This window comes from Nicotiana tabacum, chromosome 8 (genome assembly GCF_000715075.1).
Source record: "Nicotiana tabacum cultivar K326 chromosome 8, ASM71507v2, whole genome shotgun sequence".
NCBI classification, from domain to species: Eukaryota; Viridiplantae; Streptophyta; class Magnoliopsida; order Solanales; family Solanaceae; genus Nicotiana; species Nicotiana tabacum.
Window position 1 is genome coordinate 210,739,224 of NC_134087.1, and position 130,521 is coordinate 210,869,744.

Sequence of the window (130,521 nt, forward strand, 5' to 3'; positions counted from 1 at the left end):
TAAGTTTGTGGTTGCTGGATTTTGATAGTTGTGGCGAGTTGTTCGTGTGGTTGCCCCTCCATTTCATTCTTAGCAGCCAATGATCACCCAATGTTTCCCAATTTCAAACTATTCTTTAGCATATTAAGTTCACTGAGGCAGTGAAGATTTGTATTCTTTACTCATCATTTGGTAGAGTTTTGCTATATCTTAGCTTGGCAACTTACAGCGACCTTGTGAGATATCGGAGCTATCTAGGTTTCTGTATCTCGTGAATGCTTGTTAAGTCTGCAGCCGTGGCGGGGTTTAGCTTATGTATGAGAAAAGGCAAATTTGAGCCTCACATAGCTGTTTGTGTTTTAAAAAATGAGGTTTCTTAAGGAACTCGGAGAATGGTTGAGATTTTCTAAGGGTGGTTACTCCCTTTCTCTGAAGTTCAATGTTGCCAATGAATTTTCCTGTACTTCTCTTACCAAGCAAAAGACTAACAGCCTTTTCATCAGAAAAATGCCAGATATGTTCTATAGGATGGGAAAATATATATTTTGCCCCCCTAAACTAGTATCAAAAACCCGAATCCTAAACCCTAAACTTTGTGAATGAGGCTATGATGATATTCTCCAGGAAGCTTGCAGGTCAGACTTTTGAGCTGATTCGTATCTTGGCTAGGTAAAGGCAAGGGAATTTGTGAGGTGGGTTCTTATGTGCTCTCACACAAAGGTCTCTGCTCTTTGCAGCCATGGTGGATTAGCCTTTTTCTGATAGATCAAATCTGAGCCTCTTTTCTTTGTTAAGTTTAGTGCTACTTTGGGTCTGTTTCTCTTGTTCTTTAATTATTTTTATGTTAATGTTGTATAATATTGGTCTGAGATGATCTTTTTCCTGCTTTTGCATAATATCAGGAAGAATCACAGTTCAAAAGAAAACTGTTATATGTGTTTATCTACATATTTTCCATAAGTTAAATTATTAGGTAGTGATATGAAACAAGTCCAAAGGGAATGGAAGTGAATATTGAGGATTCATATATTGTTTTTAACCAGTTTGATATTGAAGCTAGTTGCTGAATTTATGTCTGCACAATTTTCCAAGCTTTCATGCCTTATTTCAATCTTAAAAATCCCAAGTTTCAGAGGCTGTGAAGATTATGTATAATGAAAATGAAAAGTGAAAAATGTTTAATTCACGGCCTGGCTTGGCGACCAGTCGGAAGGTCTTTCTTATAAGGCAACTGATGGTTGCAGCCACAGCTATGTTAACTCTGCTATTTCCTTTGATTAAATAGGCGAAAATCTGAGCCTTATCCTCAACTTTGTTTGTTTACATTTTCTTTTTTGACAAGTCTTTCTGGAATTATTCTAGACTAGAAGTATTTTCGTGGTTCTTTTTGTTCTATTATTTTCAATTCAGGTTCTCCTCTGTTCTGACTGATTACTGGTTTGTTACAGATTGGAGAGAGTTATGGTATCTCCAACATCCCAGGATCATCTGTCTTCATACATAGCCAAATTCTAACTTGTTCCGTGCTTTGAACAAGTTTTAAGCCAATTCTCATTAATTCTCTTGCTCTCTTAGATGAGTACACGCAGCATTTGAAGAGAGGCCTGATCGCGCCAACACCCTCGGGGAACGAAGAAAACCAGTCAGTTTAAGAACTAAACTTATCCATAGCTGGCTTGACCTGTCCAGAGTTGAATTCTGACTCCACAGAGAGAAACGTCAAGCAGTACTGTGAATATAGGAACTAAGATTTTGTTGGTTTCTCTTGTGCATAGCAGAACTGACCTTTCAAAGGTTAAGTGGAGCCAAAGTGGATTAGCCTTTTTTCTGATAGATCAAATCTGAGCCTCTTTTCTTTGTTAGGTTTAGTGCTACCATGAGTCTTTCTTTTGTTCTTTAATTATTTTTATGTTCTTGTAGTATAATATTGGTTTATGATGAGTCTAAACATAGTGACATGATCTAAATGGAGCAACATGATCAGTGGGAATTCATATTGTTGATCCTAGCTTGCTTGAGACTGAGGCGTCGTTGTCGTGTTCTTTTATGTTCATGTTATTCTTCTGCTTTTGTATAATATCCAGTTTCAAAGGAAAACTGCATGTGTTTATATACACATTTTCCTAGAGTGTAATTATTATGTACTGATAGAAGCAAAGTTCAAAAGGGAATGGAAGTGAATATTGAGGATTTATATATTAACAGTTTGATATGAAGCTAGTTGCTGAATTTATGTCTGCACAATTTTCCAAGCTTTCATGCCTTATTTCAATCTTAAAAATCCCAAGTTTCAGAGGCTGTGAAGATTATGTATAATGAAAATGAAAAGTGAAAAATGTTTAATTCACGGCCTGGCTTGGCGACCAGTCGGAAGGTCTTTCTTATAAGGCAACTGATGGTTGCAGCCACAGCTATGTTAACTCTGCTATTTCCTTTGATTAAATAGGCGAAAATCTGAGCCTTATCCTCAACTTTGTTTGTTTACATTTTCTTTTTTGACAAGTCTTTCTGGAATTATTCTAGACTAGAAGTATTTTCGTGGTTCTTTTTGTTCTATTATTTTCAATTCAGGTTCTCCTCTGTTCTGACTGATTACTGGTTTGTTACAGATTGGAGAGAGTTATGGTATCTCCAACATCCCAGGATCATCTGTCTTCATACATAGCCAAATTCTAACTTGTTCCGTGCTTTGAACAAGTTTTAAGCCAATTCTCATTAATTCTCTTGCTCTCTTAGATGAGTACACGCAGCATTTGAAGAGAGGCCTGATCGCGCCAACACCCTCGGGGAACGAAGAAAACCAGTCAGTTTAAGAACTAAACTTATCCATAGCTGGCTTGACCTGTCCAGAGTTGAATTCTGACTCCACAGAGAGAAACGTCAAGCAGTACTGTGAATATAGGAACTAAGATTTTGTTGGTTTCTCTTGTGCATAGCAGAACTGACCTTTCAAAGGTTAAGTGGAGCCAAAGTGGATTAGCCTTTTTTCTGATAGATCAAATCTGAGCCTCTTTTCTTTGTTAGGTTTAGTGCTACCATGAGTCTTTCTTTTGTTCTTTAATTATTTTTATGTTCTTGTAGTATAATATTGGTTTATGATGAGTCTAAACATAGTGACATGATCTAAATGGAGCAACATGATCAGTGGGAATTCATATTGTTGATCCTAGCTTGCTTGAGACTGAGGCGTCGTTGTCGTGTTCTTTTATGTTCATGTTATTCTTCTGCTTTTGTATAATATCCAGTTTCAAAGGAAAACTGCATGTGTTTATATACACATTTTCCTAGAGTGTAATTATTATGTACTGATAGAAGCAAAGTTCAAAAGGGAATGGAAGTGAATATTGAGGATTTATATATTAACAGTTTGATATGAAGCTAGTTGCTGAATTTATGTCTGCACAATTTTCCAAGCTTTCATGCCTTATTTCAATCTTAAAAATCCCAAGTTTCAGAGGCTGTGAAGATTATGTATAATGAAAATGAAAAGTGAAAAATGTTTAATTCACGGCCTGGCTTGGCGACCAGTCGGAAGGTCTTTCTTATAAGGCAACTGATGGTTGCAGCCACAGCTATGTTAACTCTGCTATTTCCTTTGATTAAATAGGCGAAAATCTGAGCCTTATCCTCAACTTTGTTTGTTTACATTTTCTTTTTTGACAAGTCTTTCTGGAAATAATTCTAGACTAGAAATATTGTTGTGGTTCTTTTTGGTCTATTATTTTATCTTCAGGTTCTCTTTTATCCTGATTCCTGACTGGTTACTGGTTTGTTACAGATTGGAGGGAGTTATGGTATCTCCGATTTACCAGGATAATTTGACTTTGTGAGAGCTAAATTCCAACTTGTTCAGTGCTTTGAACAAGTTCTAAGCTAATTCACGTTAGTTCTCTTGCTCTCTTCGATGAGTACATGCTGCAGTTCAAGAGAGGCCTGATCGCCAACACCTGCGGGGAATGAAGAAAACCGGTCAGTTTAAGAACTAAACTTATCTAGCAGCTGGTTGACTTGTCTAAAATTGAATCCTGATTCCATAGAGTGAAACTTCAAGCAGTTCTCTGATATATAGGAACTAAGATTTTGTTGGTGATCTCTTGTGCATAATTGAAACTGAGGTGTAGATTCAGCATAGAACTGACCTTTCTAAGATTCTTGAAATCATTTCCGATACATTTGAGCAGAAGATTGATGTTCATTAGAATTCTTAAAACATCAAGCATTGTGTGCCTTTAGATCCTGTCTTTTCTTTCTTTTTTTCTTATTCTTTTTATATTATGAATCAAAGACAATGCACTTGTTCAAGTGTGCTTCATTGTTACTGTGAATTTTGTGAAAGTGCATTGTCATTCTCCTTCTGTGATAATGCACAGGCGCAGAGTCCTTTTTTTTTTTTTTTTTTTGAAAACTTTTATAGTGAAACCAGAAAAAATGTCGAGTTGATAAGATATAGTTCAATGAAGAAGTGGCACCCTTCAATTTTTTTGGGGTCTGTAGACCAAAACCAGTTTCATTAGCCCTTCTATGTATATACGTGCATAATATGTGGTTTTTGTTTGACTTTAGAAGAATTTAAATGACTTAGGCTTGGAAATATTTGGTCGAAATTATCGAAATATACAACTACATACCTAGTGTATTCCCACGTGAGATATTCCCACGAGAGTCTAAATTAACAAAATATGGTTCGACTTTTAGTTCTAAATTCTAAATAATACTCCTACTCTTATATGATTTTTAAGGTGAATTAAACATATATTGAGTTAATAGAGGTGAAATCCCAGTGTTGATTGGACAAGTTAAATTGCCACTAGACACTCTCATCGCCAAATAATTTCCAGCAGCCAACTAGCACTCAATTTAATAGCATGATGTAAAGTCTTTCGCTGTATTTCACACAAAGATGTTGAGGTTTGATATTTGTTGTTTTTTGTTTTTTTATTCGGTGTTTGATATTCACATTAGAGTTCGATTAAATTTGGATTCACAGGGTAAATCCTACATAGAGTAAAATGTTTTCTGGTAGGCGGGCGGGCTAATCCCGCTACTTAAGATTCAATTCATATGTAAAAATAGCACGGACTAGTCAATTTTCGGACTGGTCATTCAAAAATAGCTATTTGCAAAATCATTGAAAAATAATCACTATTTTGCTGCAACATGGAAAGTTTCAGCACAATATACTGGAGATCGATGCACGTGTGTATGAACTTCCAGCATATTATGCTGGAACTCCAACACGTGGAAAGTTTCAGCATAATATACTTGAGATTGGAGCACCTGTGTATGAACTTTCAGCATATTATGCTGGAGTATTTTCCGAATTATGAACAGTGTTTTTGTTCAGATTTATCTTTACATGAAAAGGGGCTAAATTTCTATTACTTTTGAAACTGTGACTATTTTTGAATGACCACTTGTAAATCTGACTATTTTTGAATTTCTCCCAATTCATATGGTTAATTTTATGTTGTCGTGAGGTTTTGGTTACGACGACTACTATAGGCTAGCTACTTCTAGCTTTTATAATGGCCCTTTCACTTTGGTTTAGTTTTAGTTTGTATTAGTATTGAATGAACATATCAAACAAAGACGAGCAGTATAAGCCATTCTCCAGCTCAAGAAAAGCAACAACTCTAGAAACTAGGGCTTTGTTCACCTTTGGACACGTGATTTTATCTATACTATTTTAAAAGTACGAAGACCTTTAACGAAATATTGTGTCTTTTTTCCCCTTAAAACATAATTTGACATCGGATAATATTGTTATTTTGGTGATTCCCCAAATATTTAGAATATCAAAATCAAATAAAATTTAGTTTATTAATTTTTTTCTTATTTACATTAGGTTTAGAAAAATTATCTTTTCTTCGCTAATTAACTTTTGTGAACTTCTTGGATGAGCTAGAGATCCTTCTTACAGGGGCAGCAGCTAGCAATAGAGATCCTTCTTGGATATTTTTTAAAAATAAAAATCAAAAGAGAAAAAAAAAGGAAAGAAGAAGATAATAGAATAGAAAAGAAATAAGATGGAAGTCAAAATTTATTTCCCCTTTTCGTTTCTTTCAATTATTATTTTTTTCTTTTCTTTTCAATAATTAGTATATGGGAAATTTGGTCGTTAACATCTTAATTTAATCATCATTCTCTTGTCATCGATCTAATATATATATGTTCATCACTTAATAATGACAATCTTAAAATAATACAAGAAAAATAAATTATTTTATAGCCTGCCTGATCTTACTCTATTAATATTATTATAAGTAAGGCATTAAATTATTTTCATTCGTTATGCTTCTAAGATGAAAGTACATTTCACAAGACAATCACACTATTTAGTATCAAAAAATAACTAAGATATAAATAGGAGATAGAAATAAAAAGGAATAAAATCAAGTAAAGGAAAGAAGAAGAGAAAGACCTTAAAGAACAAGATATATTTAATGATTTTTTTTCTTCTTTTTTCCACTTCTTTTTTTATTTTATTTTATTTTTAGCTCTCTTCCCTTTTTAATGCAGGAAAAAGGAGGAAGGAAAAAATGCAGGCGACTTACGTTTACATCCTTAAATTTTTACATTATTTTTTCTTTTCTCTTTCTCATTAGCTTTATTTTTTATTTTTCTTATCCCTTCTTTATGTCAGTTTTATTTTTCTTATTTAAGTTAACATATTCTGATAAAAATAGGTTGTTTCACGCTTAGTTGGAACGTTGTGTTTTCTGGTAAAAATATATGTGAAAAGAAGAACTAATATTAATTAATAGATGTTAGAAGAAGTTTGATAAGTGAAATTAATATTTTATACAAATATTATGATATTAATAACTAAGTATGTTTTGATTTATTTTACACAAATAACTAAATATGTTTTAGTTTATTTTACGCCCGCGCGAGCACGAGCATATATACTAGTTAACTATAAAATTCTAACAATTTATGAAGATTAAAGTGGCTGATCTCTTATTTAATTTAAATAAAGTTAAACTGGTTCTCTAACATCAGTAAATCAACACCTTCCTATTGCAAATAACAATAGTAAAACATGTACAAATTTAGGACTAAAAAATCTCAACCGTCAAATCATATGCCGGTATCCCCCGCTAGCACTCATGATCATCAGAATTCTCAACAACTCAATCTCTTTCCTTTGCACGAAAAAAATTTAATCGACGACAAAGACAGTGGGGTGGGGAGCAAGAGATTGAAAATGAAAGAGCAAGAGATTGAAAATGAAAGAGAAAGTGGGATGGGGAGAAAGTCTGAAAGAGAATTTGGGAATCGAAAAATTTCCTCTGCATAAAGAAAAAGAGTGGGGGCGGCGATGGCTAATCAGTGAAAAAAAATTTCAACAATATAGAACTGGGCCATACCGGGTAAGAAGGAAAAATATGGGCGGTATTTTGTTAGGATAGTGGGCCAAGTGACATAGAGTGTAATTTCTTCATTTATTTCCAACCAAAAGACTGTTCGATCCCAATGTCGCAATTATTATTCCAAAACTAGGTTCAATTGATCTTTAACAAAGTAAAAACTCGAAAAATATTATGTTATGTTTATCATGACATTTTTGTTTAATAAATGTGAATATTCATTCAAGATTATCAATATAACAAATAAAAAATAAAAGAAACATCTTAATATTACTTTTTATGTGGCTTTATAAATTTTGTACTCATGACCAAAGGTACTTTCGTATTTATATATCACAAAAATATGACATCAAAATCAGTTTGTATGTCATTGATGGGTAATTTTTTAAAATTTTCATTTATCTTTTTGTAATCCTAGAGGGAGTGAAGTTATAGTACTTATGTTCTGCTTTTTAACTTAACATTATTTTAATTTTAAGAGTAATTTTTTTTTTCCATTTGGAAAGGTGAAACTAGAATCTCAATGTCATAAGTTTACTCCTTTGGGAATTGCAGATAGAATTGATAAAAAATTTAAAAATATTAAATTTTTAAAAATTGTTACTTCATGTTGCTTTGTAAAAGTCTAGATGAGGCTTGTTCAGACAATGTATTTCTATTTTGATTTACTAATTAATAATTTATTTATATTTGGTTTAGACCAAATCTAAAGTCAGTGGGCAAATTAAAATTTAAGATTAAATTGTCATTACAATTAGTTTCTTTGTAATTTTTGATTTGTTTATACATATATGTTTATTTCTGATCTGTTTTTTTTTTTTTGTAGTGATTTGTTTAGGTTTTGCTTATTTGTTTTATAATTTTTCTAGGTTTGGTTTAGAATGAATACCAAAGCCATTGTGGAGTCCAAACCTTGTGGTCATTATGAAATTTATTAACTTTAATTTGTTAAAATTGAAATAATCATGTGTTATACGAAAGATGAAATAGCAATGTTAAATAAAAATAATTCATATGATAAAAGAGAATATATAAAAAGAAATACAATAATATGATTTGGTCACTTGACTTATATAGGAGCAACTCACTCGGAAAAATAGTACACAAACTTTTCCAAAAGGAATAGCCAAATAAGAAATAGATTTTTAACAAAATAATAATTGTGGCAAAATAATTAGGAGTGATTTGTTACTTTTATATAGGAGAAAAGTAACAAAATAATTGTGGCAAATTTTTTGCCCATAATTCAAAGGAAATTAAAACTCAAACATGATAAATTAGGTCAGATACAACATCATAACAAATTATTATTTTATGAAATAAAATATATATAATTATAATTACTACTAAATAACTAACTCATCTAAATTTTTCTCTTTGAAAATTTAAAAAATATTCAATTACTTTGAATTAATCTCTTGTGTTAATGTAAAAGTATTTATTTTTTATTCAAAAAATTATTACATATATCTCGACGTCAATTGTTATTTCATATAATTTATTCTTATTTTATGTTTTGCACGTCTTTTTTATAATAGACGCAAAATACACATGTATCACACGTACATAGAGACTAGTATTTATAAAAGGTAAAAATAAAAGGCAAACAATAAAGAAGAAATTCCACTCTCACCTTACAAAGACAGGATATAATTGTAATTTTGAATTAAAATCAAATGTGAATTAAAAAGAAAAAAATAAGTACTTTCATTTTTTTAGTGAATGTGTCACAAGCTTACTCATATATATATATATATATTTTGTAAAAATGAAGAATTTAATTCGATTTTCTCTCTTATTTACTACGCCTTCTTTTTATTAGTGCCACAAGTTACTTACCTTCTAATCACAAGAAGGTAAAGAAATCTTGTTATTTATTTATTTATTTATTTATTTAAGCTTTGTGCACCCATTATGTATGAAGTTTTACATTGTTAGATTAAATTAGTGTATCGCAACAGATAACTTAGAAATTATAGTGATGGTGTACAATTTTTACAAATTGCATATACAACTAAAATCTAATAAAAATACTGTATTGGTTGTTTTTAAATTTGGGAAAATACGAGCTATGTCCATTTATAAGTAGCTTATTACAAAAATCGATCAATTTATAAAATATTATCAATACTAGCTAATTAGGTATTTGTAGAAACAAAAAAGGTCAAATTTTTTCTTTCTTTTGAGTGGATGTGATTAGAATAGATTGAGTACATTTTAAGGAGTTTAAATCTCATTTTTTTGGGACGTTTGGGTGGAGTTTTGAAGTGGCTTGAATTGAAAATTCGAAGTAGAAGATGAATATAAAAAAAATAATATATGATCACACTGTGTATCAAATATGTATCATATTTGTATCAAATGTGTATCGCATGTATATCCATATATACCTGTGTGTGAGATACATGTGTTGCATGAGAATTTTTTGCACTTGATTTTAACTACGAATTTTGATACAAAATCAGTCGAAATCACCTGCAATCTTCCTCAAATTTTGTATATTGACTCATTTATATATTTTCAATGAATCTCAGCCATACCCATTGAAAAAAGTCATTTTTTGCTTAGATTTTTGGAAACTTATATATATATTTTTTGTATTTTATTACCTTATTTGCTATCTCATTCACGAAATTTTCTTTTCGTCTTGCATACAATGTCGTTAATCACGCTTAAAAATATGGAAGAAGATCTTTGTGTGTGATTCTTGGAGAACCTTATTTATTTACATTTTTTATTTGTATATGTGTTTGGTTAAGCCTATGATTAACGGCTAAAAGTTGATAAGTTAAGACTTTTTTGGAATATTTGTGTAAGATTTCCTTTAAATTTTATGTAGCAATAATACTTTTTACTTTAATTCAATATACAGTCAAACTATAATCTCTATAATTAACACTTTGTTATAGGATGTTAATAGAGAGATTATTTTCGTTCAAAAGGAATCTTATTGCTTCACCCAATATGCCCTTGGTCGGCCATGACAAGAGCAAAAGAACTTTGGGAATTGGACATTGTGCTATTTATGTAAATAGCCAAAATTCTCGGTAGTTTTAGCTCAGAAAGGAAGAATGAGAAGGCATCAGAGAGAGATGGGATTTTCTGTAAAGGGTGGTTGCCCTCTCTCTGCTTTATGTCCATGATTTCTTCATTGTTAAAAAACCAACAACCCTTTGGAAAAAAGAACAAGAAAAGGAAAATATTATTTGCACAAATAGCCATTCTCGTCAACAGAAAAGTTTTCTCCGTCAATTTGGTTACCCTTGAAGCTCTAGAAAAAGGGGCTATTATGCTCTTCCTTTTTCTGTTTCTGCTGTTACAACAGCTGATTTTGCACAAGTAGCCACTTTTATGTCCCTTTGTATTTATGAAGGTGACAACTGATTTGCTCAAATAGGATACTGAAATGGGCTGTGATGATGATTTGCTTCTTCCTTTCTGGGCTATATCTATTTTACATGCGTTGAGAAAAAACCGACCCGTATCTTGGCGGGGCGACCCGTGTATGGCAGTAATTTGCAAACCGGTGTCTTGCAGCCATGGCGTGTGTCTGCTTTCTCTTTGCATGTTCTTAGAATATACAGCAAAATCTGAGCCCTAGATACCCATTTTGGGTTCTTTAGTTTTGTGGTGAAAAACCCAATTTTCAGATGCAGTTTCCCATCAATTTTTTAGCTCAAAGGTTGAGGCATTTGGAGAAAAAAGGGGATTTTTATCTCAAAAATGAGGCAATTGGAGAAAAATGAGATTTTCAAAGCTAAAAAATGAAGTAATTGGAGAAAAAATTGGGATTTTTAGCTCAAAGAATGAGGCAATTGGGGAAAAATGAGTTTTTTAGCTAAAAAATGAAGTAATTGGAGGGAGGAAAAAAGAAAATTTTTAAGCTTAGAAATGAGATAATTGGGAAAAAATGGAGGGTTTTAGCTTAAAAAAAATGAGGGAATTGGGAAAAAATTGAGAAAAACCGACCCGTATCTTGGCGGGGCGACCCGTGTATGGCAGTAATTTGCAAACCGGTGTCTTGCAGCCATGGCGTGTGTCTGCTTTCTCTTTGCATGTTCTTAGAATATACAGCAAAATCTGAGCCCTAGATACCCATTTTGGGTTCTTTAGTTTTGTCGTGAAAAACCCAATTTTCAGATGCAGTTTCCCATCAATTTTTTAGCTCAAAGGTTGAGGCATTTGGAGAAAAAAAGGGGATTTTTAGCTCAAAAATGAGGCAATTGGAGAAAAATGAGATTTTTAAAGCTAAAAAATGAAGTAATTGGAGAAAAAATCGGGATTTTTAGCTCAGAATGAGGCAATTGGAGAAAATTGAGTTTTTTAGCTAAAAAATGAAGTAATTGGAGGGAGGAAAAAAAGATTTTTTTTAAGCTTAGAAATGGGATAATTGGGAAAAAATGGAGGGTTTTTAGCTTTAAAAAATGAGGGAATTGGGAAAAAATTGCGATCTTTTAGCTAAAAGATGAGGCAATTGGAGAAAAAATTGGGATTTTTTGAGGGTGGTTGACCATCTCCAGCATGCCTATGATTGCTTGTTTGTATCAGCTTTGACCAACAGCCCTTTTTGTATAGGAAAAAAGTCCAAATTTACCCCTCAACTAGCAAAATGTTTTTGAGAAAATCCGACCCATATCTTGGCGGGGCAAACCGTGTAACCGGTGTCTGCAGCCATGGCGTGTGTCTGCTTTCTCCTTGCATGTTCATAATATACAGAAAAATCTGAGCCATAAATCTTTTAACTCAAAGAATGAGGCAATCGAAGAACTTGACAATTTCCCCCATGCCTATGATTTCTAATTTGCTCTAATCAACAGCAATTTTTGCATATGTATGAGAGAGTGTGTGTGTGTGTATCTCTTTTTGTCTCTCTATCTGTGACTACTTTGCTCCTGCGTTTTCAGGCAAAGCATAGATAAGAGAGGGGCTTTCCAGGATTCGAACTCAGGACCTCTTGTTTGGTGAAACCCATGTCATTTTCTTCTTAGTATCAGCTCAAAGAATGAGGTATCAGAGAGAATTGTGGTATATGCATGTAAAAATTGGATCTTTTTCTATAGCCATGTTTTTGTTGTTTCTCCTGGAATTTCTTTTGTTTCTCCTGTTATTGCTACTGTTGGGTTGTTTTATGAACCAAACAACAACAGATCAATGTAACAACAAGGAGAATTTAAGGCTGTGATGATAACGCTAAGGAGGCGGTCTTCCATTGTCCTAAGCACTGTTTTCTGATACACTCACGAAAATGCCTCGATTGAAACTTACATGGCGGGGTAACCTGGAGAGGTTGCAGCCATTGCGGGGTAACCTGGAGAGATTGTAGCGTACATGGTGCGCATCTATACATATATTTTTTTGATGGAAAATTTCGAACCCGGGTTTGTACTGTGACCGGGTACTATTCTTCCACTAGACCACTTGTCCTTCTTAACACGATGCACATGTATATTGTTTGGATACTAGGGGTGTCAGTGGTTTGGTTCGGCCATTTACTTTACAATGACGTCCATATTTTTGGGAGGTTCAAAAGGATTAGAGAACTATAACATGAAGCAGAAGGTCAAATGAAACTGGCAAAAATCTCATTAGTTCAAGTCTGAGGACTCTGTCATTCTCAGCAGCCAATTATCACTCAATATTTCCCAATTTCAGACCACTCTTTAGCAAAATAAGTTCGACGAGGCAGTGGAGATTTTCACTCTTTAGTCATCAGATGGTTGAGCTTTGCTATATCTTGGCGTGGCAGCTTTTGGTTGGTCTTATGAGATATTGTGAGCTATTTGGTTTCCGTGTCTCACAAAGGCTTCTCATTCAGCTTGCAGCCATGGCGAAGTTTAGCTTATGCCTGAGAAGAGGCTAATATGAGCCTCCCAAGTATCTGTATGCTTTCAAAGATGAGTCTTTTTTATGGAAGTCGAGAAAGGTTGACATTATCTTGTTGCGGAAGCCAAATGTATATAGTGTGAATAAGTCACAACTACTATACCAAAAATTATGACAGCCACCAAATAATAAATAAGACAATAAAGCAACAATAAAGGGAACACCAGAATTTACGAGGTTCGGCTAATTTTGCCTACTCCTCGGACACAACCAATATTTTATTTCACTCCAAAAATACAAGTGAAATAATACTAAAGAGAGAAGATACAAATGCCTTAAACAGATGAGAAGGCAAATGAGAGGTGTGTTTAAATCCTAAACATTAAGCCTTCTTTTATAGGGGGAAATTCCCCCAAAACTTAAGAGCCCACCGATGTGGGACAAAAATTTGCCAAATTCAACAAATCTCCACCTTGGCAAAATTCCACATCTTCAATTTTCTCTCAATAACAAATTTTGATTGTGTCTTCATCTTCAATCTTCAGTTTTCAACAATGTTGATCAAATCCAAACAATGTTGAAACTTGACCGCAGTCACCACCTTTGTCAGCATATCAGCATGATTCTCCGTAGTATGAATTTTTTTCACTGTGACTCCACTTTCTTCTATGATTTCTCGTACGAAATGATACCGAACATCAATGTGCTTCGTCCTTGCATGATACACTTGGTTCTTCGCTAATTGAATAGCACTTTGACTATCACAAAAAATTGTGATACCCTTTTGTTCAACACCAAGCTCTTTTAGCAATCCTTGAAGCCAAATTGCCTCTTTCACAGCCTCTGTAATAGCCATGTACTCTGCCTCTGTTGTAGACAAAGCAACTGTTGACTGCAAAGTAGACTTCCAACTAACTGGTGCCTTTGCAAAAGTAAACACATAACCAGTAGTTGATCTTCGTTTGTCCAGATCATCCGCAAAATCTGAGTCACAATATCCAACTACAGACTGATTGTCTTCCTGCTCAAAAACTAACCCGACATCTACAGTATTATGAATATACCGTAGAATCCACTTCACAGCTTGCCAATGCTCCTTCCCTGGATTGTGCATATATCTGGTAATAACTCCAACAGCTTGTGAAATGTCAGGCCTTGTGCAAACCATTGCATACATCAAGCTACCAACAGCATTTGCGTATGGTACCTTTGACATATACTTTCGTTCAGCTTCATCCATTGGCGACATAGTAGTACTTAGCTTAAAATGGGAAGCAAGTGGAGTACTAACTGGCTTAGTCTTGTCATCTATGCCAAAACGTTGAAGTACTCTCTTCAAATATTCCTTTTGAGATAAACAGAGTTTCTTTGAACGTCCATCTCTAATTATCTCCATGCCAAGAATTTTCTTTGCGTCACCCAAATCCTTCATCTCGAACTCCTTCTTCAGTTGAATCTTCAACTTATCAATTTCTTCCGAATTCTTGGAAGCTATCAACATATCATCAACATATAGGAGAAGATATACAAAGGAACCATCTTTAAGCTTGTGCAAATACACACAATGATCGTATTTGCTTCTCTTGTACCCTTGCCGCAACATAAACTCGTCAAATCGCTTGTACCATTGTCTAGAAGATTGTTTCAATCCGTACAACGATTTTTCAAGTTTGCACACCATATTTTCTTTTCCAGCAACTTTGAATCCTTCTGGCTGAGTCATGTAGATTTCCTCCTCCAAGTTTCCATGTAAAAACGCAGTTTTTACATCCATCTGAACTAGTTCCAAATCCAATTGTGCTACCAAAGCCAACATAATTCTAATGGAGGAATGTTTTACAACTGGAGAAAACACTTCATTGTAATCAATTCCCTCCTTTTGAGCATATCCTTTGGCCACCAATCTTGCTTTGTAGCGAACATTTACTTGGTTAGGAAATCCTTCTTTCTTTGCAAATACCCATTTGCACTCAATTGCTTTCTTTCCCTTCGGGAGATTGGCCAATCTCCATGTATGATTCTGATGAAGGGACTGTATTTCATCATTCATGGCAATCCTCCACTTATCTTCTTCTGAACTTTGGACAACATCTTTATAAGTGGTAGGAACATCATCAGCTACAATTGAGGTTGCACAAGCAACTGTCTCTATGAGACGAACAAGTTTCGTTATTGTTCTTTTTGGCCTGCTGGTTGCTATTGATTCAAGTTGTTGTTGAGGTTCCTGAGTTGGAATCTCCTCTACTGGCTCTCCTTCCAGAGGGTAATCTTCATTTGTTTCCTCCTCTGCTTCTTGTGTAGGAAAAATAAATTTTCCCTCAAACTCCACCTGCTTAGAAACACCTTTATTTTGTTTGGTATCTTCTGTTACCTTATTTACCATAGCAGATTCATCAAAGGTAACATCCCTGCTGAATATTACTTTCTTTGTCATAGGACACCATAAGCGATATCCTTTGACTCCAGAAGTAATTCCCATAAAAATAGCCTTCTTTGCCCTTGGATCCAATTTTGACTCCGTCACATGATAATATGCAGTTGAGCCAAACACGTGCAAAGAGTTATAATCTACAGCAGGTTTTCCATACCATTTTTCAAATGGTGTCTTGCCATCAATAGCAGCAGATGGTAGACGATTAATGAGGTGGCATGCATATGTAATTGCCTCAACCCAAAATTCTTTGCCCAAGCCAGCATTGGACAACATACACCGCACCTTCTCCAGCAAGGTCCGGTTCATACGTTCTGCCACTCCATTTTGTTGTGGTGTATGTCTAACAGTGAAGTGTCGGACGATGCCATCATTTTCACAGACCTTATTGAAATGATCATTTTTGTATTCACCTCCATTGTCTGTGCGAATACACTTGATCCTCTTGCCTGTTTGATTCTCCACCATCGTCTTCCATTTGAGAAAAATTCCCAACACTTCATCTTTGCTCTTCATTGTATACACCCATACTCTTCGGGAAAAATCATCAACAAAGGTTACAAAATAGTGCTTCCCACCCAATGAAGGTGTTTTGGAAGGACCCCAAACATCTGAGTGTACATAATCCAAAATGCCTTTAGTATTATGGATCGCTGTACCAAATTTAACCCTTGTCTGTTTCCCTTTAACACAATGCTCACAAAACTCCAAGTTGCAAGCCTTTACTCCTTTTAACAATCCTTGATCTGATAGAGTTTTCAAGGATTTTCCTCCAGCATGTCCCAAGCGCATGTGCCATAGCTTGGTTGCTTCTGCTTCTTTGTCATCACTGGATGTCACTGTCGCTGTCCCAATAACTGTACTGCCACGATAGCGGTACATATTATTATTCTTCCGATTAGCCTTCATTACCACTAGTGCACCGGAGCATACTCTCATCACTCCATTTTCTACAATGATTTTGAACCCTTTTGATTCTAGGGCTCCCACAGAGATGAGATTCTTCTTCAAATCCGGTACATATCGAATATCTATCAATGTTCTGATCATTCCATCATGGTTCCTTAATCGTATTGAACCAATGCCATATGAGGTAAGAGGGCTGTTATCCGCTGTGTGGACGACTCCATATTCTCCTTCTTGAAATTCCACGAACCAGTCCCTGTTGGGACACATATGATAGCTACAAGCCGAGTCCATCAACCATATGTCTGATGATGTTGATGACTCTGTTGTAACTAATGAGAAGTCTGAATCATCACAATCAACTACATTTGAATCCATAATAGCCTTTCCATTGTTATGTTTGGCCTTATTCTTCAACTTCGGACAACCTTTCTTCCGGTGCCCTTTTTCTCGACAGAAGGCACATTCATCTTTGCTGGGTCTGGATCTTGACTTGGATCTTCCCTTCTTTGTCCTCGTTTGATTTTGAGGACGACCCCTCACAAACAGTGCTTCTCCTTCTCCGCCCTTCTGTTTTTCTCGCTTTCTTTGTTCATAGCTGTACAAAGCCGAACAAACTTCTCTGAGAGAAATTTCGTCATTTCCATGGAGTAGAGTAGTTTCAAGGTGCTCGTACTCATCAGGAAGTGACGCCAACAACATTAAGGCCAAGTCACCATCATCATAAGTTGTATCCATATTTTGCAAATCTGTGACCAACTTATTGAAACTGGTGATATGTTCATTCATCGTGGTACCAGGAACATAGGCATGGTTATGGCAATAAGGGAAAATACATATTCTGCTTCCTAAACTTGTCCAGGAAAACCTGAATCCTTAATCCTGAACTTTGTGAATGAGGCTATGATGATGTTCTCCCGGAAGCTTGAAAATCAAATTTTTGAGCTGATTCGTTTCTTGGCTAGGCAAAGGCAGGGAATTTGTGAGGTAGTTTCTTATGTGCTTTGCACAAAGGCATCTGCTTTTTGCAGCCATGTCGGATTAGCCTTTCTTTCTGATAGCAGTACTAAGTACGCCCTCCGTTCCAATTTATGTGAACCGAATATGTCCAAATTGCTATCGAAAAGTTTCCATCTTTCCAAAGAGGCAGTGATGATATTGCTAATCCTAGCTGAAATTTGAGGCATGGAGAAAACCGACTTGTATAGGCAGGGTAAACCCGGATCACGCAACTGATTCATTTTGCAGCCATGGCGTTGTGTCTTCTCTTTGCCCCATTTTACACAGATCTGAGCCTCAACCAGCAGTAGCTTTAGCCCAGAAAGGAAGAACGAGGCATCAAAGAGAGAAATGGGACTTTCAGTAAAGGGTGGTTGCCCCTTCTCTGCCATGTCCCTGATTTCTCCATTCAATAAAGCAACAACCCTTTGAGAAAAAAAGAAAAGAAAAGGAAAATGTTTCTGCTTCTTCTGCTACAACAGCTGATTGCACAAATAGCCAATTTTATGACCCCTTATATTTCAAAGGTGACAACTGATTTGCACAAATAGGATACTGAAATGGGCTATGATGATCTTTTGCTTCTTCCTAGGTTATCTACTTTTACATGTGTGGAGAAAGATCCGACCCGTATCTTGGCGGGGCAACCCGTGTATGGCAATCATATGCAAACTGGTGTCTGCAGCCACAACGTGGTCCCTTTCTCTTTGCATGTTCATAGAATTACAGCAAAATCTGAGCCCTAAAAATCCAATTGGGTTCTTCAGTTTTTTCTTGAACACCCCATTTCAGATGCAGTTCAAAAAATGAGGCAATTGGAGAAAAAAAGGGATTTTTTTAAGGGTGATTGACCATCTCCATCAAGCCTATGATTTTTTTTCTTTTTCTTTTAGCCTGTGTATGTTTCTTTTTCTTGATTTTGAGTAATTTTACAAAAGAGGCAGTGATGATAATAATGTCTCACTTTCTGGGCTAACACAATCGGACATTGAGACAATCGACCCGTATCTTGGCCTGGCAAATCCCCTCTTGTGCATGCAACTGGTGATTTTGCAGCCATGGTGTGGTTGCCTTCTCTTTGCCTGATATAAATGCAGATCTGAGCCTCAAATTCTGGGATTTGAAATCAGGTACTCTTGTTCTTTGGAATCTATTAGCGTTTGGCCCAAATTTTAGCCCAAAAAGAAGAATGAGACATCAGAGAGTTGAAATTTTGGGATTTTCAGTAATGGGTGGTTGCCCCTCTCTGCTACGTCCATGATTTCTCCATTCATGAAACCAACAGCCCTTAGAGAAAAAAAAGCGACAAACAAAACATCCAAACATCTGTTGAGTGTCTACTTCTGTGAAAGGGGCTATGCTCTTCCTTTCTCTGCTTTTGCTTCTGCTACTGGAACAACTGATTTAAACAAATAGCTGCTTTTATTGCCCTGCATTTGGAAGGCCTTAACTGATGTTGATCTTCACAGGTCACCTGAAATGGGCTATGATGATGATTGCTTCTTTCTGGGCTATCCACCCAAGGCAGTGAGGAAATCCGACCCGTATCTTGGCAGGGTGACCTGGTATGGCATCATATGCAAAGTGGTGTATGTAGCCATGGTGTTGTTGCTTTCTCTTTGCATGTTCATATATACAGCAAAATCTGAGCCCTAAAAGTTTTATCTTGAACACGCAATTTTCAGATATAGTTCTCCATCAAATCTTTAGCTCCAAAAATGAGGCAATTTGGAGAAAAGATTGGTTTGTTTAGGGTGGTTGACCATCTCCATCATGCCAATGATCTCTTTTTCCTTTTAGCTCTAACCAACAGCCGTTTTTGTATAGGAAAAAGGTCCAAATTTACCCCTAAACTATGCTAAAAAGCCTTGTTTTGCACTTAGTACCTTTTGTTATCAGGTAACATGACTTCAAACCAAAAGCACTTTGCTTTCTCAGTGAATGCAGTTGAGAAAATCCTACCCGGTTCTTGGTGGGGCGACCCGGTATGGCATCATTGCAAACCGGTGTCTACAGCCATGCCATTTGTCACTTTCTCTTTGCATGGTTCATATACACAGCAAAATCTGAGCCCTGAAGTCTACAACCATTTGATGGTCTTCTTAAGCTTACCCCATGTCGGGGTTTAGCTTATGTCTTAGAAAAGGTGAATCTTAGCCTCCCAAGTATCTCTTTGTTTTCAAAGAACGAGGGTTTTTGTGGAACTCGAGAAAGGTTGAGATTTTCTTAAGGTGGTTACTCTCTTTCTCTGCAGTTCAATTTAGCTAATCAATTTTCCTGTACCTTTGTTGGAACGAGAAAGCTTAACAGCCCTTTCATCAGCAAAATGCCAATTACTGGGATGTCTAGGCTAATCTATTGCAATAAAGCAGTACATAAGTATTCAACCAGAGGGCAAAAGTAGAAAATGCTGTTTTAAGGGACAAGACTTCGAAACAATCTGCAGTCACAAAGCCCAGAGAGAAGAGAGGAGGCTTGCAGAGAGGAGGAATTCTTCAAGGGTTGTTGCCCCTCTCTGCTACTCCAGTGACTTCTCATATGAAAAAATAAATAAATCAAACAGCCCTTTAAAATCAAAGCATTAACCTAAATAGCTACCCAACCAATGGTACTCTGGTTCTTGTTTTAAGTTTTTTTGACTCAGAAATGTTCCTTATGTTTCAGTGCTGTACTAGTGCTGTACTAAATTCATCTCTGCAACTCCTCACCCAAAAGAAGAAGAAGAAACTGACGCTGTGATGATACTTTCTTCTCTTCTTTCTCTGAGCAAATGAACGAGCAAGAGAAATAAAGGGACTCGTATCTTGGCGGGGCAACCCGGATGGCAAGTGAGTTTTGTGCATGCAACCAGTGTTTGTAGCCATGGCAATGTCTTCATTCTGTTGTCTTATCGACAGTTCTGAGCCTCTATTTACTCTTTAATAGCTTGTTTAGAAAGTTGTTACCCAGTGTATTATGTTGTTATTTAGGGTGTCTTTGGTATGAAGGAAAATATTGTCATGATGCAATCAGTTTTTGGTTACCAATGTATCCCTATGGAATTTGGAAGGGATTGAACATTCGACCTTGTGGTTAACAGCCACACTCTCTAACCAACTGAGCTACACCATGCAATTTTCTGTTGCCATTGATGTGATGCTGATAGCATTGGTACACACTCTGTTCCAAATTATGCGTCTTGAAACTGTCCAAATTTCTAGGGAAAAGTTTCCATTTTCCGTGAGGCAGTGATGATATTGCTTAATCTGGGCTGTTATTTTGGGCATGGAGAAAGTCCAACATGTATCTTGGCGTGGCAAACCCGGATCATTCAATTGGTTCATTTTGCAGCCATGGTGTTGTCGTCTTCTCTTTGCCCCATTTTATACAGATCTTGATAACAACACGATAGGGGATTCAATAATTACTAAAGAAAAACAAGAAAATCAAGAAACGTGCGGAAGCTAAAAGAAAATAAAGAAACAAAAAAAAAAGACAGAAAATTAAAGATAGATTGAATTCAAGAAAGAGTTTTTTGAATTCAAGAAGTCTATTCTTGAAGTTGAATTCTAACAACAACAATTAGCTAACAAAGAGCTAATCGCCTTTGGTAGAGAATTAAAAACAAGAGATAGATTGTGAAACCAGACCCTTTAGAATAACAAGAACAACAATAAGCCTAAACTTATCACCTTTCTTGAATACCTAGAAGTGATCTGAGATTTCGAAAGAGTTTAATCTTACCACCTTAAGTTGAGTCTTGAAGGTTGAAGAATAAATCCAAGAGTAGCCACACACAAGAGTGCAAGAAAAATCTCACAATTTTTATTGATAATAGTCTGAATAATCTAAGTCTAAAAACAAAGAATACACCCCTTTATATAGAGGGGTCACGAAATTCTACCTAAAAAAAAGTAAATAAAGTCCTAAATTACTTTGGACAACAAGTCCAACTACCTTAGGAAAAGGAAAATACTAGGAAGCAAAAACCAAGAATGAAATAAGTCCCAAACCAATATTGGATAGAATCTTGAAAATCTTGGAAATCTTGAAGGAAATTTGCAAGCAACTTGGCACCAACTTGCACTCAACATCTAGCACGACTATTGTACCATTCTTGGACATCAAGTAAGTCCTTTTTATGCTATAAAAACGTGACTTTATGTAGGACTTCATGGGCTGCAAGTTTGGACACATTTTAGATGCTAAATTGGTCCAGCCGTGGGCTGATTTGGACCTTCTTTAGAGGATGTTTCTTGGGATCTAATCCACCTCTTGTTGGACATGAATTTGGGCCATAAAATAATTATAACACCTAGATAACTCATATCCTTAAGCTCTTCCTTCCAACTAACAAGTTCTTTGATCGTTCCTGAAGTTCAATGACCTTTGTTAGAATAGTTATGTAACCCTAATCCCATATGTATTAGGAGTAGGATATGTTATGTATATATATATATATATGTATTAGGAGTAGGATATGTTATGTATATATATATAGGGCTCATTGTATCATGTTTAACATATGTGAATAATATCAATCATATTTTCTCCCGTGTATTCTCACATGGTATCAGAGCTTTAGTGAGAAACCTATCGTTGTGCATCATTCCAGCGACTTCCGGGAAGAAAGACCTCGTCGCCGTGCAATTTTCCGGCGACTTAGAAGGCTGCCCGTAATCACATCAATTTCTGTTGGTGTATGCAAAAAACCAACATCACCACAAGACTCCTCAGGCTCCGGCGACCAAACCACAGTAAACCCCACCAAACCCCACCGGAAAACTCCCTTACACGCGCCCTCACGCGCCAGAACGTCTCGGCGAGATCCGACATACGCGCCCCACGCGCCGGCGCCTGAACACTGTTTCGACCATTTTTTGAAAATCCTCCAGTTGGACAGTCGGATCGCCTAGTAATTCCAAGTCTATCCATACCTTTTTCGTTTGATTCCGACCACTTTGAGTTTTTCCGGTGACTACACTGACTTTTTCCGGCAGCTACAGTAATTTTCCGGCAAAAACAGTGTTTCCTTCATCTGTTTCAGCGAGTTGTCAGTTAATTCTTTCTGTTATTTGGTGATAATCCAACGATGTCTTTGGGAGTCGATGCTTTCGGGTCTAAAAACCCGGGTTCTGGCAGTTCCGGTGTTATGATTACCTCAGAACCTTTAATGGGAGGTTCAGACTACTTAGCTTGGGCTTCGTCTATCGAGTTGTGGTGTAAAGGTCAAGGAGTTCAAGATCATTTAACAAAAAAGGCTAGCGAAGGTGATGAAAAGGCCAAAACAATTTGGGAGAAGGTCGATGCTCAGTTATGTAGTATCCTGTGGCGATCTATTGATTCCAAATTGATGCCCTTGTTCCGTCTATTCCAGACATGTTATTTAGTTTGGAAAAAGGCTCGTAATTTATACACTAATGATATATCTCGTTTCTATGATGTAATATCGCGAATGACAAGCTTGAAGAAACAGGAATTGGATGTCTACTTGGGACAAGTACAGGCAGTCATGGAAGAATTTGAGACGTTGATGCCAGTCTCTGCTAGTATTGAAAAGCAACAAGAGCAACGACAGAAGATGTTTCTAGTTCTTACATTCGCTGGACTCCCTAATGACCTTGATTCAGTACGTGACCAGATTTTGGCTAGTCCGACTGTCCCCACAATTGATGAATTATTCTCTCGATTACTTCGCCTTGCTGCAGCACCAAGTCACCCAGTGAGCTCATCACAGACACTTGACTCATCTGTCCTCGTATCCCAGTCAATGGACAATCGGGCATCTCAAACTATGGAGAATAGACGAGGAGGAGGTCGTTTTGGAAGATCTAGACCCAAGTGCTCTTATTGTCATAAACTTGGATACACTCGTGACGTGTGCTATTCTTTACATGGTCGCCCACCCAAAAATGCTTATGTTGCTCAGATCGAGACTACAGGTAAACATGGATTTTCTTTATCTGAAGGGGAGTATAATGAGTTCTTTCAATATCGAGCAAGTAAGCAGACATCTCCACAAGTAGCCTCCGTTGCTCAGACTGATACTTCTGTTGCTGGTAATTCTTTTGCTTGTGTTTCCCAATCTAGTACTCTTGAACAATGGGTTGTGGACTCAGCCGCTTCTGATCATATCTCTGGTAATAAGTCACTTTTGTCAAATATTGCATATTCACAGTCTCTTCCCATTGTTACTTTAGCCAATGGGTCTCAAACTAAAGCAAAAGATGTTGGACAAGCGAATCCCCTACCCTCCGTCAGTCTAGATTCCGTTCTTTATGTCCCTGACTGTCCTTTTAATCTTGCATCTGTTAGTCGTTTGACTCGTGCCCTCCATTGTGGTATATATTTTATTGATGATTCTTTTATTATGTAGGACCGCAGTACGGGACAGGCGATTGGAACAGGACTTGAATCAGAAGGCCTTTACTACCTTAATTCACTTAATTCCTCCAAAGCATGTCTAGTTACAGATCCTCCGGACCTAATTCACAGACGTTTAGGACATCCAAGTTTATCCAAGCTTCAGAAGATGGTGCCTAGTTTGTCTAGTTTATCTACATTAGAATGTGAGTCATGTCAGCTCGGGAAACATACCCGAGCCTCCTTTCCTCGTAGTATTGAGAGTCATGCAGAGTCTATTTTTTCTTTAGTTCATTCTGATATATGGGGTCCTAGTAGAGTCAATTCAACCTTGGGATATCGTTATTTTGTTAGTTTCATTGATGATCATTCAAGATGTACTTGGATTTTCTTAATGAAAGATCGTTCGGAGTTGTTTTCTATATTTCAGAATTTTTGTGCTGATATTAAAAATCAATTTGGTGTTTCCATTCGCACTTTTCGCAGTGATAATGCCTTAGAATATTTATCCTCTCAATTTTAGCAGTTTATGACTTCTCAAGGAATTATTCATCAGACTTCCTGTCCTTATATCCCTCAGCAAAATGGGGTTGCAGAGAGAAAAAATAGGCACATCATTGAGACTGCTCGTGCACTTCTCGTTGAATCTCTTGTTCCGTTGCGTTTTTGGGGCGATGCTGTTCTCACAGCTTGTTATTTGGTTAATCGGATGCCTTCATCTCCCCTCCAGAATCAGATTCCGTATGCAGTATTGTTTCCCAGTCACCCTTATACTCTGTTCCCCTCTTGCTTTTGGGAGCACTTGTTTCGTTCATAACTTAGCCCATAGGAAAGATAAGTTAGCTCCCCGTGCTCTCAAGTGTGTCTTCCTTGGTTGTTCTCGTGTTTAGAAGGGATATCGTTGTTATTTCCTTTTCTGCGTAGGTACTTTATGTCCTCTGACGTCACATTTTTTGAGTCTAAACCTTTCTTTACCTCTTCTGACCATTCTGACCACCTCGATATATCTGAGGTCTTACCTATACCGACTTTAATGAGTTTACTATAGCTCCTCCTTCACCTTCCGCCATAGAAGTCTTACCCGAGTCTACTATAGCTCCTCCTTCACCTTCCGCTACAGAAGTCTTACCCATTCCTACCGTTGGAGAGTCTAGTGTGGCTCCTCCTAGACTCCCAGCCACAGGAACACCACTCTTGACATATCATCGCCGTCCGCACCCAGCATCAGGCCCAGCTGATTCACGCCCTGCACCTGACCCTGCTCCTACTGCGGACTTGTCTCTTCCTAGTACAGCGATTGCACTTCGGAAAGGTATACGGACCACCCTTAATCCTAATCTCCATTATGTTGGTTTAAGTTATCATCGTTTGTCATCACCCTATTATGCTTTTCTATCTTCTTTGTCCTCTGTTTCCATCCCTAAGTTTAATCATAGCATGTCTCATCCAGGATGGCGACATGCTATGATTAACGAGATGTCTGCTTTACATACGAGTGGTACTTGGGAGCTCGTCCCTCTTCCTTCAGGTAAATCGTTGGTTGTCGTTGGGTGTATGCAGTCAAGGTTGGTCCGGATGGTAAGGTTGATCGTCTTAAGGCTCATCTTGTTGCCAAGGGATATACTCAGATATTTGGGCTCGATTACAGTGATACCTTCTCTCCCGTGTCGAAGATAGCATCAGTCCGCCTTTTTCAATCCATGGCTGTTGTTCGCCATTGGCCCCTCTATCAGCTGGACATTAAGAATGCTTTTTTACACGATGACCTTGAGGATGAAGTTTATATGGAGCAACACCTGGGTTTGTTGCTCAGAGGGAGTCTTGTGGCCTTGTATGTCGCTTGCGCCGGTCACTTTGGAGCCTGGTTTGGTAAGTTCAGCACAATTATCTAGGAATTTGGCATGGTTTGAAGTGAAACTGATCACTCTGTATTCTATCGGCATTCTATTTTGAGTCTCTGGTGGTCTATGTTGACGACATTGTTATTACCGACAATGACCAGGATGGTATTACTAAATTGAAGCAACATCTCTTTCAACACTTTTAGACTAGACTAAGGATCTGGGCAAACTAAAGTATTTTCTGGGTATTGAGGTTGCTCAATCTAGCTCAGGTATTGTGATCTCACAACGAAAGTATGCCTTAGATATTCTTGAGGAGACAGGAATGACAGGTTGTAGACCTGTTGACACTCCGATGGATCCGAATTCTAAACTTCTGCCAGGACAGGAGGAGCCTCTTAGCGATTCTGCAAGATATAGGCGGTTGGTTGGTAAATTAAACCTTACAGTGACAAAACCTGACATTTCCTTTCCTGTGAGTGTTGTGAGTCAGTTTATAGATTCTCCGTGTGATAGTCATTGGGATGCAGTTGTTCGCATTCTTCGGTATATAAAATCAGCTCCAGGCAAAGGTTTATTGTTTGAGGATCGAGACAATGAGCAGATCGTTGGATACTCAGATGTTGATTGGGCAGAATCACCTTCTGATAGACGTTCTACTTCTGGATATTGTATCTTAGTAGGAGGAAATTTGGTATCTTGGAAGAGCAAGAAACAAAATGTGGTTGCCTGATCTAGTGCAGAAGCAGAATATCGAGCAATGGCTATGGCGACATGTGAGCTAATTTGGATCAAACAGTTACTCAAGGAGTTGAAATTTGGTGAGATTAGTCAGATGAGACTTGTGTGTGATATTCAAGCTGCTCTTCATATTGCGTCAAATCCAGTGTTCCATGAGAGAATTAAACACATTGAGATTGACTATCACTTTGTCAGAGAAAAGATACTCTCGGGAGATATTGCTACAAAGTTTGTGAAGTCGAATGATCAGCTTGCAGATATTTTCACCAAGTCTCTCACTGGTCCTCGTATTAACTACATATGTCTGTACATATGATTTATATGCACCAGCTTGAGGGGAGTGTTAGAATAGTTATGTAACCCTAATCCCATATGTATTAGGAGTAGGATATGTTTTATATATATATATATATATATATATATATATATATATATATATATATATATATATATATATATATATATATATATATAGAGAGAGAGAGAGAGAGAGAGAGAGAGAGAGAGAATATCAATCATATTTTCTCCCGTGTATTCTCACAACCTTGTTTTGCAACTTTTTAGCTTGAGATCTTGTTAAATGCCCTGTTTGAGATTCCAAAGCTTCATCTTTGTCCTTGAATAGATTTGAGCTTCCTAGGATGCTATCATTCTGAACCTCAACTTCCAATGAATCACTGTGGACTTTCTAGGATTTGAACCCAGAACAGTAGCCTGGTGGTCCCGGGAAGGGTCGGACCCCAAGGGGTGTAGTGTGGGCAGCCTACCTACCCCTGAGTCGCTAATTTCACGGCTCGAACCGTGGCCTATAGGTCACCCGGAGACAACTTTACTGTTGCTCCACTGCTCCCCTTCGATTCAAACCCAAAACCTCAGATGAAAATCCAGTTCCTTTTAGCTCAACAGAATGAGGGAATTGGAGAAAGTTGGGGAATGTTTTAGGGTGATTGACCATCTCCGGCATGCCTATGATTTCTTCTTTGCTCAAACCAACAGCTCGTTTTGCATAGGTATATGTGTGTATATGTATTGTGTGTCTGCTTCGATCTCTCTCTCTCTCTGACTACTGTCCTTTGCTCCGAAGTCTCACCACTAATTTAATTATAAAGTACAGGTTGTTGCAGTCTACAGCAAAATGGAACTCCAGCCCAGTATGAAGAATGAGACCAACAGGGAGTTAAAGGAATTTCATGGAGGGTGGTTGCCCTCTCTGCGTGGCCTATAATTCTCCATCTACCAAAGCAACAACCCTCTTCAGAAGAAGAAATCAGGCAAATATTGTTGATAGCAGTGGTACTATCTCTTTTGAGCTTAAGACAATTTTTTGGTCCAAAACATCCCCCGATCTGAAGGTTCTGTTTGTTTGATGAGGACTTTTGAACTTGTGCTAAGGCCTACTAGAACTATGGAAAAGTTCCCATTTTTCGAAAGAGGCAGTGATGATATTGCTAGTCTATGCTGAAATTTGGGGCATGGAGAAAATCTGACCTGTATCTTGGCATGGCAAACCCGACTGGTTTGTGATTGTGGCTTCCTTCACATGCAACCGGTTCTTTGCAGCCATGGCGTGATCACCTTCTCTTTGCCCCATTTTATACATATCTGAGCCTCAAATTCCAAGCAGTCCATCAGGATGTTTCAGGACTCGAACCCAGGACCTCTTCGGGGTGGAAACCCATGTCATTTTCTTCTTAACATCATCTCAAAGTTGGAGGCATCGGAGAGAAATGGAGAAGAATTGGGGAAAAAGACCCCGCAAGTCTGCACTTCAAAAAATAACCCTCTATTTTCTTTTCTAGTTATTTTACCAAGAATATCCTGTTGGCATTCTTAAAACCATGTTATATATATCGAGAGAAATATGGTATATGTGTGTAAAAGATAGATCTTTTATAGATACCCAGATTGTCATTGTTGTTGTTGTTGCTACGGAATTTCTTCTGTTTCTCCTATTCGTGCTGCTATTTGGCTGTTTTATGAACCAAACAGCAAGAAATCATTGTAAGAACAGGGAGAATTTAATGATGTGATGATAATGTTACGTGGCGGCCCTTTGAGAAAAAGAATGAGACATCAGAGAGAGATGGGATTTTCTGTAAAGGGTGGTTGCCCCTCTCTGCTGTATCCATGAATTCTCCATTCATAAAATACCAACAACCTTTTCATGAGAAAAAAAGAAGGAAAAAGAAAAGAAAAGGGACTATAGGGGTGTTTGGATTGGCTTATAGCTCTTTTCTGCTGCTACAACAGCTGATTTGCACAAATAGCAATTTTTTGACCCCTTGTTTTTGGAACAAGGTAGAAATGACACACAAGGTAGCCACTTTTAATACTGGGCTATGATGATTTTCTTCTTTCTTTTTGGGCTATCACCTTCGCTAGCTTTGAGAAAATCTGACCCGTATCTTGGCGGGGCGACCCGGTATGGCATCATCTGCAAACCGGTGTCTGCAGCCATGGCGTGGTCCGTTTCTCTTTGCAGTTTCATAAAAAAGAAGAATCTGAGCCCTAAAAGTTTTATGACAACCATTTGATGGTCTTGAATGGATGGTCGTTCTCTGAACCGGAAAACATTGTTGGGTTCTTCAGTTTTTTCTTGAACACCCAATTATCAGATGCAGTTCTCCATCTAATTTTTAGCTAAAAAATGAGGCAATTGGAGAAATATGGTGATTTCAGGGTGATTGACCTTCTCCACATGCCAAGGATTTCTATGTTGCTCCAAAGGAATAGCCCTTTCTGAGTATGCATACATCTGTCTCTCTATTTGTTAATACTTGTTAATACTGTGCTCCTGCATGGTTGCCTTTTCAAGCAAAGCTGCAAAAAGACATAGAAAAGGAGGGTTATTTTCTTGACTACAGGCTTCCATTAGATTCTCTTATAATAGAGTGTTTTACTACACAAAAATGGAAGTTCAGCCCAGTAAGAAGAATGATGCCACCAGAGAGAAAAGGGAATTCTTGGAGGGTGGTTGCCCCCTCTGTTTGGCCTATGATTTCTTCATCAATAAAAAAACCAACAACCCTCTTCAGAAATACTAGTACATGTTTTCTGACCTCTCTGAGCTTAAGCCAGATATATATCCTCTAATCTTGGCATTTGTTTGTCAAAAATTGCTTGAAATTGTCCAAACGCCTACTACGGAAAAGTTCCAATCTCTCCAAAGAGGCAGTGATGATATTGCTAATCTGGGCTGATAAATCGGGGTTGAAGACAATCCGACCCGTATCTTGGTAGGGCAAACCGGTTCTATTGCAGCCATGGCGTGTTGTCGTCTTCTCTTTGCCCCATTTTACGCAGATCTGAGCCTCAACTTCCAACTAGTACATCTGGACTTCTCGGGACTCTAACCAAGATCTGGACTTTTGGGGACTCGAACCCAGCATCTCTCGTTTGGTGAAACCCAAACGAGAAAAGGATTTTCAAGCAAAGCAGCAAAAAGACATAGAAAAGGAGGGTTATTTTCTTGACTACAGGCTTCCATTAGATTCTCTTATTATAGAGTGTTTTACTACACAAAAATGGAAGTTCAGCCCAGTAAGAAGAATGATGCCACCAGAGAGAAAAGGGAATTCTTGGAGGGTGGTTGCCCCCTCTGTTTGGCCTATGATTTCTTCATCAATAAAAAACCAACAACCCTCTTCAGAAATACTAGTACATGTTTTCTGACCTCTCTGAGCTTAAGCCAGATATATATCCTCTAATCTTGGCATTTGTTTGTCAAAAATTGCTTGAAATTGTCCAAACGCCTACTACGGAAAAGTTCCAATCTCTCCAAAGAGGCAGTGATGATATTGCTAATCTGGGCTGATAAATCGGGGTTGAAGACAATCCGACCCGTATCTTGGTAGGGCAAACCAGTTCTATTGCAGCCATGGTGTGTTGTCGTCTTCTCTTTGCCCCATTTTACGCAGATCTGAGCCTCAACTTCCAACTAGTACATCTGGACTTCTAGGGACTCTAACCAAGATCTGGACTTTTGGGGACTCGAACCCAGCATCTCTCGATTGGTGAAACCCATTTGGGTTATTCAGTTTCTCTTGAAACCTTGTTGCTATTCACATCAAACTTCTAGCTAAAAGAATGAGGCAATTGGGGAAAAAAGGGATCATTTAGGGTGGTTGACCATCTCCGGCATGCCTATGATTTCTAGTTTAATTTAGTTCTGAAAAACAACTGTTGATTATGTGTGTGTTGGGGAGTGTGTTTTAGTTCTAAAAAACAACTGTTGTTGATTATGTGTGTGTGTGTTTAACCAAACGCCATACATTGAGGACTATTTTGATTATTTTCTCTGTGTTTTCTGTTATTGTTATGCTATGTTCCTCACAGGCTACAATCTATGGCAAAGCAACAGCAGAAACATTGAAAAGGAAAATGATGGAGCTGTGATGATTGATTGTTATTGATCATATGGAACCTGGCGTTGTAGTTTCAGGCCTGTATCTTGGCGGGGCGGCCCGTATTATAGGGTTTGCAGCCATGGCAGTGTCAAAGAACTCATTGCCTGAGATCAATTACTTATCGGAGCCTCAAGTCTTTCTGAAATGGCTGAATACATCGACGGCCCCTCAAACTTGCCGGAAATTTTCATTTCGACACCTGACTAAGGGTGGTTCATAGACCACCTGAACTCGTGCCAAACTGTGTCTATTAAACACACGCTGCTGAAGTTGTCCAAACAGGCTATTCTTGAAAAGTTAACATTTTCCAGAAGAGGCAGGAATGATATTGCTAATCTAGGCTGAGGCATGGAGAAAATCCACCCCGTATCTTGGCATGGCAAATCCCGATGGCTTGTGATTCGGGTTTCTCTTTCACATGCAACCAGTTCTTTTGCATGGCATTGTAGCCTTCTCTTTGCCCCATTTCAAGCAGATCTGAGTCTCAACTTCCAATTGCTCTTTAGATAGGGTCCTAAAAGCGGCTATTTATGCACTTCCCCTATTTTACAGCGTTGGGAAAATCCGACCTGTATCTCGGGCAACCCGGTTTGACATCATTTGCTAGTCGGTGTCTGCAGTCATGGCATGTGTCGCTTTCTCTTTGCGTAGTTCATAGAACACCCATTTGATGTCTTGACTCTTAAATGGATGGCCGTTCTCTGGAACCGGAACACACTGTTGGGTTCTTCAGTTTTTCCTTGAACACCCCATTTCAGATGCTGCTCTCCTTGAAATTTCTAGCTAAAAAATGAGGCCATTGGAGAAAATGGGGATTTTCAGGGTGGTTGACCATCTCCAACATGCCAGTGAATTCTTTTTTGCTCTAATCAACAGCCCATTTTGCATATGTATGATTGTGTGTATATATGTGTATTGTATGTCTGTTTCTTTCTTTCTGTCTGTCTATCTATCTACGACTACTCTGCCTCTGCATGTCTGCTTTTTCAGGCGAAGCATAGAGGAGGGAGGATTAGTTTCTTAAGTGCAGACTTAAGGGGTCTCTTCGGTTAAATTCTCTCTTATAAATCAGAGAGTGTTTTACTTCACAAAATGGAGGTTCACCCCAGAACGAAGAATGAGGCCAATAGATAGAAAAAGGGAATTCTTCCGAGGGTGGTTGCCCCCTCTGCTTGGCCTATGATTTCTCCATTAACCAAACCAACAACCCTCTTCAAAAGTACAACTACTACTGTTTCTGATTTCTCTGAGGTAAAACCAAACATCCTCTGATCTTAGTGTTTGTTTATCAAAGATTGTTTGAATTGTCCAGATGTGTTTACTGTGGAAAAGTTTCAACTTTTCAAAAGAGGCAGTGATGATATTGCTAATACTGGGCTGATATTCGGGGGCATGGAGACAGTCTGACCCATACCTTGGCATGGTAAACCCGGATGGTTTGAGATTGAGGCCTTCTCTGTCGCATGCAACTGGTTCTTTTGCAGCCATGGCATTGTCGCCTTCTCTTTACCCCATTCTTTTGCAGGTCTGAGACTCAATCTTCAACTAGTTTTTGTGGACTTTTAGGACTTGAACCCAAGACCTCGTCGTGTGAAAACCCATGTTATTTTTTAAATATACATGTTTTCTATGCTGTTGCAGCTGCATCTTCTTCTTTTTCTTTTGTTGATTGCTGTGTTTATTAACCAAATAGCAAGAAATCAATGTAAGAAGAGGGAAAATTTATGGCTATGATGATAATTCCTTTTTTTTTTAGCAATTTAATTTACGCGTTGAAATGATAAGAGCTGTATCTTGGCAGGGTAACCCGGAGAGGGAGCATCAATGGCTGTTTTTGATAAACTCAATGCCCGAGTAAATTGAAATCTGAGCCTCGTTAAGTACATGATGCACATTATATTGTCTGTATATTACATATATAGATACACATGCAAACATATCATGAGAAAATGTCCAAAATGGTCCCTTATCTAGGCAGTGATGATCCTGAGTTATTAATTGAGCATTGAGAGACCCGACCCGTATCTTGGCAGGGCGATGACCCTGATACTTGTGATTTGTAAAAAATTGCATGCAACCGGGGGATATTTGCAGCCATGGCGTGTCAGGACTTTCTTTGTCTGGCATAAATACAGATCTGAGCCTCAGTTGTCACTTATATCTTACTTTGGGTGTATTTGATATGGAGGAAATTGTTTCAGTGAAGCAGCCCTCGAAGTGGCTACCATGGTGTCATTTCTACAAATAAGACCTTTCACATGAATAATTTTGGGAATTTGAAGCGGAAGGCGATACGGAAATGGCAAAAATCTCATTAGTTTAAGTCTGAGGCTGCTGGATTTAGAGAGTTTTGGTGAGTTATTTGAGTGGTTGCCCCTCTCTGTTATTCTTATCAGCCAGTGATCAGTCAAATGTTCCCCAATTTCCAACTAATATTTAGCAAATTAAGTTCACTTAGGCAGTGAAGATTTTCACTCTTTATTCATCAATTGGTTGAGCTTTGCTATATCTTGGCGTGGCAGCTTTTGGTTGGTCTTGTGAGATATGTGAGCTATTTTTGTTTCCGTGTCTCACAAAGGCTTCTCATTAAGCTTGCAGCCATGGCGGAGTTTAGCTTGTGCTTGAGAAGAGGAAAGTCTGAGCCTCCCAAGTATAACAACAAACCAAGTGAAATCCCACAAGTGTGGGGTTTGGGGGTTAGTGTGTATGTAGACCTTACCCCCATTTTGTAAAGGTAGAGAGGCAAGCAAAACTTGCTACTGAATATCAAAGCGAGGTTTCGATCATGTGACCTGTGGGTCGTGGGGCCACCACGCTTCTCAAGTATCTGCATGTTAAAGAATGAGGCTTTTTGTGGTGGAAGTCGAGAAAGATTGAGATTTTCTAAGGGTGGTTAGTCTCTTTCTCTGAAGTTCAGTATAGCCGATGAATTTTCCAGTACTTTTGTTACAAAGATAAAGATTAACAACCCTTTCATCAGCTAATACCAATTATGTTGTTGGTGATGATGACGACGACGATAGCCATGGTTATGGCAATAAGGGAAAATACATATTCTGCTTCCTAAACTTGTCCAGGAAAACCTGAATCCTTAACCCTGAACTTTGTGAATGAGGCTACGATGATGTTCTCCCGGAAGCTTGAAAATCAGATTTTTGAGCTGATTTGTTTCTTGGCTAGGCAAAGGCGGGAATTTGTGAGGTAGTTTCTTATGTGCTTCTCACAAAGGCGTCAGCTTTTGGCAGCCATGGTGGATTACCTCTTTGTTCTGATAGATTTTTAGGCAAATCTGAGCCTCTTTTCTGTTTGGAGTTTAGTTCTACAATGGGTGGTTCTTTCCTTTCGTTCTTTTTATGACCATGTTTTGTAATATTCGTATGAGATGAGTCTAAAAGGAGCAACATGGTCAGTCAGTGTTGTGCATAGCACGTGTGTTTGTTTTTCCTCCTCTTGAGCAATTGTACAGAAGAGGCAGTGATGATGATGTTTCACTTTTTGGGCTAGCTGAATCAGGGACTTGGACAACTTGACCCGTATCTTGGCCTGGCAAATCACTGGATGGTCGGCATTTGAGGTTCTCTCTTTTGCATGCAACCAGTGATTTTGCAGCCATGGCATGGTTGACTTCTTTTTGCCTGATATAAATGCAGTTCTGAGCCTCAAATTCTGGGAATCGAAATGGGTACTCTTGTTCTTTGAATCCATTAGAAGTCAAGGATACAGTGGTACGAGCCCATAGACCAGACCCTGTTCAAATTAAGGTTGTCATTTTTTTGATAAGGAAAAGTGATGGACCTATGGATCGTGGTATAAATTAAGGTTGTCATTGAGATCCATTAATGTCTGCTTCTAAATTTTAACTCAAGCTCCGGATCATAAGAATGAGGTATCAGAAAAGTTAAAACACCGAGGGTTTGGCGGAACACTTATTATAAGTTTAGCCCAGAAAGGAAGAGTGAGATATCAGAGAGAGATGGGATTTTCTGTGAAGGGTGGTTGTCCCTCTCTGCTATGACCATGATTTCTCCATTCATGAAACCAACAACCCTTGAAGTAAAAAAAGAAACAAGCAAATAGCCACTTCCTCTGCTTCTGCTGCGATCACTACTGATTTACACAGATAGCCACCCTTATGGCCTTGTATTTAGAAGGCCACAACTGATTTGCACAAAGAGGATACGGATATATGCTGTGATGATTGCTTCTTTCTGAGCTACCTACTCTCAGCATTGAGAAAATCCGACCTGTATCTTGGCAGGGCAACCCAGTATGGCATCATTTGCAAACTGGTGTCTGCAGTCATGGCATGTGTCGCTTTCTCTAGGCATATTCATATACAAAAAAATCTGTGTCCCAAAATCTACGGCAACCTTTGATGGTCTTAAATGGATGGTCGTTTTCGGGAACTGGAAACCCACTTGGGTTCTTCAGTTTTTCTTTAACGCACCCCATTTCAGATGTGGTTCTCTATCAATTTCTTAGCTCAACGAATGAGGCAGTTGGAGAAAAATGGGGATTTTTCAGGGTGGTTGACCATCTCTGGCGTGCCTGTGATTTCTATTTTCTTTTAGCTCTAGCCAAGAGCTCTTTTTGTTTATGCATGTGTTTATGTAACCAACCCCCATATATTAAGGATCATTTTGATCATTTTCCCTCTGTTTTCTGTAACTGTTACAGTCTGTTCCTCAGAGGCTGCGGCTGCGTTTCCATGGCAAAACAACAGCAAAAGCATACAACTTGAAATGGAAAAGGGAAAATAATGGGGCTTTGATGATAATTTTACTAAGCAAATGGCATCGGGCATTGTTGTTTCAGGCCCGTATCTTGGTGGGGCAATCCATATTATAAGGTTTGCAGCCATGGCAGTGTCAAATATCTCAGTGCCCGAGTTAAATCACAGATCTGAGCCTCAAAATCTTTCATCCAAATCATCTCTAATGAGCAAAATGAGATGAGAGTTAGCCCAGAAAGAAGAATGAGGCCAACAGAGAGAAAAGGATTTCTTGGAGGGTGGTTGCGCTCTCTGTTTGGCCTATGATTTCTGCATAAACCAAACCAACAACCCTCTTTTTTTTTTTTTTTTTTTCCAATTGGTATATTTAGGGGTGTTCATGGTTCGGTTTAGTTGACCAAAAGAGAAGGAAAATATCAGTTGCCATTGATGTGATGCTGATAGCAATAGTATTCTCTCCGTTCATTTATGTGTCCTGAAACTGTCCACAAATTGCTATGCCAAAGTTTTCATCTTTCCGAAGAGGCAGTGATGAGATTGCTAAGCTGGTTATTATTCGAGAAATGGAGAAAACCCGAATCTTGGCGGGGCAAACTCGGATCATGCTACTGGTTCATTTTGCAGCCATGGCGTTGTCGTCTTCTCTTTCCCCCATTTTACACATATCTGAGCCTCAATTTCCAGTCTTTAAATAGGGGTCCTGAAAACGGCTATCTGTGCACTTCCCCCACTTTACTGTGCTGAGAAAATCTGACTGGTATCTTGGCAGGGCGACCTGGTATGGCATCATTTGCACACCGGTATCTGCAGCCATGACGTGTGTTGCTGTCTCTTTGCTTGTTCATAGAAAAGCAAAATCTGGGCCCTAAAACTTTTAGGGCAACCATTTGATGATCTTGAATTGGACGGCCGTTCTCTGGAACTGAAAAACCAAATTGGGTTCTTCAGTTTTTCATGAACATCCCATTTCAGATACAGTTCTCCGTCAAAATTTTAGCTAATAAATGAGGCAATCGGAGAAAAAATTGGATTTTTTCAGGGTGGTTGACCATCTCCAGCATGCCTATGATTTCTTTTTTGTGGCTATAATCAACAGCCCTTTTTGCATATCTATGATGTGTGTGTGTATATATATACATGTATTGTATGTCTCTTCTGTCTCTCTATCTATCTGCGACTACTCTGCTCTTGTGTGGCTGCGTTCTTAAGGCAAATCAGCACAAAGGTGTTTGCCCCTCTTTGCTATGTCCCGTGATTTCTCCATTCATAAAACCAACAGCCCTTTGAGAAAAAAAGAACAAGAAAAGGAATATGATAAACCATTCCAACGACACCCCTTGAGTATTTACTTCTCTAAAAAGGGCTTTGCTCTTCTTTTCTCTGCTTCTGCTGATTTACACAAATATCCACTTTTATGGGTTTGTATTTGAAATCCACGACTGATGCTGAACTTCATAGATCCAGAAAATTTCACCTTATGTCCCTTTTGAGAGCAGGTGTTTAATAATGATCATATATGTGCAAATCTCCCTCACAGATCACCTGAAGTGGGCTATGATGATTGCTTCTTTCTGGGAGTCTTTTGCACAGCAGTGAGAATTGGCCCGGAAGGAAGAATGAGTCCAACAGAGAGAAAATGGATTTCTTCGAGGGTGGTTGCCCTCTCTGGCTGGCCTATGATTTCCCCCCCAACCAAACCAACAACCCTCTTCCTTTTTTTTCTTTTCCCAGTTGGTATATTTGTGAAATTACATAGCTTTTTAAGCAAAAGCGAGAATTTTGAGGCTGTGATGATACTGTCTTCTCTTCTTTCATGAGCTAATCAATTGGTCAAGAGAAGTAAAGGGACTCGTATCTTGGCTGGGCAAACCGGATGACAAGTGATCTTTGTGTCATGCAACCGGTGTTTGCAGTCATGGCGATGTCTTCATTCTCTTGTCTTATCAACAGATCTGAGCCTCCATTTTACTCTTATAGCTTGTTTGGATGGTTGTTACCCAGTGTATTGTATTGTTATTTTAAAAGGGCGTCTTTGGTATGATGGAAAACATCAGTATTTGGTTACTGATGTACAACTCTGAGAAGAAGAAAGTTCAGAATCAGGTGAGAGCCGAGAATTTTCCTAAAAAAAAGTTGGCCCGGAAAGAGAAATGAGACTAACAGAGTGAAGGGATTTTCTGTTAAGGGTGGTTGCCCTTCTCTGTTATGACAATGATTTTCTGTAGCTACCAAACCAACAGGCCCTGTTCATGAAATGCAGAGAAACATCATATGCTTTTTCAGTGTACAGCTTAAGCCATGGACCTCTGTGTATGTGTGTTTCTTTTTCCTCCTTCGGAATAATTTTACAAAAGAGGCAGTGATGATAATATTCTTTCACTTTCTGGGCTAAACAAATTGGACATGGTGGACAATCCGTATCTTGGCCTGGCAATTCCCTTGTTGTGCATGCAACTGGTATTTTGCAGCCATGGCGTAGTTGCGTTCACTTTGTCCGTGCAAAATGCAGTATCTGAGCCTCAAATTTCTGAAATGCAGTATCTGAGCCTCAATACCCTTGTTGTTTTTGTTGTTGCTTTGAGTCGAGGGTCTATCGAAAACAGCCTCTCTACCGCCACCTGGTAGGGGTAAGGGTAAGGTGTGTGTACACACTACCCTCCCCAAACTCCACTTGTGGGATTCCACTGGGTTTGTTGTTGTTGTTGGTATATTTGTGAAATTTTCCCATAAAAGAAGGCAAATATCTGTGCCATTGATGCAATGCTGATAGCAGCAGTAGTAGTACTCCCTCTGTTCCAATTTATGTGCCTTGAAACTGTCCAAATTGCTATGGAAAAGTTTCTGTCTTTCCAGAGAGGCAGTTTTGATATATTTGCTAATCTGGGCTGAAATTCGGGGCATGGAGAAAAACAGACTTGTATCTTGGCGGGGCAAACCCGGATCAGGCAACTGGTTTTGCAGCCATGGCGTTGTCATCTTCTCTTTGCCCCCATTTTACACATATCTGAGCCTGAACTGCGATGAGTCATTGTGGAATTTGCAGGATTTGAACCAAATGGGAAACCATTTCAGTTTAGCTCAAAAAAAAATGAGGCAACAGAGAAAAATGAGGATGTCTAAGGGTGGTTGACCATCTCCGATATGCCAATGATTTCTCCTTTGCTCTAACCAACAGTCCTTTTAGAGTATGTACGTCGGCGAAGTGCACATATAACGGTTTTAGGACTCCTATTTGAAGAAAGACGAAAAGTGATAGCATCTTACAGTCTACAGATTAATGAGGCTCAGCCCAGTATGAAGAACGAGGCCAACAGGGAGAAAAGGGAATTCCTTGGAGGGTGGTTGCCCCCTGGTTTGGCCTATGATTTCTCCATCAACCAAACCAACAACCCTCTGCAAATGTGATGCTGATAACAGTAGTACTATTCAATGTTCTGATATTTCTGAGCTAGCTTAGACCAAATGTTTTTGGTCCAAAACATCCACAGATCTGAAATTTCCACTTGTTTTTTTTGAAATTCTCCAAACAGGCTCTTATTGAAAAGTTCCCGTTTTTGGAAAGAGGCAGTGATGATATTGATTGTCTGGTCCGATATTCGGCGCATATTGATAATACAACCTTGGGCTGTTTTATGAACCAAACAGCAAGAGATCAATGTAAGGACAGGGAGAATTTATGCTGTGATTGTAATGCCGTTTTCTTTTTTGAGCAATTTGGGTTAGGCGTTGAGATGATAACAGCCATATCTTGGCGGGGTAACGTGGGAAGGTTGCAGCAATGGCGGTTTCTGATTAAACCCACTACCTGATTCAATTGAAATCTGAGCCTCTTATGTACATGATGCTCATGTATATTGTCTGTATACTACATACCTATATACATATATGTGTATATATATATACATATACATACATACATACATATATACATATACATACATACATATATGTGTATATACATATATATATATTTACATATCATGAGAAAATGTCCAAAATGGTCCCTTATCGAGGCAGTGATGATCTTTCAATCTATCCTTCTGAGCTAGTAATTGGGCATCGAGAGTAACCGGCATGTAGCTTGGCTGGGCAATGACCCAGATGCATGTATTTTCTTACATGCAACTGGGGGTATTGCAGCCATGGCGTGGCTGGACTTTCTTTGCGTGAACATGAATAAGATCTGAGCCTCAATTGTCCCTTATATTTGACTCTGGCTGTATTTGACATGGAGGAAACTGTTTCAGCAAATAGATGAAGCAAAAGATGAAACAAAAATGGCAAAAGTTTCATTAATTTATGTCTGAGGCTGCTGGATTGAGAGAGTTGCGGAGAGTTTTGTGAGTGGTTGCCCCTCTGTCATTCTTAGCAGCCAATGATCCACTCAAAATTTCCCAATTTCAAACCACTCTTTAGCAAAATAAGTTCACTTAGGCAGTGAAGATTTTCATTCTTTACTCATCAGATGGTTGAGCTGAGCTTTGCTATATCTTGGGGGGGCATCTCTTTGGTGGTCTTGTGGATATTGAAGCTATTTTTTGTTTCTGTGTCTTGCAAAGGCTTGTTAAGCTGGCAGCCACGGCGGGGTTTAGCTTATGTCTGAGAAAAGGTCAATCTGAGCCTCCCAAATATCTTTTTGTGTTCAAAGAACGGGGATTTTTATGGAACTCGGAGGAAGGTTGAGATTTTTTAAGGGTGGGTACTCTGTTTCTCTGAAGTTCAATTTAGCTAATGAATTTTCCTGTAGTTTTGTTATAAAGAGAAAGTTTAACAGTCCTTCAAGAGAAAATACATATTTTGCCCCGCTAAACTTGTCCGGGAAAACTCAGAATCCTAAACCCTAAACTTTGTGAATGAGGCTGTGATGATATTCTCCAGGAAGCTTTAAGACCAGATTGGCTGAGCAAAGGCATGGGAATTTCTGAGGTTGGTTCTTTATGTGCTCTCTCAGAAAGGCATCTGCCTTTTTCAGCCATGGTGGATTAGCCCTTTTTTCTGATAGATCTTTATGCAAATCTGAGCTTTTTTCTTTCATTCTTTGTACGTTCATGTTCTTTCTTCTGCATAATATCAGGAAGAATCCTCATTTCAAAAGATATGAAACAAGTCGAAAGAGAAAGGAAGTGAATATTAAGGATTCATACTGTCTTTAACCAGTTTGATATTGAAGCTAGTTGTTGCTGCAGTTATCTACGCTATATTCAAACTTTCATGCCTTTGTTTCAATCTTGAATACTTGAAGTTTCAGAGGCAGTGAAGATTATATACAATTGAAAATGAAAAGTGAAGAAGATTAGAGTTGATTCTTGGCCTGGCTTGGTGAGTCCAATCGGAAGGTCTTTCTTATAAGGCAACCGTAGATTGTGCAGCCATGGCAGTGTTAGCTCTGTTCTTTTTTCCTTTTCTTTTTTTGATTAAATAGGCGAAAATCTGAGCCTCATTCTTAATGTAGTTTATTTACAATTTTTTTACTAGTCTTTCTGGAAATAGATTTAGATTACCTTCATTGTGGAACCACGGAAATCAACAGCTCCGGCTTCCAACTCTAAATCCTAAAGGGAAATGGAGTTTCTGCGTTGAGTACAAGCATTTGTTTTATTGCCAGTTCTAGTGGCTTTCATTGATCTGGATGAGGATCTTGAGTTTTCTCCTTCGGACTTAAAATTCGGTCTTGATTGGGTTGATGGTAATTGGATCTGCCCGCATGAAAAGGTAATAAATTTTACCTTCTCCAATTTGGTAATAAATTTTACCTTCTCCAATTTGCTTGTGTTTTTATTTAAGGTCAATTTGGCCAAAACTTTTTGAACTACATCTTGGAATATCTTCAAACTGAATAATATTGCAGTACTACTTTATGATTAATACGTCTATGTTGTGCTGAAATTTTGGTTCACGTATTCTATAATTGAACTGCTATCGCAAAGCATGTTACAGAGTAAATTTGTGCAGCTATTGATATCATTAATCAGTACTCTTGAATACCAACTAATTCAATTATAGATGGAATGGCAGTTTATAGGCATCCAGAAGGAAAACCAGCTTATACTGCATCCTGATGGGAGTCGCACGTCATGTCGCATTTGCCTCAGCTTGACTACTTGCATGAGGCCTCGAAGATGCAATTCTCTGATTCTTAGCTACTGAAGTTCAGAGCTATTGCTTTCTTTTTGAATCTTATTTGCTATCAATTGCACCATGATCTTTCTTTTAATCACCCAATAGTGTTGATTAACAACAACAACAACAACGACCCAGTATAATCCCACAAGTGAGGTCTGGGGAGGGTAATATGTACGCAGACCTTACCCCTACCCCGAAGGGCAGAGAGGCTGTTTCCAGGAGACATAGTGTTGATTAACATGAATGATATATCTGTTGACATATCCACTGGGTGATGATCATCAAATCAATCATGTCATTTGAATTAGTTGTAATAGGAGTGTATTATACAGCAAATTTTATTTGCATTTGCATCTGCGTCGACTGATAAATTGTATGAAAATTTTTTGAAGCTCAAAACTCTATTAGTTCTCATGATTTCATAGTACAAATCTAAGTTCGTTTTGTGCTAGCCTATATATTTGATTGCTGAAGTTAAATGGTTATCTGTTGTGTTTAACAATGATCTTTCCTCCTATCAGAAGGTATTTCTTATAAGGCGCAACCAATGATGGCAACCATGGCAGTGTCAATTTTCCTTCTTTTTTTTTTTTAAGGAAAAAAATAAATAAATTAAGTAGGCGAAAATCCGAGCCTCATCTTCAACTTGTTTTTTTTTTTTTACTTTTTTTGGGTCTAGTTTTTCTGGAAATAATTTTAGATTAGAAATATTTGAAATTAAGCTATACATGTTTCATCAGAAAGATTTTGGAGCTAGGAATAATTTTGCTGATGTTACTCTGGATGTTAAAATGACTATCAATCAAAAAGCATTTTGTGAAAACTAATTTGGTAAAATAATTTGCTCAAAGCTAATGGTAGAGGCCATCTAAAAAATAGAGTTTTTTACATTGTAGGTCACTAATAAAACTGTATTAGTATTAATATTACTATTTTTGGTTTATTTCAATAACAGCAGATTTTGTAGCAAATGTAGCATATTCAAACAAATACCATTTTCCTTTAGTAGTATGTAACTTACGTAATCAGGGGCGGAGCTAGAGCTTCGTACGGGTTCAGCCGAACCCAGTAGCTTTGGTCCAAACTCTATATTTGCCCTGGAAATTTCATTGAATATACATAAATTATTTATTTAGAACCCAGTAAGTTAGAAAGAATAAAATTACGAACCCGTCAGCTTCAAATCCCGGCTTCGCCACTATACGTAATACTATAGAAGAAATTAACTCAATGAATCAACTACAGCTCAATTTCAATCTTGTTATGGTCTGATAGGTTATTTAAATTTGTTTCACTTTAACTGAGTCTATATTATTAAGACAAATTTTAAATTAAAAATTAACTTGAAGAAATATTTTCATTTCGTGATTCGAGGCTCTCTTCTTATACTTCTCGTTCATATCCTCACAGGTGTGGACTATTAGTCAATACAATTGTAATAAAGATTTTGGGAGATCATATTTCAAATTGCAACATAAGCCAAAAGAATAAGTGGAGTAATTTATCAGTCTAAGTTTATGGACAAAGTTATTCAGTATATGTGGTGGGTGATAACTGCGAGTTTACGAGCAACTGAATGAACGAGCAATGTTCTTAAAAGAAAATGAATAATCAAGATATGCATGAATTAGACGGTAATTACAGCTAAACATCTTAAAATATTAATCGACAATTTAACGTATATTATATGCAACATACTATTAAAATTTATTGAATAATATAAAATAATTTCTAAATTAATTATTTTACATATAACGTAAATCATTAGAGGTGGAATGATATAGTAAATATCTTTTACATTGTCGTAAAGCTTAAACTTTGATCGCATGCCTATTGAAGAATGAGTCGGCGACTCATAGGCAGTGGCTTGGTTAAGGGAACCCATCGGAGCCGTAGCGAAAACGAATCTTCATAGGATAATTGTTACTGCTTATGGACCCGAACCTCGGTGATCTATCCATGACCAGGATGAAGCTTGGGTAAAACTAAGTGGAGGTCCGAACCGACCGACAAAAATCTGCTAGATAAGTATATATTTTTAACTTAAAATGTAAGGTCCTTAAATATCCACGTCTGTCCCATAATAAGAATTTCACCCTTCTCCTTTATACCAATTCAAAGACCCTAACCAATTCCTAAAGCAAATCAAAATCCTCGCTACAGAAAGATCCCAAACCCGTTTTTCTTTCTCCAACCCCAAAATCTTGAAAACCCCATTTGTTAAAAAATGGCAACAAAAGTAATGGAAGTAGTGAAAAAACTTGATGTAGAAAAGTATATGGGAAGATGGTATGAAATTGCTTCATTCCCATCAAGATTTCAGCCCAAAAATGGTGTAAACACAAGGGCTACTTACACTCTGAATCCAGATGGTACAGTGCATGTGTTAAATGAGACATGGTGTGATGGTAAAAGAGGTTATATTGAAGGCACTGCTTATAAAGCTGATCCTAAAAGTGATGAGGCTAAATTAAAAGTCAAGTTTTATGTCCCACCTTTCTTGCCTATTATTCCTGTTACTGGAGATTATTGGGTTCTTCATATTGATGAGAATTATCAGTATGCTTTGATTGGTCAGCCTAGTAGGAATTATCTTTGGGTAAGTGCACTATCAACCTTTAATATTTAAAGTTTTTGTGTTTTCTCTTTGATATAAAAATTGGTTAATTTTTATTAAGTAGATGTGAAATAGACTTAAATTTGTGTAAGCCTTGATGGGCGGAGTTGCCCGACTTCTGTGCTGGTGGGAGGTAGCAGGTAACTGGTGGAATAGTCGAGGTGCTCGCAAGGCGCTCCGAACTTGAACAACGAGGATTTATTATTCAAAGTTATTGTATTTGTCATTTGATATGAAAATTGGTTGAGTTTTTATCAACTAGATGTGAAATAGATCGACTTAAATATGCCTAATCCTTGATGGATAAAGTTATCTTGGTGGGAGGTAGCAGGTAACCGGTGGAATAGTCAAGGTGTTGGCAAGCTGCACCAAACATGAACATCAAGGATTTAATATTCAAAGTTATTGTCTTTGTCAATTGTCATTTGAATTGATATGAAAATTGGATGAAATTTTACTATGTAGATTGATATTATGTTAAAAGGGGGCGTAGTTGACTTAAAATCACGTGGAAAAATTGTCTTGAGAGATCTATAATCTGTTGGAATTTATGCAGACCTAGCGGAAAATAGGGTACAAGCGAAGAGAAAAATCTATATCGGTAATAACAATTAGTTAAGTTTTAGTCACGTTAATATGTTTATTATAGGTCTGATATTTTGTAGGAGTTTTTAGACTTGTAGAGATTGATATGCCGGTAAAAAATGTGGAAAACTTTTACAATACTTTTACTGTTTAGTCCTATTAACCTTTGATATTCAAAGTTATTTTCTTTGCCATTTGATGTACAAATTGTTTTGAGTTTTGAATACTGAATTGTTTGTGTGATTCAGAAAGTGAGTCTTGTTTTGTGTTGTTTTTCCTTCAGTTTCAAAATCCTGGTAAATGTATGAAAAAGTGATAGTATATATATCTCTCTCTTTGTATAGGATGATAAGGATAGAATCTCAGAGGTTGAAATAGAAATTTGGGTGAATGCATTTGACTTCAACCATCTGGCCTTCTCCTAAAACAAAGAAGATTGATCATTTGTTATCTGTTTGTATCAGTAGAAATTAACAGAAATTGTCACATTTTGCTTAGATACACGTATCTTCTTTGAAATTCAGAGGTTGAAGCAAAGCCGAGAAAATCCTTCGAAATTTAACCTTCCCTCCCTCTCTCCCACCCCCACCAGAAGAAAAAAAGGACAGGAGAAAATCCTTCCTTATAGATATTTGTATGATCTATGCAATAGTGAATGCATAGTGAGATGAACAAATTGCTAAAGAAGTAGTGCTCTAGGTCTATAACTTGAGAAGGCTCTTAGTAGCTATGTTGCGCGGACTCTCCAAAATGATGTCGCACCCATGTCGGATCCTCCTAAAATACACTACTTTTGGAGGATCCAACACGCACCCAGCTACATTTTCGTAGAGTCCGAGCAACATAGCGGAGTAGTAGTATTTCATTTGTTATTTGACGATCATTGAAACTAGCATCCGATGACTGAGTCTATGAACATTTTGGTTTCTCTTTTCATAGTTGTGTTGATCTGCTTGCAGTTGTAATTTTCTTGAAGAGTTATATCAAGTCTGTGATACCTTTAGTTCTTCCAAGTCTGATACCTTAGTTGCATGAAACAATAAAGGTATAGAACTTGGATTATAATTTGCGGCATCTCAATTTTGCAGTTAAAATTTGGCGAATGATCTTTCCGTTCAGCATGCTGATCCCATTTGATCTCATTTGAGCTTCCCCTTTCCTAAGATCTTGGACGTGCCATCGACATTATATGCTCTACTGATCTATTTCGCAGAAAACCAGCTACATCCGACTACCTCGCTCTGACTAGAAAAGCATAGGGCGGACTCTATTTTATATACTAATTCTTGTCTTGACTTTCTCTCTTCGTATTGAAACGAATATCGTATGCTAAGAGAACATTAGGCATCATTCTCTCATATCCAATTCCTAAACTTTTGTTCCATAAGTATAAAAGCGAGTAGTATATTTAGTTACACATAGAACATTCTTGTAGTTTTCATCTTTCCTAAGCCGAGGGTCCATTGGAAACAGCTTCTCTACCCTCTCGAGGTAGGGGGTAACGTCTGCGACTTGTGGGCCAAGTGGGGTCTTCACTGGGTCTGTTATTGTTGTTGTATAGAACATTCGTGTATTTCAAACCCTCTGTTTGTTAGGTTATGAAATGTGCATATCTTTTTAATGGATTCTTGTTTTCTGGCTTAACGAAATGTATCTGGCGGCGGTTTGTTGGCAGGTATTATGTAGGCAAAATTCTCTTGATGATGAGATATACAACCAGCTTGTTGAGAAGGCTAAAGAAGAAGGCTATGATGTGAGCAAGCTCCACAAGACGCCACACACTAATCCCCCACCAGAAAATGATGATGCCCCCAAAGACACTAAAGGAATTTGGTGGATCAAATCAATCCTTGGAAAGTAGGCAAATGCAGTACAATGGTGATTTTTTTTACCTAAAGACAATTGAATGAGTGTTTAAAACAGTCTTTAGTGATATTCCTAAATGTTTAAGCTTATGTTTTCGGAAGTTTTTTGCCTCTGGAACTCTATAAAGTTGATAGTATCAATAGCATGTGATAAGCATTTGAATTCTATGTGAAATGTTTTGTTTTGTTTGTTTTGGGTTCATCCATCCGTCGTGCGGAACTCAAATCCAAATAGGGTGGATCTTTATCCGGAGTAGAGCATAAACCTAAAAAGATGAAACAGACCTACTGTCTAATCGGGATTTGCATTGTAGAAAGCTTACCATGGGGGAGTTTTAGCTCTCCTATTGAGGTCCGGGTAGTCGGGATTCGCACCGTTGAAAGCCCATTATGGGGAGTTTTAGCTCTCCCTATCAAAGGGGACTATTCTCAAGGTCGGATCTGATACCTCTGGTCAAGGCTGAAAGAATCATTATCCTTGGTCGCCTGTGTGAAATGTTGTTTCTTTACGTATTCTTTGACAATGAAGGTTCTTGGATACAAGCAAAGTGGGATTTCATGTCAATATTTGGTATTGGTAACTTAGTGTTGTAGCACTAAAGCAAAGGGACCATATGTTTGTTGGATTAGACATTTGGTGCAGGTGGACTCACTGTATTCTGCTTGAAAGTTCTATAATGTAATTGAAACTTGAAATGTGTATACTCATATCATGTCATTGTCACAAAGAAATAGTAGATGCAACACTATCAGTAACACTTTTGAGGATTTTTTGAAATTTATGTACAACTAATATAATTTATGAGCTTAGCATAATTGTCATAATTACTCTTATTTATTACTTTCATTTTCATTTATTGTTCTAGCATTGATGATGATATTTATCATATATAGGAGCACTAACTTTTAGATCAGTGTCTTAAGACAAGTCGTTGTTCAGGCTGGGACCAGGGGTGGAGTTAGTTGGGCGGAATGTGATTCAGTCAACCCCCTGGCAAAAAAAATGATAATGTGCATATAAGGTTAATTATGTTTCTTTGTATATATATTACATGTTGAATCCCCATAACTTTTTCACGTGATGACTTTTCATTTTTATTTTGAATCTCCTAGTAAACGAGGAACGATCATGGATAAGCAATGACTATTATTCATTAGGTCGTTTCTGATGGGCTCAAAAAAATTTAGGCTACTCGGGACAGTCGCATAACATACAAAAATTTGGAAATTGTCCTAAATTCCTGTTTATGGCCCTAAAACGCCAAAAAACGAGGAACGGTCATGACTAAGCAAAGACTATTGTTCATTAGGTCGCTTTTGATGGACCCAAAAAATATTAGGATATTCATGGTTGGTCACCCGAATTCATGTAGATGGTGTGAACTATAGCACACAAAAATCTGAAAATTGTTCTGAATTCCTATTTTATGGCCCTAAAACGCCAAAAAAACAAAAAACGTCAAGGAGAAGCGAGGACTATTGTTCATTAGGTCATGTTTGATGTGCCTGCAAAATTTTAGGAGATTCGAGGTCGGTCGTCCGAATTCATGCAGATGGCGCGGACTATAACACACAAAAATCTAGGAATCATCCTAATTCCTATTTTATGGACCAAAAATACAAAAACGGGGAACGATCATGGCGAAGCGATTATTATTGTTCATTAGGTCATTTTTTATGGGCCCGCAAAATTTTAGAAGATTCGAGGCCAATCGCTCGAATTCATGCAGATGGCGTGGACTATAACATACGAAAATATGAGACTCATTCTAAATTCCTATTTTATGGCCCTAAAATACCAAAAATGAGGAACGGTCATGGCGAAGCAATGACTATTGTTCATTAGGTCATTTTTGATGGGTTGTACGAAATGTTAGAGATTCAGGGTCGGTCGCCCGAATTCATACGAATGGCATAGGCTGAAAATATAAGAATTGTCTGAAATCATTTTTTATAGCCTAAAATGACAAAAAAATGAGAAACGGTCATGCCGAGGCGATAACTATTATTTCTTAGGTCATTTTTTATGGTCCTGCAAAATTTTAGGCGATGCGAGTCCCGTCGCCCGGACCCATACAGATGAAGTAGGCTATCACGCACGAAAATCTGAGAATCAGACAGAATTCCAGTTTTATGGCCCTAAAATGCCAAAAAACGAGAAACGGTCATGACAAAACAATGACTATTATTCCTTATTTCGTTTTTGATGGGTCGACAAAATTTTAGGCGATCCAGGTCCAGTCTCCCGAACCCATGCAGATGTTGTGGGCTATAACATAGAAATATCGGGCGGAATTCCAATTTTATGGCCCCAAAATACCAAAAACGAGGAACGGTCATGGCGAGGCGATGACTATTATTTCTTAGGTCGTTTTTGATAGGTCGGCAAGATTTTAAGTGTTCGCGTCCGGTCACCCGGATCCATATAGATAGTGTGGGCTATCACACATGAAAATTTGAGAATTGGGCGGAATTCTAGTTTTATGGTCCTAAAACATAAAAAAAATAAGGAACATTTATAGCGAAGCGATGACTATTTTCCTTAGGTCGTTTTTGATGGGCCGGCAAAATTTAGGCAATGCGGGTCCGGTCGCCCGGACCATGTAAATGGTGTGGGCTATAACATACGGAGTTCCAGTTTTATAGTCCAAAACGCTAAAAAATGAGGAATGATCATGTTGCAGCGATGATTATTATTCCTTAGGTCATTTTGCGCCGGGAAAATTTAGGCGATCCAGGTCTGGTTGCCCAAAACCATGCAGTTGGCGTGGGGCACACGAAAATCTAGGAATCTGATGAAATTCTAGTTTTATGGCCCTAAAACATCAAAAAACGAGGAACGGTCATGGCGAAACAATGACTATTGTTTCTTAGATCGTTTTTGATGGGCCGGTGAAATTTTAGACGATTCAGGTCCGGTCGCACGGACCTATGTAAATGGTGTGGGTCATAGCACACGAAAACTTAAAAATCGGGCGAAATTCCATCTTTATGGCCCTAAAACGCCAAAAATCGAGGAACGGTCATGGCGAAGCAATGACTATTATTCCTTAGGTCGTCATTGATGGGCCGACAAATCTTTAGACGATCCAAGCCCAGACTCCCAAACCCATGTAGATGACGTGGGTTACAACACACGAAAATTTAGAAATCGAGCGGAATTCCAATTTTATGGCCCTAAAACACCAAAAAACGAGGAACGGACATGTCGATGATTATTGTTCCTTATGTCATTTTTTATGGGCCGATAAAATTTTAGGCGATCTAGGTCTGGTTTTACGGACCAATGCAGATGGTGTGGGCTATATAGCACTTGAAAATCTGAAAATCAGTCGGAATTACAATTTTATGGCCCTAAAATGCAAAAAAAAAATGAGGAATGGTCATGGCGAGACGATAACTATTGTTCTTTAGGTTGTTTCGGCGAAATTTTAATTTTGTGGCTCTAAAACGCCAAAAAACAAGGAACGGTTATGGCGAGGCGATAAGTATTGTTCCTTAGGTTATTTTTGATGGGTCGAAATAAATTTAGGTGGTACGGGTCGGCAAAAATTTTAGGAGATCCGGATCCGGTCGCCTGGACCTATGGTTGTCCAACGGGACGGGACGTCGCGTCCCGTCCCAGTCCCGTCCCGTTCCACTTCAAGTTAAATGGGATGAGCCAATGTTAAACGGGACACGGGATGGGACGGGACGACCATTTCGTCCCGTTTGTCCCGTCCCGTCCCGCCAGTTTTTTTTTTAAAATAACTAGTCGTTGCGGCTTAAATTGCAAAAATAGTTGTTGCCAACGGTCCAAACAGCCCCTACCCCCCCCCCCCCCCGAAACACCCCCTAACCCCCCAAACTTTTAATATAACCCCTAAGTTTATTAAATTACACTTTGGCCCTATTTTCTACTATAAATACCCCCATTCTTCTTCATTTTTTCCCACAAAAAATCAATCTTCTCTCTCAAATCTCTTACATTCTAATATTCTATCTATATTCTATATTTTGTTACTATCAACTATCAACTATCAACTATCAAGTATCAAGTAATAACTTTCAAGTTTCAATTTTCAAGTATTTGGGCAAATTTTTTAGAGCAACTTTCAAGCTTCAAATTAATTCGTCAAGTATTTGGAGCAATATTTTGGGCAATTTCTTCAAGTTTCAATATTTAATCACGATGCACTCGTTCCATATCCTAATTTTAATATATAATTTTGCGTATCATTTTAGTGCTTAATTTTTGTGTTTACTTTACGTGTTAATTTTTGTATTTTATTTGTGTTAGTTTTTTTTAATTTAATTTCGTATTTAAATTATGGCACCTAAAAATATATTTGGTATTTTTTAAAAAAAACAGTAAAAAAAATAGTAAAAGTGAAAGTAGTAGTAATCCTAATCCTAACCCTTCTCCAAGACCTAGAATTAGAAAGCATATTGATGAAATGACTCATGTTGATGAAACTTCATTTTCCCAACCCCCCATATTTTATGATGTTCATGTCGGAGAACAATTCGATCATGAAACTTTACAAAGACAATTTGGCAATGATATTTTTTTGAGGATGAAGAAAATGAGGAAGAAGAATTAGATGAAACACCCACTAGTCCCGCAATACAAGCTCCAACTCAGAGTCAATCTCAGTCTGGAGCTTTACCCCTTGTACCCCCTGTAAAGGGTAAGCCTAAGGCTGAACGTCCCAAAACATCACTTGTATGGATATTTTTTAAACATGATAAAGTCAATCATTGTGCTATATGTGAAAAATGTAAGCAAGTATTTGCACACACAACAAGTGGTGGGACGGGGGGTTTAAGTAGACACTTAATAAGGGATCACAAATCTTTATGGATACAAGCTAACATAGAAGCCGGAAAAATTATAGATCCTACCATCAGTACTGACACTCCTAGCGGATCTGGTTCTAATCAAATTCAACAACAACTTGACCCTGCTTCTGGTCATGTTTTACGCAAATATAACAAAGATAGAGATCGTGAGAACTTAGCAAAAATGGTGGCTGTCTGTGGCTTACCTTTTACTTTCCCTTCTCACCCTGCTTTTGTGCATTATATACAAGAAACTTATAACCCTTCTTTTCAAGGTTTTCCTAAGACCACGGTTAGAAATGATGTTTTTAAATTTCAAACCGAATATCTTCAGTATATTCGTTGTGTATTTTTTCACTTAGATTGTAAAGTGTCTATCACATCTGATATAGGTCGTAGTCCTAATGGTTGTGATTATTTAACTGTTACATGTCATTGGGTTGATCATCACTGGAACTTGCAAAAACGTATTATTGGTTATAAATTTGTTGATTCAAAACACACTGGAGCATATATTGCAACTACTGTTCTACAAATATTTGATTTTTATGGACACATTAATAAAGTTTTAACTATCATCTTAGATAATGCTTCTTCTAACACAACCGCAACAAATAGCTTAAAATCTAGACTTTGTCCAATTAATCCAACAATTTTTCATGTTAGATGTGCATGTCATATTTTTAACTTGGTTGTAAAAGATGGTCTTAATTTATTTTCTGATGCTTGTAGTAAAATACAACATACTTGTGGCTATATTTTTCGTGCTCATAAACAAAGTAGAATTCGTGAATTTGCTCAACAATGTGCTAGTGCTAACCTTCCATTTAGAAAAGTTCCAAAAGATGTTTGTACTAGGTGGAATTCTACTTATGAAATGCTTAAAGTTGCTTATGATTTATCGGGTGCCTATCCAAAAAGTATTTAATATGCATAATGTTCACCCTGTTGATCAAATTGTTGATTCTGATTGGGATGAGATCAGAGAGCTTACTAAATTTTTAGAAAATTTTATTATGCTACAAAATAATTTTCTGGTATATATTATCCTACTGTTACACAAATATTGTGGTATATTTGTGGAATTTATGTTGTATTTGGTAAGTATAAAAAAATCCAACTTATGCACCGGCCACTAAAGAAATGATTTTAAAATTTAAAAAGTATTTTTTCCCTATTCCCGAAGTTTATTTAATTTCTACTCTACTTAACCCATCTTTAAAACTAAGAGGTGCAAAGGGACTTGTTCGTAAAATTTATGAGAATTTAGAAATTCAAGAAAATGAACAACCATCTCTCGAAAACTGCCAAGCTAGCATATATTCTTATGCTAGATCAATGTTTGATAAATATAAATCTATGGATACAACTGGTTGTGAAACTGCTCCTTCTACTTCTAAGTCTAGAGCAGAAGTTTTATGGGAAGATATGGATGATATAACAGGTTTTGATTCCTCTATTGATGATGAACTTGATTCTTATCTTAATCAAGGATTGGAAAATATTAAAGACGAAGAAGGCAAGGAACAACTTTTGTCATGGTGGAGGGAGCGTGGCAAGGCTTTTCCAACACTTTCAATTATGGTCCGAGATATCCTGGCTATTCAAGCATCATCAGTAGCATCAGAGTGCTTTTAGCGCGGCAAGATTTCAAATTGGAGATCATAGACATTCATTAGCGGAGGACAGTCTAGAGATTTCCGTATTATTCAGAGATTGGATTAATGCAGAAAGAAGAAATCTTGGTTTTGAAAAATTAACCACTAGGGAAGAAGAAGAATACAATGAGATACTAACCACTGGGAGCGATGACAGCATGGAGCTCATGGAACATCAATCAACATTGCCAATTCCAGCAGAATGTCCGAGAGATATTATTGATAAGTTACAAATAAGCTATATAGGAGCTTACAAATATTAGTATGATAATTTGTAATTGGCTACTAAGAGGCCTAGTTCAAACAGAACCCTTCCTAGAAGGTGGCTGCGTAGATTAGGTGCTCTTCAAAAGAATTATATTTGTATTCGAGTTTTGAAAGTTCTATTAATAAAATAAAAGGCTCTAAGCATTGAATTTTATTTATGAATTGTCTTAGTTACTTAATAATTAATACTTTGAAATTATATTAAATAAATTATAACTCTATTATAAATTTATAATTACTAGAATATTTCATTACAAGTCTTTTGTTTTAATATTTTATAATTCTTTACTTAGTTTTCTAATTTTCATTTTAACATAGTAACATTTAAGTTTATTAAATAAATCAAAAATCTAGCCGTTGCAAACTTTAAAAACATAGTAAATTTCAAAAACTAGATGTTTTTTTTTTAAAAAAAATACACTTAAGGCCTACGAACCCGTCCCGTCCCATCCCGTTCCGTCCCGTCCCATCCCGTCTCATCCCGTTTGTTAGCGGGACGGGATGGGACAAACGTTTCGTCCCGTTTGTCCCATCCCGTTTCGTCCCGTCCCGCCTCCATCCCGCTTAAATGTCGTCCCGTCCCGTCCCGTCCCATTAATTTGGTCTCGTCCCGTCCCGTTGGACAGCCATACCCGGACCCATGCAAATGGCGTGTGCTGTAGCACACGAAAATTAGGAAAACAGGACTAATCCAATTTAATGGCCTTAATATCCGGATCCGATCGCTCGGACCCATGAGATGGCATATACTATAGCACACGAAAATCTGGAATATAGCGAAATTGCAGTTTTATGGCTCTAAAACACTAAAAATTAAGGAACAATCATGGTGAGGCGATGACTATTGTTCCTTGGTCGTCATTGATGGACCAGCAAAATTTTAGGTGATCCGGGTCTGGTCGCCCAGACCCATACGGATGGTGCGGCTGTACGATATGAAAATCTGGGAATCAGGCAGAATTTCATTTTTTTGGCCCTAAAATGTCAAAAAATGAGGAATGATCATGGTGAGACGATGACTATTGTTCCTTATTTCGTTTTCGATAGGCTGGCAAACTTTTAAGTGACCCAGATCCGGTCGCCCGGACCCATGCAGATGGCGTGAGCTACAACACACTAAAATCTGGGAATCGAGCAAAATTCTAGTTTAATGGCCCTAAAATGCCAAAAATGAGAAATAGTCATGAAAAGGCGATGACAATTGTTCCTTAGGTTATTTTTGATGAGCCAATAAAATTTTAGGCGATCTGTGTCCGGTCGCCCAGACCCATGCAGCTGGAACGGGCTACAACACACGAAAATCTAGGAATCGAGAGGAATTCCAACTTTATGGCCCTTAAACGCCAAAAAATGAGCAACAGTCATGGCGAGGCGATGACTATTGTTTCTTAGGTCATTTTTGATAGGCGGATAAAATTTTAGGCGATCTGGTCCAATCACCCGGACCCATGCAGATGGAGTGGGCTATAGCACTCAAAAATCTAGGAGTCAGGCGAAATTCCAAATTTATGGCCCTAAATGCTAAAAAACGAGGAACGGTCATGGTCAGACGATTACTTTGTTCCTATTTTATGATGCTAAAACGCGAAAACATTAGAAACGATCATAGCGAGGTGATGACTATTGTTCCTTAGGTTGTATTTGATAAGATGGTAAAATTTTAGGTTATCTGGGTCCGGATGCCCGGATCTATTAAGATAGCGTGGGGTATAGTACTCGAAAATGTGGAAATCGGGCGAAATTCTAATTTATGGCCCTAAAACGCCAAAAACAAGGAATGGTCATAGCAAGGCGATGACTATTGTTCCATAGGTCATTTTTTATGGTCCGACAAAATTTTAGGCGATCCGGATCTATTCGCCTGGACCTATGCAGATAGTGTGGGCTATATAGCATATGAAAATTTGGAATCTGGCGGAATTCCAATTTTGTGGTGCTAAAACACCAAAAAATGAGGAACGATCATGGAAAAGCGATGATAATTGTTCCTTAATTAACTTTTTAAGGGCCGGCAAAATTTTAGGCGATCTGGGTCCGGTATATCACATAAAAATCTGGGAATCAGGCAGAATTCAAGTTTTATGGCCCTAAAATGCCAAAAAACGTTCATGACAAGGCAATGACTATTGTTCTTAGGTCATTTTTTATGGGGCAATAAAATTTTAGGCGATCCGGGTCCGACCGTCCTGACCAACGCATATGGCGTGGGCTATAACACATGAAAATCTCGGAATCGGGTAAAATTCCAGTTTTATGGCTCTAAAATGCCAAAAACGAAGAACGGTCATGGCGAAGCGATAATTATTATTCTTTAGGTCATTTTTTATTGGCCGACAAAATTTTAGGTTATTCGGTTTCGGTCGCCCGGATGCATGCAGATGGCGTAGGCTATGAAAATCGGGCGAATTTCCAGTTTTATGATCCTAAAACGCCAAAAATAGAGAAACGTTCATGGAGAAGCGATGGCTATTGTTCCTTAGATCATTTTTTATGGGGCCGGCAAAATTTTTAGCGATTCAGGTCCTATCGCCCGGATGCATGCAGATGGCATGGGCTATATTATACGAAAATCTTAAAATTGGGCGTAATTCAAGTTTTATGAACCTAAAATGCCAAAAATGAGGAACGGTCATGGCAAAGCGATGACTATTATTTTTTAGGTCGATTTTGGTGGGCTGGCAAAATTTTAGGTGATTTGGGTCCAGTCGCCCGGATGTATGCAGATGGCATAGCCTATACCACACGAAAATCTGTGAATCGAAAGATTTCGATTTTTATGACCCTTAAACGCTAAAAAATGAGGAAAGCTCATGGTAAGCGATGATTATTGTTCCTTAAGTCATTTTTTATAGACCGACAATATTTTAGGCAATTTGGGTTCGTTCGCTCGGATGTATACAAATGGCGTGGCTATAACACACGAAAATTTGGGAATCAGGCGAAATACCAATTCTATGGCCCTAAAATGCTAAACATAGAGAACGGCCACGGCGTAGCGATGACTATTGTTTCTTAGGTAATTTTTTATGGGCCGACAACATTTTAGGCCAATCGATTCCGGTCACCCGGATGCATGTAGATGTCGTAGGCTATATCATACGAAAATCTAAAAATCAGATGAAATTTCAGTTATATGGACTTAAAAGGCCAAAAACGAGGAACGGACATGACGAAATGATGACTATTGATCCTTAGTTTTTATGAGCCGACAAAGCATAGGCTATAGCAAACAAAAATCTTAGAATCGGGCAAAATTTATATTTTATGGCCCTAAAACGCCATAAAACGAGGTACGGTTATGGCGAGACGATGACTATTATTCCTTAGGTCATTTTTTATGAGCATGCAAAATTTTAGGCGATCCGAGTCCAGTCACCAAGACCCATACAAATGGCGTGGGCTATAGCACATGAAAACATTAGAATCAAGCGGAATTCCAGTTTTATGGCCCTAAAACGCCAAAAAACAAGGAAGGATGATGATGAGGCGACAATTATTGTTTCTTAGGTTATTTTTGATTGGCCGGCAAAATTTAAGGTGATTCAGGTTCGGTCTCCCGGGCCCACCCAGATGGCGCGTGCTATATTATATAAAAATCTATGAATTGAGCAGAATTCGAGTTTATAACCTTAAATGTCAAAAAATGAGGAACGACCATGGAGAGACGATGAATATTGTTTCATATGCCATTTTTTATGGGTCGGCAAAATTTTATGTGACCATGTTTGGTTTCCTTGACTCATGCAGATGGTGTGGGCTATAGCACACGAAAATCTAGGAATTGAGCGGAATTCTAATTTTATGGCCCTAAATACCAAAAAAGGTGGAACAGTCATGGAGAAGCGATGACTATTGTTCCTTAGGTTGTTTTTGATGGACCGGCAAAATTTTAGGCTATCTAGGTCCGGTCGCTTGGACCCATGCAGATGGCATGGGCTATAACATTAGAAAATCTAGGAATCGGGCGAAATTCCAGTTTTATAGCACTAAACGAGGAACATTCATGGCGAGACGATGACTATTGTTCTTTAGGTCATTTTTTATGGGCCAGCAAAATTTAGGCTATCTGGGTCAGTCGCTCGGACCCATGCAGGTGGCGTGGGCTATAAAATTCAAAAATCTAAGAATCTGGCAAAATTCAAATTTTAAGACCCTAAAACGCCAAAAAATAAGGATCAATCATGGCGAGGCGGTGACTATTCTTCCTTAGGTCATTTTTGATAGTTCGGAAAATTTTTAGGCGATCAGGGTCCGGACACCATGATCCTTGCAGATGGCATGGGCTATAGCACAAGAAAATCTGAAAATCGAGCGAAATTCCTACTTTATGGCCATAAAATAGGAATAAAATGAGAAACGATCATGATGAGGCGATGACCATTGTTCCTTAAGTCATTTTCGATGGGCTGGAAAAATTTAGGGGATTCGGGTCCGGTCGCCCAGACCCATGCAGATGGCATGGACTATTGCGTACGAAAACTTGAAATCAGGCGGAATTCCAGTGTTTTTGCCCTTAAATACCAAAAAATGAGAAATGATAATGGCGAGGCGGTGTCTATTATCCCTTAGGTCATTTTTGAAGGGCCGTCAAAAGTTTATGAGATCCGGATCCGGTCGCTTGGACCCGTGCATATGGTGTGGGCTGTAGCACACGAAAATCAGGAAAACGGGTAGAATTCCAATTTAATGGACTTAAATCACCAAACCACGAGGATCAGTCATGGCGAGGCACTGACTATTCTTCCTTAGGTCATTTTTTATGGTCCGGCGAAAATTTAGGCGTTTCGGGTCCGTTTGCCCGGACCCATGCAGATGGCGTGGGCATAACACATTAAAATTTGGGAATCATGCGGAATTCTAATTTTATGACCCTAAAATGCCAAAAATGAGGATTGGTCATGACGAAACAATGACTATTCTTCCTTAGATCATATTTGATAGGCCGGCAAAATTTTAGGTGATCTAGGTCTGGTTGCCCAAATCCATGCTGATTGTGTGGGCTATAGCACATATAAAATTGGGAATCAGGCAGAATTCCAGTTATATGGCCCTAAAACGTCAAAAAGGAGGAACGGTCATGGCGAGGCGATGACTATTATTCTTTAGGTTGTTTTTAATGAGGGGGCGAAATTTTAGGCTATCTGGGTCCGGTCGCCCCGACCCATGCAGAGGGCTTGGGCTATAGCGTTTGAAAATTTGGGAATCGGGCGAAATTCAAGTTTATGGCCCTAAAACCCAAGAAATAAGGAACGGTTATGGCGAGATGATGACTATTATTTCTTAGATAGTTTTTGATCGGCGGGTAAAATATTATGCTATCTGGGTCCGGGCAACACATGTCGTGGGCTATATCATTTGAAAATATGGGAATCGGCGAAATTCTATTTTATGGCCCTAAAACGCCAAGAAACGAGTAACGGACATGGAGAGGCGATGATTATTTTTCCTTAGGTCATTTTTAATGGGCCGACAAAACTTTAGGTGGTCCGGGTCTGGTCGACCAAACCCATGCAGATGGCATGGGCTATAGCATATGAAAATTTGAGAATCGGACGAAATTCTAGTTTTATGGCTCTAAATGCCAAAAAAAAAAGAAAAAACGGTGATGGTGTAGGCTATAGCACAAGAAAATCTGGGAATCAAACGGAATTCTTATTTTATAGCCCTAAAAAGTCAAAAATGAGGAACGGTTGGACCGACAAAATTTTAAAGCGATCCGGGTCTGATTCCCCGGATCCATGCAGATGTCATGGACTATAGCACATGAAAATCTAGGAATCAGGCGGAATTTTAGTTTTATGGCCCTTAAATACCAAAAACGAGGATCAGTCATGGCGAGACGATGATTATTCTTTCTGGGGTCCTTTTTCATAGGCTGGCAAAATATTAGGAGATCAGGGTCTATTCGCCTGGAGCAATGCAGATGGCGTGGGCCATAACACACGAAAATCTGAGAATTAGACGGAATTTCAGTTTTTTGGCCCCTAAAGTTCCAAAGAATGAGAAACGATCATGGCGAAGCAATGACTATTGTTACTTAGGTTGTTTTTTATGGGGCGACAAAACTTTAGGCAATTCAGGTCCGGTCACCCTGGTGCATGCAGATGGTGTGGGCTATACCACATGAAAATCTAGTAATCGGACGAAATTTCAGTTTTATGGACCTAAAACGCCGAAAAATGAGGAATGGTCATGGCGAAGCGATGTTTATTGTTCCTTAAGTCATTTTGAATAAGCCAATAAAATTTAGGCGATTTGGGTCCAGTAGCCCGTATGCATCTACAGATGACGTGGGCTATAGCACATGAAAATTTCGAAATTCCAGTTTTATGGCCCTAAAATGCTAAATAATGAGGAATGGTCACGACGAATCGTTGACTATTATTCCTTAGATCATTTTAATGGGTTTTAATGGGATAGTTAATTTTAGGAGATTCGGGTCTGATTACTTAGATGCATGCATATGACATGGGAAACATACAGAAATTAGAGAATGGGGCGGAATTCTAGTTTTATGACCCTAAAATGCCAAAAAATGAGGAACAGTCATGGCGAAACGATGAATATTATTCCTTAGGTCATTTTTGATGGGCCAACAAATTTTAGCCGATTCGAGTCTGGTCGTCTGGATGCATGCAGATGGTGTGGGCTATTACACACAAACATCTAAGAAACGGGGGAAATTTTAGTTGTATGGCCCTAAAACGCCAAAAAACAAAGAACGGTCATGGCGATGCGATGACTATTGTTCCTTAGGCGGGTTTTTATGGGCCAAAATTTTTTTAGGCGAATTGGGTTCGGTCGCCCGGATGCAGCAAATGGCGTGGACATAGCATATGAAAATCTGGAAATAGGGCAGAATTTCAGTTTTATGTCCTTAAGATGCCAAAAAAAAAAGGAACGATCATGGAGAAGCGATGACTATTGTTCCTTAAGTCATTTTAATGGGCCGGAATAATTTTAGGCGATTTGGGCTCGACCGCCCGGATGCATGCGCACACGAAAATCTGAGAATCGAGCAAAATTTCAATTTTACGGCCCTAAAACGCGAAAAACGAGGAGCTATCATGGCGAAGCAATGACTAATATTCCTTAGGTCGTTTTTGATGGGCTGGCAAAATTTTAGGCGATTCGTGCCCAGTCGCTCGGATGCATACAGATGATGTGGGCTATAGCACATGAAAATCTAGGAATCCAGTGGAATTCCAATTTTATGGCAATGAAATGCAAAATACCGAGGAGCGGTCATGGCGAAGTGATGACTGTTGTTCCTTAGGTCGTTTTTTATAGGCAGACAAAATTGTAGGCGATTCGGGTCCGGTTGCCCAGATGTATGCAGATGGCATTGGTTATAGCACACGAAAACTGGGAATCGGGCAAAATTCCAGTTTTATGGCCCTAAAACACCAAAAAATAAGGAACGGTCATGGCGAAGTGATGACTATTGTTCCTTACGTTTTTTATGGTCCGACAAAGTTTTAGGCGATTCGGGTTCGATCGCTTGGATGCATGTAGATGGCATGGGAACAAGGCAGAATTTCAGTTTTATGGCTCTAAAACACCAAAAAAATGAGGAATGGTCATGGCGATGCGATAATTATTGTTTATTAGATCATTTTTCATGGGCCCGTAAAATTTTAGGAGATTCGAAGTCGGTCGCCCGAATTCATTCAGATGGCCAAGACTATATATAGCACACGAAAATCTGAGAATCGTCCTGAATTCCTATACTAATGAGTCCGTCAAAAAAATTACAAAATCAGTAGGCCTTTCCTATGGACCTACGAAATTTCAGGTCAATTGGAGTTGATCAAAAAACTTCTATAAACCTAAGAAATTTCAAGTCGTTTCGGGTACATTTTTGGTCCACCGCGATAGCTTGCTATCGGGACTTTCTAGTGTCGCCTTGGCGTTGCACTATTACCTTGGCTAGGCGCACCCTACCAAATGTAATTCAAAGATTTTTTTGCCCAAATATAAGTACATGCAATGAATGCTGTACTCATGCCTTTCTATGAGCATGCAAAATTTCCTTTCTTCATTGTTTCTCTTAAATAGTTACCTTAGTATAAGAAGCAGATACTAAATTTAATCGATAAGCAAGAAATGTGCTCTGCTGAGAAATGGTATAAAAAATAAAAACTGAGTTGCACTATATATATATATATATATATATGAAAGAGTATAAACTAATGGTGCATTTGGCAAATCAAATACCATGATCGAATAATCAAACGTTCTGATTAGCTTATAATACAAATAATAATTGAAAATTTTGTGATACATTCATGAGACAAGTTCCATTAACGTGGAATTCAAGTTGAGGAACCTTTGGTTTAGGCAAAAGAGTTTATTCTATTACTTTTGGTTTATGATAATTTTATTCCTCTAGGTACAATGCTTGCAGTTTCCATCGTGTAGCGTCCCACACTGGAAGTAGAAGAAAGCAGAACAAAAGGGAACTAGTAATAAAACAGATGGGCATTGCACTTTAAAAAGTATAGTATCAGGCGCGGAGGGAGAGTATAACTTTCTTATCAGTTTAATATCTGATATGTGAGTCATCGACTCACACGATATTAACTTAATTTTTTTAGGGGGAAAGTCTACCACGGTAGCTTGCTATCAGGACTTTCAAGCGTCGCCTTGGTGGTGCACTACAACCTTGGCCTGGCACACCCCACCAAATCTATCTAAAAAAATTTGGAAAACTTAGAACAATGATAACTATTTGAAGTAAGCTTTATACAGCAATTCATTATACTTGGATTACATAATATAAGTAACTATTTAGTTACTTCAAATTTGAACCCAAGGTTCTTACTTTTTACTTTCATTATGAGTATCTCCACTAGTACACAAATATCATGGGTATGCTAAAATGCCTGATATTTTCACTTGTTTGTCCTGAAACAACTGAAAGTTGTAGAGAAGCTAACTGAAACAAATTTTAATATCATACTAAAAGTAGTTATAAACAGAATCATTAGAGACAGTTTAATAGTTTATTGCTTCATAAAGCCAAAGAAGAGTCTCAATCTATCATGAGCTAAGCAGTTTTTGGTGAGATGTGTAGTACTTCTAGTGTCAAGCTTCTGATCTCTCGCAATATTATTGTCACTGATACATGAATCTGCAGACATGGTCGACTATATAGCCCCTCTAGAGGCGGATCAGGATCCAGAGTCAGTGAATTCAAAATGAGTGCAATCTTATTATATGCATACACTTTTTTCCCGCATATATATACATTACTTGAGTCTAAAGCAAATGGTCCGTTGGAACTCACAGAACTGGCCCTTTAGAAGCAACAAGAAAGCATTTAAGTATATTCTACGATCAATACCTCGTTCCTGGATTGGAAATGAACAATGAAAAAGAAGGCAGGGGTGCACTGGTAGTTCTTGTAGGCATAATGTTACAGAATCCTAAACGAGCAAATAAACCATGCTACATTCCTAAAATCCTCTTCCTAAAATGATAGTTACAAAACCTCATAAACCTGACCCAAAAGAATAAGCATCAAATCCAAATTCTCCCCCTTCTAACATGGCTCCATCTTGTTGCTCCTGCATCACACAAATAAAATCCTTTAGTATATGTTCATCTATGTCTTGCAATATGAGACAGCACATACATATGAAGAAATTATATATACTAATCCAAGTGACCAATTTAAGAGTCATTTCCTCAAGAAAAGCTTGACCAATTATACTTAGAGTTGAGACTGAGGATTTAGGTAAAAAAAAAAAAAAAAAAAAGGACAGCCCGGTGCACTAAGCTCCCGCTATGGGCGGGGTCTGGGGAAGGGCAAGACCACAAGGGTCTATTGTACGCAGCTTTACCCCTCATTTCTGCAAGAGGTTGTGGAATTCATCTTTATTTCAAAATCAATAGTACATATCCAACTAACATTTGTATGTGGCGTTCTAGATTACCGTTCAGGTCTTAGAATGTAATACTTATAACTTCAGAATAAAACATTTGAAAGCTTTCAAAAATACGAAAGCAAGTCCAAAAAAGGTTATCTTACCCGCTTCATTGCACTCATAAGATCATCAAGGGAGCCATAGCCCTGAGGAAGAAAACCAACTTGTTGCTTTGTTGTCTCCAAGAGATAGTCTTCATTAGTCCTCATCCTCGAGTCGGGACTATGTTGTATGAGTGCCGAAGAACCTCCATTTGATCTGCCAATCAAAGAGACGTCTACCCCTCTGTAGACCACTTCATTGTTTTGGTCCATACTATGGGGTAAAGACGCCACGCCACCATTGCTGGAAACTTGAGAGCTCATGTTGCCAAAAATATGGTTTGAGTTCTGGGAATAATGTTGGTTCTGATCCGGCCACGGTTGGCAGTGTGCTTGGTTCATAATCTGAACACCACCCCCTAAACTTTCCAGGCATTGTGTTTCTCCTCTTGAAGGTTCAAAAGGTAGGGATACTATGGTCGAGGAAGAAAAATCAACGGTGCTGTTCTGCAAATGAGGGCCAGCTGAAGTGCTATTCTCTCTTACCCTATCTTGAGGCAAATGGCTGTTACTAAAAGGTTCAGTCGAAGGAAAAGAACTTGACTGGAACTTCACAGGCTGGATAGAGTTTTGGCAATTCTCATTATATCTACTATGGTCCAGAAAATTGGACGAACCACTTACTCCAGTATTAAAGGCATCAGAGCTAAAAGAAGCGACGTTGAGAGAAGGTTGATTTCCAAATCCTCCCCCTGTCAGTGGTTGCTGGGAGTTCACTTGAAGCAATATAGGATTATTTAAGACATTGGACAACGAGCTGTTTGAGTTACCAACCACAGATCTAGAGTCCGTGAATGTACTACTGGCCGCTGTGAGCAGTCCGTGCTCATCCAGAGGATTCAGTTCTCCCATGTGTATGGCACGTTTACTCTGCTGTAATTGATCAAGCTCCAACGATGCAGGAATTCCATGGAATAAACTAGCATTCTGGCTTACAGGTGGAACATTTGGATTCAACTTCGTAAAAGAATTCATGGAGTTGCTTAAACTTTGACCATGATTAGGTTGGAGCAGCGGTGATGATGCCAGACTGCGAAGGCTTACACCGGCAGGACTATTTAGCCTGCCGAGCATACCTCCTGATGCATATGATGATGATAAGCTGGCCTGACCATACCTTCCGGATCCAGCCAATGTTCGAAAACCACCAAGCCCGTCAAGTGAACCCATCCGCATGTACGCAGAATCTTTTCCACCTAATGCGGCAACCATGTTGGCTTGCTGGGTTGCTTCTGAGCTGATCCTTTTCAAGTAGAGCCTATACTTCTGTGACACAAAAAGAAAAGCCTTATTAAAACTTTTCAAACTATATACCTTTGTGCTTCTCTTAAGAAAAGGAAATTACGCACAGGACAACTCATAGAACACCATTGTGATTGTTATAGAGAATTACTGCATTGCTTCCCTTCATTGTATTTCAAATGCTAATTTAAAAATAAAATGCAGACATTAGCTAACAAACATTTGTGTAAATGTAGCAAGGAAAATTTCTATATGATCTTTCCCATTCTTAAGTTCAATAGCCAGCTAAACTCGTAAAGAAACCGGACTCAATCGCAATATATAGAATTATAAAAGAACAAAGAGAGGTTAATGCCTGAAGATGGCTAGCCACATTCTCTCTTGTAAGTCCATCAACATTCATCATGTCGAGAATCCTCTTAGGAACAGCTTCTGTATTATAAACAAGATGAACAGTCCGTTAATATGGAAACATCCATAATAAAGATAGAAAACGACTACCATACTAATGCTAAAGAACTCACTTTCAAGGCCTAACTGATTAACAGCTGCAACAAACTTCCTATGAAGCTCTATAGACCAAACAACACGAGGTTTCTTCTGAGTTGTTGGATCGTCATCGTCATTTCCATTTTCATCGCTTTCATATTCTTCATCCTTCCTTTTCTTGTTAAGCTTCCCGTTTTGATCTGAATTACCTGAAAGCTGCGGTCCTTTGCCACCTTCTCCGCCTCCTTGATTTGCCTTGTCTTGATCATCAGACTTGATGTGGTTCTTAGGTTCAACTTTCTTTTTTCTTATTACATGTTGCCATATATTCTTCAGCTCCTCAAGCCGGACAGGTTTCACCAAATAGTCACAAGCACCGTGAGTTATTCCCTTCATTACAAGTCTACTATCACTGTTTGCTGACAACACTGGACAAAATAGTTCAATATAAGTACAGGGAAAGATATTCAAAGCTTGATGCAAGAATATTTTATCTACCGGAAGCCAAGGGGAAAAGAACATCAAGGATAGATCTAAAAGTAAGAAAAATGAAGGCATTTATACAGTCGGACCTCTCTATAACAACGTCAAGTTTTTCTCCGAACCAACTTTTTATGTTATATTTTACCTATCTATAACAACCAAATAATATTTAAACGTCAAATGTTATTATAGGTGTATACCAGTCATTCATACTAAAAGCCAAGGAAATGTCAGAACACACAAAGCTGTTATAGAGAGTTTAGTTGTACTTACTTATGACGGGAAGATCCATCTCAAGACCAACAAGCTCCAGAAGTTTAAAGCCATCCATATCAGGCATGTGGACATCACTGATTACCAAGTCAAATCTATCTCGGTTTTCCCTCAACATCTTCAACGCCGTTCTTGCCTGACTTGTTGTAGTTACTGTGACACAACAGATCATATTCAGAAAATTTGCAATGTAACTAAAGATTTTCTCCGCGGAAAAACCAATGAACATCTGAGAGAAAATCAGTTCTAGGAAGTTCCAAACGACAGAGACCAAATAAGTCAAATCTCCCAATAAATTTACAGTGGTACATGAGCTTAGTTGAACTCCAATGAACATATGAGAGAAAACTAGGCTTCAAACCGGTCTATCCATAGGACAAATCTATGTTGCTCGGACTCTTCGAAAATATTGTCGGATATGTGTCGGATCCTCCAAAAGTAGTATATTTCTGGAGGATCCAACACCGGTGCGGCAACATTTTGGAGAGTCCGTGCAACATAGGGACAAATTGAAAGATCAAATTCAAATATGTTCATAGGAACCATATTGATAACTTTAACTTAGAATGAAAGAGTACAAAATGGAGAATTTGGACTTTATTTTTAACAGTTACATAGTACTAAAACTATAAAAAGAAAAGCCTAAAATTAAATCAAAAGAAGTCCAAAATTACTCTTTTCTAGTTGACTTTCATTGTTGAAAAGCCACAATCTAATCCAAAGGAAAAATGAACCATGCATGACCAGAAAAAAAAAAAACTAAGTGTCAACTAACAACAATGGAAAAACATGACAGTCTTGGAATTATGAAAAACAATAGAAAATCTTTTTCTTAGAGTTGAGATCTAAACTACTCCTTTTACTGCTCCAAACATAAAAAGATCTAAACTGCTCCTTTTGAAAGTCTGAATTAGAAAACAGTTACAAAAAGAAATGGAACAGAAAACAACTTCTCAAACAGCAGAAATTGCAATTAGCCTCAAATTACAAACCAATTCAGTAAACTTTACAACAACTCCAAATTAAACCCCAAATGAAAATACTGAAGATACCAAAAGAATTAAGCAAAAACCATAGAAGAAACATACCATGATATTGGCATTTCCTAAGCAATCCATCCAATAACTTCAAACAAATTGGGTCATCATCAACAGCAAGAACTCTCATACCAACAGGAAAATTATCATTATTCTCCCTTTCCTCCACAGTCATCTTTAAAACCCCAAATTGAAAAATACCCAAAAGCTAAAAAATATCACTTAAACTGAATCTTGAGAAAAAGATTAAAACTTTAGCACAAAACCATAAAAAAATTAAAACTTTAGCATATTTCCTCTAATTTCCTCCACAGTCATATCTAATACCACAAATTGAAAAACACCCAGAAGAGAAAAAAAGATCACTTAAACTGAATCTTGAGAAAAAGATTAAAACTTTAGCATAAAAACATAAAAAGGGTCACTTTCTTAAATCTTTCTTGAAAACCCAAAAAAGCTAACAGCTTGACTAAATCAAATAACTGAAGAAAAGATCAATTAAAGAGACAAAGATTGAAACTTTTGGAGTTGTAATAAGTGAAGCTGTAAAATAAATTGATAGGGATGGCCTAAACAGACTGATTTTTTTTCAATTTAACAAATACAATACACCAAATAATACACACACAGAGAACCAATCAAGACTTTAACTTTTTCTTCTTATTATTATTCTCTCTCTTCCCTGTGTTTGTCTTTTGCTTTTTCTGCTCACAAAAAGACATTGGTAGTAATAAAATAATGATTTTTTGCTATGTTTATATATGGACATATTGTTTTATGTAGTTTGCCAGTTAAGTGAATATATATAGTATAGTTTTGTTTATAGTCTTCTGTGTAGCTTCTTTTCCAACTTTACTGAACAAGAAGCATGCTTATTTGGTACTGAGCTTGTAGACTTTTAAGGAAATGATCACATGTGACTCATCTCTATCTACACTTTTCACACCCAAAAAATCTTGGCCTTTTTTGTATTCTCATCATTCGGTGTTCGATACCCGTATTAGAGTTCCACTATATCCGGATTCACGCCGCATAGGACCCCATTCGGGGGGAAGCGCTCCCTACCAAAGATTTTTCCATATCCAAAACTCGAACTCGAGACCTCTGATAAGGGAAGAGCAGCCTCATCCACTACACCGCATCCTTTGGCGGTACCTTGGCCTTCCATTTTGGATACTAAGAACCCGTTTGGCCATTAAAAAAATTATTTTTTCGCAAAATTTTTACTTTTTTTCCGGAATTAGTATTCGGCCATAAAATTTTTAAATTTCACTTGAAGTTTAATTTCTAAGTGGGCGTTTGAACATAAGAATTGTAAAATTCCAAAAAAAAAGTGAAAATTTTTTCAAGGAAAAATGGTATTTGAAAATTAGAGTTATATTTGGACATGAATATAATTTTGGGTTGTTTTTGAAGTTTTGTGGGTGATCTGAGTGAAAATTTTGAAAAACAGCTTTTTGGAGTTTTTCAAATTTTCCAAAAATTCCAAAATTATCTTCAAGTGAAAATTGAAAATTTTATGGCCAAACACTTGTTTCGAAAAAAAGTAAAAAAAAAATATTATGTCCAAATGGGCTATATATCTTTCAGAAATTTGAAAAATTCTAAAAAAATTGTTTTTCAAATTTTCATTTCTAATCAATCACAAAAATTCAAATACAACTCCAATTTGTATTTATGTCCAAACATAACTCTTAGTTTTTCAAGTATCAAAAAAATCACTTTTTTCCAAAATTTTACAATTCTTATGTCGAAACGCCCACTAAGTCAAAACTAATTGACTTTTATTTAATTAATCATATACTTAACAGTTTAAGTGTTCTTGAACCTTACTTGCATTTACCTAATCTAGAAACATTGCCAACCAATGAAGATTTAAAAATATTTCTTATTTTTACATCTTTAATAAAGGAAAAAAGAGACTTATTAGACAACAAATGTTAAGACATAAAGTTTACTGAAATTAGAACTTATAACACCAAGGTTCGAACTGTAACGTCTAATTTTCTTTTCTTATTACAGTAGCCACATGTTAAATAAACGAGTTTTTTTATGTTTATTTTTCTAAATAATTTATTTAGGGAGATTGATGGATAAAAAGTTTAATATTATAAATGACTAATTTTCTAAAAAATGTTAATATTTGTTGAAAAAAGTGAGATGATTTACTTGGGAATTCCTGATGCAGCCTTTAGTTATGAATTATATTATACAATTAAGTGTTTTATTTTTTTATTCGTAATACTTTTTTTATCTAGAAGGGTAAAATTATTATCCGTGAAGAATCTTGTCTAATTAATGATGATTTAGGACTTAAATGCTAATGATGTTTTTCCTTTTGTAGAAATGATTTAGAAACCTTCATTTCAGCTACTATTACTTTCTTTGATTTGCGTGATTTAAGGTTTTATTTTCAACTTTTAAGGAAAAAACTTCCCATTAATTAGTTTATGAAATGACTAATCAGCCCATCCATGAGGCATTTGTTCAGTACGACATTGTATTTCCTTAGATAATAGGGGTCTTAAGGTAATTGGTTTTTATGTTGTTGTGTGTGTGGGGGGGGGGGGGGTAGGGGGGTGCGTCACTACATAGTTGTATCACTAATTCACTATATACGTACATGAGCTACAGCAGAAATTCGTTAATTTTAATAAGATGTTCTAATTTTAATATATAAATAAATAAAATATGCTACACTTAAGAAGGGCCTATTAAGAAGGCTTCGTTCCTTTGTTTTTTGTCAATCAAAGAGACTTATATTAGAAGTTAAGTAACATTACAAGGAGCAATAGCGGGTGGTGATACAATATTACAAAAAAAAAAAACATTACTCCCACCAGCGTGTACTACATTATCCATACTAGGGTTCGTCACACTATCAAGACAAAAAGAGATGGGTTCCACTTCAAGAGTTGTACGTAAAGGTCGTCTGTAAAGCGTGCCCCGTTGGTCTACTAGAAATTCGTTCATTGCAAAAGGAGGTGGTTGCACAAAAACAGTTGTGGAGGCATTGTATGTTAATGTGGTCCCATATTTGGCGAGTGTATCTGCTACTTGATTTTGCTCCCTGTAAGGTCATCTCCAGCCTTACCCCTATTCCTCATAATGGGAATAATTTTTGGGGTAATTTAGCTCCAACCCTCCCCCATTTTTGTCCCCAAAATGGGGGATGAATAGTATTCCCTCAAATATGGGTACACTATTCATCTCCCCCATTACTATTCATCATTTTTTTATTATTATTTTTTTATTTAATCTTTTAATTTATCTCTTTATATATACATAATTATATTTATGTAATGTCTTTATAATATTAATTTTACATCTTAACTTTGGTGTATAATTTTGATAAATTAATTTTCATGCATTTATTATTTTTATGTAAAATTGTAAGTTAATTTTATTATAAGTTATAATTGTACAAAAATATATAATTATCTCAAAGATGCTCATTTTGCACATAGAAGAATTAAGGACAAAGATGCTCATTTTGCACTTCGTAATGCATTAATAGATCATTTATGGCAGAATACTAGAGGTTGAAGTTGAATATTTATATAGTATTTCGAATGAATTTTATCGTTATGTAATATGTATTTAATTAATCTGGTATCGCAATGATTTCACTTTTATTTGAATTATTAGTTAATATATAATAATTGCTTACAAATTATATTATTTAAAATTTTATGAAATTGTTTTAATGGAAATTACAAATTAATAAAAATAAAAGATGGAATTTGTTTAATGGAAATTAAAAAATGAAATTGAAATGAAAGATAATAATATAATATAGAAGAGAGAGAAGAATATAAAAAAGTTTGGGAAAAAAATGGGGGAATGGTTGGAGTAAGTTGTCCCCAAAATGGGAAAACCCCATTTTGGGGATCAAAAATGGGGTAAAGGTTGGAGATGCCCTAAGTGTGCATGACCCATGGTCTATCCAGCTGTTGTAGGAGGTACCTGCATTCATGCGTTAAAGATGAGTATTGTGGATTGAGATGGCGGAGTAGAGAGATTACCTCAGTGGAATCCACATTAACTTCCAATGGTGCGAGTTTGTGTTGTAGAGCAAGTCGTAAAACTTCTTGTAGGCCAGTGAGTTCCATGTAATGATGATTTCATGTTGGCCTTGTACCCGTATAACCTAGAACCCATTTGCCCGTTGAATCTCTAATTACACCCCCAAACCCCCTTTTTTGGTCCATTAAGATATAGGCATCGCCTGAATTTAATTTATAATACCTATGTGTAGGAGGATTCCACTTAACATCTATGTAAGTAGGAGTATTAGTGTGTGTGTTATGTGTAATACCCAGATGGAAATACTCAGCAGCTTGACCTAGGATGTGCTGAATATTTGGAGGATGATTGATATTTTCAAACACAAGGCGATTGCGACTTTTCCCTATGTGCCATAGGGCATAAGAAATGATAGTAGGAGAGTTCGTTAGAGTGGTAGTAAGGTTATTGTGGAGTATGAAACGCGAAAGTTTTAATAGAGTTTGTTCGTGGAGTGTTTGAAGATTTATGTTGAGATGTTGAATGCCTACTTGTTGCCATACTGTTTGTGCTTGGTGGCATTCAAAGAACAGATGTGCAATAGTTTCTTCAGTGAGTTGGCAGACCGGGCACAATGAATTGTGGGTAACATGGATAGTGTAGAGGTAACTAGTCGTTGGTAATCGATGATTGTACATTTGCCATAGGAAATGTTTTATCTTTTGAGATAATTATAGTTTCCATAACCATTGGAAAGAGGTGTTGTTTGATTTGGTACGTAGCTGTCTATAGAGGGATTTAACTGTGAAAATCCCGTTAGGTGTGAGACTCGAATAGATGTGATCATGTGATTGATGATTAGTGATGGAAAGGATATATTGATTATGGAGTTGGTGATGTAAATCTTGAGGGAGCTCAAAAGGTATTTTAGGAATATTTAGAAAGTTCTCGTGTACATAAGATGCTAGGGTGGAGCAATGGTCATTGCAGGGTAAAGGCCATGCAATTAAGTTTCTAAGTATTAGGTTGGTTCCTATCCAAGGTTCTGTCCAAAATTTGATGTGATTTCCATTAACAACATGCCAGCGAATGCCAAGTTGGCATGAGGCCTATCCTTGTTGGATGGCTTTCCAAATAGAGGAAGTATGAGTAGAAGTGGTTGAGTGTGAGTATTTTGAAAGTATAATTGAAGCCCAGTGGGATGAAGATTAACTAAACAATCTCCAGGCTAGGGATCCTAGTAAGGCGCTATTTTTGGCGGCTAGATTATGTATTCCCAAGCCTCCACTAGTTTTTGATTGTTGGATGGTTTCCCAGTTAATAAGGCGTAGTTTACGTTTTTGAGGTGTGGATCCCCAAAAGAAATTACGATGATATCGTTCTAACTTAGAGGTAATATGAGAGGGGAGCTTGATCATTTGCATTACATGATTGGATAGGCAGTTTAGGGTTGCTTTGATAAGAGTGGTTCTGCCTGCCATGGTAAGGCAATTTATTTTCCATCCAGCTAGTCTATTCTTAAAGTTATCAAGCAAGAATTGAAAGTGAGAAGTTTTAGGCTTCTTTGTGAAAATATAATATCCTAAGTATTTGCCAAATTTAGATCTTTCCTTCATGTGAAAAGAGGTAATCATTGTTTCTTTAGCGATTGGGGAGTTATTTTTTGAGAAGAATTTTTTTGATTTATTGTAATTTATAATGAGTCCAGAAACTTGAGTAAAAAAGTTTAAGGTATCTATGATAGTGTTAATGCTATTTGTAGTGTTTTTAAAAAGAATAGTAATGTCATCTGCAAATAATAGGTGAGATCGTGGTGGTCCTTGTCGGGATAATTTGATTGGTTTTCATTTTTGGTAGTCCACTTCCATGTGTATTTTGCGTGAGAACATTTTCATACATAGTATGAATATGTATGGTGATAGAGGATTCCGCTGACGAATTCCTCTTGAAGGGGAGAAGAAGGAGGAGGGTTGTCCATTAATGAGAATGGAGATTGAAGAAGTTGTTATGCAAGACATGATTAATTTTATCAACTTAGGGGGGAAATTGAAGTAATGTAGGGTTTCGTGGATGAATCCCCATTATAATTTATCAAAAGCCTTTTCGAGATTCAATTTAAGTAGAAAAGAAGTTTGAGCACCTTTTTTTTTCTTGAAGTGGTGCATAATTTCTTGTACAATAAGCGCATTATTTGAGGCCCTACGGTTAGGTAAGAAAGCTGATTGTTCCGGACTGATGATAGTAAATAATATTGGTTTAATGCAAAATACAATAATTTTAGTAATTAACTTATAGATAGTGTTACAAAAACTTATGGGCCGATATTGGGTTATAAGGGAAGGTTGTTGTGTTTTTGGGATGAGACATAGATAGGTTTTATTTGTTTTAGGGGGTAATTATTGTGTGTTAAATATTTCCTTACAAAAGGAAATAACAGAGTGATTTACATGAGGTCAATAGGTTTGGAAGAAATATGGATGGAGTTCATCCGGTCCATGGGCTTTAAAAGGTTGGAAAGTTTTTAGTGCATTAGTGATTTCTAAAGATGTAAGTGGTGAATCAAGTTTTGCAAAGTCAATAGGAGTGATGGTATGATGCGTGGCTTTAAATTTAGGAAGAGTATTATGGGTGTGACTAGTGGTAAATAAATTATGGTAATGATCCTCTATATAGAGGTTAATATCGCTTTGGTCTAATATCAAATTGCCCACTGAATCTTGAAGAGTAGTAATGCGGTTACGCCTACGGCGCTTTAAGTTGTAAGGTGAAATTTTTTTGTATTGGCATCTCCCTCTTGTAGCCAATTTATTCTAGACTTTAACTTCCAAAAATCCTCTTTTAGTTTTAGTAGGTCATTGTATTGGGCTATTAGATCAGTTTCTAGGTGTTGCAAAAATTGACTATTGATGTATTTGGGTGAATTTTGGATTCCTTGAAGCCTTGCGAGAAGAATTTTTTTTCTTATGAAAAATGTTCCCAAAGGTAGTTTGATTCCATTCTTAGATATGAGTGGTAAAATCCTTAACGGCAGTTAGTAAGGGCTTATTAGTAGTCTAATTATGGGTAATTATTGAAGTAAATTGGGGGTGGGTGATCTACATTGTTTCAAAACGAAATATTTTGTCCTTAGGCGTTTTGTATTTTTTTATAGTTAGTAGTAACGGGCTATGATCGAAGTGCGTCCGAGGAAGATGATGAACTGAAGATTCAGGAAGATGTTCAACAACTCATAATTTGCTAAACATCTATCTAATTTTTCCAAGATGCGATGGGAGATATGTCTAATATTGGATCAAGTATATTTACCACCTGTATAGCCTAGATCAATTAAATTATAGTGATTAAGACAAGCAAGGAAATTGTCACTCCTCCTATTATTAATATGTAGACCACCAATTTTTTCTGTTGAGTTAATAATTTCATTAAAATCTCCACCAATTAACCAAGGTAAATTAATTTTGGCATGTAAAATACGAAGATTGTCCCATAGAACAGTATGTGCATGAATATTATTTTTTGCATAAATAACAAATAACAACCAAGGATTAGGGTTACGGTGTACCTGGACAATGGAGTGAATTTCTTGGCTCGTGCAGCTACTTGGTCTAGATGAAGTTCATCAGCCTTCCATAGTAAAGCAACACCTCCAGAAACTCCTTGAGCTGGTGACTGAGCCAAGTGTGAAAACCCAAACTCATGTTTAAGTGATTCATGGTTTTGCATGTGAGTTTCTAGCGGTGATACCAACGCATGCCTGTGATAATTAAGCATGGATCAGAAATTATGTTTGAAATCAGAGGACTGTGCTCCTCTACAATTCCAAATGATGAATTGCATGGATTGATTATTGAGTGTGTTGGTTGGAGAGTCCCTCTCCAACGTGGAAGATCGGTTCATCAGTGTTGGGATTAACACTATGGCAAATTTGCCCTCCTTTGGGTTTCTTGTTGGACAGATGTTTAGTGAGACACTTATGACTTCTGGTGGGCAAGTGATGATCACCTTTCGTTCGTACTATTCTTTTAGGACGTAAGTTTTGTTTCCATTGAGGTAGCATAGGATTAGGAGGGTTTCTCGTATCTCCGCCATGGTGGCTGCCACCTTCAATTGAGCTATTTCGTCGAGTTCTTGTGGAGGCAGACTAAGAGGTTGGACTGGACTCGTTGGAGGGGTGAGAGGTTGATACAGTGAGGCCTGAGCATGTAATGGTATTATTGGAGCTATAGACGTGCGTGGATGGATCCATGGGACAAAAGCTTGTGGTGGTTGTTGTGGTGGGTAGAAGGGTAACTCTAGTGTGTTGACTGGTAGTGGTGGTGGAGCATTCATTGACAGTGGTGGTGGGATTGGCGTGGCCATTTGTGGTTGTTGGTGGAGAGCTGATAGTGGGTGCATGGCTTGGAGAAATTGGTTGTATAACATCACCCCCATACGCATCCCCTCTGTGACTATTTGTGTTATGTCCGCCAGGTTCTGGATCATCACTATGATATCCTGGTTGTTGATTTCCATCATGAAAGTCAATGCATGTTCTTGTAAACTCATCTCGACCCAGGATTGTGGATACGTTTGTAGGGGTGGGTATTGAGTTATGTATATGGGTGTGGGTTGGGGATGGGGTTCGTTGGGTGGTGGCATGATGAATGTGTTGAGGAACACTGGGTGTTGGAGAAGGTTGGTGTTTGTGAAAGAGATGGTTCTCCGGTGATGAAAGTTGAGTTGTGATCTATTCATGGGGATATTGCGTGTGTTGGGAAATAGTGTGATGTGTAGTAGTAGGAGTAGTAGGGGTTAATGATGATGTTACTGGTGTTGGTTGTGCCTGAGAGGGTAAGGGAGTCGGTTGATTTGATAGAGGTAATTGAGTAGTAGTAATTTCGTGTGAATTACGATGGCATGAAGGGCTAAGGTGGGTTGCTTGTATTGGGTTTTGGGCTTCACCAGACGTTGGAATTGTTGTTTGGGTGGAGATAGTGGTTAGTGGGCCCGTGTGGTGTAAGTTATTAAGGGTTATTTGGGAGAGGTTTAGTTCCATGACATAGGCCTGTACTTGAGAGTCTATCGAAAAGGATGAGGTGGTATTGCATGGGTTGTGATTTGGGTATAGTGTCAGGCTCCTTTGCCACGTGGAGGTTGAGTGGGATATGTGTATTTGTTTCAGCAGATGTGTCATTAATGTTGATTGGTGATATGGTGTGTTGGGTTTGCATGGGAAGTGGGTTGGGAGCAGGCTGGTGGTTTGAAGGGCCTTGTCAGTTGGGCCTAATGAGTTGCCCGGTTGATCCATTTAGTTAGGATCCATTAGTATGTCAAAGGATGTTTCAGTAAAAAAATTTAGATTAGGGTGACAACTAGAAGGGTTAAGATTGTTAGTTAAGGATTTTTTATTTTTTATGGCATGATTATCTGTGTGGGAGAGAGTAAGGTTAAGAGTCATACCTGGGAATCCGCTGCTAGCATATGCCTTGGTGGGTGGTGATGCATGATGTGGTAGGGGTGATTTCCCTTTTGATCTATTCTTGGATGGGAATTTGACTGTTTGCCATTTAGTGGTGTCAATATCTGGATTAGAATTTTTGGTAGAAGATGGTTATGTTGTTTGGAGTTTAGTGGGAGCTGTGTGAGATATTGTATTGGTAGGATGTGCTGTTGGGATAATGATTACCATGGCAGACGATGAGGGGGATAGGCAAAAGGGTTTTGTGTGACCAATACGACCACATAGTGTGCAGAGCATATTGAGGCCCTCATATAGTATTTATTGTATATGGGTACCAATGTACACATGTGTTTTAAAGGGCATTTCTAGAGGAACTTCTATGCATATTCTTGCATAACATCCTCTGGTGGTGGCCGATGTGCATGTATCCACCTTGAGTAAAGATCCAATCTTTTCGCCTACTCTTTGCAGTATTTCAAAGTCATAAAACTCATTAGGTAGTTTTGGCAATCTTAACCAGATTATTGTGTATGTGAGATGGGTGTTGGAGGCTATAAATTTGGGCTCTCATTTGCGTGCAGATGGAAAATGGTTGAGAATGAATCAGGGTCCATTGTGTAAAGCTTTGAGCATATTTTCTTCTTTTTGGAACTTGATTAAGTAAAAGTCGCATCCTAAGTCTATTAATGGTAGATCCTCTGTGGGTTCCCATAGTGCTTGAAGTTTAGTTCTCAGAGTTTGGTGCCCAACCCTTCTGCCGAACACTTTGACAATGACAGAGAATTTCCATAGTGAGTACAAGCGAGATTTGTCTGCTGAGATGATTGGTATGAAGGTGTCTTGATTGAAATTATTGTTGGATTCATCAGAGAAATCTATGTGTGAGTGTGTTTAGTGGCATGTGTTCGGATATGAGTTGAGTTGGTTGTTAAGTAGTAAGGTTTAGGCGAAGGATAGTGAATGGGTAGAGACAATGGCAGTGGTTGGAGTTGGAGTTGGAGATGGAGATAGAGGTGGGTCAAGGTGCATGGAGCTGATATCCGGTAGTTCAGGTGGTGGTACGGCGAAGGTGGTGTTGTTCATATCGTATATTTCTATAGAGAGAATTTTTCTTGTGTGGCAGTTCTTAGGCTTCGTTCCTACGATTGCTTTACCGTCATTAAAAGACTGAACTAGAATATGCGGATGCGACTAACCCAAACAATATTTGAAAATTAAATATTTCCTCATGTGGAGGCAAAATTAAGGTAATTATTTTGTTACTTACTTACATCTTTTCCTATTTAGTTCGCAAACTTGAAACCATAATTGAAGTTGAGGAGCTAATAAGCTATTTACGAATAATGTTATTTAAACTAACTTTCTCCAATATGTATGCGTTTTTATTTTTCAAGATTTAGTATAAGAAATTGAGATACTATTATGGAAAAAATATAACGAAGAATTTAAGACCTTTCCTAAATCGATGAAGTACTTCCATTTTCTTTATAACAACGTTTCACTATAAAAGCTAAGTTTTTCTGAAATCAATTTTCATGTTATGTTATAATATATGTTCTCTATAACTGTATTACAGCACTTCGCATTCAAAAATATTTGGAACAAACGAGGCTGTTATAGAAAGGTTTGACTGTTTATGTATATGATACAACAACAACAACCCAGTGAGATCCCACAGGTGGGGTATGGGGAGGGTAGTGCATATACAGACCTTATCCCTACTCCGGAGGAGTAGAGAGGCTGTTTCCGGCAGACCCTCGGCACAAGAAGGAAAGAGACAGTGTATCAGTAACAGCAAAGGAATACAGAAAGATAACACCAGCAACGCAATAATCAGAAAACAGAGAGCAAAGTAATAACAATAAGCAGTAACAAAGGCACAGTACTATAGATGCAAGGGAATAATATGTACACAAAGGGCCACTAAGCATACTACAGCCTAACTTACGACCCTAATGAAGTGTTAAGAATATAACTGGAGCCACTAGCAACCTAAAACAAAGCACTATCATACTAGCCTCCTATCTCCTAACATACACCCTAATGCTCGACCTCCATAACTTTTTATCAAGGGCCATGTCCTCGGAAATATGCATCCGCACCTTGTCCTGCTCGATCACCTCTCCCCAATATTTCTTAGGCCGTCCTCTACCTTTCACCTTGTGCCCACACATCCATCTCAGCATCCTCATCTCTGCAACTTTCACCTTCTAGGTATGAGAATTTTTGACTAGTCAACACTCTGCACCATACAATATGGCCGGCCTGACCCCCGCTCTATAGAGCTTTCCTTTAAGTTCCGGAGGCACCTTCCTGTCACACGGGACACCAGACGCTAGCCTTCATTTCATCCACTCCACTCTTATACGGTGCATGACATCCTCGTCAATATCCCTATCCCCCTATATAATCGACCCCAGGTACTTGAAGCTCCCTTTCTTGGGGGATGACTTGAGAGTCAAGCCTCATGTCCATGTCCGCTTCACCCGGCACACCGTTGAACTTGAACTCCACGTATTCAGTCTTAGTCATGCTCAGCTGAAATCATTAGACTCAAGGGTCCGTCTCCAAAACTCCAACCTCTCGTTAACACCGCCTCGCGTCTCATCAATCAGAACTATATCTCAACGAATAACATATACCATGGCACCTCCCCTTGAATATGTTGTGTCAGTGAGTCCATCGTCAGAGCAAATAAGAACGGACTGAGACCAGATCCTTGGTGTAACCCCACAACAACCGAGAAATACTCTAAGTCGCCCCCCACTATCCTAACCCGAGTCTTAGCTCCATCATACATATCCTTAATCACCCTAATAAAAGCCACCGGAACACCTTTCACCTCCATGCATCTCCAAAGAACTTCCTTAGGTACCTGTCATAAGCTTTTTCTAGGTCAATAAACACCATGTGCAAATCCTTCCTCTTATCCCTGTACAGTTCCACCAACCTCCGAATAAGATGGATCGCTTCCGTAATGGAACGACCAGACATGAACCCAAACTGGTTATCGGATACCGACATCAGCCTTCTCACCCTCGCTTCAACTACCATCTCCCACACTTTCATGGTATGACTCAGTAGCTTGGTGCCCATATAGTTCTGGATATCGCCTTTGTTCTTGTATATCGGAATCATCGTACTTCACCTCCATTCCTCTGGCATCTCCTTCGTCTTGAAAATAACATTAAACAACCTAGTTAGCCACTACAATCATGCTCTACCCACATACCTCCAAAATTCTACTGGGATTTCGTCTGGCCCCGTCACTCTGTCCCTACTCATATAACGCATAGCCCCGATAACCTCCTCGACTCTAATGCGCCTACAGTAGCTGAAATCTCGGTGACACTCGAAGTGCTCCAATTCTCCTAGCAAAATGTCTTCATCCCCTTCGTCATTCAGCAGCTTATGGAAGTACGTCTGCCACTTTCGCTTAATTATCTGCGCGTTTTCCGGTAACACTCGGCCTTCCTCGTCCTTGATACACCTCACTTGGTCTAGATCACGAGCCGTCTTCTCTCTCGCCTTGGCCAGCCGGAACAACTTCTTGTCCCCGCCTTTGTCCCCTAGTTCTTCGTACATGCGACTAAATACTGCATTCTTCGCTTCCGTGACCGCTAACTTCACCACCTTCATGTATATGATACAACTTAAATATAAAAAGGGATTTGAGTCGGGGAGCTATTGATGTGTATATTATTATTATTATTATTATTATTATTATTATTATTATTATTATTATTATTATTATTATGTAACTTTGCTGACTATTACTAAGAATTTCCTCTATGTACAAATTATGGAGCCCATGCAGATAATATTTGGGAGCTCATGCAAAATGATAATAATGGAAGAAACAATGATTATGTTTTATAAAAGTGACATTATCATGTCAACTTTTTATTTCATTCTAGACTCCACTTATTAAAGTCACGCTAACAATTATATAAACCAAGTACCTACCTTTTTCAACACATTATTAGCACAATAATCATATCCCCTATCTAGAATGAAAAATTGGAGAATACGGCTGTTACAAACGGCAATACAAAAGTGTGTAAATTATAAAAACGAATCAAAATCGATTTGCTTACAATGACGTTCATGTGCAAAATTTAACGAAAAGTGATCCTATTATAGAAATAGCTTCAAGATATATTACTATTTTTTCTACCCAATAAGTAATTTGTTCCCGAGAACGACAAAAATTAATCTGCATATTGTATAATAGGGAGAAATTTAAAAATAGCTAGATTTACAAGTGGTCATTCAAAAATAGCCACAGTTTTAAAAGTAATTGAAATTTAGCCACTTTTTATGTAAAGATAAATTTGAAAGAAATAAGTAAAAATAGCACGGGCTAGCCAGCTTTCGGACTGGTCATTCAAAAATAGCCAGCGTTTGCAAAGTCATTAAAAAATAGCTATTATTTTGCTGTAGCAAGGACCGATCCAACATAATATACTGGAGATCGGGGCACCTGTGTATGAACTTCCAGCATATTATGCTGGAACTTCAATACGTGAAAAGTACTGGAGTTCTAGTATACTTATGCTGGAACTTCATTATAATATGCTGGAGTTCTAGTATACTTATGTTAGAACTGTTCCAGTATATTATGCTGGAGTTCCAGTATAAATATACTAGAACTCCAGTATATTATACTGGAGTATTTTCCGGATTTTGAACAGTATTTTTGTTCAGATTTATCTTTACATAAAAAGTGGCTAAATTTCGATTACTTTTGAAACTGTGTCTATTTTTAAATGACCACTTGTAAATATGACTATTTTTGAATTTCTCTCGAAATTTTTATCGAAATAATTAACCTACTGACCAAACTCACTTATATGATCAATTTTTTTTATTGATCGTCCCATTTTTATACAAGGTGTATGATATTTAATATCTAGAGAATTATGTATTCAGTAATTTTGTGTTACTGCTGTCTAGCCAACTATATAATTGAAAAGAAAATTAAGGTAATCATGCATTTTCTTTTTAGTAGATATATATTCTTGTGGATTCACAGGCCATGATTTGCCCTAAAATATAAAATGGACCCCACAACCCTGGTTTTTAAATGTTTTTTAATTGTTTTCTCAATCGGAACCTAACACCATTTCGCATTAAAAAGAATAAGAATAAAGAAATCTACTTTTGAGATTATAAAATAAAGGATAATGGGTTTTCCTCCTTGAGTTGACACTTCATTTTTTTATTCCTATTGTAATTGGAATTATCCCTGAAGAATTAAGCATGATTACATTATTGACCTAATTAATCTTCTCATAATTTGAATTAAACATGATACGCTTATATTAGAAGGTAGTCGAGCATCGTTTCCATACCTACAATGTTACTATTACTCAAATATTTTCTTATTCTTAGATTTTTATTATTAGTCGCATATTTCATATACGATGTGTTTCTTTTGTTTTATTTTTTCTACTATTTTGTTGTTGCTATTGTTTTTTTTATTTGGCTTCTCCACTATCATATTTCTATTAATATTGCTATGACGATTTTTTTCTTAAATCAAGGATCTATCAAAACTAATATTTTTACTTTCATAAGGTATTAGGATTAAGGTCTGCATACATACTATTTTACTCGGACTCTGCTCATAAAATTTTACTAAATTTATTGTTGTTATTGTTGTTCGTCATTAAATATTACTCCGCTCTAGAATTCAAAGATACAACTTTTACGGAGCTACCTCGTAATTTTCTTCTTTTAGTTAAAAATAATATTTATAGAAAGATGAGGATAAGTCTTCTATAATCATCTCATTGTTTCCACAAGTTTCAAGGCATATAATCATTCACTTATTGAGAATAAAACTTCTACCTTACACGTACATATATAGATGCACTAAACATATTCCCACTACGCTAAATCAACTAGATTACTTATTACTTTTCTTAATTTGTTGTCACCAAAAAAGTTTATCATATCAATGAGGGAATGCTTATCCAAAATTTCACCTCAAGTAAAAGTTGTTGAGACGCAGTAATGTATTTTGTTTAGATGAACTTTTACAATAATAACAGATTTAGTGTAATTTTAAAAGTGGGGTCTGGGAAGAATGGTGTATACGTAGAACTTTATTCCTACCTTATAAAGGTAGAAGAAATATTATTTTTGATAGATTTTCGGTTCAGTAAAACAGTCACAATATTATTGAAAAGAAATATCTAAGTATATAGTTTAGATGCACCAAGATTCAGAATCAAATTCCTAATCATCATTAACTTAATCTATCCCCATTATGTCATTATGAAAAAGATTCAAATCTATTTAGTCGGCTAAAGATTTGGAAACTCAGGACGGTGGATGACAGTGTGAAGGCAATTATTATAATTATTAGTGCTTATTAATTTTATATGTGGTCGCTTATTTTCACAAAACAATAATAATAATGTCACAACACTATTTTTATATCACATTAAAATAACTAACTTTTATCAACTATATATATCATAGTAAATTAAGCCACAAAATTTAAATCCTGCAAGTTTGCAACTATGTTTTCTCATTCCTTCTTTTTAAGTTTTTTTTTTTATTATTATTTTTACTTTGCATTTAAGAAATGTAATACAGCACCATATACACAGTTTTGATTGCAAATTTTAGTGGCTGTCCATGTGGAAACTATAAGCTATCCTCGCTGGAATAAGTTGTTTAGTTTTTCTTCAGATCTAATACTAGCTGTAATAGAGTTCTAAATCATCATAATACGCATCAAAGTGTAAAACTGTCACGATCCGTATTTCCTACCCTCTAGAGTCGTGATGGTGCATACTAATGTGAGCTAGGCAAGCTAATTATTGAACAAATTACCTTTTTATAAATTTTATTCTCTTTAACATTATATAAAATAATAACGGGTAAACAACGAAAATTTAGAATAAGCGGAAGAAATCAACAAAATATCTGAACGTATAACTATTACAACAGTTTAAGCCTTAACCACCCAGAACTGGTGTCACAGTGTCACAGACAGTCTAAGATTTACTACATAAAAAGTCTGGAAAAAAAATAGCGATACACTATTTCTGAATTAAGGAAAATGAAACAGGAAATAAGGGATAGAAAGAGATACCAGGTCCTGCGGACGCCTGAGGTCTACCTTGGATCTCCGCGTGAACTGAAGGTAGCCTCCAAACTAGAGTCCAAGAGCTGCTTCAGATCTGCACATAGTGTAGAGTGTAGTATCAACACAACCGACCCCATGTGCTAGTAAGTGCCTAGCCTAACCTCGGCGAAGTAGTGACGAGGCTAGGACCAGACTGCCAAATAACCTGTGCAATTCAACTATATACAGCGGAAAAGAAGAATAGAAATAAATAGTCAAATATGGGAGGGGGAGCATGCTGCGGAGGAGATATCAATTCCGAATAGAAAGACAACAGGTAAATGAAAGAAGCAATATATCTCAGACATCAACAAAAGAACCAGAAATCAATAAATGCACGGCAGCACCCTTCGTGCTTTTACTCTCATCCTCACCAAAGCAATCATATAATGAAAACGTACACGACATCACCCTTCGTGCTTTTACTCTCTTTCCTCACCATATAATCAATATAATCGGCACGGAATAGTACATCTTGCGGCACAACATCACCCTTCGTGCTTTACACTCTTTCCTCACAAATCATACACGGCATCACCCTTCGTGCTTTAACTCTCTTCCTCACAAAAATAATACAAGGCATCATTATTCGTTCTTTAACTTTCTTCCTCACCCAAACAACAATCACAAACAATAGGGAAAGGAAATAAATGAAATTACAACAAGAATCACGGCAAGGGAACAATAATTCAACAACAAGTCTCGGCAAGGGACAACGTCAAAACAACAACAATATCCCGGTAAGGGAGTCAATATAGTAATTCTTTTCTCTTTTTCACTTTTATTTCACAACTCACTTTACAATTTGAGCCAATGCTCCAAGGGTTCAATTACCACTTATACTTTCACAATTCGTTATACAACTTGAGCCAATGCTCCTCAATGTTCATAGGTCACAACTTCTTCCACAAACTTTACACAACAAATAGAAATCTTCACCAAGGCATGAATAATACAACGAAGTCATGAAAATCACACTATAAGACTCACGGGCATGCTAGATACCAACGTATAGATACTCGTCACCATGACTATACGTCGTACTCAACAATTACCACATAGAAAATAGGACTCGACTTCTAATCCCTCAAGCTAAGGTTAGACCAAACACTTACCTCGATGCCACGAACACAAATCACGTTTCAATTATAGTTTTACCCCTTGATTCCACCACCAATTTGCTCGTATCTAGTCACAAGTTACTTAATTACATCAATAAACGCTAAATGAATCAATTCGAATGCATGAAAATGAGTTTTCCAAAGTTTTGCCCAAAAAGTCAAAAATCGCCTCCGGTCCCACATGGTCAAAACCCGAGGTTCGAACCAAAACCCGATTACCCATTCCCCCACGAACCCAAATATATAATTTATTTTGAAATCGGACCTCAAATCGAGGTCCAAATCTCCAATTTTTGAAAAACCTAGGTTCTACCCAAAGCACCCAATTTCCCCCCATGAAAATCATTGATTTTGAGTTGAAATCATGTTAAAAGATGTTAATGATTGAAGGAAACGAGTTAAAATTGACTTACAATTGATTTGGAAGAAGAGTTATTCTTGAAAAATCGCCCTAGGGAGTTTGTGTTTTGAAAAGATGTGAAAAATGGTTGATTTTCGGCTAAGTATAAAAGTTGCAGGTCACAGGTATGGGAAATGCGAATAGGGGTTCGCGATTCAAACCCCGACCTCTACTATGTTGGGAATTGCGAAGGAGGGTCTCGCATTTGCGAGCTGGGAAATGCGAAGATAGGGTCGCATTTGCGACCACTGGCTAGGAAGGCAGGCATCACATTTGCTATGGAATCCTCGCAATTGCGAGGATGGGTTGGCCTGGGCTTCATTCGCATTTGCGACATGCCTCTCGCAATTGCGATCTTGCATTTGCAAGTCAGGCTTTGCAAATGCGAAGCCTGCAGGCCTGCAATGCAACAGCTAAAAATCTGCAATTCCTCAAGTCCAAAATCCACCCCGTGGCCTATCCAAAACTCACCTGAGCCCTCGGGGCTCCAAACCAAACATGCACATCACCCTAAAAACATCATACAGACTTGCTCGTGCATTCAAATCTCTAAAATAACATCAAAAACTATGAATTTAGCATCAAAATCATGAAATTTTCTTAACAACTTCATATTTCCAATTTTCTCAAAAACGATCCGATTCACGTCGTTTCAAGTCCGTTTCTTACCAAATTTTACAGACTTATCTTAAATCACATATAAGACCTGTACCGGGCACCGGAACCAAAATACGATCCCGATACCATAAAGTTTTAATCACAATTCATTTCTAAAACTCATAAACAATTTCAGAAAATAATTATTTTTAAAAATTTATTTCTCGGGCTTGGGACCTCAGATTTCGATTCCGGGCCCAAGTCCCATATTTTCCTACGGACCCTCCGGGATTGTCAAATCATAGGTCTGGGTCCGTTTACCCAAAATATTGACCGAAATCAAATTAATTCATTTTATAGTCAAAATTTATCATTTTCACGGATTTTCACAAAATGGCTTTTCGGCTACGCGCCCGGACTGCACACACAAATCAAGGTGATGCCGAATTCACTTTAAAACAAGTGATGACCTTTTGGGTCATCACAAAAACATGATAGTTGAAATGTTTTTCTTAAGCAATAGCTGAAATGATTAGTTTGATACTTCAAGTACTTTTTTTTATTTTTTATGGAATGTGAGTAGAGAGGCACACCTACGGTAGGGGTTCATTGCCCCTGGTTAACTCGTGTGTGTATATATTTACTAGTTACTATAAGCCCGGGCCCAACAACCATAGTCAAAGGTAAAATTTTTATGTGGCGTCCAGTTTTGCTTCACCGGTTGGATTTATGGCCACTTTTTAAAAAAAGTTTAATTGATACCCATTTTTTAGATAATTTCAGATGTATACACTTTTCTCTTCTTCTTTACTGTTATTTTCTTCTTCTTTGTGCTTAGAGTTTCTTCTTCTTCTTAGTTGGAAATGAGTTTTTAAAATTTGTTTTATGTTTCAAATTTAGGCTCATTTGGAGTAGATTTGGGTATTGAATTGTTAAAAATCAAAGAACAAATTTATATTTTAGAACTTAAGATTCGAAATCTGAAGTTGCATTCAATTGATTGAACTACTGAAGATTCGAATTTCTGAAGTTGCATTTGAATGATAAAAGAACTTCAGATTTGATTTCTGAATTTGCAATGAAGAGATTAAACTACTTCAGATTCGAAGTTCTGAAGTTGCATTCGAAAGATAGAAGAACTTCATATTTGGTTTCTGAAGTTGCATTAAAGAGATTGAACTAATTTCGATTCGAGCGGATATACTTTATAAAATTTTGTGCATTGCGGGTATAACTTCAATGGTGATCCCAAAAGTGAGTATATATGAAAATGCCCCTAGTCAAACTCCTCTATGTATAACTGAATTATACATGTATTATATATCTATTAACTAAATATATAGTTGAGTGGGTGACTATTTGAATTAATTGTTTTAAATATCTTAGATACTCATTACATTCAAGCAAAACTAAAAGAATTTGCTTCTTGCCTCTTTTTTTTTAGACAAAAGCTAAATTTTCTTAAGATTTTAATTGTCTCAATTAATGATCCTTCTCAATGCACAACTTTACGAATGAAAGCTCTCAATAATATAACCAAACTTTATCATAAACTCATAAATGTTGCAAATATGTAGCTTGTATTTTCCTTCGTTTTATTGGCTTAAATACGGATTAGAAGGTAAAATAATTTTGGCCTAATACATATTTTGCCCCCTTAACTTATATGCAAATTCATTTGACACATTGCAGTTTTACATGTAATATTCTCACCAATCCCTTTATATGTATTACTGTTTTATATGCTTTACCTAATTTTTTATTTGGCAAATCCATATGCTTTACCTAATTACTTTGCGCAAAGTTTCACTTATTTGATTTAAGAAAAGGGCGATCTCTGCTTATTTCCCTCCATCTTATAATTTCTCACGTTAATTTAATTGAAGCAAAGCTTAGTCCAAATTAAGCATATTTCATATGCGTCCCGCTTGAGTATTTAAAGTTCATACCCACTTGTCGCTATCTATAATATCTGCTCACCGTTTCATAACCATGGGACTTTTGAATGGAACAATTAATTAGTCGACATTATGCTAGATGATTATATATTTATAATTTTGTTTCTCATGCTTAGATAATTCAATTAATATAATATATTATATTAGTTATAATTTAGTGATGGTTATGTATTCAAAATAAATGTATTATAGTAACAAATAAATAAAGAGCTCATAAAAGATAAAAACTTTGAAGATAAATAATTTTTTTCAAATATTCTAATACTAAAGAAAGATAATTATTAGATTAAGAGAAAATAAGGAAATCCCAATGGCAAAAATTTTCTCGACAAAAAGTAAAAAAAGTATATGTTATGAATGGTTGAAAAATTAAGAGGAAAATAGTTTGTGTGGGTGGGGCCGGGACGTGATGGCCACGTGAGGGAGTACAATGTCAGTCACATAAATGTTGTATGGAAACATGTGTAGAGTGACGTAAGTGAAGGATAGTTAAGTCAAAGACATTCAAAAATGTATATTGTAGGCTTGTAGCTAGGATTCCATCGTGACCAATCATACTGCTTCATTTAAACGAAATGACCAAATTATCCCTGATATCCCAAGATGACCTGGTGCCTGCTTATTCCCTCTTCTATATAGTAGTAATATACCTCTTTCTCTTCATGTTGGAATTCAGTGAATATAGTTAACGGAAAAGTGAGGTACAACTTGACTTTTACTTGATATTAGTGCTCTCATTACTTTCAAATTATGGATCCGCATTCTGCATACGACAGCTGATTGATAAAATTTGTAGAAGAATCATTTTAAAGGGGAAAACAATACAAAGTTGAACAAATTAAGTGGGCGTTTGGACATAAGAATTGTAAAATTCCAAAAAAAAAAAGGTGAAAAAAATTTTCAAGTGAAAATGGTATTTGAAAATTAGAGTTGTGTTTGGACTAGGGGTGTACTATCATTATTCTTATTATTATTTTATACAAGAATTGCAACGTCATGAAAACACATCTCGAACCACGTCATAACCAGTGTACACGTGATTTGTTGACGCATTTTGACTCCGTCAAGATCGGGATTTGGGTTACATAAATGCACACCCATATTTAAGAAAATAACCTTATTAAATATGCGCCAAAAGACTACGCGTTATTATACTTTTAGGTAGGACCGTGAAATTTACTAAACGGCCCATCCCGGGATCTAAGTATTTTTTTTAAATAAATAAATAAATAAATGAAATTGGAGAATCCTGCAAATTTTTTGTATTGTTTACATCTATTTATTTTTAGCTAAATCCTTCCTTATTTTACGAATATCTATTAATGACTACATTTTTATTATTAATAAGTTTGTCTATAAATATAAAATCAATCTCTACATACTTAAAAATAACATATTAAATAGAAGAGAAAAACAAATATTAACGGAAAATAATATTACTAAAATTATAATTATAAATGCAACATGGAATTGTCAAATAATTTTTTTTATTTTTTATTTAAAAAAAAACTAATTATCCCATAGTCGGATTAAAAATCATATTGTTAGATGACTTGAGCTATTGAAATTAATTATTTACAAATGCTGAAAATTAGAAATAATCTTGATTATTAAACCGTATTTCTAAAAATTAAATAATTTAACCTTAACTAACCTTGTTTTAATTCAAATCCTGTCCTAATACTTGATTCGCAAAATTAATTCATGTTTTAACTGAATTTCACTATTGGTTTTTCTCGGATTTTTCGGTTATTCAGATTTTTTCAGGGTTTTTTTTCCTGGTAAAATCTTCATAGAAATAATATATAAATTTTGCTCAAAATATTTCTTTAATCCTAGTAAGATACAACTATATAAAGTATTTTTCAAGAAATGGGCTGCTGGGGAAGGAACTCGCATTTGTGAAGAAATGCCACTTTTGCGAAGCTTGTTGAGTTCGCATTTGGGATAAAGGCCTAGGCTGGGTAGGTTCGATTTTGCGACTAAATGGTCGCTTTTGTGAAAGACCAATATTTACATTTGCAACCTTTTTGGTCGTATTTGTGAAGGCAGAAGAGAATTTCAAACTTTGCTTTTGCGAAAGGTTCTTTGCTTTTGCGAAGTTCGCAAATGCGACATCTGCAGCTTGCATATAGATGAGAATTCCGAGACTTAGTGTCACGAGCTGAATTTCCCACCTCGGGAGTTGTGATGGCGCCTACTCGTAGAAGCTAGGCAAGCCGCGAAATAAAGAATCACTTACTCTTTCATTTTAGCCCTTTTTAACAATTTTGGATTCATGGGTAATCAACATTGAATATTAATGATAAATAGAATAAGCGGAAGACTTAAATTGATAAAATAACCAAAGCCAGTACTACAATGCCAACATACGCCTCTACCCGAAATCCGGTGTCACAATATCACAGGTTATCTATGATTGCTACAACAAAGGTCTGAAAGAAATACAATCTGTCTCGGAATCAAATGAAAACAGAGTACATAATAAGATAGAAGAGAACGACGGGCCTGCGGACGCCTGCAGGACTACCTCGGGATCTCTAGCTGGACTGAAGGCAGCCACCCCAAATGCTACTATCCAAAAGCTGCTCCGGGATCTGCACATAGTGCATAGTATAACATCAGCACAACCGACCCCATGTGCTGGTAAGTGCCTAGCCTAACCTCGGCGAACTAGTGACGAGGCTAGGACCAGACTACCAAATAAACTTGTGCAGTTTTATAATATACAGCAAAAAATAAAACAGGAATAAACAAGTAAAGATGGAAGGGGGTACATGTTGCGGGGGTACATCAATACCAACAGTAAATCAACAAAAAGCATAAGGACAACTTAGAATTTACAACAAAATAATATGGAACTTGTAACCAATCTATAAACATTTTATATCATCACTTGTTGCGGCACGCAACTCGATCCCAACACATAACAACACTGTTGTTGCGTGCAACCCGATCCATATTATTTATCACTGTTGCGACGTGCAACCCGATCCAATTATATCATTGTTGCGGCATGCAACCCGATCCATATCATTTATCACTGTTGCAGCGTGCAACCCAATCCAATTATATCATTGTTACGGCGTGCAACCCGATCCACATATAATATTGTTGTGGCGTGCAACCCGATCCAAATATATCATTGTTAAGGCGCGCAACCCAATCCACATATACCATCAGCAATAATCATAACAAGAGTCCCGGCAAGGGATCAATAAAGAACTACACTATCCCGGTAAGGGAGTCGACAGTATAAGTAACTACGTCCCGACAAGGGAGAAACAGCTATAACCAAACTTGTTCCAAAATCTAACTACCTCAGCTAACACAAATACTCAGCCATAAGTAATTTCCACGAGAATATTCATAATTCTTGCTCAATGCAGAGAATCATCAACTTAATCATCCGTAGTATTATCTAAGAACACAATAAATTTCAATTTAGGACTCACGGTTGTCACACCTCCTTTTTCCGCCCCGCGAGGGTACAAGGAGTTTTTTCCAATTAAAGGACAGTCGAAACGGGATTTGTTTATTTATTTCAGAGTCGCCACTTGGGAGATTTAGGGTGTCCCAAGTCACCAGTTTAATCACGAATCGAGGAAAAGAATGACTCCATATTACAGTCCGCGAACCAGAAATCCGGATAAGGAATTCTGTTAACCCGGGAGAAGGTGTTAGGCATTCCCGAGTTCCGTGGTTCTAGCACGGTCACTCAATTGTCATATTTGGCTTATTTATCTGATTTTAATACAATTATGAACCGATGTGCCAATTTTAACTCTTTACCACTTTATTATTATTATTATTTTTTAAAAAAAAAATTGTGAACATCGTTTAAAACATGTCTTTGGATTACGTCACATGAAATGCACCCGCAATCCGGAACACATTTTTATTCAATGTTTTAGGATTTAGATTTGGGTCGCATGAAATGCGCATCCGAGTTTAAGAAGGTAAAATTAATTAAATTGCGCCTAAAGAGTCTAGCGTATCATTATTTTGGGTAGGGCCGTGAAATTTGCTAAAACGGCTCCTCCCTAATTCTAAGCGATTAAATGTACATTTATTGAGGGCCCCACAATCTATACATTTCATTAAGCGAGGCTCATCTCATTTATTTGGACAAATCTTAAAACGACTACATTTTTCTATAAAATGAGTCTCTAAAATAAAGAAAGAAAATCCTAATTTATTACTAGCTTTTATTATTTTAAGAAGACATGACATGCTAATTGCTTGATTAATACAAATATTGATAAAAAAGGAATTTCACTCTTAATTTTGAAATTATAAATAAAATAAAAATTCAACAACTAATATTCAAAATAAACAAATATAGCTAGATTAAAACTCAGCATTGTTATTTTTTAAAAAAAAAATTATTGAGATTAATTATTCACAATCATTTGAAACTAGATTTAACCATAATTACTAAAGCTTATTAGAAAGTTTATTAGACTTAAACGTTCTCTTAATCTTGCTTAAGCTCAAGTCATGCCTTAATGCCTAATTTACAATGTTTAATTTAAATTCGTGTCTTAGCTAAATTTAGCTACTTGTTCATGATCAACCTATAATCTTGAAGCCTTCATAACTAGTGAATTAACCTATTTTGCCGAACTGATTTATTACAGACTAACTTATGATATTATTTTCTTATTCCAGTTATTATTTAGTAATTCATGAAATAGCTTAAATACAATCAACAAAAGGAACAAAGAAATAAAAACGAAATTAAAACTTCAAATTTTCATTCTTCATATGTATTCACGCTTCATATTTCGGATTACAATAAACAGCTTTTCAGTTGTGTACCTGATATTGGAAGCAAAAGAAAATGAATATGAGAATCAGCAACAGCAGTAAAATCAGTACAACACAGCAACAATAGCCCAGCAACAGTAACAACCCAGTAACAGACCGGTGGAGTAGTGATCCAAAAAAAAAAAAAACAACAATTAATTCTGATTTCAAACAACAAAAGAAAACAGAATATTTTTTTTAGTTTTTTTTTATATATTTGAAAGCTTAAATATTTTTCGGAATTTTCTATCTCTTAAATGTTCAGCCATTTTCTCTCTCTTATTTTCAGATTTGTTTCTCTCTCCCGTTTTTTTCCTGTCTGTGTATTTCTCTTGTCCTCCCTTTTTATTCTGATTTCCAGACTTCTTATAACCCATCCCATAAATCTTTTAATCAATTAAAATCAACCTATTTTCTCTACCAAACCCATTGTCTTCCCACTCATCCTCATTATATTAAATAAACATATCACACCACCCCATTTCATTTTGTCCCCCATGCTTCATTTAAAATAATGCAAGATTCCCCTTTAAATTAAATCTTGTTCCCCCTTTATATTAAATAATCATATCACAACTCACCCCATTTCATTTTGTCCCCCATGCTTCAAATAAACAATTACAAAATGTACAATTCCTAAACTACCCCTTCCGACCTTACTGAAATTACCAAACTACCCCTGAACGTATTACAAATTTACCAAACTACCCATCAGCTATAACACATCAATTAATCAAACTTAACCAAAATATAGACAATATGATCAATTTCTAACAATGTTCAAACAACAATATGAACACGGATGAACATCATAACAACAATATCACATGAACATGATTTTAACAACATTTCAATAACAAATCACATGAACACAAATTGAACAACCAAGAACAACTAAAATTTGATTGAATAATATTTTAGCAACAAACAATCCTATTTTCGGATTCAACAACAACAACAAACAAAGTATGAAGATTTCTAAATTCAATCATATTGAACTTAAAATCAACTCTAACAACATTACAACAAACAATTCTTATATTAAACTTTAAACAAGATTATGAGAACAATTCAAGCAATAATCATAAATGGTAAACAAGAAATCAAACTATACAAAATTCGGATTCAAGATCATCCAAACAAAGTATGAATATGAATGAATCTATTTTAAGACAACAAACATGACGGATTAAACGATTAAAACAATATATTCCTTTAATACAACTAAATTCTTTAAATAAATAACAAGATCGACGAAGAAACAATTATGAACTTAAACTTGAACTTAACAATATTAACAATTTCTAACAATACATAAACACATGAAACAAATTGAAGAAATAGTTGATTAAATTTCAATTTGAATCTAACAAACATCAAACTAACAAATACTTACTTAAACAATAATACAAACATGAAATAAACATGAAAACAACTAATTAAACTTCTATTTTGAAATCTGAAAATTAATTTTAACAAAGCACATGAACATGAACAAACTAGAAAAATAATTTCAACGATGAACAACGAACAAAACAAGAATTGAATTCTTTAACGATTTTGGATCCGGAAAATATCAAACAAAAATATGGACAAAAATAAAACTCAAAAACAACTAACCGGAGATGAATCAATGACGAACTTTGATTGTAAACAAATCTGTCCGAGAACGAATCTCGCACCAAGATAACTTGACGTCGAAGACGACTACGAACGGACGACCAAAGAAGGTGGTCGTTTGGCATCGTTTAAAACGAAGAATGGCAGCCCGCCACAAGAAGAAGGTAGCAGCAGCAACACTGCTGGAGCAGCAGCACGAAACAGTAGCAGCAGCGGTGTCGGAGAAGATGCAACGGCAGCCATGGGAGCTCGAGTTCGAGCTCGATGAAGCTCGTCCATGGCTGGACGCGGCGGGCAGCAGTTGTGGTGGTTTGTTTGGACGACACAGCAGCAACATGAAGGATGAAAAACGCAGCAGCAGCAGTGTTGGAGAAGAAGAAAATGCAACAGCAGGAGGAGAAGCAACTACGGGCAACAATGGTGGCGTAGAAGTTGCTCGACGAACTTGAAAAACGCATCCATGGCAGCGAGGGGATGTCGTGGGGGTGAGAGTGGTTGTGTTGTGTGTGTGTGTTGACGTGAGGGGGGCAGGGGTGTGAGGGGGGAAGGTCTGCCATGGGAGGAAGGGATGTGAGCTTGAGGAAGAAGAAGAAGATAGGAGAGGGGGGGGGCGGATGGTTTAGATTTTTAGGGTTTTCTTCTCTTATTTTTTTTTGTTTTGTTTTTGTTTTGTAAAAATGAAAGACAAATGGGGTTTGAGTCTTTTGGGTTATGGACTGGGTCGACCCAGTTCGAAATGGACTGGGTCGTAGGGAAGATTGGGCCAATTTTTGGGCCTGTGGCTTGAAATTGAAGAAGAGGCCTAATTCCGACTTTCTTTATATTTTTGCTTTCTTTTCTTCTTTTATTTCTCTAAAACTAAATTATAAAAATACTTAAACTATTATTAAGAATTAAATTAAGTTATAAAAGCGCAAATTAACTCCCAATAATAATTAACGCACAATTAAGTATTAATTAAGCATAAAATTGTATATTTGGACATTAAATGCTAAAAATGCAAACGATGCTTATTTTTGTAATTTTTTAATTTTTGTAAAACAAATTTAATTACTAACAACTATAGAATTAAATCCTACATGCAAAATGCGACATATTTTTGTATTTTTTATTAATTTATCAAATAAACACGCACAGACAAATACAAATAATTATTCAAAATATCACAAAATTGCACACCAAAGAAAAATCATTTTATTTTTGGATTTTTTGGGAGTAATTCTCTTATAGGGCAAAAATCACGTGCTTACAGCTGCCCCTCTTTGCCCGGAGACACGAAGGGTTTTCGTGCAAAGATAAAGTGAGCGATTTTTGCCCATCCGAATACTCCGTTGAAGCATTTTTTGAAAAAGATTTGACCGAACCTTTGTTTCAAAGGTTTCCTACATATCCTGGGCTAAACAGGAATCAGGTGAATGTAGTTCGGGAAGTTTTTGGTAGCTGGGACTACCGTGGGACTGCGATGTTACTGCTGTTGCATGCTGTTATCACTGCTTACCGATCTCCTTGTTACACCGTGCTTAAAAGAAAACAAGAAGCTAGGCTAGACTAAAATTTGTTCTTGTTGCCTTGCTTTCTTGTCGGCTTGTGTTTCCTCCGGTGCTTTTCTTCCGATGCTTTTCTTCCTTTAGACACATGGACTTGAGTTTATGCTGGGACCTCTTGTTGCAACCTTCCGCTTCCCGGTGCTGGGGATTTTATTGTTTACTGCTGGGGATTCCTGTTGTAACCTTCCGCCTTCTAGTGGGGTTACTGATTCCAAAATCTGTAATACAAGACTAAAAGGTTGCTTCAATGCAAAATTATGAAATGTATGCCCGCATTATACTGGTGGGCGACCTAGAGCTGAAAGTATTCCCGCATTTTACTGGTGGGCGACCTAGAACATGAATGTATTCCCGCATTTTACTGGTGGGCGACCTAGAACTGAAATGTATTCCCACATTTTACTGGTGGGCGACCTAGAACTTAAAAGTATTCCCGCATTCTACTGGTGGGCGACCTAGAACTGAAATGTATTCCCGCATTTTACTGGTGGGCGACCTAGAACAGAAAGTATTCCCGCATTTTACTGGTGGGCGACCTAGAACTGAAATGTATTCCCGCATTTTACTGGTGGGCGACCTAGAACAGAAAGTATTCCCGCATTTTACTGGTGGGCGACCTAGAACTGAAATGTATTCCCGCATTCTACTGGTGGGCGACCTAGAACTGAAATGTATTCCCGCATTCTACTGGTGGGCGACCTAGAACATAAAGTATTCCCGCATTTTACTGGTGGGCGACCTAGAACTGAAATGTATTCCCGCATTTTACTGGTGGGCGACCTAGAACAGAAAGTATTCCCGCATTTTACTGGTAGGCGACCTAGAACTGAAATGTATTCCCGCATTTTACTGGTGGGCGACCTAGAACAGAAAGTATTCCCGCATTTTACTGGTGGGCGACCTAGAACTGAAATGTATTCCCGCATTCTACTGGTGGGCGACCTAGAACTGAAATGTATTCCCGCATTCTACTGGTGGGCGACCTAGAACATAAAGTATTCCCGCATTTTACTGGTGGGCGACCTAGAACTGAAATGTATTCCCGCATTTTACTGGTGGGCGACCTAGAACAGAAAGTATTCCCGCATTCTACTGGTGGGCGACCTAGAACTGAAATGTATTCCCGCATTTTACTGGTGGGCGACCTAGAACAGAAAGTATTCCCGCATTTTACTGGTGGGCGACCTAGAACATAAAGTATTCCCGCATTTTACTGGTGGGCGACCTAGAACTGAAATGTATTCCCGCATTCTACTGGTGGGCGACCTAGAACTGAAATGTATTCCCGCATTCTACTGGTGGGCGACCTAGAACTGAAATGTATTCCCGCATTCTACTGGTGGGCGACCTAGAACTGAAATGTATTCCCGCATTTTACTGGTGGGCGACCTAGAACAGAAAGTATTCCCGCATTTTACTGGTGGGCGACCTAGAACAGAAAGTAAAAGGACAGAAATGTATGCCTCTGTTATATGGGCGGGCTCCCAACTTCAATGCTAACTTAGGAGGAAATGCGTCTCCTATGGGTAAACTAAACTTAGGAGGAAATGCGTCTCCTATGGGTAAAAGTAAATTTAGGAGGAAATACGTCTCCTATGGGTAAACTAAACTTAGGAGGAAATGCGTCTCCTATGGGTAAACTAAACTTAGGAGGAAATGCGTCTCCTATGGGTAAAACTAAACTTAGGAGGAAATACGTCTCCTATGGGTGAAACTAACTTAGGAAGTGCGTCTCCTATTGGCGGAACTAGACTTAGGAAGTGCGTCTCCTATTGGCAAAGGCGTGGAATGTATTCCCTTGTTATACAGGTGGGCGCCTAAAATATGCAATGGACAGACAAGAAAAGTATTCCTCTCGTTATTCAGGTGGGCGCCTGGCTTCAACAACAACTTTGAAAATAAAATCCTATTCGAGGGCGGATGAACCCAAAATATCCTATTCGAAGGCGGATGAACCCAAAATATCCTATTCGAGGGCGGATGAACCCAAAATATCCTATTCGAGGGCGGATGAACCCAAAATATCCTATTCGAGGGCGGATGAACCCAAAATATCCTATTCGAGGGCGGATGAACCCACAATATCCTATTCGAGGGCGGATGAACCCACAATATCCTATTCGAGGGCGGATGAACCCAAAATATCCTATTCGAGGGCGGATGAACCCAAAATATCCTATTCGAGGGCGGATGAACCCAAAATATCCTATTCGAGGGCGGATGAAGAATTATTTACTTACCTGTTGGGGGGTAAAATGTTATCAGCTGGGGATAACGCTGTCGAAGATAACACCGTTGGGGGATTCTGATTCTTTCTCCTTGAGACTGGTGTTATCTTTATTCTTCCCCGCATGGGTACCTGACTTCCAGAAAATTTTCTAAGCGGAAGGAAAATTTTCTGCCCCAGTTTGACCCTGAACCTTGCGGCATGCATTTCTGGCATCAATGCCATTTCCTTTACCTGTTTCAAATCAAACAAAATTTGTTAGTTTAAAACATGGTGGTTGGTTGTGATACCCTTACTGGGATGGCTTTTCCCTTTATCCTTCCTTGCTCTGCGTTCCACAACTTGTTGGGGATGATATTATGTGCTGGGGATAATCCCTTCCTGCTAGGGATATCCGTCTTCTTTTGTGACATAGCTCGGAAGCTGGCATTTCCCCGACCTTTTAGTCCTAGTATGAATTTCCCAAATCATGCTCATTGCTCTCCTTGATTTGCCCACGGGTTTTGGCCTTGAGGTTTATAACTTTGGTTTTGGCAAGGATATCCCTTTTGACACTCGTCAATCCTTTTGTCAATTCCCTTTTGCTGGGGATATTTTCTTGACACTGGCCTCGCATTTGTTCCTCGCTGACTATACCATTTGGATGCACTAGTCAGATCTCATTTTGTATAATTGGGAAGCTGATGACATATTTTGAAGTCAATTCACACTTGTTATGACCAGACAGACTCTATTGGGGAGTTTTTCTATGAAAGGAGAAAGATAAAAGAAACAAAATAAAAGACAAAGGAAACGATGACTCTTTTACAAAAGAAACTATAAATAAAAACCTATCAAACGAAAACACCGACTCTAATGGTCATGACATGCACATGTGGCCTATCATCTGCCGTCAATCGTCTTTCAAGACCTTCAATTGGCAATTCTCCATTTGATTCCTAATCTTATTCGACTTGTAGTGCCCGAAGGGTTTTCACTATCAAGCCTCTCTCATTTTGGTTTTTCTCTCAGCTTTCATCGCCTTATGGTGTCCGTGAAGATTTTCACCGATAAGACTCTCTCATTTGTATCACTTTCCCACTGGGGATTTGGAGTGTTGCTGGTATGACTCTCTCTGCTGGAGATTAGAGTCCTTTCTGTTGTGGAACAGAGTGTTATGTTCGCCGGTAAGACTCTCATTTGTCTGACTTGGCATCTTTTGCAGACTGGTCAGAAGGTCTTTCTTTGGACCGTAATGTGGGTTTTGGATAGGGCTAGAAAAAAAAGGGTATTAAAGGCTCAAAAATGCATTAATTCTGGGTTATTAGTTACAACTTTCGGAACTAGATTTATTTACCACAAACGCAACTTTTGCCCCAGTTTCTTGCTTGGGGATATTTTACTTGATTGATTTATATTTTTTTCAAAACTATGACCGAGCCGTGAAGCGCCTACGTATCCTCTTTGAGGAATCAGGTCAAACGTAGTTCCCAATTCCTCTTTTTCATTTGACTTTTTTTTTTGTTACCATTTTCTTTTCTTTTTTTTCGTTTTGTTGTTTTCTTTTCTTTCTTTTTTTTCTTTTGTTTACCTGCCGCGCTTGCGTATTCTATTCGTTGCTACTAATTCCGAACGAGGGGTATGAAAGGAAAATAAATAAGGCTCAAAAGGGGTTAACGAAGGATAAAGTGTTTGGGTAACAGAACAAAATGCCTTCGTCATTCCAGTCTTCAAAACATGCCAAGTGCAAACAATACAGTTTAAATTCGTAGTCTCTTCTGGTGGTGCTGGACTTGACAATTATATTCAACATTTGTTTGTTCATTTGTCACTTCTAAAGCACCGTTGGGCGACCCTCATGCCAATTTGGCGAATCTTGCTTTTAACGGTTTTTCTTTGTGTTTCACTTGCCCCAGTTCCATATGACTCGAGCTCTGAATAATCTCAACCGTCCTTATTTCCTATAAATGGTCTGAATCGCCTTTCCAGGGTTTTATGATTAACTTTTAAGATTAGGCCCAAACTGGGTGCGCATGTCATGTCCCTAGAATCGGCATTGAACGAAATGATAAAAGGACTAAACAAAAAGACAACTGGAACTAACAAAAGACCGACTTTGTATTAGACTACCGGCGAAATGGTTTGAATAATAAAACAAACAAAACAACCAGAATAAAATCCTAACACAAACTGGACAAAATTTAAACAAACTGCTATGACAAAATGGAAAGATAAGAAGGTTTGACACAGGACAAAATCTAAATTACAACCTTAATAATCCGGACAATAGAAATGACAACAAAATAAGCCACCACAAGCTTCTCTCTTGCTAACCAAGGAACGGAGCGTCCTCCCCTTTATCAAAACTGGCATCTTAGCCACTGAACTTCGCATCAATACTGCCAAGACCATTACCAGCTTCAATATCATCAACATCCGTCGGCAAGTTCGCGAGGGGGCTCGAGTGCACCATGTCACTGTTATTAATCACAACCCGCCCTTCTTGGATCATTTTCTCTACTTCCCTTCTCCAACTATGACAACTCTCAATGTTGTGCCCTATGACATTGGAGTGGTAGGCGCATCGCGCTGCCGGATCAAAGCTCCTTGCAACTGGATTTGAAGTACATGCGGGGAGTGACTCAATCGAGCCAGCATGCCTTAGCCTTTCAAACAGACTGGCATAAGATACCCCGATAGGGGTGAGAGCCTTTCCTCGTTTCAGCAACCTCTTCATTCTTGCATGTTGACAGGGCCGGAAACCTGATCCAGATGGCTTTTGGTAGGCTTGTATGGGTGGGTAAGCATTTCGTGGAGTCGGGTACCTGGGAAGCGAGGTATGGCTTTTGAGGTCACGGGGAAAGAAGTGGTGTTGGGGAGCGGAGAAGCATTGAAGAGTGATGGAGCTACTCGGATATCTGGGAAAGCTGCCATAAATGGGTTGGGATGGAGAATATGGAGAATCTTCCATTGTGGTGTTGGGTGCTTGGGAAATGACCGAGTTCAAGAGGCTTGGCGGTGGAGGGGGTGGTGCTTTTCCCGTTATCCATGCCTGATACATGTCTGCCACATGTTGTCTCAGCATTTTCACTTCTTCTACCAACCCGTTGTTCTGTTCGACCAATTGTTGTCGGTCATTAGTACCGATCCACTCGGTTCTGCGGTTCTGAGCCATTGTCCTTTGATTTTGCTTTGCAGGGAGGAGTTACCACAACCAACCACTTTCTATACATGGACACATCAAAGGGAAGCCATCATGTTAGTGTTAGGGCATTGGACAGACAATCATGTATCAGAGATACAATGTACCTAAGCAGTTAGACAATTGTGCCCCCTGAAAATCTTCCACACTCTCTTTTATTTATTTATTATTATATTTTTTTTTATTTTAGTGGTGGTCGAATCTTATGGAGATTGCCTACGTATCATGACCCCGCATGAATCAGACCGAGCGTAGTTCGGACCCAATAAAAGATAAACAATGCTAAACATTTTTTTTTCAATTTTCATGTTAAAACAAACTGAGTTTCAAAGGTTTGAAGATGACCTACAAGCTGGAAAATCAAACAACCCACATATTCTAATTAAAAGATTTACAAACGGCCAATTTCTTTCCCCGTTTGACAAATGCAACCAAACGGTTATTTTTGCAAATGTGGCCCCTTCCAAATTTCACATGAATTTGAGGCCGGGGAGGATTATTTTATGACACTTTACACACTTGTCCATTCTTTTACGAAAATAACCTTTCGACAACTGACAGATACTCTGAGGTTATTTCGGCAAGAACGGTTCAAGACGCGGCCGAAGTTGGCTCGGCTTATTTTGACTAAAAAAATCCAAACGGTATTCACCTGACCGCTGTCTCTTTTTTTTTTCTTTTCAAATTATACTAAAAACCTGATGTTGCAAACACGGCCCTTCAGCGCCTCGGGGACGAAGATTTATAGGGTTGTGTGGGTCAACTAGATCAAAATCCTAAACATGACCCAAAAAGGTGGCTGTTTATGCAAAGTCAGTCTTCCGACGTCCCTCTCGGGAACATTCGGCTATTTTTGACAAAACAGCATCACCCGACTTATTTATGACTCTTTTTATCATTTTTCGAATTAGAAAAGTCAATATTGCAAACACGGCCTTTCAACGCCTCGGGGACGAAGATTTTTAAGGCTGTGTGGGTCAACTGGACAAAATCTTAAAAATGACCAGAAGGTGGCTGTTTATACAAAGTCAGCCTCCCGGTGTCCCTTTCGGGAACATTCGACTATGCCTTCATAAAACAGCGTCATCCGACTTCTCTATGACAAAGTTAAAATTTTGACATGTTTTTTTTTTTTTTGTGTGTGTGGCTATTTTAGCAAAAGGGGAGGTGGGACACCACCCGACTTATTCATGACAAGATTAAAATTTTTGATTTTTGGCTATTTTAGCAAAAGGTGGGTTGGACATCACCCGACTTATTTATGACATATTTTTTTTTATTACTTATTCGTTTTTGGCTTTTTTAGCAAAATGTGGGGTTGGACCCGATGAGGTTTGCCTACGTATCTCACATCCGGTGAGAATCAAACCCGCGTAGTTCGAGCCTCGCGAATAAGTAAATGAACTAATATTTTTTTTTTAATTGGAACTGTGAAAGAACTGCTTCAAAAGAAGAAAGGAAGTATATATATATATATTTTTTTTTGATTGATTTCTTTTTGAAAGAAAGACTTTTAAAAATTCCTTTTCTTTTGATTTGAACTTTGAGAATTTCAAAAGTAAAAGGAAGTTTTTTTTTTTTGAATTTCCATTTGTTTTTTTTTCTTATTCTAAAGAAAAAAAAAGAAAATATTTTTGGAATTTTACTTTTGATAAAAGAAATGCTTCTAAAAAATATTTTTTTGAATTTTGAATTTTCTTTTCAATTTTGAAAGAAGTATCAAAATATTTTCGGATTTTTTTTTAAAAACATTTTTATTATTTTTGTTTTATCAACAATGGAAAATAAAGATATTTATATTATTTTTTGCAAGACATATTTTTTGGAATTTTACTTTGAATTTTCTTGGCAAGACAAATATTCTTTGCAACAAATAAAGATATATATATTTTGGAAATAAAAAAAACTTTTCAGATTTATATATATATTTGCGACAAATAATGAAAGACTTTTTTTTTTATTTTTTTTATTTTTTTGCATTTTCATAATCAAATAAATAATAATAATAAAACCATTTTAAAAATAAGACTCTTTTTCATTTTCATTTTCATGGCAAGACAAACTATATATTTTTTCTATTTTTTTTTTGAAAAACAAAACAGAACAACGACTTTTTTTTCTCTTTTCTTAGCTTTTAATAAAACAAACTAATAAGACATTTTTTTTTTCATTTTCTCAAAATTTCGGCAGAGTTTTGACAGTATTTGGGCATTTGTTTTCTTTTCAAAATAAACAATCAATTCCCTAACCGCTATTTCTTTTTTTTTTTTCAATTTCAAAATATTATTCTTGATATTCACAAGTCAGTCAACACACAAGTCCGAATCAAATTAATGCGCAAGTAGTAACAAGTAAGATGCATCAGGATGGTCATTTTCATTTTTGGTGCACCTGTCCTAGACAGACTCAACCCCTGTGTTGAGCCTCCAAAGTCAGATGCACGTGATGCAAACAAACGTTCCTACTAGGGATCCGGCATGTGGCTTTGTTATACTAGGTTCAGAACCTGGGTGTTTGTTCTAGACCTGGCTTACCCGAGCGGACAGCTCGAGCCGAGGGGGGTAGCGTACCGGGAATACAGAAGCTTCACCGGCTTAGCAACTTGTCCGAACCTCGTTCTAAATTGGGATTTGACACTATAGAGAAAAGAAGTCGTACGAAGTACACCCTTCTTCATGATTTAGAAGACTCAGAGAGGAGATGGGTTTCAGCACAGTTTATACACAGTTCACGTAATATCAAAGCGGTAAAAGCAGCATTTAGCACATTAGGCTCAATCATGTAAAAATCAGATAAAACCAAATATAACAATTTATATGAGCTCGAATTTCTAACCCTGAACCACTGGTTCTGGGTTAAGTCCCCAACAGAGTCGCCAGAGCTGTCACACCTCCTTTTTCCGCCCCGCGAGGGTACAAGGAGTTTTTTCCAATTAAAGGACAGTCGAAACGGGATTTGTTTATTTTTTCAGAGTCGCCACTTGGGAGATTTAGGGTGTCCCAAGTCACCAGTTTAATCCCGAATCGAGGAAAAGAATGACTCCATATTACAGTCCGCGAACCAGAAATCCGGATAAGGAATTCCGTTAACCCGGGAGAAGGTGTTAGGCATTCCCGAGTTCCGTGGTTCTAGCACGGTCGCTCAATTGTCATATTTGGCTTATTTATCTGATTTTAATACAATTATGAACCGATGTGCCAATTTTAACTCTTTACCACTTTATTATTATTATTATTTTTTTTTTTAAAAAAAAATTTGTGAACATCGTTTAAAACATGTCTTTGGATTACGTCACATGAAATGCACCCGCAATCCGGAACACATTTTTATTCAATGTTTTAGGATTTAGATTTGGGTCGCATGAAATGCGCATCCGAGTTTAAGAAGGTAAAATTAATTAAATTGCGCCTAAAGAGTCTAGCGTATCATTATTTTGGGTAGGGCCATGAAATTTGCTAAAACGGCTCCTCCCTAATTCTAAGCGATTAAATGTACATTTATTGAGGGCCCCGCAATCTATACATTTCATTAAGCGAGGCTCATCTCATTTATTTGGACAAATCTTAAAACGACTACATTTTTCTATAAAATGAGTCTCTAAAATAAAGAAAGAAAATCCTAATTTATTACTAGCTTTTATTATTTTAAGAAGACATGACATGCTAATTGCTTGATTAATACAAATATTGATAAAAAAGGAATTTCACTCTTAATTTTGAAATTATAAATAAAATAAAAATTCAACAACTAATATTCAAAATAAACAAATATAGCTAGATTAAAACTCAGCAATGTTATTTTTTTTAAAAAAAAATTATTGAGATTAATTATTCACAATCATTTGAAACTAGATTTAACCATAATTACTAAAGCTTATTAGAAAGTTTATTAGACTTAAACGTTCTCTTAATCTTGCTTAAGCTCAAGTCATGCCTTAATGCCTAATTTACAATGTTTAATTTAAATTCGTGTCATAGCTAAATTTAGCTACTTGTTCATGATCAACCTATAATCTTGAAGCCTTCATAACTAGTGAATTAACCTATTTTGCCGAACTGATTTATTACAGACTAACTTATGATATTATTTTCTTATTCCAGTTATTATTTAGTAATTCATGAAATAGCTTAAATACAATCAACAAAAGGAACAAAGAAATAAAAACGAAATTAAAACTTCAAATTTTCATTCTTCATATGTATTCACGCTTCATATTTCGGATTACAATAAACAGCTTTTCAGTTGTGTACCTGATATTGGAAGCAAAAGAAAATGAATATGAGAATCAGCAACAGCAGTAAAATCAGTACAACACAGCAACAATAGCCCAGCAACAGTAACAACCCAGTAACAGACCGGTGGAGTAGTGATCCAAAAAAAAAAAAAACAACAATTAATTCTGATTTCAAACAACAAAAGAAAACAGAATATTTTTTTTAGTTTTTTTTTATATATTTGAAAGCTTAAATATTTTTCGGAATTTTCTATCTCTTAAATGTTCAGCCATTTTCTCTCTCTTATTTTCAGATTTGTTTCTCTCTCCCGTTTTTTTCCTGTCTGTGTATTTCTCTTGTCCTCCCTTTTTATTCTGATTTCCAGACTTCTTATAACCCATCCCATAAATCTTTTAATCAATTAAAATCAACCCATTTTCTCTACCAAACCCATTGTCTTCCCACTCATCCCCATTACATTAAATAAACATATCACACCACCCCATTTCATTTTGTCCCCATGCTTCATTTAAAATAATGCAAGATTCCCCTTTAAATTAAATCTTGTTCCCCCTTTATATTAAATAATCATATCACAACTCACCCCATTTCATTTTGTCCCCCATGCTTCAAATAAACAATTACAAAATGTACAATTCCTAAACTACCCCTTCCGACCTTACTGAAATTACCAAACTACCCCTGAACGTATTACAAATTTACCAAACTACCCATCAGCTATAACACATCAATTAATCAAACTTAACCAAAATATAGACAATATGATCAATTTCTAACAATGTTCAAACAACAATATGAACACGGATGAACATCATAACAACAATATCACATGAACATGATTTTAACAACATTTCAACAACAAATCACATGAACACAAATTGAACAACCAAGAACAACTAAAATTTGATTGAATAATATTTTAGCAACAAACAATCCTATTTTCGGATTCAACAACAACAACAAACAAAGTATGAAGATTTCTAAATTCAATCATATTGAACTTAAAATCAACTCTAACAACATTACAACAAACAATTCTTATATTAAACTTTAAACAAGATTATGAGAACAATTCAAGCAATAATCATAAATGGTAAACAAGAAATCAAACTATACAAAATTCGGATTCAAGATCATCCAAACAAAGTATGAACATGAATGAATCTATTTTAAGACAACAAACATGACGGATTAAACGATTAAAACAATATATTCCTTTAATACAACTAAATTCTTTAAACAAATAACAAGATCGACGAAGAAACAATTATGAACTTAAACTTGAACTTAACAATATTAACAATTTCTAACAATACATAAACACATGAAACAAATTGAAGAAATAGTTGATTAAATTTCAATTTGAATCTAACAAACATCAAACTAACAAATACTTACTTAAACAATAATACAAACATGAAATAAACATGAAAACAACTAATTAAACTTCTATTTTGAAATCTGAAAATTAATTTTAACAAAGCACATGAACATGAACAAACTAGAAAAATAATTTCAACGATGAACAACGAACAAAACAAGAATTGAATTCTTTAACGATTTTGGATCCGGAAAATATCAAACAAAAATATGGACAAAAATAAAACTCAAAAACAACTAACCGGAGATGAATCAACGACGAACTTTGATTGTAAACAAATCTGTCCGAGAACGAATCTCGCACCAAGATAACTTGACGTCGAAGACGACTACGAACGGACGACCAAAGAAGGTGGTCGTTTGGCATCGTTTAAAACGAAGAATGGCAGCCCGCCACAAGCAGAAGGCAGCAGCAGCAACACTGCTGGAGCAGCAGCACGAAACAGTAGCAGCAGCGGTGTCGGAGAAGATGCAACGGCAGCCATGGGAGCTCGAGTTCGAGCTCGATGAAGCTCGTCCATGGCTGGACGCGGCGGGCAGCAGTTGTGGTGGTTTGTTTGGACGACACAGCAGCAACATGAAGGATGAAAAATGCATCAGCAGCAGTGTTGGAGAAGAAGAAAACGCAACAGCAGGAGGAGAAGCAACTACGGGCAACAATCGTGGCGTAGAAGTTGCTCGACAAACTTGAAAAACGCATCCATGGCAGCGAGGGGATGTCGTGGGGGTGAGAGTGGTTGTGTTGTGTGTGTGTGTTGACGTGAGGGGGGCAGGGGTGTGAGGGGGGAAGGTCTGCCATGGGAGGAAGGGATGTGAGCTTGAGGAAGAAGAAGAAGATAGGAGAGAGGGGGGCGGATGGTTTAGATTTTTAGGGTTTTCTTCTCTTATTTTTTTTTGTTTTGTTTTTGTTTTGTAAAAATGAAAGACAAATGGGGTTTGAGTCTTTTGGGTTATGGACTGGGTCGACCCAGTTCGAAATGGACTGGGTCGTAGGGAAGATTGGGCCAATTTTTGGGCCTGTGGCTTGAAATTGAAGAAGAGGCCTAATTCCGACTTTCTTTATATTTTTGATTTCTTTTCTTCTTTTATTTCTCTAAAACTAAATTATAAAAATACTTAAACTATTATTAAGAATTAAATTAAGTTATAAAAGCGCAAATTAACTCCCAATAACAATTAACGCACAATTAAGTATTAATTAAGCATAAAATTGTATATTTGGACATTAAATGCTAAAAATGCAAACGATGCTTATTTTTGTAATTTTTTAATTTTTGTAAAACAAATTTAATTACTAACAACTATAGAATTAAATCCTACATGCAAAATGCGACATATTTTTGTATTTTTTATTAATTATCAAATAAACACGCACAGACAAATACAAATAATTATTCAAAATATCACAAAATATCACAAAATTGCACACCAAAGAAAAATCATTTTATTTTTGGATTTTTTGGGAGTAATTCTCTTATAGGGCAAAAATCACGTGCTTACAACGGTCATGCTCGACACCAATGTATAGATACTCATCACCATGCCTATACGTCGTACTCAACAAGAAACAAGTAGCAAATATGACACAACTCTTAATCCCTCAAGCTAAGGTTAGATCAAACACCTACCTCGAACTTCCACGGCTAATTCAAGCCTCAAACACCGCTTTTCCTTTTGAATTTGACTCCAAATTAATTATATCTAGACATAATCGACTTAATAATATCAATAAACGCTAAACAACCAAATTCCAATGCTTAATTATAGCTTTCCCATCATTCTTCCCAAAAAGTCAAAAATTGACCCCGGGTTCGCTTGGTCAAAACTCGAGGTTCGGACCAAAACCCGATCACTCATTCACCCATGAGCCCGAATATATAATTAGTTTCAAAATTTGACCCCAAAACGAGGTCTAAATCACAATTATACAAAAGCCCTAACTCTACCCAAATCCCTAATTTTCTACCCTTAAAAACATGATTTAGGCCTAGAAATCTAATAGGTGTTAATGGAAATTGAAGAAGACGAGTCAAAGATTACATACCTATGAATTGGTGGTAAAATTCACTTTCAAAAATCGCCCAATTTGGAGTTTGGAAGAAGAACTTATGAAATTTTGATTAAATCCCGATTTGGCTTCTGTTTTATAATTACTGGACAGGCCTTCATCGCGTTCGCGATAGGCATGTCACGTTCGCGATGAGTTAGGCCTCAGTGACCTTCACGTTCGCGACATTGGGATCGCGTTCACAGAGCTTTGACCCTTCGAGCCTTCGCGTTCGCGGGCCAATGGCCGCGTTCGCGTAGAACAAAATGTGAATCCCTCCCCCCATGCCTTTAACCTTACGCGTTCGCGAGTGCTTGGACGCGTTCGCGAAGGGTATCTCCCCCTCAACCTCACATTCGCGTTTCAGGCTTCACGTTCGTGAAGAAGAAAACTGGCACCTGGGATATTTGCTTACGCGTTCGCGAGTGGGACCACGCGAACGCGAAGAACAAAATCCATGGGCACTGAATAGCCAAAAACCTGCAACTTTTTATGAGTTCAAAACTTTCCGAAACCCATCCGAAACTCACCCGAGCCCTCGGGGCTCCAAACCAAGCATACATACTAACTCAAAAACATCATATAAACTTATCTGTGCGATCAAATTGCCAAAATAACTTTTTAAACCACGAATTTAAACCTCAAAATCAATCAAATATTTCAAAACTTCTTAAAACATCAAATTTTGCATTTAAGGTCCGAATCACGTCAAATGACATCCATTTCTTACCAAATTTCACACACTTATCTTATTTCACATATAAAACATGTACCGGGCTCTGAAACCAGAATACGGGCCTGATACCATCAAATTCTAAATGCATTTTGTTTCCAAAACTCATAGAAATTTCCAGAAAATAATTTTCTTTAAAAATTCATTTCTCGGGCTTAGGACCTCGGAATTCGATTCCGGGCATAAGCTCAAGTCCCATATCTTTTCGCGGATCCTCCGGGACCGTCAAATCACGGGTCCGGGTCCGGGTCCATTTACTTAAAATGTTGACCGAAGTCAACTTAAATGCATTTTAAGTCAAAATTTCAACATTTTCACAAATTTTCACATAATAGCTTTCTGACTATGCGCCCGGACTGCGCATGCAAATCGATGTGATACTAAAAGAGGTTTTTAAGGCTTCGGAATGCAGAATTCATTTTTAAAATAAGTGATGACCTCATTCTCCACCTCTAAAACAACTGTTCGTCCTCGAACGAACATAAGAAGAAAGTAACTAAGTCGGGGAAAAGATGGGGATAACGGCTTCGCATATCGGACTCGGACTCCCAAGTCGATGCCTCAGCAGGCTGACCTCTCCACTGAACACGAACAAAAGGAAAACTCTTCGATCTCAACTGACGAACATGCCCGTCTAGAATAGCTACCGGCTCCTCCTCATAAGACAAGTCATTGTCCAACTGGACAGTGCTGAAATCTAACACGTGGGATGGATCGCCGTGATATTTCCAAAGCATGGACACATGAAACACTGGATGCACGGCTGATAAGCTTGGCGGCAATGCAAGTCTATAAGCCATCTCTCCCACTCGATCAAGAATATCAAACGGGCCAATGAACCTAGGGCTAAGCTTGCCTTCTTCCCAAATCTCATCATGCCCTTCATAGGCGACACTAGAAGCAATACCCGCTCACCGACCATGAAAGCCAAATCTCAAACCTTGCGATCGGCATAACTCTTTTGCCTGGACTGGGCTGTACGAAACCTATCCTGTATAATCCTGACCTTGTCCAAGGCATCCTAAACCAGATCCGTACCCAACACCCGAGCCTCCCCCGGCTCAAACCATCCAACCGAAGACCGACACCGCCTACCATATATAAACTCATAAGGAGCCATCTGAATACTCGACCGGTAGCTGTTGTAGGCAAACTCTGCTAAAGGCAAAAATTGATCCCACAAGCCTCCAAAGTCAATAACACAAGCTCAGAGCATATCCTCCAAAATTTGAATAGTCCGCTCGGACTGCCCGTCCATCTAAGGATGAAATGCTGTGCTCAACTCAACCTGTGTGCCCAACTCTTGCTGAACTGCTCTCCAGAAATGTAAGGTAAACTGCGTACCTCGGTCCGAAATAATAGACTCGGGCATACCATGAAGACGAACAATCTCCCGGGTATAGATCTCAGCTAACCTCTCGGAAGAATAGGAGACTACCACAGGAATGAAATGTGCTGACTTGGTCAGCATATCAACAATGACCCACACTGCATCGAACTTCCTCTAAGTCCGTGGGAGTCCAACAACGAAGTCCATAGTGATACGCTCCCACTTCCACTCAGGAATCTCAATCTTCTGGAACAAACCACCAGGCCTCTGATGCTTATACTTAACCTGCTGACAATTCAAACACCGAGCCATATATGCAACGATATCTTTCTTCATCCTCCGCCACCAATAATGTTGCCGTAAATCCTGATACATCTTCACGGCGCCCAGATGAATAGAGTACCGGGAGCTATGGGCCTCCTCTAAAATCAACTCTCTAAGCCCATCCACATTAGGCACACAAACTCGACCCTGCAATCTCAAAACTCCATCATCTCCTAAGGTAACCTGCTTGGCACCTCCGTGTTGCACTTTGTCTCTAAGGACACACAAATGGGGATCATCATACTGCCGATCACGGATACGCTCCAATAAAGTGGAACAAGCGACAGTGCAAGCTAACACACGACTGGGCTCAGAAACATCCAACCTCACGAACTGATTGGCCAAAGCCTGAACATCCAAAGCAAGTGGTCTCTCACCGACCGGAATATAAGCAAGACTGCCCATACTGACTGACTTCCTACTCAAAGCATCGACCACCACATTGGCCTTTCCCGGATAATATAAGATGATGATATCATAGTCCTTTAATATCTCCAACCACATTCTCTGCCTCAAATTCAACTCCTTCTACTTGAACAAGTACTGCAGACTCTTGTAATCCGTGAACACCTCACATGCCACGCCATACAGATAATGCCTCCAAATATTCAACGCGCGAACAATGGTTGTCAACTCCAAATCATGAACCGGATAGTTTTTCTCATGAATCTTCAACTACCGTGAAACATAGGCAATGACTTTGCCATCCTACATCAACACCGCATCAAGTCCAATACGAGATACATCACAATAAACTGTATAAGGCCTTGAACCTGTGGGCAAACCCAACATCGGTGCCGTAGTCAAAGCTATCTTGAGCTTCTGAAAGTTCGCCTCAACTCATCTGACCACCTGAACTGGGCACCCTTCTGGGTCAACCTGGTCATTGGGGTTGCAATGGACGAAAACCCCTCCACAAACTGACGATAATAGCCTGCCAATCCCAAGAAACTCCGAATCTCTGTAGCTGATGCTGGTCTAGGCCAGTTCTTCACTGCCTCAATCTTCTTCGGATCAACCTGAATACCCTCTGCTGATATAACATGACACAGGAATGCAACTGAACTCAACCAGAACTCACACTTCGAAAACTTAGCATACAACTGACTGTCCCTCAAGGTCTGAAGAACCACTCTAAGATGTTGCTCGTGCTCCTCCCGGCTGTAGGAATAGATCAAAATATCATCAATGAAGACTATCACAAACGAATCCAAGGCCTGAACACTCGATTCATCAAATCCATAAAAGCTGCTGGGGCATTTGTCAACTCGAATGACATCACCAAAAACTCATAATGCCCGTATCGAGTGTGGATAGCTGTCTTAGGGACATCGAATGCCCTAATCCTCAACTGATGGTAGCCAGATCTCAAGTCAATCTTCAAAAATACCTTGGCACCCTGAAGCTGATCGAACAAATCATCAATCCTCAGTAATGGATACTTATTCTTGATTGTAACCTTGTTCAACTACCGGTAATCAATACACATTCTCATCGATTCGTCCTTCTTCTTAATAAACAACACAGGTGCACCCCAAGGCGAAACACTAGGTCTAATGAAACCCTTTTCAAGCAAGTCTTGCAACTGCTCCTTTAACTCTTACAACTCAGGCGAGGCCATATGATACGGCGGAATAAAAATGGGTTGAGTGCCCGGAGCCAAATCAATGCAGAAGTCAATATTCCTATCGGGTGGCATACCCGGCAAGTCTGAAGGAAATACCTCAGGAAACTCACGAACAACAGGCATAGAATCAATAGAAGGAACCTCGGCACTAGAATCACGAACATATGCCAAATAGGCCAAACACTCCTTCTCGACCATACGCCGAGCCTTCATATAAAAAAATAACACTACAGGTAGAATGACCAGGAGTCCCTCTCCACTCTAAACGAGGTAAACCCGGCAAGGCTAAGGTCACAGTCTTGACATGACAGTCCAAGATAGCGTGGTAAGATGATAACCAGTCCATCCCCAATATGATATCAAAATCAACCATGTCCAGGAGTAATAGATCCACAAGAGTCTCAAGACCCACATTCACAACTATACACGAGCGATGGACTTGATATACCATAGTAGAATCACCCACCGGTGTAGACACATATACATGGACACTCAAGGAATCACTAGGCATGAACAGATACGGTGCAAAATAAGATGACACATAGGAGTAGGTAGACTCTAGATTAAATAAAACTGAAGCATCTCTGCCACAAACCAGAAAAGCACCTGTGAGAATTATATCGGAAGCCTCAGCCTCAGCCTCAGGCCTGGCTAGAAGAGCATAACATCGGGCTGGGCCCCACCACCCTGGACTACATCTCTGGGATGGCCTGCAGCTGGCTGGCCTCCACCTCTAGCAGTCTGAAGCTCCACCTCTAGCACTTCTACCTCCACCTCTAGCACTTCTACCCCCACCTCTAGCTGGCTGGGCGGGCGGGCTGTGGAACACCAGGTGCTTGGACCATAGCACGGGAACCGTGCTGCTGCGATTGAGTACCCATTAATCTCGGACAAGCCCTCCTGATATGACCATACTTACTGCACTCAAAACATCCACCTGAGTGCTGTAGCTGAAGAAACTGAGACTGACCTTGGCGACCTGAATGAACACCCCGAAAACTCTGGAGCGGCGGTGCACTGATAGGAGCTGGTGGTGCACTGTAGGGTTGCTGCTCAAAATACTGCATATGAGAACCATGGCCACATGAAGCACCGTGAGAGACCTAAAGTGCTGACTGAAAAGGCCTAGGAGGATGGCCTCTACCATACGAACCCCTGCCTCCAGACGAGGCACCACTGAATCGGCCTGAACCACCTCCTTGCGACAGAACCATCTCCACACTCTTGGCCATATTGGCCGCTCTTGGAAATAAATCTCGCTCTTTGTCTCCCTAGCCATCTAAAGACAAATCTACTGAATAAGTCCATCAATGAACCTCCTCACCCTCTCTCTCTCTCTCGGTGGAACTATGATAAGAGCATGACGAGCCAAGTCGATGAATCTGGTCTCATACTAGGTAACAGTCATAGAACCCTGCTGGAGACGCTCAAACTGCTTCCGATAGGCCTCTCTCTGAGTGATATGGAGAAACTTCTCTAGAAATAACTGAGTAAACTGCTCCCAAGTTAAGGCTGGCGATCCGGCTGGTCTAGCCAAATAATAGTCTCTCCACCAAGTCTTGGAAGATCCCGACAAGCGAAAAGTAGCAAAATCGACCCCATTAGTATCTACTATCCCCATGTTCCTGAGAACCTCATGAAAGCTGTCTAGATAATCCTGGGGATCCTTAGAAGATGCACCGCTGAAAGTAGTATTGAAGAGCTTGGTGAACCTGTCCAATCTCTACAAAGCATCGGCAGACATAGCTGCTCCACCACCGGTCTGAGCTACCACACCCGGCTGAACTGCTCCAACTGGTTGAGATGCTAGAGTCTGAAACTGGAGAGCCATCTGCTCCGGAGTGAGAGTAGCAGGAGTCCGGGCTCCTCCTCCAGCCTGAGAAATGGCTGGTGCTACAGGAAGCAAGCCTGCCCAGGTGACACTCTCCATAAGGCCCACTAGATGTACCAGAGTATCCTGGAGAACTAGGGTAGCAATAACCCCCTCTGGGACCTGAGCTGGGCCTACCGGAACTGTCTGGGCCAGAACCTCATCATCAAAGTCAACCTGAGGCTCCGCCGCTGGTGCTGCTGCTCTGAGCCAAGCTCTGCCCCTACCTCGGCCTCTAGCACGGCCTCGGCCTCGCCCTCTGCCCCTCGTGGGAGCTACTACTGGGGGTTCGGGCTGCTGATCGATGGATGAGGAAGCGCGTGTTCTCACCATCTGCAAAAAAACGGAGTAAAAATTTAATTAGCATTGAGAAACCAAACCGCACGACAAGAAAGAATAAATGTGAAGTTTTTCCTAACTCTGTAGCCTCTAGGGATAAATACAGACGGCTCCATACTGATCCCTCAGACTCTACTAAGCTTGTCTGTGAATTGTGAGACCTATGTAACCTAGAGCTCTGATACCAACTTGTCACGACCCAGATTTCCTACCCTCGGGAGTCGTGATGGCGCCTACTCGTAGAAGCTAGGCAAGCCCCGAAATAAAGAATCACTAACTCTTTCATTTTAGCCCTTTTTAATAATTTTGGATTAACAAGTAATCAACATTGAATATTAACAATAAATAGAACAAGCGGAAGACTTAAACTGATAAAATAACCAAAGCCAGTACTACAATACCAACATACGCCTCTACCCGAAATTCGGTGTCACAATATCACAGACTGTCTATGATTGCTACAACAAAGGTCTGAAAGAAATACAATCTGTCTTGGAATCAAATGAAAATAGAGTACATAATAAGATAGAAGAGAACGACGGGCCTGCGGACGCCTGCAGGACTACCTCGGGATCTCTAGCTGGACTGAAGGCAGCCACCCCAAATGCTACTGTCCAAAAGCTGCTCCGGGATCTGCACATAGTGCATAGTGTAGCATCAGCACAACCGACCCATGTGCTGGTAAGTGCCTAGCCTAACCTCAGCGAACTAGTGACAAGGCTAGGACCAGACTACCAAATAAACTTGTGCAGTTATATAATATACAACAGAAAATAAAATAGGAATAAACAAGTAAATATGGGATGGGGTACATGCTGCGGGGGTATATCAATATCAACAGTAAATCAAGAAAAGACATAAGGACAACTTAGAATTTACAACAAAACAATAAGGAACTTGTAACCAATCTATAAACACTTTATATCATCACTTGTTGTGGCGCGCAACTCGATCCCAACATATAACAACATTGTTGCGGCGTGCAACCCAATCCATATCATTTATCACTGTTGCAGCGTGTAACCCGATCCAATTATATCATTGTTGCGGCGTGCAACCTGATCCATATCATTTATCACTATTACAGCGTGCTACTCGATCCAATTATATCATTGTTGCGGCATGCAGCCCGATCCAATTATACCATTTTTGCGGCGTGCAACCCGATCCACATATAATATTGTTGCGGCGTGCAACCCGATCTAAATAAATCATTATTGTGGAGTGCAACCTGATCCACATATACCATCAACAATAATCATAACAAGAGTCCCGGCAAGGGATCAATAAGGAACTACACTATCCCGACAAGGGAGTCAACAGTATAAGTAACTACGTCCCGGCAAGGGAGAAACAGCTATAACCAAACTTATTCCAACATCTAACTACCTCAACTAATACCAATACTCATCCATAAGTAATTTCAACGAGAATATTCATAATCCTTGCTCAATACAGAGAATCATCAACTTAAGCATCCGTAGTATTATCTAAGAACACAATAAATTTCAATTCATGACTCACGGTCATGCTCGACACCAACGTATAGATACTCGTCACCATACCTATACGTCGTACTCAACAAAAAATAAACCATTGGGGAAGTACCTCTAATTAATTCTCAATTATATTTCATAATTATACATTAAATTTAACATCAAATTCATGAGAATCTAGGGAAAAATTTGGGGATTTTGTCAAAACTTTGAAAAATAAAAATTTGGGATTTGAGAGTCGAATAGGACTCGGATTTGGCAACAAAATACATATATGGACTCGTGGGGCTATGGGTAGTCAAAACCTACCTTTGGGCCCGGGTTTTGACCCGGCGGTCCCGAGGATTGACTTTTTAAAAATTGTATAAAGGTCATAGCTTTATTAATTGAAATTATTTTCTCTTGCTTTGTGTGATGCATTTCAGTCATCTTTGGATAGATTGAGTCGGGCAGAGGTAAATTTGTAAAGGAAGAAGCTAAATTGAGTATTTAATTAGGCGAATTGAGGTAAGTGTCTTCCCTAACTTTTTTGAGGAAATTTTTCCTACTATTTGACATTATTTGCTACATGCGGGGGTGATACATATATGAGGTGACGAGCATATATACATGTGACAGGGTTAAACATGTTCGGTGGTAGATTATACTATGAACTGTGATTTGTAGAATCGCGTAACCTTCTTGCTTCATGTCTTACTTGACTCATAGATTCTAAGAATATAGAATTAAATGTTAGAAACTAAGATTTAGGTTATTATAACTTGATTAAAATTTGACGGAATTCTGAAAAAATATTGTTGTGTCTAATTCGGTCATCATTATGCTTAATCATTAATACATTGTTGCAGCCGATATTCTTGAGATATTAGATTTTATACTCAATGGTAGATCATTCTTGAGATTTGTTGAAATACTTGAATAATAAGGTTCTTGAGGGTTTATTAAACTATTGTTGGCTTGAAAATCGTGATTGGTGTTCATCTGGAATATTCGTTTAAATACTCTCCTTGACGTTATTTATGCTTCCTACCTAGTTTGTCATTGATATACATATGCTTGGCAAGGAAGAGTGTAAAGAATGAAAGGTGATGCATTGCCATGTTATGTGAGTGTAAAGCACGAAGGGTGATGCCGTGCCATATCATTTGAGAGTGTAAAGCACAAAAGGTGATGTCGTGTCATGTTATGTGAGTGTAAAGCACGAAGGGTCATGCCGTGCCATTTTATTTATATTATCATGAGTTCATGGCATGATATGTGTTTCCATGCAGGCGAGAACGAGGGACATGCATTATATTGTGACATCTTTTCTTTGTTTATGCATTCATGCCTTTACATTGAGCTGTTATTGTCGTACTTATGGTTCTTACATGATTTGTCGTTATTGCCATGTCCTTGTACTCTATCTCGATTGTTATTATATTGCCCATGCCTTCTACTTACTTGACTTGCAAATACCATGCCTACTTCCTGCTATTATATTTACACCCATATCGTATCTATTGTGTTATATTTTAGTACAATCCTTCTACCATGTTAGTCATTCATGCCTCTACTTGTTAACCTATAAAGATCATATGTTCCCTTCTTATGTGTTATATCTATATGTAGGCCTCCACCATGCTAGTTAGTTGAAGTTTATATTCCTTCTTCCTAATTGCTATCATTTTTTCATATGCCTTCCGCCTAGTCTCTTACTGTTGCCCATATATACAACCTCGTTCATTATTGCTATATATATATATATATATATATCCTCGTTCGTTATTATTACTTGCGTAATTCCTACTTGTCATTTATGTTATCGATATTTCTGTCATCCGGTTGATACTGTTATATGCATATTTGGTGAGGATGAGATGAATGCACGAAGAGTATTGCCGTGCAATTGACTTGATATCTGAGTACATTCCTCACGCTATGAAAGTTATGGAATGACTATCGTGGTTTATTGGTTTTCGCACTAAGGAGAAGATTGGTCGAGATATTGGAAAATGTTAAATTGTGATCTCTTCTAGTACTCAGTTATTGCTTTACATATTCATTTCGTGTACTCTTTTCTACTATATCGTGGTATAGTTCTATTGCTAGTTTTCGGTGCAGGTTTTATCAGTGAGTATTTTTTAACGAAAAAGCCTCGTCACTACTTCGACGAGGTTAGACAAGATACTTACTGGGTACATGTAGTCGGTTGTACTCATACTACACTTCTGCACCTTGCGTGCAGATTTTTCTTTTGGAGCGGAGCTATTAGTGATGTCGGGAACTGATTCTGAAGATGTTCGTGCATTCTTTGTCCTTGGTAGCTTTAGAATTTGCTAATCTGTTTATGTAACTTTCAAAAATATCGTGTAATTATTTGTACTAGCTTTGTAAATTCCAAGTCTTAGAAACTCATGATTTGTACTGCCAATCCTTGGATTAATATATAAATGTTCAGATAATTCTTCACAGTTTTCCTATATATCTCATTTGGATTGACTGACTGTTAGTTGGTTTACGTAGCGGGTCGAGTTAGGTGCCATCACGACTAGTGATTTTTGGGTCGTGACACTTTAGTCATGTAAATAACCGTACTTGTTAATCGTACTTATTTTAGGAACTTAATAATTTTAGATTATGTTTATTTTCATTATGCCTTATTAATAATATTTATTTTATGCGATTTTATTATTTTAATTGTTGAATATACAATGTCATGGCTCATGTCATATTTTATGTTATTTTCTTGAAAAACACCTTATATAGTTATGTCTTACTAGGATTAAAGAAATATTTGGAACACAAATTCTATGTTTTGTGCTATGAAAACTTTAGAAGAAAAATCCGAGAAAAATCGAGATTCAAAAACCCGACTTTATTAGTTTGGTTTGGTCTTTAGATTTAATAACTCGATACAATTGGTTTGATTTGGTAGTTGGAAAACCTGAACTAACCCGAATTATGTGCACCCCTAGTATCGACCGTTGCTCCTTTAAATCGGTTTTACTCGGTAGGGGTGTACATAGGTCGGGTTGGTTCGGATTTTACAATTACCAAACCAAATCAATTGTGACAGGTTATTAAATCTAAAGACCAAACCAAACCAATAAAACTCGGGTGTTTCAATCTCGGTTTTTCTCGGGTTTTCTCAGTTTTTCGGGTTTTTGGGTTTTTTCAGGGTTTATTCCGGTAAAATCTTCGTAGAACAAAACATATAACTTATGCTCAAAATATTTCTTTAGTTTTAGTGAGATACAATAATATAAAGTATTTTCCAAGAAAAAATACAAAATATGAGATGTGTCATGACTTATCCGAAAATATTCAACAATAAAGACAATAAAATTATGTAATATAAATATTGCTAAATAAAAGCCATAATAAAAATAAATATAATCTAAAAGTATTAAGTCATGCTAAAATAAATAGACTAATAAGGGAGTATTAATTACATGACTAAACGCTACAAAAAAATAAAAATAGGTTATGCATTTTTATCTAAATTATTGCAAACCAAAAAATAGATATACAATACATTCTCGTTCGTAGTATTGAATTGAATGTCTTTTGTTAGTATTAATATTGATTTGATTTCGTTTTGGACTTTTGTTAGCATTATTTAATCTACTAATATTAATAACTATAAAACTTATTGGAACAAGTCCAACCTTGAAATAATACCTTAAAAGATAAAATTATGAAATTTTTTAAGAGATATTTATAAATTACATCACAATAAGTATATTTATATATTAAATATATCTAAAATTTCTATATATGTAATATCGGGTTGGTTTGGTTTCGGTTTGACTTTCTTTAGTAAAAACCAAACCAAACCAAACCAATTATGGTCGGGTTTTTTTTCCAATACCAAACCAAATCAAACCAAACCATAGTCGAGTTTTTTTTCTCGTTTGACTCGGATTATTGGGTTCGTGCGGTTTGTCGGTTTCCTTTGTACACCCCTAGTTTGGACATGGATATAATTTTGGGTTGTTTTTGAAGTTTTGTGAGTGACCTGGGTGAAAATTTTGAAAAACAGCTTTTTGGAGTTTTTCAAATTTCCAAAAAATTCCAAATACATTTTCAAATGAAAATTAAATTTTTTATGACCAAACGTTGATTTCGAAAAAAGTGAAAAATTTTCGAAAAAAATTGAAAAATTTCTTATGTCCAAACGGGCTCTAAGATTTCGATTAAACTCGTTGTCTCTATTCCAGATTTGCCATTTAAAAAAAAAAAAAACAAAAAACAAATGAAGAAACAAGAAATGGTAGTTGTAACTGCATAAACATTGAGAATAGTAGGGAACAGAGAGTCAAGATCAAATCATAAGTCATAAACTATTATCTTGTCATGGATAATACACACTGTCACTGCCATTAATGAGAAAAGTCAAATGCCAGATCTAGATCTAATTATTAACTAATTATATCTAACAGCTTAATTAGAAAACAGCGAAACTAGCTACGTAGCCTAATCTCGATCAGTCATTTGCATTAGTGTTAAAACAAGATTAGAATTGCTATCCTAAATGATATATTCTTATAGCCATAAAAATCTCGTGACATATTTAAGATTATAAGTTTCAAACATCATTCTTTCGTTCTTAAAATTCGTACCTATCAAGTTACGTCACAAAAATTGAAATAGATGGAATATCATTTTTCCTCGATAGTATTTATACAACAGAGTAATTTCCTACTCAAATTAAAAAAAAAAATCCAAGATTAACACAAAAAAAACTCTAGTAAAATTTCAGAAAACAAATTTAAAAAAAAAATTAAAACACATGACCAATTTTTTCAAAAAACCAATCTTGAGGAATGATTCATCATAACCAATTTAATAGAAGAAAATAACTTTACAAATATCTGTTATACTTTGTTTTATTTTCAAATCTTTAAAAATAAAAATGTAAAAAAACTATGATGGGCTACAAAACCAATTGACCCAATAATCTCTCCATATTTATGAAGAATCCAGTCTTCATATCCCAACAATGCCCATAGGCTAGTAATTTGGGGGATTTGCAGCCGTACTCTGCTAGTGTTTGGCCATAGATTCCAAATTTGTTTTGAAAATTTTGATTTGGGTGAAGTTTGGTTTGAAGATGAAAATGTATTTGGGCATACATTTTCAAAACATTATTTTCAACTTTATTTTGGAAAAACATGTATATAATTCCCAAGTTTTGGGATTTTGGCCCAAAATCAACAATTAGGGTGATTTTGAGATTTGGGATTTGGGATTTAGGATTTTGCCAAAATGTGGACAAAATTTATGGCCAAACATGAGTTTTGAAAATAACTCCCAAACTTATTTTGACAAAACTCATGGCCAAACGGGGCCTTTATATTTGTGCCACCTTTTAACATGTACCTTTTTTTAAAAGTTATTGATTTGATAGCCAGCCGACAAAAAATTCGTAATAATATGACAATTACACCCTTGATAAATTTGCCTTTCTTTTCCCTACTATTCTAGAAGCCTTTTCTTTCCCTTAATTTTGGGGTAAAAAAGAAAATGGGTAAGAGCGCTAGTACTTCTACTCCTCTTGCAGTTTCAAGCACAGATCAAGAAATCAAACCAAATATCCTGCAAGTAGAAAAGAAAAAATTAGAGGGACAAATAGTGAGAAAAGAAATCTTTGTTATCAAACACATGATAGCCACCAAGGGTCTATATGCAGAGGCGAATCTAAGATTTTAGATCTATGGGTTCAGCATTTAAAGTTATGGGTTCATATCTACTATTTATTGCAATTTTACTAATTTTTTATACATAAATATATGCTTCCCGTTAAAAGTACTTGTTCTATACTGCATATATATTCTAAAGACTCAAAAAATAATGTTTAGAAAGCAACTGAAAATGCCAACAACGGTAATGGGGAATCTGGCAAGAAGAATGCTACTATTTTTGTACCAGCACCGTTGTTTATTCGAAACTTCAGTCTAAGCATGCTGAAGTTATTTAGTTAATTTGCTGAAACTTCAGTTTAAACATGCTAAAATTATTTAGTTCATTTGCGAAAACTTCAGACTAAACATGCTTAAGCTTTTTAATTCATTTGCTAAACCTTCAAACTAAAATATGCTTAAGTTTTTGTCTCGCAGTATGTAATTTTTTAATGAGTTTTTGCTAATGCACGTTTGCTAAAACTTCAGACTAAACATGCTTAAGTTATTTAGTTCATTTGCTATAACTTCAGACTGAACATGCTTAAGTTATTTTGTTAATTTGCAAAAACTTCAGACTGAATATGCTTAAGTTTTTTAGTTCATTTGCTAAAACTTCAGACTGAACATGCTTAAGCTTTTTTAGTTCATTTGCTAAAACTTCAGACTGAACATGCTTAAGTTATTTAATTCATTTGCTAAAACTTCAGACTAAATATGCTTAAGTTATTTAGTCCATTTGCTAAAACTTCAGACTAAACATGCTTAAGTTATTTAGTTTATTTGCTAAAACTTCAGACTAAACATGCATAAGTTTTTGTCTTGAAGTATGTAATTTTCTAATGAGCTTTTTCTAATGCATCGTGAAGTTATTTAGTTTATTTCCTGAAATTTCATACCAAAACATGCTGAAATTTTGTCCTGCAGTCTACAGTTTTGTCAATAGTCCTGAAGGGCAATATCGTCTTTTTAAAATACTTTTAACAAAAAAATGAGTACGGATGCAAACGAAAAAATAAAACGGGTATAAGTTAAAATGGTGCAATTTTTACTAGTAATTTTAAGTAGAAGAATTAATCTAAATAACCGCTTATTTAATTTTTTTAATTAAAAATAATTGAGGAATATATATATATATATGTATATATATGTATATGTATATCAGTTAGAAAAAATAAGCAGTAAATTTGACCGGCTATTTATGCAAAGATCACGTAACCCAAATCCATAATGGATTGGGCAACTCAAGTGGGCAAGTCCACCGCCTCTGGTCCATTATATACATACATATATATATACAGGGCCTCAATATTTTTCGGGTCATTTTCGATACTCAGCTGAGCTATTTTTCACTCTCTGCAGATAAAACCCCGTGGCTTTCGGTTCCAGAAGCTTTCATTCCTCGAATCAGGTTCGCTTTACATATTTCCATGTTGTTATTTATTAGCTAATTTAATTATGTTTTGTTTGATTTTCCGTATGTTTTGTGTTTGAATTCAACGAAATAGATAAAATCATAATAAAAAAGTTTACCTTTTGTGTTAATAACATGACTCAGAATGTTTTGTTATGTTTTGTTTTTTGTAAATAAATGTTTAAAATTCTGATTTTAGTTATATTTAGGTTTAGGTATTAGTAATTGAGTTCATAGCATTATACCAATTTACTTTTGTTGCAGTAGCAGATTTAACTAAAATATGAATTAATGTTAACCTCAATCAGAAATAGTAAAAGCATTTAACTTTTATAAAAAAATTTAAGCTTTACACTTATAGAGTTATCCAGAGTAATTAATAATAATTACTGTGTATGCTAGATGTTGAACTCTGAGTGTTTCTTGATAGCTGACAATAGGCTTAGTCATGTGATGGTGGAAGAACCAAATAAACTTATTAAAGTTTGTTTTTTTGTTCCGTTAATGATGGTGTTTGGGCTAGCTTGGCTGCACCTGTACTATTGCACTGAGTACTTATTACCTCCCACTAGCCTAGCTATCGGGGAACTATGCTCACTAAAGGTTTGACATATGAGAAGAAATCACATAACATCTTTTTGTCTTTGTTAGGATTTGAATCTACTTTATTGACCACTTTATCATGGTCTAATGATTGTATACATTTAATAATAATCGAGATCGTGTTGGACAATATGTATGCGAAGGTCTCTTTTATAGTCTGTCAAGAAAAAAGGGTATTGGGGGAGGGGATGCTTCTATGGGTGTTCAAAGTTGAGAAGATTAACCAGTAAGACTATGGAATAAGAGTCTGAATCCTATTGACCTGAAGGCAAAGATTTCATCATAAAAGAGAAAGTGATTGTCTCGTGATGGCGCCTATCACAGTACTAGGCCAGCCAAGACAACACGGACAATATGAAGATCTTTTGTAAAATTCATTTTTCTGACAGATTAAGTCTCAAATCTTTCATGTTTAAAATATCAAAAGAAATATGCGGAAACAAGTACGTAAATACATCAGCACAACCCGAATCTGATGTCACTAGTCATGAGCCACTAAGTACAACTTAACACTGTCTGCTTAATACAATTTAAGTTTGAAATGTAAAGTACTAGGATAGGAAGGAGAAGAGCAGGGTTGCGAACGTCGTGCAGTTACCTTGCTAACTCCGGAAATACACAAAAGGTGGTGAAAGCTCAGAAATACCTGAATCTGCACACAAGGTGCACGGAGTAATGTGAGTACGCCAACTCAGTAAGTAATAAAAGTAAATAAAGACTGAGCAGTAGGAAATGATAAATCCACATCAGGATAAACTCAGTAAGCACAACAAGCTTTCAAATTAGAATATAAGTCAATCGTCTCATTTAAAATCCAGCTTTTGGTAAAAATCATTTGAAGATGCTTTCCAACAGTTTCAATAGAGGTTCAATGCGATTTATAATAAAGGTGATGAAAATCATAATCGGCCCCGGCAAACATAGTTCGTATACAGCCCCTCGGGCAAATAGGAATCATAAACATCTCATAACATAAAAATATCAGTGGAAATAACAAAGCCAAATCAGTGATTAAATTCCGAACATCTCGTAAAAACTCCAGTTTAAGTGAAAGTTGTTTCAAAGCATTTGTTCAACATTTTCAACAGAGGCTCAGTATAAAGAGGAGTGAAAACAACAGTTTCATAAAAACAAGCCCCTCGGGCAAAGGATCACTCATATATGTATACAGCTCTTCGGGCAAGCCTTTCAGTCACTTGAGACTCAACTCCCATCAATCAACGCTCACATTCAGCACTCACGCTCAATAGATACCATATAATAACCGTTGCGGCGTGCAACCCGATCCATAAGTATATAGTCGACTGCTCACTGGGGGTGTGCAGACTTCGGAGGGGCTCTTACAGCCCAAGCAGCTATATCGCTGCGTCGTGTAGCCCGATCCAACATATCGCTGCGGCGTGCAACCCGATCCAACATATCGCTGCGGCGTGCAACCCGATCCAACATATCGTTGCGGCGTGCAGACCGATCCATATATCGTTGCGGCGTGCAGACCGATCCATATACATACATACATATATATATATATATCGCTGCGGTGTGCAGCCCGATCCATAAATATATAATCCTCACAACCAGACCCTCAGCCTCTCTCAGCCATCAACCTCACAAGCCACTCAGACTATCAATAACACAGCGCGTTCAGCCCAAAATATCATTTATAGCATCAAAACTGGGTAAATAAGGCTGAGTTATGAATCAGTAAAACGCAGCATGACTGAGTACAAATATTAAGTCAAAACAGTGAGGAATAGTAGTAAAAAGCCCCATAAGGGTCCAAAGCAATTGGCATGAGGCTCAAATATGGCATTCCGCCCAAAACATAGCAATACTTTCCAAAACACAATGATATCAAACAGTTTTCAATCAAATACGCGACTTAACAATCGTACAAAACGGACCAAGTCACAATCCCCAACGGTGCACGACCCCACGCTCGTCATCTAGCGTGTGCGTCACCTCAAAGTAGTACAACGATGTGAAATCCGGGGTTTCATACCCTCAGGACAACATTTACAATCATTACTTACCTCAAACCGGTCCAAACTCTAACCCGCGATGCCTTTGCCTCTCGACTCGGCATCCAAATGCGCCAAATCTAACCAAAATCAGAATCATAACATCAATATACGCTAAGGGAATAAAGCGCACGCGAAAATAATCAAATTACATCAAAAATCCCGAAATTGGTCAAACTCGACCCCCGAGCCCACGTCTATCACATCAATAGAATCCTTATCCTCCCACGAGTCCATACATACCAAGAACATCAAAATCGGACCTCAAATGGCCCCCTCAAATCCCCAATTTACACTCTTCAATTTCAAGCCCTAATTCCCCAATTTTAGGCTTTAAATCCCACTAGTTCATGTCTAATTAGTTAGAAATCACCATAGAATCGAGTATTGAGTTCAAAAATCTTACCTCCAAGTGTTTCCCTTTGAATCCCTATTCAATCCCTCTCAAAAAGCTTCAAAATCGCTCTAACAATGGTGAGAAATGGGCCAAAAATCGCGAAGACCTCTATTTAAACATTCTGCTCAGGTCTTATTTCCTTCTCCGCGAACGCGGTAGCTACCTCGCGTTCGTGAAGCACAAATTGCCTCAGGCCAATATTCCCTTCCTCGCGAATGCGAGGGCCCACCCGCGAACGCGAAGACCAAACAACCGGCCCTACGCGAATGCAGAACGCTCCTCGCGAACGTGTAGCTTTAACTCATAAACCTTGGCGAACATAGGACCTACATCGCGAATGCGAAGAACAAACCAGCTGCCTCTCTCAACAACCCTTCGCGAACGCGAAGAACAAATCTCTGCAACAGAACAGAAGAAAAATCTGACACTCTCAAAACCAAGAATTTGGTCCGATAACCTCCCGAAACTCACCCGAGGCCTTCGGGACACATCCCATAACATCATTCAAACTTAGTCGAGCCTTCGAATCACTCAAAACAACACTAAAACACCAAACCAACCTCAGATTCAAGCCTAAGAATTTAGAAACTTTCAAATTCCACAAACAACGCCGAAACATATCAAATCACGTCCGAGCGACCTGAAATTTTGCACACACGTCACAAATGACACAATAGACCTACTCCAATTTCTGAAATTTCATTCTGACCCCGATATCAAGATTTTCACTGCCGACCGGAAAACGTCAAATTTTCAATTTCGCCAATTCAAGCCTAAATTTACTACGGACCTCCAAATCACATTCCGAACGCGCTCCCAAGTCCAAAATCACCTAACGGAGCTAACCAAATCATAAAACTCCAAATCCGAGATCGAATACTAAAATTCAAAACTTGGTCAAATCTTTCAAATTTAAAGCTTCAAACTGAGTATTGTTCTTCCAAATCTATTTCGATTATCCTGAAAACCAAAACCAACGATTTACATAAGTCATAATACATCACACGGGGCTAGTCATGCCCGAGAACTGGTGAGCGAAGTGCAAAAGCTCAAAACGGCCGGTCGGGTCGTTACAGTGATTCTCTATATGAGAATCCAACTATATGAAAATATTTGAAATGTAGGTTTAAAACTCAAAAAGAACTTGGACGTCCAGTTTCTCTTTGCCTCTATGGTATTCTCTAACTAGTGTTAGAACTCGCGCGATGTGCGGATAATTTGACAGAATATTAATTTTATAAAATTATGATCTGATATATCATATTATTTTAATAAATGTTAGTTATATTTTATTATTTAATATATTGTGCAGAAGTATAACAAAATCTATATGTAGTTATGACACTTGGCTTAACGAGATTGTTTTTTCTTCTACTTTTATAATTATAGATAGATATAATTATTTTACATCTCTCTCTTTCTCTCTCTCTATATATATATTTGAATTTTTAATTTTTTTTTTAAATAATTTTAAATTTTCAATTTGAAAATACTCCCCAATTTGAATGGGTTGGTTTTTTTGTATTTTGTTTTTTATATTTTCGTTTTATTATTATATAGCTAATTATAAGATATCTATATTTATTAATTCAAATAGAGTAACCAATTAATCCAAAACTTAAGATTCAAAATGTTTTTTTTTTTAGTTAGAAAGGTAGTTTATTTTGTCTTAATAATGCCAATTGGCTATTTGTGGTTATGCCACTTGTCTAAATATTGTACTTTTACTTCTCATTTTATTATATATAGATCATTAGAATCAGATAAAGATTGTGAAGAAGTAGCATCCAAAGGGTGAGTTAAAGATTGATTATTTTGTGGAACTAAATTAGATATTGGTTCACGCGAATTAGGATAAGGCTTGGCAAGCATTGAACTTGCTGATGATGTTATAAAAGAATCCAAAGATTGGGATTGTAATTGGTGTTTGTAAGACTTGTGCCTTAACTAACCATGAAGAATGACTAGTAACAATCAACTGTTAAACCATATCAATTTGTGGTAGGGTTTATGTGGATGTCATTGTTATTTTTTGTGGGGAGGATTAAAATTAGTGGTACATAGAAGCTGTTTTGTGCTTGCAAAGTGCATGATGTCTCTAGGAACTGCAGAACTTAAATGCAGAATATTTCTCTTGTAGAAATTTGTGAGAGCTTTCTCGTTGATAAGAATTTGAGAATCAAATAGCTGATCTAACATTCCCTTGTTGTTACAATCTATCTTCCCCGGGTTCCTGCCCCCCTCTTTACCCCCCCCCCCCCCCAAAAAAAAAAAAAAAAAAAAACCTCATGGGACTCACAAGTTTTACAGTTGTCTATAATGTTTGACGAACCCTTGTCAGGCAAGAAGAATAGGAGCCAAAGGAGAGGGGCAGTGTTAGAGCTAGTTCTATTTTCTTCTAGGCATTGTGAAAGCTGATGGAATAAAGTTGTTTTGGACAATCCCATCACTGATTCTATTTTCTTCATTTCCCTTTTTATCTGTATCTTGGGGTCCAGGCAGATCTAGCAAAGGATGGGAAAAAATCGTAAGTTAAAAAGTTGTATAGGTGGTATCGGGGATAAATAATTCCGGGCTTAAATTTGAGACGGTTGGGATAAAATCACAGTATAACTAATCTCGGGATAACTGGATTGTAGTGTTATTTTAATCCTTATGGGATGGTGAAATAACAATCACGGAATAATTAATCTTGGGATAAATTGTTTCTCAACCAAACGACCCCTAAGACTCTTAGGGATGTTTGGTTTGAGCTATAGCAGAATATAATGATAGTACAAAATATTCTGTATAAGTTATCCTCTGTTTAGTTAACCCCTTTACATGCGGTATAAATAATACCTGTGTAACTAAGAGACTAAATTAACCTTGTCCATGGAGTCATCATCCGTAACATTCTTTCATTTCAACTCTGCCAGGTTGCAGAAATGGCCTCGGCGAAGGCTTTAAAAGATGTCTCTTCCAATTGGAGTGGCTACATTGGAGTCTTTTCCATGGCAAGTTTGGCTTCATTTTTCTGTTGTTACTTGATATGAACATTCTTGTAACTTTTCGAACAGAGGTTCAGAGTTGGGGCCGTCAAAGAACCCAAAATATTGTTAACACCTGGTCTCCATGAGTCTCTTCTTGGCTGTCTTTATAGCTCCGTTGCTCTAGTTAAGCAAACAATGCATTATCATCTTGGGCACTGAAGTTGGATGTTTTTCCTGTTTTAGTTGGTTTGGGGGTTGTAATTGTCATTGCCTCGGTGTTTAATCAGGTGGGTCTGAATGTTTTGGTGATTTGGTGATCGGGGTTTTGGTTTGACCTCCCTTTGTTATCTCTGTTTGTCCGCCATTTCTTTTTAGCAAATTCTAACTATACAGAAGAAAGAGTAGGGATGAGGCATTATGGTTGTAAAATAAGGTCAATTATAGTATTTTTATATAATGAGGCCAACAAATCTAGGGTGGGAATTATTCAGTTAACATAAGATTAGTTCTTTACAGGTTACACAATGTTGTTATCCTGTTAAGAAAGCCAAGGGTATACCTGTGCGAAAATTTTTGTTCAGTTAGAAACCAAACACTTGTGTTGTAAATTATGCACTTTATATCCAAATTTTAATAGAATGAACTGAACATGTAAACAGGAAATGCATACTCATTTAATAATCCAATGATTATTAACCTCTGTATTGTAATCCTTGCGTTATAGCTTCAGCATAACTCGTGTGTGAACCAGTTGACCACTTGGTGTATTAGAGACCTAAGTCCGCTAGAGTATATTAGAGAACTTAGATAATCCTCAAGTACGGAGTTTTGAAATATTATGGACCCAAACAGAGAGCACAATGATATTGAGAATTCACATACAGCCGACTAGCTTGGGATCGAGATGTAGTTGTTGTTTCCTTCTCATCTGTAGGCCTTATAAATGTTACAGAATATGTTAAGA

The 130,521-nt window shown here is 37.4% G+C and overlaps 4 protein-coding genes, 2 long non-coding RNA genes, 1 other non-coding gene and 1 pseudogene across 34 annotated transcripts in view; 6 read left to right on the forward strand and 2 right to left on the reverse strand.

The window, feature by feature from the left end:
• LOC107793566 (uncharacterized) overlaps positions 1-4,342 on the forward strand; it is a 25,685-nt gene extending 21,343 nt beyond the window's left edge. For 21 of the 27 annotated variants that reach the window (XR_012694469.1, XR_012694470.1, XR_012694463.1 and 18 more), the window contains one exon: positions 1,428-3,344. Coding sequence is in view for 1 of the 27 variants with exons in the window: in XM_075220153.1 (XP_075076254.1) it covers positions 1,428-1,494 (67 nt within the window). In the remaining 26 variants the exon portion in view is untranslated. Of the gene's footprint in view, positions 1-1,427; positions 3,345-3,757 lie in introns of those variants that run through there. The other 6 variants (XR_012694458.1, XR_012694452.1, XR_012694462.1 and 3 more) reach the window with 4 other exon arrangements.
• A 6,061-nt stretch (positions 4,343-10,403) lies between these two features.
• Positions 10,404-28,599, forward strand: LOC107773208 (uncharacterized). The gene is made up of 4 exons (XR_012694472.1): positions 10,404-12,356; positions 18,978-19,073; positions 20,173-20,336; positions 27,547-28,599. It is a non-coding gene; the product is annotated as an uncharacterized LOC107773208 (long non-coding RNA).
• A 7,303-nt stretch (positions 28,600-35,902) lies between these two features.
• On the forward strand, positions 35,903-42,136 carry LOC107810597 (uncharacterized). Of its 2 annotated transcripts, none has more exons than XR_001653684.2 (2): positions 35,903-41,282; positions 41,586-42,136. It is a non-coding gene; the product is annotated as an uncharacterized LOC107810597 (long non-coding RNA). The 2 variants fall into 2 exon arrangements; XR_001653685.2 differs by having other exon boundaries at positions 35,906-41,282; positions 41,574-42,136.
• A 1,647-nt stretch (positions 42,137-43,783) lies between these two features.
• Positions 43,784-46,928, forward strand: LOC107810598 (temperature-induced lipocalin-1). The gene is made up of 2 exons (XM_016635392.2): positions 43,784-44,292; positions 46,571-46,928. The coding sequence occupies exons 1-2, from the start codon at positions 43,921-43,923 to the stop codon at positions 46,754-46,756; spliced, it is 558 nt and encodes a 185-aa protein (XP_016490878.1). The 5' UTR covers positions 43,784-43,920; the 3' UTR covers positions 46,757-46,928.
• A 15,078-nt stretch (positions 46,929-62,006) lies between these two features.
• LOC142163719 (U2 spliceosomal RNA) lies at positions 62,007-62,190 on the forward strand (annotated as a pseudogene).
• Positions 62,191-62,840: 650 nt separating this feature from the next.
• Positions 62,841-67,932, reverse strand: LOC107794210 (two-component response regulator ORR24). Its single transcript, XM_016616684.2, has 6 exons — positions 67,112-67,932; positions 66,024-66,176; positions 65,303-65,695; positions 65,134-65,210; positions 63,540-64,802; positions 62,841-63,075 (listed from the first exon to the last, which is right to left on the reverse strand). The coding sequence occupies exons 1-6, from the start codon at positions 67,233-67,235 to the stop codon at positions 63,001-63,003; spliced, it is 2,085 nt and encodes a 694-aa protein (XP_016472170.2). The 5' UTR covers positions 67,236-67,932; the 3' UTR covers positions 62,841-63,000.
• An 11,786-nt stretch (positions 67,933-79,718) lies between these two features.
• LOC142163528 (uncharacterized) lies at positions 79,719-80,144 on the reverse strand. The gene has a single exon (XM_075220829.1). The coding sequence runs from the start codon at positions 80,142-80,144 to the stop codon at positions 79,719-79,721; it is 426 nt and encodes a 141-aa protein (XP_075076930.1).
• Positions 80,145-123,418: 43,274 nt separating this feature from the next.
• Positions 123,419-129,689, forward strand: LOC107778796 (uncharacterized). The gene is made up of 2 exons (XR_012694473.1): positions 123,419-123,561; positions 129,504-129,689. It is a non-coding gene; the product is annotated as an uncharacterized LOC107778796 (transcript).
• Positions 129,690-130,521: the final 832 nt, after the last annotated feature.

Coding starts and splice junctions, on each gene's coding strand:
- LOC142163528 (XM_075220829.1), bottom strand. CDS start 80,144: ATGAAGGTGGTGAAGTTAGCGGTCACGGAAGCGAAGAATGCAGTATTT.
- LOC107794210 (XM_016616684.2), bottom strand. CDS start 67,235: ATGACTGTGGAGGAAAGGGAGAATAATGATAATTTTCCTGTTGGTATG. Junction 66,177..67,111: donor TAGGAAATGCCAATATCATG/GTATGTTTCTTC, acceptor GTTGTGTCACAG/TAACTACAACAAGTCAGGCA. Junction 64,803..65,133: donor ATGTGGCTAGCCATCTTCAG/GCATTAACCTCT, acceptor TTTGTGTCACAG/AAGTATAGGCTCTACTTGAA.
- LOC107810598 (XM_016635392.2), top strand. CDS start 43,921: ATGGCAACAAAAGTAATGGAAGTAGTGAAAAAACTTGATGTAGAAAAG. Junction 44,293..46,570: donor CTAGTAGGAATTATCTTTGG/GTAAGTGCACTA, acceptor GTTTGTTGGCAG/GTATTATGTAGGCAAAATTC.